Source organism: Thalassophryne amazonica, chromosome 1 (genome assembly GCF_902500255.1).
Source record: "Thalassophryne amazonica chromosome 1, fThaAma1.1, whole genome shotgun sequence".
Taxonomy (NCBI): Eukaryota; Metazoa; Chordata; class Actinopteri; order Batrachoidiformes; family Batrachoididae; genus Thalassophryne; species Thalassophryne amazonica.
Window position 1 is genome coordinate 152,737,039 of NC_047103.1, and position 144,179 is coordinate 152,881,217.

Below are 144,179 nucleotides of genomic sequence, written 5' to 3' on the forward strand. Positions count from 1 at the left end.
TATATATTTTTTGCCCATGTCTTCTGATACATTAGCTATGGAGTTGTCCAAAACTAGGAAAATATCAGTTGCTGGTGGTCTTGAACCAAAGAGCTGGAGCAAGATGTAAGCTGTGGTTCTTGTGCACACACACAAAAGTACAAAATGTAACAGAAACTTATTCAAACATGATGATGGTCGCATCATAGTGATACAATAACATTTTGACATCTGACACTTTCACATAAATTTCTACTGACATGGAGAGTAAAAATCTGTGCTCATTTCTTTGCAGATGGTGAAGGATATTTGTCACGTCCAAATAGCGATGTGTCAATAGTGTGGCCATTTGGACCCTTCGGGATGAGAATAGAATAAAATCACAGGCCAGACTCCAAAAGTTTGATAAAGTTGGGTTATTGTACCATACAGTATGTCATAATTACACTTTTTTTGTGCTTTTCCACATCTGTACCCAAACACTGTACTAGAGTCAGGCCCGTAAGTATTTGGACATCATGCTGTGGGGAGCAGTCATTCATATGTAGCTGATATAAGCAAATGGGCAACGGATTACTTTGGACAATCTTTGTCAAGCTCTACAATATGGAGTTCCTTGGTACCAGCTGTGTATAAAAAAAAAAGGGAACCAGACTTTTCACTGTTTGAGAAAACTGTCCTTTTTTCACATTGATAGAACATTGTTGACACTCTTTTATCACTTATCAAATCTATTTTGTCTTTAAGCGTGGCGTCTTGGTTCAGCAGCCATACCCTAAAAAATAAAGATTCCCTGAATCAAATTGTGAGGTGGTCTCGTGGGCCAGTTGGAGAGCCACAGCTTAATCCAGAAGTTACATACCAGACAGATGCAGAGGATGGCTGGTTTTATTTTGAAAGGCGGCTTCAGCCTCTTCCATCAGGCTGCAGATACAAATTGCCAGTAGGTAAAATGAAGCAATATAAAGATAGCTTTGTTTTTGCAGCCACAAGAGTGATCAATAAAACCTAGCAGTTAGATTGTGCAGCTCTTTTAATATAGAGCTGTTATTTATTCATCAGTTTATTTTGCCTTGTTTTTATCTGCTATGATGGTTCTTATTTTGTATAGTATTTATTTACTTGCAGTGATCCCCGTCTCTTAGGATGAAGCACTGTTGTCACTGCTTTTTTTTTTTATCTTGTTTTAAGTGCTAACTGTCTGTGTGGAGGAAGATGACTCACTTCACTGGAAACCAAGCTATCTTCGAGTATAAGGGTGATTCTTAGACTACGGGCACTTATTATGTCCTTTGATCATATTGTATGAAAAACAGAAAAAAGGGGAAATTTAACACTTTTATAGTTATGTTTACAATGAAAGTGTGTTAAGAAATTTGTTCTAGTAGTCTATGATGACTTTTTCACCTTTTTTCAGCATCATTATATGCAAATATTGCCGTTTTGTGCTTGTCCCACACCCAGACTTTTGATCTTCAATGATAAAAATGAATGGTAAAGAAACGTTTTTTCTAATGTTTTAAAATATCTCTGAATAAAATATCAGTAAAATAATCAAAACATAATTGGGGTATTCAATGTCATACAACTGTTGTGATTTTTTTTAAACAAAATGTAGTTGTCCCACACTATTGCCATTTAGTTCTACCACAACACTGTAATGTCCCTTTAAACAGTTTGTATGAAAGATTGTTTGCGTAGTTTCTATGGAGATAAACAGTGACATCGGAGCACATGTATATAGCGCCAAATCACAACAAACCGTTGCCCCAAGGCGCTTTATATTGTAAGGCAATGGTGTGGTGGAAATTACATTTACAAGGCCAATAGTGCCCGTAGTTAATCAGTAGTTTATCACCCATAAATAAAGTGACCTTGACATGAACAAATATTACTTAAAACATGCTGTGGAAAAAAGAAGCCCCATGTCAACCAACAAAAAATCCAAGCTCGACCATGGATGACGAAAGGGTTACGAAATGCATGTAATAAGAAAAATACACTGTATAGAGAATTCATAAAACTAAAGACTAAAGAGGCAGAAAATAGATATAAGAAATACAAAAATAGATTAACTAATATTATACAGGTATGTAGGAAGGAATATTATAGTAACATATTATATAATAACAAAAACAATATTAAAGGAATATGGGATATATTAAATAGCATTATCAAAAATGGTAATAAAAAACAGAGTTACCCTCAGTATTTCATTGATAATAATGTCAAGAAGGAAAATAAGGATGAGGTAGTCAATGGTTTTAATATTTTTTTTTGTAAATATTGGACCAAGCTTGGCAGAAAAAATTCCCAATTCCCAACCTGAGGATTGGGATAATAATCTCATAGAAAGAAATCCCTGTTCAATGTTCCTCACAGCAGTGGATGGAAAAGAAATTATAGACATTGTGAATAATTGTAAATATAAAACATCTACCGATTTAAATGAAATTGATATGGTGGTGGTAAAACAGGTCATTGAATGGATTGTAGAACCATTAACATACATCTGTAACTTATCATTCAAACCAGTAAATTTCCCAATCAAATTGAAAATAGCTAAGGTTGTGCCGCTGTATAAGACTGGGGATAGACACCACTTCACAAATTATAGACCTGTTTCTTTGCTCCACAATTTTCCAAATTATTAGAAAAGTTATTCAATAATAGATTAGACAAATTCATAAATAAACATAAATTACTTACTGATAGTCAATATGGATTCAGAGCACATAGTTCAACATCACTAGCATTAATAGAATCAGTTGAGGAGATTACAAACGCCATAGACCACAAATTACATTCAGTTGGAATATTCATAGACCTTAAAAAGGCTTTTGATACAATCAATCATGACATATTAATCAGTAAACTTGAACAGTATGGGATTAGGGGGTTGGTGTTGCACTGGGTGAGAAGCTACTTAAGTAACAGAAAACAGTTTGTGAAGTTGGGGGAATATACATCATCATGCTTGGACAATGCTTGTGGCGTCCCACAGGGGTCAGTATTGGGTCCAAAACTGTTTCTAATTTATATAAATGATATTGTCAATGTTTCCAAAATATTAAAATTAGTATTATTTGCAGATGACACAAGCATTTTTTGTTCGGGGGGGGGGAATTGCAGGAGTTACTGAGGAGGATCAGTATAGAAATGGGAAAATTGAAAATATGGTTTGACAGAAACAAATTATCATTAAACTTAAGTAAAACAAAATACATGTTATTTGGCTATTGTAATACAGACATACAGGTTCAGTTACAAGTCGGGTAGATATTGAAAGGGTACATGAAAATAAGTTTCTAGGGGTGATAATAGATGATAAGATAAACTGGAAGACTCATATAAAACATATACAAAGTAAACTGTCAGAAGCATTTCAGTTCTAAACAAAGCGAAACATATTCTGGACCACAACTCACTCCGCATTCTTTACTGCTCACTGGTTTTACCATATTTACAGTACTGTGCAGAGGTATGGGGTAATACTTAGAAAGGTACAACACAATCACTATCAGTAATGCAGAAAAGAGCTATAAGAATTATTCATAATACTGGCTATAGAGATCATACAAATCCACTATTTTTACAATCCAAATTCTTAAAATTCACAGACTTGGTTCATTTTCAAACAGTACAAATTGTGTATAAAGCAATAAACAATTTACTTCCAGCAAATATTAAAAATATGTTTTTTAACAGATCAGGGGATTGCAGTCTGAGGGGGAAATTTAATTTAAAGCATCAGTGGGCACAAACAACATTAAAAGGTTTCTGTATTTCTGTCTGTGGGGTGAGGATGTGGAACAGATTGGGAGTGGGGCTCAAGCAATGTCCAAGCATGAACCAGTTCAAACAGCAGTACAAAAGTATGTTTTTTTTCTAGGTATATGGATGAGGAAGGGTAATGAGGGTTAGGGTGTTTTTGTTTTTTGCTTCGGCTTGTAAATATATAGTATTTTGTATGTAAGTAGGTATGTGTAGGTGTATATGTATATATGTGTATATGTGTGTATGTATGTTGATATATATATATATATATATATATATATATATATGCTCGTATATATATATAGATATATATATATATATATATATACTCGACAAAAATATAAACGCAACACTTTTGGTTTTGCTCCCATTTTGTATGAGATGAACTCAAAGATCTAAAACTTTTTCCACATACACAATATCACCATTTCCCTCAAATATTGTTCACAAACCAGTCTAGATCTGTGATAGTGAGCACTTCTCCTTTGCTGAGATAATCCATCCCACCTCACAGGTGTGCCATATCAAGATGCTGATTAGACACCATGATTAGTGCACAGGTGTGCCTTAGACTGCCCACAATAAAAGGCCACTCTGAAAGGTGCAGTTTGTTTTATTGGGGGGGGATACCAGTCAGTATCTGGTGTGACCACCATTTGCCTCATGCAGCGCAACACATCTCCTTTGCATAGAGTTGATCAGGTTGTCAATTGTGGCCTGTGGAATGTTGGTCCACTCCCCTCCAATGGCTGTGCGAAGTTGCTGGATATTGGCAGGAACTGGTACACGCTGTTGTATACGCCGGTCCAGAGCATCCCAAACATGCTCAATGGGTGACATGTCCGGTGAGTATGCCGGCCATGCAAGAACTGGGACATTTTCAGCTTCCAAGAATTGTGTACAGATCCTTGCAACATGGGGCCGTGCATTATCCTGCAGCAACATGAGGTGATGTTCTTGGATGTATGGCACAACAATGGGCCTCAGGATCTCGTCACGGTATCTCTGTGCATTCAAAATGCCATCAATAAAATGCACCTGTGTTCTTCGTCCATAACAGACGCCTGCCCATACCATAACCCCACCGCCACCATGGGCCACTCGATCCACAACATTGACATCAGAAAACCGCTCACCCACACGACGCCACACACGCTGTCTGCCATCTGCCCTGAACAGTGTGAACCGGGATTCATCTGTGAAGAGAACACCTCTCCAACATGCCAAACGCCAGCGAATGTGAGCATTTGCCCACTCAAGTCGGTTACGACGACGAACTGGAGTCAGGTCGAGACCCCGATGAGGACGACGAGCATGCAGATGAGCTTCCCTGAGACAGTTTCTGACAGTTTGTGCAGAAATTCTTTGGTTATGCAAACCGATTGTTTCAGCAGCTGTCCGAGTGGCTGGTCTCAGACGATCTGGAGGTGAACATGCTGGATGTGGAGGTCCTGGGCTGGTGTGGTACACGTGGTCTGCGGTTGTGAGGCTGGTTGGATGTACTGCCAAATTCTCTGAAAACGCCTTTGGAGACGGCTTATGGTAGAGAAATGAACATTCAATACACGAGCAACAGCTCTGGTTGACATTCCTGCTGTCAGCATGCCAATTGCACGCTCCCGCAAATCTTGCGACATCTGTGGCATTGTGCTGTGTGATAAAACTGCACCTTTCAGAGTGGCCTTTTATTGAGGGCAGTCTAAGGCACACCTGTGCACTAATCATGGTGTCTAATCAGCATCTTGATATGGCACACCTGTGAGGTGGGATGGATTATCTCAGCAAAGGAGAAGTGCTCACTATCACAGATTTAGACTGGTTTGTGAACAATATTTGAGGGAAATGGTGATATTGTGTATGTGGAAAAAGTTTTAGATCTTTGAGTTCATCTCATACAAAATGGGAGCAAAACCAAAAGTGTTGCGTTTATATTTTTGTTGAGTGTATATATATTGATATCGGTTTAGGTGTGTAGGAATCTATGTGTATATGTGGCAAAGGGTATTACTGGTTGTGGGGAAGAAGGGGTAGAGATAAATAAGCTGATGCTTCACCCTACCCCTTTTCGGACATGTTGGGTACACAGTAGGAACTTTTTTGTTGTTGTCTTTACTGATCTATCTTGTAATTGTTGTTGTATCAAATGTTCGAAATAAACAGTTTTCATTCATTCAAACCTTGTTCACCTTTGACTTCTCTGGGCCCAGATGCATCTACAGTGAGGCAAATAAGTATTTGACACTGTTGAATTTTCAAGTTTTCCCACCTACAAAGAATGGAGAGGTCTGTAATTTTTATGGTAGATACACTTCAACAGTGAGAGACAGAATCTAAAAAAAAAAAAAAAAAAATCAGAAAATCACATTGTATGATTTTTAAACAATGAATATGAATTATGTTACATGAAATAAGTATTTGATACAATAGAACAACAGACCTTAATATCTGATAGAGAAACCTTTGTTTTGACCTTGAAATGCTTCTTATGGACCCCCTCCTTAGTTGCCCTAGCTGTGTGTTTGGGGTCACTGTCATGCTGAAGACCCAGCCATGACCCATCTTCAGTGCTCTTACTGAGGGAAGGAGGTTGTTTGTCAAAATCTTGTGATAAATGACCTCATCCATCCTCCCTTCAATACGGTGCAGTCATCCTGTCCCCTTTGCAGAAAAGCACCCCCAGAGTATGATTTTTCCACCCCCATGCTTCACAGTTGGAACGGTGTTCTTGGGGTCATCCTCCAAACACAGTGAGTGGAGTTGATACCAAAAAGCTCTATTTTGGTCTCATCTGACCACATGACCTTCTCCCATGCCTCCTCTGGATCATCCAGATGGTCACTGGTGAACTTCAAAGGGGCCTGGACTGGTACCTTGCGTGCCCTGCAGGATTTTAAACCATGACAGCATCATGTGTTACTAATGTAATCTTTGTGACTGTGGTCCCAGCTCTCTTCAGGTCATTGACCAGGTCCTCCTGTGTAGTTCTGGGCTTTCTCAGAATCATCCTTACCCAGCGAGGCGAGATCTTGCATTGAGCCCCAGACTGAGGAAGATTGACAGTCAATTTGTGTTTATTCAATTTTCTAATAATTACGCCAACAGTTGTCTGTAAAAACAAAAAAGTTGTGCCAATTTAAAATTTCAAGGCAACAGTCTCCACTGGATTTTTGGGGTTTGAGGCCAACTAAAAATCTTAAGTTTGAACAAATATGTTTTTGTTGAGATAACTTATTATTCATGTGTAATGTAACTTAAATTTTTGAGCTGCACACACAAAGAATTCAGGTTAATGAAAGCTGTGCCAACTTGTTATTTTTTGTTCAGAAAATGTACCTTTCATATGTATAACTTCAAGTTTCAAGTTCTAAAAACTAAGTTGTCGTTGTACATTCGGCTGCTCGCGCAACTCCAGTGTTACCTGGAGAAACACACACAGCCGCCGGTGTTCCAAAGAGGTCTCCCATCCAAGTACTAACCAGATGCCGCACTGCTTAGCTTCTGAGATCTGACGGGATCAGGCTGACACAGGAGCAGACCAGCCGCAAGTTCTGCAAACTAAGAATTCTGAAAAATAGAAGACGTGCAAATGTATTATTTTTTGTTCGGAAAATGTACCTTTCATAGGTATTAAGATTTCAAGTTTTGACTTCTACATACTAAGACTCATTTGTCATCATGTTGTCTGTCACACAGGTAACAAACAAAACCAAGTCAGTTCAAATGTTTATGAACCTTAACTGTACAATTGTAAACACTTTTCTGTATCATACAGAATCTCACTCGGTCTCAGTTTATGTGAACTGAGAGGAATTTCCAAATAATATGCTTATTTGTTCCACACCAAAGCAAGTTTATAATAAAATTATGTTACTGTTGTAATATTTTAAAACTGGTGGAAATGACTTCAACTTGAATACTTCACAATCTGAGGGCAGACCAAGAGCAGAAGGAGTTACACTGACAAAGTTCCACAACACACTTGACAGTCAGTGCCAACAGCCTGGTTTTTCAACTCTTCTACTTAACAGTAAAAGCTCAAATGCCTTTAAACAGTCACAGTGCCAGCAGCCTGGTTTTCAAAATCAATTACCAACTGCAAAGCTAGAGGTCCAAGACAATCCGCAAATAAAATACTCAAGTTTATTTAAATTCCAAGCAGGACAAGTGTACAGGAAAAATGGCAGAAAAACAGACCCCTGCAGATTTGAGTTGGGAGCCTCGTTCTTTGTGAAAGCAAACTCAAAGAATTCAGTAATAGCCTCGAACCTATAGTTTTAAGTTTTGCCAACTTAACTTCTGAAATGAGGCCAACATTACACAACAAACTTATTACAGGTAGATGAGATAACTACTTTGATGTTGTTTGCAACACAATAAAACATTTTATGTTTATGTGACCAAAATAACCTTTTCAGGCCAACAATTTTAAGTTTTCCTTTTTACAGCATTGTTGTCTTCTACCAAGCTGTTTGCCTGTTGTCCTGTAGTCCATTGCCTCGTACACATGCTGTTACAACTATTTGCGCACACCGGCGGCTGAAAGACAGAGTGTGCCCTGTGACAGCTCATTTGATCCCTCTCATGGCAGGTGTTGGCCAAATTCCAGGTGACACACGAACATCCAACACCGTTCGCCTGACACTTAGAAAATGTGTGGCCATTCGCACAGTCAGCACTAAAACAGTGAGCAGACGATCACTTTTGAGCTGGATGTGAATTTGTCTAAGTTCCCCCACAACTGTGGCATTGCAAAAAGCAACACACAATGCAGTGCATGTGTCTCACGTGTGTACGCGTCTCACGCCCCTGTACTTACATATGTCTGTACATATGTACAGTGAGGAAAATAAGTATTTGAACACCCTGCAATTTTGCAAGTTCTTCCACTTAGAAATCATGGAGGGGTCTGAAATTTTCATCTTAGGTGCACGTCCACTGTGAGAGACATAAAAAAAAAAAAAAAAAAAAAAAAAAAATCCAGTAATCACAATGTATGATTTTTTAAAGACTATGAATGATAAAACAAAAACTTTTTTCACTCATTCAGTAGTGTAACGTTTCCCATAAGGCAAAGGCTATATGCCCAACCACTGGGCAGATAAATATAATGTCTTATCTTATTCGCCCAACCGTGGCCGTGTATTTGACACGTTTTGTGCATCTAAACTATGTTTTTTACACCACTTTTTAAGGCTCTATTGCGGCGTATGTTTGACACATTTAATGGCGCCGTCTTTAATTACTGCGAAAACACCGCAATGGATGAAAACAGACAAACTTCATAAGCATTTTGAATGGAAGCATGTTAACAACGACAAAACAGTTTTTTGAACAAAATGCTGCTTGTTGGCTGTAAGATGGTGTTAGTTTGATACTGTTCTCTGGGTGTGATGAGCCAAACAGAACCGTTTTAGATCACAGCTCCTCTGCGGGCTGTGAACCCTCTCACAGCCGGCGAGAAAATATCCACCTTTTTTCCCTCCCGCAATGAAACCAGAAGTGAGCTTACAAGCACGCTCATTGGTCGGTTGGGCATATATGCTCACGAATTTACTTTATTGACCCAACGGTTGGGCGTATAGCCACTCCGTTCCCATAATCCCCTTGGCAGCACGCTGTGCTTTCCAGAATGCACCGTGGTGGCAGCAGAGTTCTGGCGTCTCACAGTGCATGTTAACAATGGCCAACGAGGATATGGCTGGTGTCCAGTGAGTTCACGGATGATTATGATGATGACACGTTCTCCCAAGTTGAGAGGGTTATCTGGAGGAGGTGTAGCACCTGTGATGGACTTCTGCTGTGCCCCGATGTTGTCTTATTGTCTATACTTCACGAGGTGTGTTTACGTTGTGCACTGAACCGGAACTCCGCTGAAACTGACCTCTCGCGTGAATCACGGACCACGAGATGCTGCGAGATTCACAACTCCGAAACAGAATGGTTAGTGGTTGGTTGAAGCCATTTATTGTCAAACAGCTGTGTTTACTCTTTTTAAATCATAATGACAACGAAAAGTACCCAAATGACCCGGATCAAAGGTTTACATAGTCCTGTTCTTAATACTGTGTGTTGCCCCTTTTAACATCTGTGACAGCTTGGAGTCTTTGGGCTCATTGTGGACGAGGCTCTCTGTTGGTAAAACTGCCAAAACAGTATGGAGTAGACAATTCTGAAAACTGAGTGACTGTGCAAGAAGGAGTAGAGTGAAGAAAGCCACCCAGACACCCAGACAACCCAGAAAAAGTGGACTGTGGCTGTGACTGGAGAAATTGTGCACATTGCAAATTTTGCATTTTCTATCACCAGTTGTACAGCTTCAGGATGAAGTGGTATAGAGGGGGATTTTCTTGTAAAGAAGACCTGAAATTTAGCTGCAAATTGCCAGAAAGTACATCTGAGATGCAAACTTAGATTTGATCTGTTTTGGTGAAAGAATAGTCTTCCCCACTGTGCTCCACTATGAATCTAAGAGTGGTGATGCAAGATGTATTTATATTAACATTTCTAAACAGATGTCCTTTCAACCCAGTGAAAATAATTTCTATAACATGCAAAAGGGTCATTTCATGAAAAGGGGTCACCATTACACAACCCAATGTTATTGGTCAGTAAAAACAGAACAGCTCTATGTACAGGGCAAAAATATAAAATGATTGTCTCTCAATATATTGATTATATAACTATGATAACACACAGGACATAATTATCTTGGAATTTTTCTTTTTTGAGTTTTAATCTGAAAAGGGGGACACCAAACCCAAATTTGTGACACACAGCACCTAAGTATTATTTTGGTAAAAATAAATAGAAATCACTTCAACTAATTTATCTGAATTCACTTTTGATTTAAATGGCGCATGGTAAAATTAATTTACTGTCATAACCAATCCCTTGGTACAGCTGCAGAGAGCATGCCAAAAATGTGGTGTCAAATGTAACCCGTAGTGTCTCGGTGTGTTACATTTAAAACCCATGTTCCTAAACTGATATTTTATTTAATAAATAAAACTCCAGTTACATTGCTTGAAAACACCGCTCAGAGCCTTAAATATGGAGCCATTATTGTAGCAAAAGTATTTGCAAATGTGTATTTCACTTCACAAATGTGTAACCAGATCCACAAATGTGTAGAAAAACTGTGTAACCAGATCCACAAATGTGTAACCAGATCCACAAATGTGTAACAAAAAAAAAACACACGCGGTGGAGCAGCTTCTCTTTCCATGACCAAAACTCCTGTAACAGTGAAATGTGCTGTTCATTTTTAAACTGGACGCTGTCTTGATCCGGTATGTCATCTGACTAGCACAGGAATTGTGAAAAGACATGGACATCAGCACTTTTTCCGGCACATTAAGACAGACGTGCGGTGGAGTTCCGCGCATCACGGTGCAGCCGCTCGGCGCAAAGCAATGTCGTGATGAAGCCTCACGGGACATGTTCTGGCATGTCCAGCTCATGCACAATCACAATCGGATATTCACACGACTGGAAAGCAACCGGAATCCGTCTGAAATCCACCTGAAAGCTGTCCTGAGAGACCAACACCGAGGTGGTTTTGTCCCGCGTAATGAACGGCTCCATGGTGCGTCCCTCCGCTTTTCTTTCCATGAAAAAAACTCCTGTAATGGTGGAATGTGCCGGAAGAAGTGCTGATGTCCACATCTTCTGCCTTTTTGTGAAAGTCAGACGAGGTCCCGGATCAACAAAGCTTTCACGTTGGAAATGATCTGGTTGTTCCAGCGGGGTGTCAGCCTGTCGATGGGGGCTGGGAGCGCGCCGTGCTCTCAGCAGTTGTGGGCCGTCCTTAAAGCGGCAGTAACACCCCGTAATCTGTTTAATCCCCATAAAATCGTCCCTGAAAGCCATATTAATTTTTCAAACGGTGTCCACCTGGAGGTCTCTCACAGTTTCTGGAAAAAAATTGATGCAGCAAAGCTCCAAATCGTTCAGACATTTATTCGCAATAAAAAATAGACGAGAGGGGTGGACCAGTGCTCACTCAAAGCCTGCTCACAGGCGAATGACGCATCCGACAGGCATGAAAAAACTCACGCATGCGCACGAGGGTTCAAGCTTGTCTGACGCAATCACACGTGATTCAAATCCATATGGTTTTTTAAAAAAATAATAAGGTCGGATACTTTTCTAACAGACCTCGTACATTTCTGTGCAATATATTTATATCCTAGCCGCACCTTGCACTAGTGTCAATTGTATATATATATTTTTCCTTACATTGTTGAATTTTTCTTTATATCTTGTTTTTTATACATACTCTTGCACTATTTTTATCTCTTTTTTTTTGCACTATTTTTATTTTTATTCTATTTTATTGCACTGCAACTGGATGGCCCTAATCTCGTTGTACCAATGTATAATGACAATAAAAGGCATTCTGATTCTGATCAATATTAGGATTGAGCCGCCCACCTCTATTACACGGATTTTGACGTACAGCTGGCTGCAAGGGACCATCAACATTTTCCTATTATTACCATTTTTATTCTTGTGTTTATTTAAAATTAAAAGAAGCAAGAAGATCCATTTATGTTCCTGGTCCCCGAAACACAGGGAAAAAAAGAAAATGCCCTCAAAGATGTTCTGCAAGGATATGCATATAAATAGTGTCAAGAAAGATGACTTTAAGCTTGCTTTTAGCTTGTTTTCATCTTGGAATATAGTACGTGCCATTGGATTAATATACATGCTGTTGGATTAAACTGGACAGTGTTCGGTACTTTCCTGGAGTAAGTGAGGTCATACCGGACTTTTCCATTGCAGATGGGGAGGCCCATGGAATGAACTCAGTGGTGAAGACGATGGAATATGTCTAAGATGATTCTAAAATGACAAAGTATGATCAAATGAAGTATTAATATGTTAAAAGTAATATCTAAGAATGATTCCAACATAACAAGTATGATTAAATGAACTATTAATGTAATAAAAGTAAGAGTTGATTAGAAAAGTATGTTACAAATAAGTGAAATGAATGATTATATGAGTTGTTTTTCATAAAGAGTGCAGAGTCAGAAGAGGAAGTGAAGAAGTTGGTTTGATAAAGAGTGCAGTCAGAAAGAGGAAGTTAAGTAATGTCGCAAGCAGAGCAAGAGAAGCTGACAATAAACAACTGATCAAATGATTAAGATGTGGTAAAATATGAAAATGAATAATAAGGAATGAAAATGTTTGTATATGATCATGTGAATTGTTTTTATGTGAAAGAGAGTTGTAATGAAATGATTGAATATGATTGATGTGATTCTAAAGACATGATTTAGAAAAACAAATTCTCAGAAAGTTGAAGTGTTAACAGAAAAGAGGAACTTGAGAAATAAGTTACTGGCAAAGGGCTGCAGATGGCTTCCAGTAAGGGAAGGAGAAGGGAGGAGGTTTTGAGTCACCAGCGTCCCCATGGTAACCAAGATCATCTGAAGAAGAGTCAAGCTCATATATAAACTGTAAAACACCAGGAAACGGGGTTATTCTTCCAGGGAGAGGTGCTGTTGTCACTTCTCCCCTGCTACGAGGAGATCACAAGACTTGACCATCTTGTGAGCAGCAACTGGAATCGTGGAGTGAGAGGATTGGAGACATAAGAGATTAAGAGAGGTTAATTCCAAATCAGCTGCTCCTTTCCCCGCTTCTCCCCTCAGGAACCTCACGGGTTGATGATCCTATTCTCTCTTGTAGATCACCATTTTGCACGGTATACTCTCATACCTGCTCTCTTGACGATCCGATCCAGCAGGCTCCCTCGCCTGCTTCCCTTCCTCGTCGTTTCGTGACGATCCAGCAGGCTATCCCCGTCTGCTTCTCGTCCCAGTCCAGACGATCCAGCAGTGACACGTCTGCTTCTCGTCCTTGATCCCAGCTCCCTGGGATACTTGCTCCTGTTGTCTTTACTTCGTCCTTCTGGTGGTTGCCTCCAAATTTTCACACCTCTGGAAAACAGATGTTTCAAGCTGTTACTGGACCTATACAGGCCTTCAGCTGACACTCTCCACAACACTGTCTCCTTTGGTGATCCACTCAGGGGCTTTCCACCTATCCTATGGCAAAGACTCTCCTTTGGCCAGGATTCTTCCTCGAACCCGACTACACTTCGTCAGGTCCCTGTTCGGGCGCCACATGTCACATCTGATCTTCTTCTGTATTTGTTTTGACAAATATTGGCTGTACAAATGTGGGACTGAGTTTGAATAATGTAACAGCACAGAAAATGCAGATTTATGGTGAAACTCTCTTGAAAACATTGATCATGCCCATCGATGTCTATGTATGTCTGGTTGTTAGATGCTAACCCAGATGGCGACGCTGTAGCAACAGTCAGCGAATGAGTGGATCGTTGTGGTCCTCCATCTAGTGAGTAAATAGAAATTGATGCTTAAAATGGTAGTGGTGACTGATATCATTGGTGTTTACGCCCGTCTCCACATGGGTACAAATTGCTGCACGCATTTGTGGATCTTCCGCAGCAGAAGTACAGCAAAAGTCACATGTGATGCCGTATTAACACCAGACGACACGCGAGCGACGGCAGCGACAGGTTGCCATGTAATCCCTATGCAAGGAGGCATTGCGGCGCCACAAAAGTCCAAGCCACACAATGTGACGCGATGGACGCGAATGAAGGGACGTGAATGAAGCGATTTTGAGCAATTGCCGCGTTTGTGGCGCGATATCGCGTTGCGTTGCCCTCCTCCCCAAGGTGAAAACTCTGAACTTTTGCAGCTTGTCATGTCGCGATGACCAATCAGGGACTGGATATGTAGTGACGTGGAGATGTCTGGAGTTTATACTTGGTGTGGACATGTCCTGTCTCTGGCAGGCAGCCTGTGAGCAGGACTTATATCCCTTTTGTCCTTTATTTCACAATTATGACAGAGTTTGAGGGGAGAGCGAGCAGCAGCGGCAGCAGCCAGTTTTTTTTTACGTGTGCGTGAACGAATTGTCTGTGAAGATTATTTGATTTATTAACTACACAGATGTATAATAAAACAAATGGTGACTGGTTTACAACACAATTATGACAGAGTTGGAGGGGAGAGCGAGCAGCAGCACTACAGCAGCGGCAGCCAGTTTTTTTTAATTGTTCATATGTGCACGCATGCGAACAGGACAGGAGGTCCTCAAACTGGGTCCTGGAGAGGCGGAAGTACCGCTGAAAGCTGCCATCATCCAGACGCAACTCCTGCAGCAAATGATGAATTTGTGGCGTCCGGTGTGAACGCGGCTCAAGCAGAGCAATACACCGGCGATGGTGGCGCGTCCATCGCCAGGCGAGGGATGCAAATTTGTGGCGTCGCGTGGCCTGCGGTGTGAACGAGGCATAAGAACACATCCAATCGAGTCGCCCGATTTTCACACACATGCTTACACATGCACAGATTTTTTTTTTTTACGCATTTGTGGATTAAAACACACATTTGCAAATACTTTTGCTACAATAATGGCTCAATCGAATTTAGTTGAACAATAAAGTAACAGTCATCAATTATTTTCTTTATGTTTGTTTCATGCTTGAGTCCTAATATAGCCGCCAAAAATAGCACTCTTTAGCTTTCCCACGTGCCCATCCAAAAAAAGTATAACTTGATTTATGTCAATCGTGGATTTTCTGTATTCCCTGTGGTCCATATATTCATATCTTACAGTCTATAGCACCTTGCTCGATAATTAAAAAATTGACCCTCATGTCACATATTGGTGCTCCCTTTCCATGAAATGACCCAAAACTAATTAAAAATGTAAAAACCAAAACAGTGGATTGCTTAAGTATGTCAATGCATGTGTCTTTATGACTTTATTAAGATCAATCGTGAAGAAATCTAAACAGTATGGTGCTCTATGGTAAATGTGAATGGACTAGGCATTTCTCAAAAACTGAATGTGCAAGAAGGAGAAGAGTGAGTGAGGCTAAAGAAGGCTAAAGCTTTTGGGTGGGCCCCACATAATTTTCAGATTTCAAAGTGGATAGAACCACACACATGCATTATTTTCTAGATTTTGCAATAGGGATGGCTTCTCTGCTCAGAATGTAATCACTGACACAGGATGGCATGTACGACAGAGGTAGCCAGAAAAACTTGGCATCCCAGCCTGGGGAGTATCGAGTGCGTGGCCGGACAGCAGAGACGGCGTGCTCCATGCAGCTGACCACCTTCATCAGATCACTGTCAGACATCTTGGAAAGCTTTTCATTTATCATCTTGCTTACTAGGAGAGAAGATGATGACAGTACAGGAAACACGGAAATGAACAAACCACACAGTGAAGGAAGTACATGATCTTGTCTTACTTTTCTGCACATAATCTGGCCCGTAGTCATCTCTGACCTCCTGGGGCAGTTTGTTCCACAAGATGTTGGTCTGTTTTAGCAGGTTGCCAGGATCAGTTACGTTTGTTTTGAAGAAGCCCGGCTCAATGCAGAGGACCTTTACCCCAAATTCCATCATGTTCAACCTGAGCAAGACATTTCATTTAATCAGAGTACTTACAAATGCACATAAATGTCAATATCAGCTTTGACATGCTGATAATTCATTGTGTGATTTAATGTCTTACCTGAGGCTGTCATTGAAAGCCTCCACACCATACTTGGAGACTGTGTAAGGGCCTCCTGTAGGACTGATCCTTCCAAACACACTTGCGACATTGACCACTCTTCCCTTAGCCTTCTTGATGAGTGGTAGGACGCTCAGGGTCACGGCGATCAGGCCATTTAAGTTCACATCCAGCATTGACTTGTAGTCCTCAATGGTTAACCAATCACACGGGGCAGAAGGGACGGATACGCCTGCATTGTTCACTAGGGCCCATAGGCCTGGGGGAACCACAGGTGACATCAGTTAACCGTGGCTTTACAAAAATCAACATCGGTTGCACAGAAGCACTGCTGATAACAACCTAGTCCATACAGGTAGATACAGACAAAAGGGAGCATTATCATTTAACACTTGCCCATGGTGACTATTCAATGTCCTGAAGACCCATTGGTCTGAAGGTCCATCAGGCTGAGTGTGGAAATGGCGTAATGCCCGACCAAGAAGCCCCTGAGCAGAGGAGGACCGTGCAGGTGAAGGAGCATGTGAACGGACACTCGCAGCTTTAGCACTTCCCCGTTACCAGCCCAGAAGCTGAGCTTTAAACCAGTGTGCGGATTTTCCCTTTTTTTCCGTCTGGAATTCCTGATTATCCTGCACCTGGCCTAATATAGGATTGGATGTGTGCACTACTGCCATTTTTTTTTTCTCTAGAAGCTGAACAAGGACATACCACGGAGAAACTTTCAAATCCAGAGAAAAGAGAATGGAACGGCGCCGTTACTGTTTTGAACAGTTTTTCAGAGCATTACTGTAGCTGCATGCTGTTAGCCTGTTAGCTAACTAGTTGACCGGCCTTTTTTCAGGACTTTCGGACAAACTGACTGGAATAATAATCCATCCCCCTTGGCAACTGGTAGATACAGTTTAGCTAATCAGCTAACAGCTAATCAGTGGCACTAACTATTTTTTTGAAGCAGATTAGCTTTTCAGCTAGTTTCCACTAAACTTAGTTCTGTTTACGTTAAGTCAGGTACCATTTTTATGAATAAAGTTTAATAGAAAAAAGTTGGTAAACCATAAACCCATAAATGTTTGTTCCTGTTGGAGCTTATAATCCAATAAACCATATAATAGGTGTCAAACTGGTGGAGTTTGTGGTAGCCTGTATTCTCTTGGCCCTTTCTGGAATCAGTCTGACACCTGTGCAATAAATGAAATTGACAACAAGCATCACTTCAAGGACAAACGTGTATTTGTATGATGTAATATTTTCTGTACTATGAATAAGCTGTATCTTGCATGTGTGACACACTTCACAGCATCCCACAACCTCTGGGACGGGAGCAGGCACTCTAACCACGAGGCTAAAACCTATGGGCTCTAGCGTCTGTTGCTCCATCATCTTTTGGTCTTGAGTTGTGAGGTTTACAAACTTGTACACAGCACCACCTGCTGGCCTCCTTTACACATGAAAACTACTGCTTATTTTCATTTGTTCATTATTTATGTACATCTTGAACATCCTCTGATCTTGGCATGCTGAACCTTTTTGGGAACCTTCATGTTTATGATTCAACATGTTGAAGTTTCTGCTGTTTAAATCAGTTTTTCAGGGTTTTAAAGCAAACAAACAAACAACAACAACAACAACAAAAAAACCAAGTCAAGCTAAATTCAAAGAATAAAGGTTAGCAGTTATTGGTAGCTTCAGCTAAATACGTTAGTGTTTTAGCAGCTTATCAGTTTAGCATTATTCCCGTTAACAGATTAATGTTTATCAAAGCTCCCCTCTTACCACATACTCCAACTTTGTCCTTGATCATTGCTGCAACTTTTGCCACACTCTCGTTGCTCCTGACATCAAGGTGCGTTGTGATCAAGTTGCTGGAACAGGACTTCTTCATATCTTCTTCTCCCTTCTCCGTGAAGCACGAGGCAATCACTCTGAATCCCTGCTTGTCCAGATGCCGGGCCAGCAGGTTGCCAAAGCCGGTGTCACAGCCGGTGATATACACATATTTATTCTTCTTGTCTGAGACCCTGGGGAGTTCCCTGACCCAGCGGTACAGATAGTAGAAAACCACCAGCCCCAGGAGGTACAGGTACATGGCTGCAGACCAAAGAGAGTACAAATTGCAACAATACAGTATTGTGCAAGAAAAAAAAACTAAACAAAAAAACAGGTGTGATCTTTTTTTTTAAATTAGACCTCACAAGCCAACTTCACTCATTTCACAATTTAAACATCTGGATCTGGATATAAATTAGTGGAGGAGCATGAACCTGATGTTATTTATTGTTCCAAAACAAGCTGGTATGCAGTGGCGGCTCCTGATAAATTTCTCAGGGGGGCAAGTGCTGCAGTGATAATTAATTCAATTTCAATTTATTTAATTTACATAGCGCCAAATCACAATAAATCTGTCTCAAGGTGCTTCACGCAAGTTAGGTGTAACCTCAGAAACCTTACCAAACTAAGGTGACCCATTCAGTAATTAACATACAGCTAAAGTGAGTCCCTTCAGCTCTTCAGCATGTTGATTTTTGCATACGTTTTACACCGCATGCTCTTCCTGACAGAACTCCACATTACACTGAGAATGGACAGGGGTTGGGTTTGAACCAGGAACCTTCCACATCAAAATCAAGTGCACTAATCACTTGGCCACCGTCCCTGCCTCAGTAATTAACATACAAGTAACTAGACAATTTGTTACATCATATTGTGCAAATTAGTCATCTAGCAGACTTGTCATTGTCTTGTCACCTCATGTAGCAACACCACCAATAACACCAGATAGCAACACAATACAAAGATTTCCCATTAGGCTAGTGGACAGCTAGGTCCACTTCATTGTCAAAGTCTTTTTGAATAAAATAAAAATACCTGGCTCTACAATGACTGAAGAGTGGAAGACGATGGACTGGACTTTGTAGAAGTGGTTGATGAATCTGAAGCTTTCATTTACCATAAAAAGCAATACGCACTGTTTCCGTTTGAGGAAGATGATTAATATTGAAAAATTATTTCTAAACTATGGCTAACGCCCACTACGTTGGCGTAACACATGCAGCTTTCACGTTGCTTGCCAGGCGACGGGTGGTATGGGCAGGAAAAGCTAATGACACCAATGGAATCTGGATGAAACATTCAACAAAGCTGTGGAAAGCCACCCAGTTGTTGGATTTTAAAAACCTGATCAACACCTGCAGTGGGGTTGAGTACCACTTTGGATTCCAGTCTTTTGGCAGACATGTCAGATCTTAGCTTTTGCCTTTTTGGTGCGATGTTCTGGTGTTTGAATCAGCAGAATAATGGAGTCACACTGTCTTGGACCCCCACCATTACCTCAGTCTTTGACAGTGAACATTTCATTTCTCATGGCCTCTTGATGTTTTGTAATTGAATGGAACACCAACACTTTTCGCGGGAACTATCATTATTCAGCCGTTCATGATATCAGCAGCCTTTGGGTTAAAACCTCCCAGCACATGCAGTCAAATCAACCCTTTATCACTGGTGCAGTCAGGACAAATAATATGAATGTCATTATTAGGGTGGTTCAAAAAAATTAAAGTTGGAAATTCATTACTCTCACCCCTTCATTTTATGATGCTTTGGGACAAAAAGAAAGCCTGCCAAATATTTTTGTCATACATTAATATTTAGAGGTAGCACATCATAGCTGAAGGTTGTAAATATATCAGTTATCGCTGCCCGAGTGCCCGTGCAATAGGTTATCCATTATCCAGTATCTAATCACATCACTTATAAAGAGGATAGAAGTTAACCACCTGAGTGTAACTAAAGTATAATTTTATATTCAATTTAAAACTATACCTGGGTTTAAATATTTCTTACAAACAACATACTTTCAAAAATGTTATTTTAGGCTACAAGCTGAAAATTTTGCTTCAATTCACAGCTTCTTTTCTTTCAGATCTTTGGTGATGGTGAATCTAACATGAGAAAAATGTAAAAAGAGACACTTGCTGACTTAACATGCTTAACCATTAACTGAAAACTTCAGTAAAACATGTCAGCTACTAGAAGTAGAACATTTGTATACCTTATTGGTTCCACCGACTGAAATAAAGGGAAACAAACTGCCCTCAAATGGGCAAATACTCAAGGTATTTTCTTCAAACACACTGATTTGAAGAAAACTGTCCATGATGCTGCTGTGACCTCTATAGACATGGCAATTCCTTTTTGGGAGAGAGCTAGAATCCCACTGAGGGCAAAGCAGCATCTGATCACAAAGTTAGAAAATGTGTTCGGAAAATGGAAAACATTGAAAAAGACCAAGAATCGCAATACAGACAAGCAGAAGAAAGATGAAACAGTGTTTTGTGAATCTTTGGAGGACTTGTTTGACATGGCACATGTCCTAACAATGATAAAGTTTGAAGATGACAGACAGTTCCTACTTGCTCAGTGAGAGAAAGGTAGAGGATGCATGACAGGCATAGATAAAATACAAACTGCCAAAGAACAAAGAGCAGAAAAAAGGAAAGCTGCAGAAGCAAAATACAAAGAGAAACTGGAGGAGCCTGGACCATCTATTGTCTCACTACCTGACACTGTCTCCAGCCAGAGTGAAGAGAACACAGAAAGTCCAGATGAAGAATTTGTTATGCCAGTGCCACAAAAAGCCAGTAAAATTAAAGCTGTTGTAACACCAGGACTTGCAGCAGCATTGGATAGGACCAAAACAACAGACAGAAGTGCCACCTATATTCTGACTGAAACGGCAGCAAGTCTTGGTCATGATGCAAGCAACTTAAATATCATTATCATAATTGGTTCTTGTGCTGATTTATACATTTTTGAATATTAAGTACTGCAAGGCATAAAGAATATTATTGTTTGGAGCTAGATCAAAATATATGTGGAAATATACAACCCCTGGTAAAAATTATGGAATCACCGGCCTCAGAGGATGTTCATTCAGTTGTTTAATTTTGTAGAAAAAAAGCAGATCACAGACATGACACAAAACTAAAGTCATTTCAAATGGCAACTTTATGGCTTTAAGAAACACTATAAGAAATCAAGAAAAAAAGATTGTGGCAGTCAGTAACGGTTACTTTTTTAGACCAAGCAGAGGAAAAAAATATGGAATCACTTAATTCTGAGGAAAAAATTATGGAATCACCCTGTAAAGTTTCATCCCCCAAACTAACACCTGCATCAAATCAGATCTGCTCACTGACATTGACCCTATGCCATGACATTGACCCTATGTGTCTTTTGCAAGGAATGTTTTTGCAGTTTTTGCTCTATGGCAAGATGCATTATCATCTTGAAAAATGATTTCATCATCCCCAAACATCCTTTCAATTGTCCAAAATATCAACATAAACTTGTGCATTTATTGATGATGTAATGACAGCCATCTCCCCAGTGCCTTTACCTGACATGCAGCCCCGTATCATCAATGACTGTGGAAATTTACATGTTCTCTTCAGGCAGTCATCTTTATAAATCTCATTGGAAAGGCACCAAACAAAAGTTCCAGCATCATCACCTTGCCCAATGCAGATTCGAGATTCATCACTGAATATGACTTTCATCCAGTCATCCACAGTCCACAATTGCTTTTCCTTAGCCCATTGTAACCTTGTTTTTTTCTGTTTAGGTGTTAATGATGCCTTTCGTTTAGCTTTTCTGTATGTAAATCCCATTTCCTTTAGGCGGTTTCTTACAGTTCGGTCACAGACGTTGACTCCAGTCTCCTCCCATTCGTTCCTCATTTGTTTTGTTGTACATTTTTTGATTTTTGAGACATATTGCTTTAAGTTTTCTGTCTTGACGCTTTGATGTCTTCCTTGGTCTACCAGTATGTTTGCCTTTAACAACCTTCCGATGTTGTTTGTATTTGGTCCAGAGTTTAGACACAGCTGACTGTGAACCACCAACATCTTTTGCAACATTGTGTGATGATTTACTCTCTTTTAAGAGTTTGATAATCCTCTCCTTTGTTTCAGTTGACATCTCTCATGTTGGAGCCATGATTCACGTCAGTCCACTTGGTGCAACAGCTCTCCAAGGTGTGTTCACTCCTTTTTAGATGCAGACTAACGAGCAGATCTGATATGATGCAGGTGTTAATTTGGGGGATGAAAATTTACAGGGTGATTCCATAATTTTTTCCTCAGAATTGAGTGATTCCATATTTTTTTCCTCTGCTTGGTCTAAAAAAGTAACCGTTAATGACTGCCACAATCTTTTTTTTTCTTGATTTCTTATAGTGTTTCTTAAAGCCAGAAAGTTGCCATTTGAAATGACTTTAGTTTTGTGTCATGTCTGTGATCTACTTTTTTTCTACAAAATTAAACAACTGAATGAACATCCTCCGAGGCCGGTGATTCCATAATTTTTGCCAGGGGTTGTACCAGTAAAAATTATTAGTTTTATGAAATTGTACATGATGTGTTTTTATGTTAGGTACAACAAATTTAGAGGGTGAGACTTGACGTTTTTTGAAAAAAAATTTTTGACCATTTTTATGGACCACCCTAGTCATTATCTGCCGTACTTTCCTGCATTGATATGGTAAATATTCATTGTTCCATCTCACCTTGAAGAAGCTATCATAGTATGGAGACCATGCAAATGACATATCCGGATGTAAATTAGACCCAGAGGAAGTAGAATCTCCATGCAGATAGTTTAGTCTGAATGTCAGTGTGAGCTGTCCTTTGACGAGTCTACCACATGTTTCCAACACGAGCACCAGAGCTAGATGGGGCGTCAGCTCAGGTGGGTAAGTTGAGCTTTTGTTTTGGGCTTTGCAGGTCAGATACCATTATTGGCGCACTGATCGTACATATGTGGGTTGCAGGACATGCTAAGAACATCCTGGACACGCAATAGTGTGTGAACATGGTCTACTGTTAACTACTGTCAACAGTTTTTCATTTAATGTAAACAATTTCTTGCACAGAAGTTGGACTGAGACCAACAATAATTTTATAATTAATTGTTTTATCAATTCATAAAAAAAAATATGAGTGCAAACAGTATATGAGTGCAGGTACAACTGAATTTCACCAAGTGCTCTAAAAAATAAAGTAAAAATATCTGTAAAAAAAATGTATACTTGAACATAGTTTTTGCCAAGTATAATTTTGGGTAAAAGTAAATTGTGCCAAATTTGACGTGAACTAAGTATACCTAAATTACATATGAACTTTTGCTTATTTGAAAGAACATTGAACAACTATGACCTTGAGTTTGACCTTTCATGATCAGCTAATATCAAAAGTCACATTACCAGTAGAAAAGTGATATACATCATATATCGACTTTATATTAGTGTTTAGTAGTGACCATAGGTGTATCTCTAACCAATTCCTCAAAGTAGCCACTGTAACTATCTCATTTAAGCATTTGGCCCCAAAATTTTGATGATCTGTGACCTTTTAACAGATTTGTCTAAAAATCAAATCACTTTGTCCTTGGCTGATCCACAATCCTTCCACCAGATTTGGTCCACTTTGCATCAAAACTCTTTGAATTGTTGACACACAGATCATTAAAGAGAGCCAAACCATGAACATTTCCTAAAATACCAGATCCACAAGTTGCCAGCAGTAAAAAAGTAAAACTAAACATGTATTTAACATGAACAAACAGCTTGAATTGCAAAACATGCTCAACGTGACACACCAGATCAGAACTGACACTAAAGTTTGACTATATAAACTTTACACAGTCACGTTAATGAGCAACAGCCAAGTCACATTAACCACCTGCAGCTGGAGCATGGTGAGTTCAGGACAGTCTGGAACTCACAACGCTGTGCTACTACCTCAGATAACTACATAACCTAAATAGACTACATTATTGCTTTTACAATTAGTTCAGACTCTGAACTCTGAAAATTTTCAATAATATGTCACTCATGCAATGCTGGCAGCATGCTGCTATGCCAGGTGCTCAATTTACCGGCCTTGCTCAAGAGCACTTTAATAATTTTCCTGGCTGGACAGAGAGGAAATGACCCTATGACCTTCTGGTCACAAATCTGCACTTCTGAACTGTAGGCCACTCTAGGGTCCTTTTATTCAGAGAGTAGCATCAACTGAGAACATGGCGCCATTTTGGGGCCAATCATGCTGAACTGCTGAATGAACCTTTTTTTTTTTAATCATTTAACCACATACAGCAACACATCCAGGGACAGGCACTGTCAAAAATAAATATAAAAATAATTAAGGTATCGAATTTACATAAATTTACAATTTGTGATGATTTATTTAATAAATTTAAAGCCTGATTTGTTTCTGTAAATCTGTAACTCTGTGTTATGCAATGACATGCGTGACAGTTTTAAAGTTCCCTGTTGCTGGATTATGTTTTATTCTGGATTAATTTAACCCTCAACAAGCTTTTCTTTCTACAATCTTCACCTCCAATTCACAGATAAGCTGTGCAATTTCCTCTTTGTCCGACTCCGTGTTGTAAATTTGTGGACTTTTCTGATCCATTTGTAATCAGCGTGCGCACTGCAAAAACTATTAAAATATGAGAGGAAAGAGTGGAAGCAGAAAAGTGTCAAATCACAGACTTTTGTGGTGTCTGAATTAACGGGTGCATGTCCAGACTGCTCTGTCCGATACATGTGAGGGTTTTATTTTTATGGAAATACTTTGCGATCGGACAGGACGTTTTATCTGATGTGAGTGAAAATCCGTCAAACAATATCTGTTATATACGGTGTTCATTACATGTAAAACCATACAAAAACATCCAGTTTAGGTTAGTTTTACTGTACGTGGGACTCAATATTAAATTTACCTCTGAAAACTTTGACGATGAACTCACTTCATCCCACATGGCTGACTTTATTTTCCCAAATTTTTCTTCTGTTCAGATGTGAAGGGAATCTGTACATCTTGAACCTCTTGTTGTGTCTATTTGTTCTTCCAAATACACAACAACCCGGCCTTTTCATCGAATAAGTAAATAAAATAGCTACAGATAGTTTAACAGCAAACATTATTTTGGCCCCAGGATGGCACCACGAGTCACGTGACCATTTTTTTTTCCCGGCTTGTCATGTCACTACTATCTGAATAAAGTCTGAAGAACAAATACTGTAAAAGACAGATGGAACGATGTATCTTTAGACTTTACATTGTTCTTGTCCAGCGTCCCACAGTTCCAGAGTCTCTTGTTCTGTGATAAACATTCAAAAAAGGTCCCACAATTCTCATCTTTTATTGTATGACATATTTATTACACACACATAACATGAAAAATTACGATTTTTTTTTTATTATTTTTGTAGATGTAGTGCTCAGTACATAACAACAAAAAGACAATTGGCAATAATCTTAAAATGATTATAAAATTTTCTTGTAAATACTCGTATTATATGGACATAAATTAAAAAACGTTTTCAGCACACTTATCACACTGCAAAGGTTTTATGGCTAATAAAATGTAACTAAAATGAACTGGCACTGACACATTTAGCAGCCAGTTGGTTTTACAAAATGTAGATTTCACACAAATTTCTGTGAATTGTTGCCAAAACTTCAGGACCGTTTGTATTGTCTGTTGAATAAGTCAAAAATTAACAACTAAAAATAATTACATATGTAATTATCTTTTGATCATTATGCTTGACAGACATGCACTGACTTTTGCAGCGCAGTTCCTCCATTTTTTTTTTTTTTTTTTTTTTTTTCCAACAAAGACAAACACATTACAACTAATATACCCAGTGATACTGGTAATATACAATTTTCTTTGTCTAGAACAAATGAGATTGAAGTCTGAATGTGAAAAGGACAGAAGTCAAACATCCTACCTGCTGTGAAGGAGACGTGCACAAGTTAAGTGAATTTTGAAAGTGTGTGTGTGTGTGTGTGTGTGTGAAGTAATGCAGAGTGTGGAAACAGAATGTGATGCAACACGATCCACTCCTTTGGATTCACCCAGTTAAAAAAAAAAAACCTTATTCGGCTGTGCAAGTGCAGTCGGACCTGTTGAATTTTACATTAGTAGTTAAAAACAAAACAAAACACAAGTACAATCTAAAATTGTGCAATATCTGTTTGATCTACATATGCAACATAGACTTAATTATCTGTGCAATAACCACTGTGTTTGTAATATAAAGTCTGCAATAACTGCTGTTCACGATCTCCATTAACCTGGTACGTTGTAATATATATTTATCAGGATTTATCAGGATTTACCATTAGGAGGTAACAAATGGTCATTTTATACTTATACGCTGTTTTTATATTTATTTACTCAAGCGCTCTGCACAATAATCCCTATGTAGCCAAAGCTTGCCTGTGAGTACAAATGGCAAATAAAGTCTCTAATATAAAATGTGCTGTGAGCCTCTATAGTCAGCAGCCACATGTTGACTATTAGAGACAAAGCAGCTGACGTGTGTGCAGAACAGTCAGAGGTCAGACTACTACAAGTAGAACGATTCCAAAGGACTCAGCTTGTTAGGACTTTAATATCAAGTTGAATTCAAGTGGAGCTTTTACACCAACAGTTCCAGATCTGAAAGAAGACCTCACATGTGTGCAGCTCATGATGGCCTTTGTCCCTCAACAACTCTGTCAGATAAGGGTGCAGAGTTCAGGAGAGGCACACCATCAGGGAAATCAAATTTTCGTTCAGAAAGATGGAAGACTGGATCACTTTTCTAGCAGAAATGAGTCCCGGGAACCTATATGGGGGGACCTACAAGGCACAACAGTTAAATGGAACTTCACCAATAACAACAACGACATGATGCTTCAGGAGTAAAAGGATCATGGATCTAAGTTGTGGTCTCGGGTACTTTGCAGAAGGAAAACTTCTCAGTAACAATAATGCATCCATTTTCTTTACCCGCTTACACCAATAATAATAAATATAACACAATGCTAACATACTCTCAGGCGCATGAGCATTGTGTTCTTTATAATTTGCAGTTGTTTATGTAATTATTAAGATCCTGTTGTCTTACATACAATTAATCTATTAATCAGTCAATCAAAAACAATATTTATGTTTTAATAGCATCTGCGGGAGGCCTTGTGTGTGTGTGTGTGTGTGTGTGTCCATGAGCTTTTGACAAAAGCAGAAATATGCAAATCAAGGAATATTTGTAGATCACCCTCTGTGCATTTGCTGGTATCCGGTTGTTAAGTGTGACGTAACGCATCATGTGATTTTCAACTTCCGGCTCCAAACAAAAATGGCGCGCTGTCATTAACATTGAGAACTGCACTGAGACGATCTGATCAGGCTGCACTTACACCGTTGCACACAGACAACAGCATTAACATCGCAACATAAAACGCTTTGTATATTGCGCCTAAAACTCTCCTGGATATATTAATTGGGTTTTTAGACGTTGTTACTGCATTTTTTTTATGTAAAAATATCAGATGCTCAGGTTGTTTCTCCGTTATTTTCAATGGGAGTTAATGTCGTTCGGGGAGAAAGTGAAGTTTGCACTTTAACGTCCTGTTTATTGTAATAAATAATTTTTATTAATAAACAGACATGTATATTTTACATGTGCATAATAAAATATGTAAAGTTAAAGAAAAAAAAAGTTTTATTAAGTGTTCTGACCATAGAACCAGATGAATGCGGTTAACGGAGGTGGAGGTGGATTAGGGAGGGCCGGAGGTTTGCGCACACTGTAAACACAAACTAAACTTAAACTGTAAATCCTTAAAAGGATCAAATAGACGTAACTTTAATTATAAACTTGGAGGTCTTTGGACCTGGAAACAGATTTATCACGTGATGCGTTACGTCAGCGCTTAACAACCGGATTAGTGAGACAAATTTAACTCCATAGGAAGTTAGCTTTGAATTAGCAGAAGTTAGCGTGCATGCCAACTCCACAAAATGCGCCATCAGGTTACAAAAAGAGTGTTTTCAGTTTTAGAAATGTTTATTTCTCGCTATCTTTTACATAATATATGACAAAGAGGATATATTTACACACACACATACACATGAAACAGAGTTTTGCAGCTAGCTTCCAGATGTGACGTCACCATGCTAACATTTGCAAAATAAGTTCAGAGGTGTTATAGGTTCCAAAAACAGCATTTTTGGTTTTAGAAGTGTTTATTTCTTGCTAGCTTTTACATAATATATGAAAGACATGCATATAAACACAAAGTAAAGTGGTTTTGAAGAAACCAGCCACGGTACAACTCTACTCTGATTGGCTGTCATCCCCCACCACTCAAAAACAGAACAGATTCAAAAAGAATGTGACTTTTTAACCTCTTAAAGTACCTCTTAAAATCTTCCCTTGCTTGGACTCGGGGTCGCCACAGCAAATCCAAGGTGGACCTGCATGTTGAATTGGCACAAATTTTACGCTGGATGCTATTCCTCACGCAACTCCACATTACATGGAGAAATGTGGCAGGGGTGGGGTTTGAACCAGGAACCTTCTGCCCTGAAACCAAGTGCACTATCCACTTGGTCACCACCTCTAGTAACAATAATAACAACAATAATAATGAATTTAATGTTATTATTATAGGTGGTCTCCAAATGTTGACATAAATTTACTGGTAGATTACAAGCAAATTTCTGAAATGAATTTTTTTTTTTTTTTTATGTAAATACCAAAACAAAGAAACAAACAAAAAAAAAAATCTCATCTTGTGGAAACTTTCAGTCCATAAATAAATTAAGTGTGTGAACTGGAGTTGACACTAAATCTTCCTATAATCCGAATCAGAAAACTTCATTAAACCAGGAGGAATTATGAAATTATTTCCGTGTGAGCTGGTGAAGTAGGGTGTTGTTTTCACTGGTGTGTGTGGCAGTTTAATCGTGAGGCGTCTGCAATCTGCTTTTCACCAGCTCCAAATTTTGCCTTAAGTTCCTGTGTAAATTTTCCAGGCAGAGAAACAACAGAAGTCTGTCCTGTGAAATATTTTAATGATGGTGCAGCTGCAATTTTGATTCCGACTTATACTTTTACTCATATAATGTATATGTACTGGACAGAATGTGGGCTGAGGCGGTTTCTTTATCTTGCCACTAGGTGTCAGTAATGGACCATCAAGGGTATTTTACTGCTGTTCAATGTGTTGCCTTCAAGTACTGCTTGAAACCTCAAATTTTTCACCTTTTCAGTTATCAATAATTTTCAAACCATTTTAGCGGAAATTTATAGCAAAGGTAACACTTTGACAAAAATCAATAGATAAATAAACAAATAACTGAGGGGGTTTCTCATCACAAAATCAAATTTCAACTATTGTTTATTGGTGTTGACACCGAGTCCACACATACTTGTAAGTAACCTGTTTTGGCAGCCACATGCACTCTCCGAACACTGTTCGACTTCTTTCTTTTTTTGTTTAATCAGTGTTTTTCATCCATCTCCCATTGTGGTGTACAAGAACCAGGATTGAGTGCATATAGGAGATTTTGTGCCTGGCAAGGAGATATTTGACCTTTGACCTTTACATTTAAAGAAGCAAATTTGTCTTTTTGGCCCTAACCATGTTTATAATTGAGTTTCAGCCCAGATTTAAAAACAAAAACATCCAGTAAATAACTAAGTTATTCTTGTGACCTGTGATGTCTACTAATGCACACCTGCCATAGAACAAGTCAGCGTTTTTTAAGCACAGGTATGTCAGATCACTTTAAAGGTCTTTGAATTACAGTTATGTTTTCACACAAGCCAATTGTGGCTGAGGCGCCAACCAGACTTCAGACGCTCATTTCACCTTCTGTGTAACGTCAACCACAGTTGGTCCTAATTTTCATCATAAATTCAAATTCAAATTGATTAATTTATATAGCGCCAATTCACAGCAGGGCCACCTCAAGGCGCTTCACACAGCACAACCTGAAAAACAGAACAAAATGGATTAAAAGATTAAAAAAGCACAATACAAGAATAAAAACATAAAAAGTAAAAAGAATAATAAAAAAAAACACATAATAACATAAAATACCAATGATAAAACAGGGCAAAAAAAATGGGTCTTCAATCTAGACTTAAAAATCTCCAGAGTCCGACTGCCGTATCTGTTAATCATGCGCCGGGGCATGATAACAAAAGGCTCTGTGACCCGCAGGCTTTTTATTCACACTAGGAACACACAGCAGTCCTGCACCCTGGGAACTCAAGGCCCGAGCCGGCACGTAGGGCTCAACCAGGTCATGCAAGTGATGATAACACCGCTCTCTACAACAAGCATGCACAGGTCGGGCAAGTTGCATTTATTCAGTATGTTACATAAGGAAAACAAATTTGCTTCTTGTATTGATCTGGTGTATCAAAGGTCACCCAATTTTAATACTTTTATCCACAAAATATGCCTTTTCAATGTGGTTCTGGTGATTTTAAATAGCCCGTGGATATTGTTGTTGTAACCATAAGTATGTGTTGGTAGGTTATTATTACGGCAGTGACATGACACCTGAACCCTAACAGCCCAAATCTGCCAGAAATACATGAAGCAAAACAAAAACAAAAACAAAAAAAAACCTGAAACAAGAAATGCTGGTTGATATGAAGGGAGTGAAAAAAACAAAAAGTCTTGTTACCCCCTCAGGGAATCAAATGCCAGGTGTTCTACTTACGGTGCATCCAAAAAGTATTCACAGCGCTTCACTTTGCCCACATTTTGTTATGTTACAGCCTTGTTCCAAAATGGAGTAAATTCATTTTTTCCCTCAACATTCTACACACAAAGCCCCATAATGTCAATGAGAAAAAAGCTTTCTTTTTTTTTTTTTTTTTTTTTTTAGATTTTTGCAAATTTAATAAAATAAAAAAGTAAGAAACCACATGTACATAAGTTTTCACAGCCTTTGCCATGAAGCTCAAAATTGATCTCAGGTGCATCCTGTTTCCACTGATCATCCTTGAGATGTTTTATACAGCTTCAGTTAATTGGACCTGATTTGGAAAGACACACACCTGTGTACATATAAGGTCCCACAGTTGACAGTGCACGTCAGAGCACAAACCAAGCATGAAGTCAAAGGAACTGTCTGTAGACCTCCGAGACAGGATTGTCTCGAGGCACAAATCTGGGGAAGGGTACAGAAACATTTCTGCTGCTTTGAAGGTCCCAATGAGCACAGATTTTTACTCTCCATGTCAGTAGAAATTTATGTGAAAGTGTCATGAATGTTACATCATCAAAGCTACAAAATCACTTGATGTGACCTACATTATGTTTGAAGAAGTTTCTGTTACATTTTGTACTTTTGTGTGTGTGCCCAAGTGGAACCACAGCGTACATCTTGCTGCACCTCTTTGGTTCAAGACCACCTGCAGCTGATATTTTCATAGCTTTGGACAACTCAATAGCTAATGTATCAGAAGACAGCAGCGAAAAATATATATGTTTTGTGGGACATATCAAAATAATACACATTTTACTGTGAAACATTTGACCAGGAAAACTTCACCCTGATACTTTCAAGGTCAGCTTCCTCTGTTCTGTATGACGCACTACACCCGTAGGCATGCAGAGATAGTGAGGGCAGACATAACAGTGGCCAGTCTGACCTGGTTGGGCAATTCAAGAACCCAACCTCCAAACATGTGGCAAGTTTGGTGCAAATAGGTGTTAATAAATAAATACAGTTGTATGTAAAGGATGGGCACCCCTTATAATTTTCATGATTTTCTTTACAAATCTCTGGTTGTCTGGATCAGAAATTTTAGTTAAATATATCATATAGCAGACGAACACACTGATATTTGAGAAGTGAAATGAAGTTTCAGTAAATGGACTGCATTTATATAGTGCTTTTCTATGTGCAACAGACACACAAAGCGCTTTACAATAATGCCTCACATTCACCCAGATGTCAGGGTGCTGCCATACAAGGCACTCACTACACACTGGAAGCAACTGGGGGATTAAGGACCTTGCCCAAGGGCCCTTAGTGATTTTCCGGTCAGGCTGGGATTTGAACCAATGATCCTCTGGTCTCAAGCCCAACACCTTAACCACTAACTAGACCATCACCTTCCCTCATCATTCATCCGACAGTGCTGGATGAATGACTTTGAGAATATGTTTCTTATATTCATACCTGGAAGCATCTTGTAATATGATGTAAGATGCGCCTAAAATGGAACGTACCATTTCTTAACTTTCAGTCAATTCAATCAATTTTATTTATATAGCGCCAAATCACAACAAACAGTTGCCCCAAGGCGCTTTATATTGTAAGGCAAGGCCATACAATAATTACGGAAAAACCCCAACGGTCAAAACGACCCCCTGTGAGCAAGCACTTGGCGACAGTGGGAAGGAAAAACTCCCTTTTAACAGGAAGAAACCTCCAGCAGAACCAGGCTCAGGGAGGGGCAGTCTTCTGCTGGGACTGGTTGGGGCTGAGGGAGAGAACCAGGAAAAAGACATGCTGTGGAGGGGAGCAGAGATCAATCACTAATGATTAAATGCAGAGTGGTGCATACAGAGCAAAAAGAGAAAGAAACACTCAGTGCATCATGGGAACCCCCCAGCAGTCTAAGTTTATAGCAGCATAACTAAGGGATGGTTCAGGGTCACCTGATCCAGCCCTAACTATAAGCTTTAGCAAAAAGGAAAGTTTTAAGCCTAATCTTAAAAGTAGAGAGGGTGTCTGTCTCCCTGATCCAAATTGGGAGCTGGTTCCACATGAGAGGAGCCTGAAAGCTGAAGGCTCTGCCTCCCATTCTACTCTTACAAACCCTAGGAACTACAAGTAAGCCTGCAGTCTGAGAGTGTTAGAGAGAGTTTAGGTGAACCTCTTGTGTCCCTCACTCCCATCGCTACAATGGTTCAGTTGACTAATGTTAGATGAGAACCAGAAGCTGTATATGCAGAACAAGTCAAAGATTTGGACACATTTTAACATTCAATTTGGACTGATAGTGTATGTTTCACGCATTTTGCGACTCTATTCCCAAAGGGATCTTGACCATATCAGAATGGAGCTACTGCACGACTCGTGAAAGTGCACAAAACCATGGTCCAGAAATGAAAGTATTGTTCAAATTTCCAAACATTTTATTTTTCCAAAAATTTTACTTTAACCCACACCCTTATTCTAATCCTAGGCCCAGTTTCATAAAGTGGTCTAATCTTGTTTAGCCAACTAAACTCAGTCAAATAATTTTTGACGTTAGTTGTTGTACAAAGCGCTGAGCCGACTAAAGTTTAACGTTAGCTGACTAAAGTTTTTAGCCCGCTACAGAGGAGGCTAATCTTATTTTAGTCGACAAACCCATAGGTTTTCTGAAGAGCTGGTTTGAAGCCCAAATGTAGCGGGTCCAAATTCCACCATGTTACCAGTGCCTGAGTCCACCTAGTAGTGGAGTTTGGGCAAGACCAGCGTGACCTGACCAAAACAAATGAAGCCTGAACATGCCCACCCATCTTGGAGTTAGGAAAAAAGCTAAAGCTAACAGGCTAATCTTTGTTCAGGTGTTTGATGAACTCATATTGTGGTATTATAAATTATGACCAGTATATTGACTCAGTAACAGTGGCAATAACATCACCAAGTGATAGCATGGACATTAATAACATCTTGAGAAGACATGGAGGTCACTACTGCAATATTTCCAGCCGCCATCTTGGGATAGAGGAATTGACAGCAACACCAAGATCCAAAACTCAAGTCAATAACCATCAGATAAATGTCTTACACAAAACCTGCTGTCTGGTGGCTGTGGTAAATACTGCAAAAATCTGATACATTTTGACAATGATTAAAAAACAAGTGTAATACCAGCAAAGTGCAGAAATGATACGGTATTTAACACTCTGGGGTCCAAGGACATGTCGGTGCTTCCAGGTCATTTCACTATATTTTCAGAAATTGTCTTTTAAGGTAATTACATAGTAATGCACATAAATAAATTGTCCAAAATAAATTTCACAGCTGTCAATTCACTTGCAACTTCATTTTTTCTTAAGCTGTACCTCTATATATATATATATATATATATATATATATATATATACGAGGTCTATTAGAAAAGTATCGGACCTTATTATTTTTTTTAAAAACCATATGGATTTCAATCACGTGTGATTACATCAGACATGCTTGAACCCTCATGGGCATGCGAGAGTTTTTTCACGCCTGTCGGTTACGTCATTCGCCTGTGGGCTGGCTTTGAGTGAGGAGTGACCCACCCTCTCGTCGATTTTTTCATTGTTTAGGAATGGCTCAGAGACTGCTGCTTTGTTTGATCAAAATTTTTTCAAAACTGTAAGGCACAACTGAGTGGACACCATTTGATAAATTCAGCTGGTTTTCGGTAAAAGTTTTAACATCTGATGAGAGATTTTGGTCTGGTAGTGTCGCCGTAAGGACGGCCCATCTGCGCTTCGAGGCGGCAGCGTCTCGCCGTTTCAAGTTGAAAACTTCCACATTTCAGGCTCTGTTGACCCAGGAAGTCGTCAGAGAACAGAGAACTTTCAGAAGAAGTTGGCATGAAGAGTTTATTCGGACATTCCATTGTTAACGGACATTTTGTAATGAAAGAACGTGCGGGCAGAGTCGCATGTCGGGCCGGACCCGACCGCGGGGGGTCGCAACAGGAAAAACACCTCCGTTGGAAACCTTAACGGGCAAGTTGGAACATGCCCAAGCTGTTAAACAATTTCTCAGTTACTCACTTGTTGAAAGCCATTAAAAGCCGCCTGAATTTTACAAATGGTTTTCAACACGGAGGTGTTTTTCCTGTCGCGGCGCACACAGATTCACCGAGTCGTCACGGAAATGACTCGGCGAATTTGCGCGCACGTCTTTCATTACAAAATGTCCTTAAACAGTGGAATGTCCACATAAACTCCTCATGCCGGCCTCTTCTGAATCTTCTCTGTTCTCTCACGACGTCCTGGGTGAATTAAGCCTTAAATTAGGATGTTTTCAGCTCGAAACAGGCCGACGACGGCGCCTGGAAGCGCTGCAGGATGTCCCGCTCCGTGGGAAGTCCTTACAGCAACAGAAACACCCCATAATCTCTCATCAGCCGTTAAATGTTTCACCGAAAACCAGCTGAATTTCTCGAATAGTGTCCACTCGGATATTCCTCACAGGTCCAGAAAAAAGTTTGATAAAGCAACGCGCGCCGTCTCGAGCAGCGTGTGAGACAAAGGAATTCAGCCGAGAGGGCGGGACCACATCTCACTCAAGGCCTGCCCACAGGGAAATGACGTCACCGACACGCGTGAAAAAACTCACGCATGCGCACGAGGGTTCAAGCATGATTGGTGTAATCGCATGTCAATCAAATCCATATAGTTTTTTTTTTTTTTATAAAACTGCCGGTTAGTTTTATAAAATACCTCGTATAAAAAAAAAAAAAAAAAAAAAAATATATATATATATATATATATATATATAATATATATATATATATATATTGTTGTATATTGTATGTGTATATATATATATGTGTATATTGTATATATGTATATTGTTGTGGTTAGAGGTCCGGATAGGACCGAACCAGGACCCAAACGCTTGGAGCAAGGAAGGGAACTGGTTGTGAACAAAAAAATATTTGTTTAATGAGCTGGGATCCTGGAGTATATGGAACTGGTACGGGAGCCAGGTGGAACACACAGTTCACAATTCATGAATTATCTTCAGAGGTCAGATGCTGTGTGTCTTCCAGTTAAGCAGGACCTGGCTTCAGAATCGACTTGGAAAGTTCTGAGCAGTTCTGTATATGAGTTCATACAGCGCTTGGTAATAGTTCATGAACACTGTTCTTGGAAACAGTTCTTGGTCATGCACAGTCACAAACAGGAGCAGCATGAGAATGGGATCTCAGAGACATGTAGGAACTTAGCTGAACATGGCAGAGCCATGCGTTCTGAGGCAGAGAGCAGATGTGATCCAAAGTGACATTGTGCAGAGAGTGCAGCATGGAAGCCGCACAGGAAAGTGTCTGGAAACACCAAAAGATCAACGAGCTCTAATATGGAAATTAGAGGAGGCCAGGTTACATGGAGATGAGCTGTGGGAAGCTCGGACGTCAAAGCACATGGAAGCAGTTGCAATGACGGCGTGGCGATTATGGAATCACATGCAGGAATCTGATAAATGGACTGCATTTATATAGCGCTTTTCCATCTGAATCAGACGCTCAAAGCGCTTTACAATTATGCCTCACATTCACCCCGATGTCAGATAATCAAAGAATCTGGCCGTGACAAAGCTCAAAGCTGGGGTTTAAGTAACTCGCACCTGATGAACGGCAGGTGTTTCTCGGCTCTGCAGTGCGCCACCTGGAGGGAAAACAGACAAACAATGCACAAGAGGAGACATAAGGGGAAAGAAAGAGAGACAGATAACAGATGACACACACACACACACACACACATATATATATATATATATATATATATATATATATATATATATATATATATATATATATATATATATATATATATATATATATATATATATATATATATATCGTACCAACCCTTCACATTTAACAATATGATAAAAATGACTCTTCTGATAGAAAAGGTTTACATTTTCCCCACAGTGAGGTATAACTTGACTAAATGCTCCAAATACAACACAGAATCAGCGTCAGTTAAATGTTTACCCGGCAAGGTCATCAACCTTTTCAGCAGCACAAACCGAAGGGTCCCTTACCTTCACACAAAACACTATCCAACCATATCTGCTCCGGAACAGCACGTAACAGGAGAGAAAAACTGGATGTCCCTGACACTGGGTGTCCACTTCTGCCAGGCAACAACTCCACACGCATACAGCTGCTTTACTGCAGGCAAGTTTTTTCACAACGCCTTACTTCTTTTTGTTCATATCTTTAATAACATAAGTAATTTGAAATCAAATAACTACATCAGCAAATGCCTTTCCTGTTGTCATCAAACATATTTTCTCATTGATTTATTTGAAAGTAATGGTCAGATACGATGTCTGACTCCATTTTAACTACTTTTACAGAATTATCTATTTGATTTCCAGATGAATCAACATGCCGACTGGATCGGTAAAACTGCAAAGCATCAAAAGGCTGGGACAGGAAAACCACAGCTATGAGTTCTCAGATGAAGGTATTTTATAATGATTATTTTATTTTTTTTAATTTTTTTAAGCATTTTTATGAAGAACAGTTATGGGGGAAATGATAAAAATAACAACAGTGATGTCATTCTTGTGTTGCAGAACCAACTGGCTCCTACATGTGAGTTTCCACAACTTTATGTCGGCTGCTTCTTTGTTGAACAGTTGACTCTAAATAATTAAGAAACATTTATTTGTTATTGAACCTTTTATTAATTTGTAGATTTTGAGTAATTATATTTGCTTATAGAGGAAAGTTTAACAAAAATTTTTTGTCAGTTTGGTCTTTAGTATCTATGGTTTGGAAAACTTTGTGCAAAGTGAGGGCTGATTAGAAACATCCCTCTATTTGAAGGTTGGAACACCAGTTTGCAGGAATAATTAGTTCTCACATCCCTTTGATTGTCAGTGACTTGTGATACACATTTGTGCCTGTGTGTACTTTACTGAGTGGGAAAGGTTAATTTGAGACTGGATTCTTTATGTAGGGATGTTTTCATGTTTTCACCCATTTGTTTGTATTTTGTTTGTTTGTCTGTTTGTGAACAGACTGAAGCCCACAATTTTTCATATATTGTTATGCATTTTTTACTGAAGATTCATATCCTGATAGACAAGAACTGATTCAATTTTCAGGTCATAGGTCAAAGGTGAAAATCTGGTACTCACTATCACCTGACAAACTTTGATTCTGCTCTGATCCGGACTGTGGATTTTGTGGACATTTGAATTTAATATTGAAAACCCCCACTTTGTGTACATTTTGCATTATATCTCAATCAGAAGTGCCCCAATGACTCTCATTTTTACCTCCACTAGCAAAGTTGGAGGAGGTTTTGCACGTTTGTTTTTCTGTTTGTTTGTCTGTTTGTGAACAGACTGGAGCCCACAATTTTTCATATATCATTATGAAATTTTTACTGAAGATTCATATCCTGATAGGTAAGAACTAATTCAATTTTGAAAGTCATAGGTCAAAGGTCAAAGTCAGGAAAAATATTGGAAAATTGGAAAAAGCTCTGAATGAAAGTTCAAAATTGATAACGCTGTCAAAAATAGTCAAATTTCTATCATATTTGACAGCGTTATGTAGGATTGTATCCTTTATCGACTGACAAAGTTTGATCCAGATCTGATCCAGATTACAGATTTTATGTCCATTTAAATTTAACATTGAAAACCCCATTTAATATATATTTTACATTATATCTTAATCAAAGTGCCCCAATCACTCTCATATTTGAATGTGAGGTGCAGACTGGTACTCACTATCACCTGACAAACTTTGATCCTGCTCTGATCCGGATTGTGGATTTTGTGGGCATTTGAATTTAATATTGAAAAGCCCATTTCATGTACATTTTGCAATATATGCAAATATGACTGCATTTATATAGCGCTTTTCCATCTGCATCAGATGCTCAAAGCGCTTTACAATTATGCCTCACATTCACCCCGATGTCAGGGTGTTGCCATACACACCGGGAGCAATAGGGGATTAAAGGCCTTGCCCAAGGGCCCTTAGTGATTTTCCAGTCAGGTGGGGATTTGAACCGAGGATCTTCTGGTCTCAAGCCCAACCACTAGACCATCACCTCCCCTGTATATATCTCAATCAAAAGTGCCCCAATCACTCTCATTTTTACCATGAAGTTGGTGGAGGTTATGTTTTTGCCTCTGCTTGTCTGTTTTTGTTTGTTTGTTTTTTTGTTTGTTTGTTCGTCTGTTTGTGAACAGACTGGAGCCCACAATTTTTCATATATCATTATGAAATTTTTACGGAAGATTTATATCCTGATAGGCAAGAACTAATTCAGTTTTGAAGGTCATAGATCAAAGGTCAAAGTCAGGAAAATCATGGAAAATTACAAAAATCCCCGAATGAATGTTCAAAATTCATAACGCTGTCAAAAATGATCAAATTTTTATCATATTTGACAGCATTATGTAAGATTGTATCCTTTATCGACTGACAAAGTTTGATCCAGATCTGATCCAGATTAATGTATATTTTACATTATATCTTAATCAAACATGCCCAATCAGTCTCATATTTGAAAATGAGGTGCAGACTGGCAACTCACTATAACCTGACAAAGTTTGATCCGGACATTTTGTGCACATTTGAATTTAATATTCACTTAATACACATTTGGTGTACATTTTGCAACTGGAGTAACTGGATGCTTAGCTGCATCCTCTCTGTCTTTGCTTGTTTGACAGTTTTTATTTGAGCTTGGCTTTGTTTGTTATTTTTAGTATGCTCAGAGCAGATGGACACCTCCCTGAATTTTGCCTGCATGAGGTTTCTTCCTACAATTAAAAATGCCTGAGGGAGGTTTTCCTCAGCACTGTTACCAGTGTGTTTGCTCAGGGGGTTTGTGATCTGGTGCTCTATAAATAAATAAATAAAATTGTATTGGATTCCATGCATTTCTGTGGAGACTGTAACAGTGGTCAGAAGTGCTAGAGTTGTACTAAAGTTTAGGTGTTAGGGCCCCTACACACATAGTACAAATAAGTACAAATCAGGGTGAATCATGATGGAACAGCTTGTATGAGTGAACCATGAAAACATCGAGTCGATGAGCAGGTGTGAATGATCCCGCTGCGACAGTTTCATGCACGCGATGGTGTTGTGCACGAGTGTGCATGAAACTGTTGCAGTGGGAACACAGTGCCAGCAGCTGGAGCATGTGTAACCACATTGCACAGCTGCTGTGGAAAAAAAAAAAGAAAAATACGTGCCACCCACAGGATTCGAACCTGCAATTTGCAAAAGCTCTGATTACCAGACAGAAACTTTACCACTGTGCTACAATCACTGTCTTACAACAGGAGCATGAAATGGCTAAAATCAACAAAGAGATTAACGTATTTTTTTAAAAAAGAGAAAAAAGCGCAGTGATAACTGACCAAACGCTGTATTTCCACTGATACATGACTGAAAAAGGCATATTTGTCGCACTGTTGGCTTGTTATAAAGTCCAACGGCGCGCCGCTCACAGGACACGACATTCAGATCGCCTGCTGCATGTCCACATGTACTGACAGTCCGTTTCAGCTGGGACAGCCTGTCAATGTGTGCATTCTTCAGCCTGTCGCAAAAGCTTGTTTGTATGTATTTCCACATGAGGACAGCAAGCACACACATGCGTGTGTCTGTCAAAACACGGTATGTGTTCTGCAGCTGTGAGATCCAGGACCACAGATGTCAATTCAGCGCACAGACCAAGGTGTCACTCTGTGATCAGATGAGAGGCGCCTCGCCTGTGGGGGCATGAAACACATGCACACGTGTTGTGGGGGGAGCTGACATTTTGGCACGCCACAGTTCTCTTATACTCACTCGACTGCTAAGCACTGAAAGCCGAGATAGACATGTCCAAACTTGTCCTCTAACACACCGAAACGGAGGCGTTCCTTTGTCTCGCTTCACCAGCGAATCGGTCGTGACACACGAAGCCTCCGTGCGGCTTTCCATGACAAAATCTCTTGTTAAAAGTGAAATCTGCCGGAAAATGGCTGATGTCCAGCTCTTGTGATAACCAGAGAAAGAGCACACGACGGTCTCGTATCCACAGAGCCATCAGCTTAGAAATGATCCAGTGGTTTGTGCCGCGACATCGCAGCTCGGAGCGCGGCGCACCGACCGTCCTTAAAGGGGTCCTTAAAGCTGTAGTTAAAGTCCTTATTCTCTGTGAAGCTCGTAAAATTTTCACCAAAAGCCAGATAACTTTTTCGAATGGTTTCCAGGTGCCAGTCTCTAACAGCTTCTGAAAACATTCTGATGGAAAAAAAGTCCTTTTCATTCTACCATTTCCAGACAATGAAAATCCGACGAGGGGGCGGGACCACTCTTTCCACAAGGCGTGCTCACAGGCGAATGACGTCACCGACAGGCGTGGAAAAACTTACGCATGCGCACGAGGGTTCAAGCTTGTCTGACGTAAAAACATATGAATGAAATCCATATAGTTTAAAAAAAAAAAAAAAAGGACCATTACTTTATGGACACACCACGTAGACAATGACCTTTCGGGATGCGTATTTATGAAAATAATATTGGGTTGGCTTACGATGCATTGTACTGGACCCTTGCGGGGTCAGCAACAATCAGCACCATGATCTGCTGATCACCTGGATCGGCAGGTTGGATTTCAACCCAAGAGTTTCCTTTGAGGCAACAGTACTTACTTACCACTGTGCTATCCATAATTGCATAACGGTACATAACTGTGTGACAAAATGCCATATCTTTTTCAATTTATTTTCATTTATATAGCACCAAATCACAACAGAGTTGCCTCAAAGCGCTTCACACAGGTAAAGTCTAACCTTAGCAACCCCCAGAGCAACAGTGGTAAGGAAAAACTCCCTCTGAGGAAGAAACCTCAAGCAGACCAGACTCAAAGGGGTGACCCTCTGCTTGGGCCATGCTACAAACCTAAATTACAGAACAATTCACAGAACAATTCACGGACGAATATACAAGAAATGCTGTTGGCGCACAGGACAGGAGGGTCGCTACACAAATACAACTCCCATCTCTGGATGGAGCTGCACCTTAAACAGAGAGAAAAAACAGAATCAGGCATCAGAAAGACAAAAAATACTGTATAATTTGCCAGCATTAAACAAGAAAAACAGAAGAAATACTAAGGTGATCGCCGGCCACTAACCCTAAACTTCACTAAAAGACCCAGAATTTAGGTAAAGTTGAGGCCGTGGCCCGCTCCAATTACTAATAAATGAATTAAAAGAATAAAAAGTGTAAAACAAAACTGTACCAGTATGCTAGCCATATGAAAGGGAAAATAAGTGCGTCTTAAGTCTGGACTTGAAAATCTGCACAGAATCTGACTGTTTTATTGATGCAGGGAGATCATTCCACAGAACAGGGGCACGATAAGAGAAAGCTCTATGACCCGCAGACTTCTTATTCACCTTAGGGACACAAAGTAGTCCTGCACCATGAGAACGTAAATCCCGGGCCGGTACGTAAGGTTTAATTAGGTCAGCTAGGTAGGGAGGTGCCAGTCCATGAATAATTTTATAGGTTAGTAGCAGAACCTTAAAATCTGATCTCACTGGGACAGGAAGCCAGTGAAGGGATGCTAAAATGGGTGTAATGTGGTTGTACTTTCTGCTTTGTGTCAAAAGTCTGCTGCAGCATTTTGACTTGGCATATTTTTGTGGCCACGGTGTGAACACCAGATTAATGATACCTGAGACCAAGGCTCTACCAGGTCAGTGAAAGGACAATTCCCCACTTGCCAAGACAGTAGTAACATCTTTTCAATCTGGACTTCCCCTTGGCTGAACCTGTAGAGCCTTGGACTCAAGTATGAACAATTTGGTATTTGGACCCCACTATGACCACAAAGATACGGTACAGTCAAAAATGCATGAACCATCACATTTATACAAATCCAATTTTGCTTGATTATCAATTAACACTGTGTTCTGCTTTCATCCATGCAGGACAATGACTACATCAAAGGAGGAGACAAAGTGAGTTTATGATTCCAAATGAGGTCTTGGCTCTTCCTGCATTCTTACAAAAACTAACTGGACTTTTCTTCCTCATAGATCCAAGAATAAGGCAGAGCAGCCAGCAATAAGAGTGGGCTTCTTCCAGCTGGTACAGTTCAGAAGTGAAATGTTCCTTCCTCACAGCGTCAAGAGATTTGTCTGTTTATGTTTGTATGAACTGTCCTTGTTCAGTTCCGTTTTGCAACATGCAAAGAGCTGTTGATGATGACCGTGGGCAGTGTGTGCGCGGTGCTGCACGGCTCAGCTCAGCCCCTGATGCTGCTCGTTTTTGGCCTTCTCACCGACACCTTCATCGAATATGACATTGAGCTGATCGAGCTGAGCGACGAGAGAAAAGAGTGTGTGAACAACACAATCCAGTGGAAGAATCGTACTTTAGGACTTGACCCGGTGACCCAGACGAATCAGTCCAATTCAACGCTGCCCATGCCGTGTGGGTAAGTCTGCCGTGAGAAATGCACGAGTTAAAATTTTTGGATCATCGATTACAACACGTGATTTCTTAGAAGTTTGATTCGTTTGACTCAGTGTCTGTATGGTTTTGTCGCCCTCACACGTGCAACTTCTAGGATTCTTGACATCGAATATGAAATGACGAATTTTGCCTTCTACTACGTTGGCATTGGAGCAGCTGTGTTTTTGTTGGGCTATTTTCAGGTTAGTTGATAAAGATTCACTGTGTATGTACTTGAGGTGGGCTGATTCCATATTTCAGACTGGTTTAAATCCAATATTGGGCAAATTGCTGGATCACATATCAGGCAATTTCTAAAAAATCTGATCTGAGTCTTCTGTGTATAGTTTCCTTGATGGAAGCAAAGTAGTTCTTTCACAGTTTAAGGTGTTTTTTTTTTTAGATATAGCAAATTATATCCAGACAAAATGAATGATTGAACAGATTGATTCATTAAGACACGAACAGGGAAACAAGTATTGGAGTGGTATCGTATCTGCGGATACTGAAGGTTCTAGTGACGGTATTGTATTTGAGAAAATGGTATTGTGCCAACTACATGGTGTTTGTACTGTAAAACATCATGCAATAACTAAATGGTCATGATTAGTTGGCATGGGTAGACATTAAGGCTTTCCCCCCAACTGTTGTTTTTTTCTCTTCTTAAATTACTGGCCCCCTATCAGAGCTCACTATAGTCACCCTTTGAGAGGTGGAGAGAAAATCTTTACAACTTCTTGTTAAATGCAGTGTCTAATACCTGTTGATGACATCAAACAAAACAGGGCCAAAAATATACAGTATCTGTGCAGGAAAATTTCAAGAATAAAGGCCACTCCAGAACCCTGATATGCTTCTCACTGCGCCACTCCTTGGTTATCCTGGCTGTGTGCTTTGGGTCATTGTCATGTTGGAAGACCCATCCACGACCCGTCTTCAATGCTGTAACTGAGGGAAGGAGGTTGTTCCCCAAAATCTCGCAATGCATGGCCCCGGTCATCCTCTCCTTAATACAGTGCAGTCGTCCTGTCCCATGTGCAGAAAAACACCCCCAAAGCATGATGCTTCTACCCCCATGCTTCACAGTAGGGACGGTGTTTTTGGGATGGTACTCAGCATTCTTCTTCCTCCAAACATGGCGAGTGGAATTAATCCAATCCAATCCACTTTATTTATATAGCACATGTAACAACAAAAATGTTCCAAAGTGCTGCACATACAGTAGAATCACGATAGATAAAACCCTTAATAGTCAAGAAATAAATTAAAAATAAGAAAATTAACAATAAAAATAACTAAAATGTGCAAGATAAATAAATAAATACATACAGCATAAGAATTAAGACCAAAAAGTTCTATTTTGGTGTCATCTGACCACATAACTTTCTGCCATGACTCCTCTGGATCATCCAAATGGTCACAGGCAAACTTAAGACGGGCCTGGACGTGTGCTGATTTAAGCAGGGGAACCTTCCGTGCCATGACGTCTTAGTGTATTACCCACAATAACCTTGGAAACAGTGGTGCCAGCTCTCTTCAGGTCATTGACCAGCTCCTCCCGTGCAGTTCTGGGATGATTCCACACCTTTCTTAAGATCATTGATATGCCACGAGGTGGGATCTTGCATGAAGCCCCAGTCTGAGGGAGATTGACAGTCATGTTTAGCTTCTTCCATTTTCTTGTTCTTTTTTTTCCATTTTCTAATAATTGCTCCAACAGTTGAACTTTTTTCACCAAGCTGCTTGGCAATTGCCCCGTAGCCCTTTCCAGCCTTGTGGAGGTCTACAATTTTGTCTCTGGTGTCTTTGGTGTCTTCACTGGTGGTTGGCTCTCACTGCGGTATTGTATCACTTCCTGTTCCGGAGCACAGCGGTGTTTTGCTGTATCTGTTAGCTGTTTAATCTGCGCAGTTAGATTGAGCTAGATAACGATTTGTTTCCCAGTGTAATCTTCACATGCCTTAACTAAAGCACTCCCTCTGCTGAATCACCTCTAAATTATTTACACATTATTCACTTTGTGTGTTTTTAGGAATCCGCTAGCTTAGCGCAGCTACTAGCTCTTAGCCGATTTAGCATGGCGGCTTCTCCTGTCTCTCCCGCACTTTTCTGCTCTGGGTGTGAAATGTTTAGTTATTCCTCGGCCTCCTTTAGCAGTAATGGTACTTGTAATAAGTGTAGCTTATTCGTAGCTTTGGAGGCAAGGCTGGGCGAATTGGAGACTCGGCTCCGCACCGTGGAAAATTCTACAGCTAGCCAGGCCCCTGTAGTCGGTGCGGACCAAGGTAGCTTAGCCGCCGTTAGTTCCCTTCCAGCAGATCCCGAGCAGCCGGGAAAGCAGGCCGACTGGGTGACTGTGAGGAGGAAGCGTAGCCCTAAACAGAAGCCCCATGGACACCGCTAACCCGTTCACATTTCTAACCATTTTCCCCCACTCGGCGACACACCCACCGAGGATCAAACTCTGGTTATTGGAGACTCTGTTTAGAGAAATGTGAAGTTAGCGACACCAGCAACCATAGTCAATTGTCTTCCGGGGGCCAGAGCAGACAACATTGAAGGAAATTTGAAACTGCTGGCTAAGGCTAAGCGTAAATTTGGTAAGATTGTAATTCACGTCGGCAGTAATGACACCCGGTTACGCCAATCGGAGGTCACTAAAATTAACATTGAATCGGTGTGTAACTTTGCAAAAACAATGTCGGACTCTGTAGGTTTCTCTGGGCCCCTCCCCAATCGGACCGGGAGTGACATGTTTAGCCGCATGTTCTCCTTGAATTGCTGGCTGTCTGAGTGGTGTCCAAAAAATGAGGTGGGCTTCATAGATAATTGGCAAAGCTTCTGGGGAAAACCTGGTCTTGTTAGGAGAGACGGCATCCATCCCACTTTGGATGGAGCAGCTCTCATTTCTAGAAATCTGGCCAATTTTCTTAAATCCTCCAAACCGTGACTATCCAGGGTTGGGACCAGGAAGCAGAGTTGTAGTCTTACACACCTCTCTGCAGCTTCTCTCCCCCTGCCATCCCCTCATTACCCCATCCCGGTAGAGATGGTGCCTGCTCCCAGACCACCAATAACCAGTAAAAATCTATTTAAGCATAAAAATTCAAAAAGAAAAAAATAATATAGCACCTTCAACTGCACCACAGACTAAAACAGTTAAATGTGTTCTATTAAACATTAGGTCTCTCTCTTCTAAGTCCCTGTTAGTAAATGATATAATAATTGATCAACATATTGATTTATTCTGCCTTACAGAAACCTGGTTACAGCAGGATGAATATGTTAGTCAACACCCCGAGTCACACTAACTGCCACAATGCTCATAGCACGGGCCGAGGCAGAGGATTAGCAGCAATCTTCGATTCCAGCTTATTAATTAATCAAAAATCCAGACAGAGCTTTAATTCATTTGAAAGCTTGACTCTTAGTCTTGTCCATCCAAATTGGAAGTCCCAAAAAACAGTTTTATTTGTTGTTATCTATCATCCACCTGGTCATTACTGTGAGTTTCTCTGTGAATTTTCAGACCTTTTGTCTGACTTAGTGCTTAGCTCAGATAAGATAATTATAGTGGGCGATTTTAACATCCACACAGATGCTGAGAATGACAGCCTCAACACTGCATTTAATCTATTATTAGACTCAATTGGCTTTGCTCAAAATGTAAATGAGTCCACCCACCACTTTAATCATATCTTAGATCTTGTTCTGACTTATGGTATGGAAATTGAAGACTTAATAGTATTCCTGAAAACTCCCTTCTGTCTGATCATTTCTTAATAACATTTACATTTACTCTGATGGACTACCCAGCAGTGGGGAATAAGTTTCATTACACTAAAAGTCTTTCAGAAAGCGCTGTAACTAGGTTTAAGGATATGACTCCTTCTTTATGTTCTCTAATGCCTTATACCAACACAGTGCAGAGTAGCTACCTAAACTCTGTAAGTGAGATAGAGTATCTCGTCAATAGTTTTACATCCTCATTAAAGACAACTTTGGATGCTGTAGCTCCTCTGAAAAAGAGAGCTTTAAATCAGAAGTGCCTGACTCCGTGGTATAACTCACAAACTCGCAGCTTAAAGCAGATAACCCGTAAGTTGGAGAGGAAATGGCATCTCACTAATTTAGAAGATCTTCACTTAGCCTGGAAAAAGAGTCTGTTGCTCTATAAAAAAGCCCTCCGTAAAGCTAGGACATCTTACTACTCATCACTAATTGAAGAAAATATGAACAACCCCAGGTTTCTTTTCAGCACTGTAGCCAGGCTGACAAAGAGTCAGAGCTCTATTGAGCCGAGTATTCCTTTAACTTTAACTAGTAATGACTTCATGACTTTCTTTGCTAATAAAATTTTAACTATTAGAGAAAAAATTACTCATAACCATCCCAAAGACGTATCGTTATCTTTGGCTGCTTTTAGTGATGCTGGTATTTGGTTAGACTCTTTCTCTCCGATTTTCTGTCGGAGTTATTTTCATTAGTTACTTCCTCCAAACCATCAACATGTCTATTAGACCCCATTCCTACCAGGCTGCTCAAGGAAGCCCTACCATTAATTAATGCTTCGATCTTAAATATGATCAATCTATCTTTAGTAGTTGGCTATGTACCACAGGCTTTTAAGGTGGCAGTCATTAAACCATTACTTAAAAAGCCATCACTTGACCCAGCTATCTTAGCTAATTATACTCCAATCTCCAACCTTCCTTTTCTCTCAACAATTCTTGAAAGGGTAGTTGTAAAACAGCTAAATGATCATCTGCAGAGGAATGGCCTATTTGAAGAGTTTCAGTCAGGTTTTAGAATTCATCATAGTACAGAAACAGCATTAGTGAAGGTTACAAATGATCTTCTTATGGCCTCAGACAGTGGACTCATCTCTGTGCTTGTTCTGTTAGACCTCAGTGCTGCTTTTGATACTGTTGACCATAAAATTTTATTACAGAGATTAGAGCATGCCATAGGTATTAAAGGCACTGCGCTGTGGTGGTTTGAATCATATTTATCTAATAGATTACAATTTGTTCATGTAAATAGGAAATCTTCTTCACAGACTAAGGTTAATTATGGAGTTCCACAAGGTTCTGTGCTAGGACCAATTTTATTCACTTTATACATGTTTCCCTTAGGCAGTATTATTAGACGGCATTGCTTAAATTTTCATTGTTACGCAGATGATACCCAGCTTTATCTATCCATGAAGCCAGAGGACACACACCAATTAGCTAAACTGCAGGATTGTCTTACAGACATAAAGACATGGATGACCTCTAATTTCCTGCTTTTAAACTCAGATAAAACTGAAGTTATTGTACTTGGCCCCACAAATCTTAGAAACATGGTGTCTAACCAGATCCTTACTCTGGATGGCATTACCCTGACCTCTAGTAATACTGTGAGAAATACTGGAGTCATTTTTGATCAGGATATATCATTCAATGCGCATATTAAACAAATATGTAGGACTGCTTTTTTGCATTTGCACAATATCTCTAAAATTAGAAAGGTCTTGTCTCAGAGTGATGCTGAAAAACTAATTCATGCTGTTATTTCCTCTAGGCTGGACTATTGTAATTCATTATTATCAGGTTGTCCTAAAAGTTCCCTGAAAAGCCTTCAGTTAATTCAAAATGCTGCAGCTAGAGTACTGACAGGGACTAGAAGGAGAGAGCATATCTCACCCATATTGGCCTCTCTTCATTGGCTTCCTGTTAATTCTAGAATAGAATTTAAAATTCTTCTTCTTACTTATAAGGTTTTGAATAATCAGGTCCCATCTTATCTTAGGGACCTCATAGTACCATATCACCCCAATAGAGCGCTTCGCTCTCAGACTGCAGGCTTACTTGTAGTTCCTAGGGTTTGTAAGAGTAGAATGGGAGGCAGAGCCTTCAGCTTTCAGGCTCCTCTCCTGTGGAACCAGCTCCCAATTCAGATCAGGGAGACAGACACCCTCTCTACTTTTAAGATTAGGCTTAAAACTTTCCTTTTTGCTAAAGCTTATAGTTAGGGCTGGATCAGGTGACCCTGAACCATCCCTTAGTTATGCTGCTATAGACTTCGACTGCTGGGGGTTCCCATGATGCACTGAGTGTTTCTTTCTCTTTTTGCTCTGTATGCACCACTCTGCATTTAATCATTAGTGACTGATCTCTGCTCCCCTCCACAGCATGTCTTTTTCCTGGTTCTCTCCCTCAGTCCCAGCAGAAGACTGCCCCTCCCTGAGCCTGGTTCTGCTGGAGGCTTCTTCCTGTTAAAAGGGAGTTTTTCCTTCCCACTGTTGCCAAGTGCTTGCTCACAGGGGGTCGTTTTGACCGTTGGGGTTTTTCTGTAATTATTGTATGGCCTTGCCTTACAATATAAGGCGCCTTGGGGCAGCTGTTTGTTGTGATTTGGTGCTATATAAATAAAATTGATTTGATTTGATTTGATTTGGACTGCTCTTTGGTCTTAGCCATGTTAGTAGTTGGAGTCTTACTGATTGTGTGGGGTGGACAGGTGTCTTTATACAGCTAACGACCTCAAATAGGTGCTTCTAATTTGGAATAATAAGTGGAGTGGAGGTGGACTTTTTAGAGGCAGACTAACAGGTCTTTGAGGGCGATAATTTTTGCTGATTGGCAGGTGTTGAAATACTTATTTGCAGCAGTAACATGCAAATAAATTATAAAAAAATTATACATTGTGATTTCTGGATTTTTTATTTATTTATTTATTTTTTTGGATTATGTCTCTCACAGTGGACATGCAGGTAAGATGAAAATTTCAGACCCCTCCATGATTTCTAATTCTTTATTCTTGAAGCAAAAGCAAAACCATCAAATGACCTTGAAGAAGTCCTGCTCAGTCCAGTTTTCAGATGATCACTTGCATCCCATGATGTACGCTATACCAGTCAAACTTGTGGACACACTTTCCCATTCAGTTGAGCAGTGCATGAGTTGGGAACCATCATGGGGTTGAAAATGATGCAGATGGAAAAACACTATGGAAATGCAGTCCATTTAAAATGAGTGAGTGAGTTTCTCTGCTGATGCAGGTGATCAGCAGATCATGGTGCTGATTGTCACCCATCAAATTAAAGCAGCTCGTACAATTTAAGCCTTTGATGTTTCTTCAATACTTTAGTCTCCTCTGATTATTCAAACCTGGGTCACAGTAACAAGAACCAAAGTAGACAGTCCATCTTTCTCTAATCTTATGTCATCCAGTTCCTCCTGGGATCATAGGGCATTCCTGGCCCAAGTAGGACCCTGTATGTTCTCAGTCTACCCCTACAGCTCACAGTCAGATGTGCAAAGAAATATTTCAAAGGCAGGTCTCCAGAAAGCATCTTAATCAGGTGTCTGACCCACCTCAGCCAGCTGCTTTTCCATGCAGTGCTTCAACTCAGGTCTTCACTGTCAAAAGTCCTCACCTTGTCCATAAGGGTGAACTCAGCCACCCTGCAGAGGAAACCAACTTGGAATCCAAGATTCTTCATCTTTCGGTCACCTTTAGGAACTTGGGCAGTGGCTGGAATGCAAATTAAATAATAGAGGAAGAACATTTTCTTGTTCAGTTCTAACTTCACTTTGACAGATAATCACTAAATGGCAAAATATGTTCCAAAGGAAAACAGCCAGAAGATTTGTCCAAAATAACAACAGAATAGCATGGGACATACAAATGCAGAATTATTTTCCAGCGCCCAATAATGCATTTTCACACATCTCTTTCAATATGTCGCTGATGTAAATAGAACATAACTATTAACGACCACTGATGGGAATAACACCGTTAAAATAAACACTGTTACAAATTGTGTTCTTTTTCAGTAATGGGTAATTTAAGTAATTACTGTTTCCATCGTGGGCAACACGATGGCTTAGTGGTTAGCACTGTTGCCTCACAGCGAGAAGGTCATGGGTTTGATTCCCAGCTGTGGCCTTTCTGTGTGGAGAATTTACAATTCCCCCTGAAAAGAAAAAATTAAAACGAACAGCCGGCCTTGAACTACGTTCAGCAGCAACCTATACAGTCTAAGATAGTGACCATAGTAATGTCATAGATCACGTGGAAGCTTCCCCGACTTGTGTGAGGGATGCTGGGAAGCACACAGTGACAGCCACTCAGAGTAGAGAAAGGCAGGGTGGTGACAGCTGGCTGCTCGCTCGAAAAATAAACCAAGATGGCGGAAAAGGCACTGAAACAGCTTATTTCTGGATAAATCTGTTTCTCATATATTTTGTTAAAGTTAGCAAGAACCTGAACACTTCTAAACCTAACAAATGCTACTTTTGTAACTAGATAACACCTCTGAAGTGATTTACAAGACATCTTTCGGGTGTGTACGCCCTGTGTACGTCATGTGAGGCCGAAGGTAACTTCCAGTAATATCAAAACCACATATGCAGTTCCCCCTGCAGATGTTAAGAAGAAAATAAAAATAGTCATTGTGGAATTCCCCCCAGATAAATATGTTCTCTTTATTAAAATGAGGTGTAATTTTGAAACAGTTTACAAAAATAAACTGACATTATAATGTTTGGATTTCAGTAGACACTAAATTTTGTCATTTTTGTTAAATTTGAAAGGCAGTACAGCTTTAAGTAAGTCTTATGTAAGCCCTGAGGCCCATTGGCACTGGTACATATCCCTGGGTTCAATGTCATGAAGTATGGGATGGTATGCCATTGCAGTTTAATTTCTCTGTCAAGGCCCGTTCATATTTACAGTTGGGTGGACTAGACCATCGCAGATGAAGGGTATTCTTCAAGGACACAGACGAATAGTGTGATAGTGTGACCAGGAGTCAAACCCAAGTCTACATATTGATGTCCCAATTCCCATCACCACCAAATTTTGCAGAAAGATAGATAATTACATGAATTAAATGTTCTGTATGATCTCAAAACCCATCTTACTCACCTTCAAGGCAAATTCCTTTGATGTTTTCAATGCAAAATTTCAATCACAGAATTTTCTAACTTCTACTCATCACATGAATGTTGTTTGAAAACAAGGTTTTTTTGGTGGGGGGGATTTCAACTACGCCATAGAATAGGTGGATTCCCAATCGCCAGAAAATAAATGCATTCCTCAAAGCGCAGACTCAGCACCTCTGCCTGACAAGTCTCTCAGGCCAGGTACAGCTGACAGATCCACAGCAGTGGACGTCATATTTACTAGCATAGTTCCACCTTAGAATAGGAATATAATTGGAATATAATATATAAGATATACCTTACTGAATTTTCACTGAGATACCTGCTTTCCTTACCTGCTCTGTAATGTTAAATAAGAAGTCCTGTGTTGGCCCTAAGACTACTGAGTCCATTGTTGTGGTCATCCAAATCCTGTTCCACTGAGATACCTGCTTTCCTTACCTGCTCTGAGATATTAAACCAAGCTGATAGATTGTGTAATCTAATTATTCTTATTTACCAACTCAAAAAGTCTGGAATTTATTTTTTAATCCTGTACAAATAAGATTGGAAGTCATAGAGAAGGTCACAAATCTCACTGAATTGTCCTGCTTTTAGCTATGCTAAAAAATAAAAAAATAAATAAAGTAGGACTTCTCTTTAACCATCGACAGATCTCGCTGTGGGTGACGGCTGCTGCCAGACAGATTCAGGTCATCAGGAAGATGTACTTCGGTAAAGTGATGCGGATGGAGATCGGCTGGTTTGACTGCACCTCTGTAGGGGAGCTCAACACTCGCATATCAGAGTATGTCCTGAAACCACACGCCGTGTGTGGACTACCGTAAAGTGTTTGGTTACGTGCGCTATAATGCTGTCTCTTTTACAGCGACATTAACAAGCTCAATGATGCCATTGCGGATCAAGTTGCCATTTTTTTGCAGCGATTCACCACTTTTGTGTGTGGATTTTGCATTGGCTTTGTCAAAGGCTGGAAGCTGACCCTTGTCATTGTTGCAGCAAGTCCTCTGATCGGTGTCGGAGCCGGTCTCATGGCTCTGGTGAGTCCCTGCCTTTTTCTTCACAGCTAACAGTACAACTGTTCGCTTTACAGCTTGTTATCCTCTGGGTCTAGTTTGTGGCTAAGCTAACGGGGATGGAGCTGCAGGCCTATGCTAAAGCCGGAGCTGTAGCCGACGAGGTGCTCTCCTCCATCAGGACCGTGGCGGCTTTTGGGGGAGAGAAAAAAGAAGTGGAAAGGTAAAGAGTGTCGGATCTGAGCCGTTATGCTAGAACTTGGACGCGTAGCTGAGCTCCTCTCCTCCTCAAGGTATGACAAGAACTTAATCTCAGCACAGCGGTGGGGCATCAGAAAAGGTCTAATCATGGGCTTCTTCACCGGATATATGTGGCTCATCATCTTCCTGTGCTATGGTTTGGCTTTCTGGTACGGCTCCACTCTGGTGTTGGATTCTGAAGACTATTCGCCAGGAACACTACTGCAGGTATCACGCTAATGACAGAATATTACTCATCTGTACTGTTTCACAGCAAAGTCAAACACCTACACCGACTAAATCCTGTTAAAGTGTTGCATTGACATTACTGAGAACCAGCAGTGGGCACAGCTAACATAAAAATTAGCTTTCATAACCGCAAATCTGCTAACTGAAAAGTTAAATGTGAGAACGCTTAATAAAACAAACTGCCGTAAACTGCTTTTATTATATGAATTTAGCTATAGTTATGTTTTTAGAAACCGAAAACCCTGAAAAACAGACCTAACGATGTGAAATTTGAATATGTTGAAGAATGAACATGAAGGTACCAAAAAAGATTAGCATGCCAAGCAAAATGTGGCATGGTGTTACCGGTCTATTTTTCTTCAGTGCTGACTAATGTTAGGTTCTTTTATGTGGTGAGTGATCTAAAAAAGAAATGGACAGGAAATGGACTTCAAAGTTTAGATATTGTATTGCAAGGTGCCTACACTGAGAGTCGTCTAGCAGTGCCGGGGTCTTCAAACACATCACATGCAAAATCTGGAACAAAGAGCCTAGATTTTCTCTCTATGCTAACTTTTATTCCTCCAGCCGGCCCCATGTGGGCAGTCCTTAGCCTGTCAGCAGCAATGCGATTGGCTGCAAAGTGAAGTAAGAAGTGGGTGTTTTATAAGTGGGTGTTGTGCTCATGTTGCTTTCAAAGCGGTATGTAAAAAATTTATAGTGTATGTATGCGTGTCACGCAACAAATAAGTTTTCCATCAAGTCATCAAAATAGATGCGAATACTTTGGTTTTATCAGTCAGACAGCTATAAAAAGATCAGATAGTTTTTATCAATTAGAGACAGCTGTAAAAAGCAGGTTAAGAACAGATAGTTACAAGGACATTTTGGATGTGTGTCTGCCATTTTGTAATATGCATCATGGAACACTATGTTGCCCATCAATTGTGTGAGATTTTATTTTTACCCGAGCCCAAAATATGGCCCTTGGGTATTGCGAAGGCTTTGCATCCATCTGTCTGTCTGTGCTGAGCATAGTGCTACCAGGGTTTTCAAATTCACAGGGAACAATCTTGGGACTCAGATCTTGTCCAAGTTCAAAGATGGCTAACCTTGACCTATTTTAAAAGGTCAAAAGGTCATATTCTGTTTCAGATTTTTATGCCAAGGGTATTTTAGCATTGTGTTAAATTTTATTTTGGTTTATATCTACTGGATTTCACAGGTTTGGGCACCAAATTTATCAATAAAACTTTAAGCGATTGATTTGAAGTTTGTGTGTATTTACAACCAGGTTGGAAAATCTGTTCTCACCTATTCTCATTATATTACATCATCAATGGATTTGCTCCATGGTTTAGGTATGAAAGCTGGCTTTTACCATGCTAAATATTTTTTCTGATAAAATTACACATGTATCTTATAGTTATTGTTTGGGGGTGGGGGCACAAAATAGCATTAAAGTAGACAAATTATGTTGATGTTTTCCAGTGTCAGAATGCATGCACGTTATCTGAGAAGTGCCAGCGAAATCTTATTGAGAAGACGTTTCTGTTGAGATCAGCTTACATGACAATAATTAAATGAACAAATGAAATGAAACAGTAGTTTAAATCCAAAATACGATTTATTCACAGTATAGAAAGTGTTAAACAATCACTGCATTTCTTCTGGATTTACCTTCTGGTCCTCAATTCCTCGAGGTGATGCTCGTTGCCTTCACACAATGCTTTCCACTTGTTTGATTAGCATATGAGCTCCATCAGGAACAAAACTGTGTTATTTCAGAATCAAATTTATTGCCAAGTAAATTTGCACATACAAGGAATTTGATCAGTTGTTATTGCATAAACAATAGTCAAAGAAAAACACTTCTGTCAGAACTATAATGAGTCAGATAGACAAAACTATATTCACTGTTAAATTAAGAAAGCGTAATGAACGGGACAGTGCAAAAACAAATGATTGGAGTACACATATAAAGTATGTTTCAGTGCAGGGATGACCAATTTTCGATTTAGTTATTTAGTTTATATTGCGCCAAATCACAACACAGCTGCCCCAAGGCACTTCACATAAGTAAGGTCTGACCTTACTAACCCCTGCTTTATGGTATAGTGGGGAAGGGAGACAGAGTAAGTGGCAGTCTCTGGTGTTGTTTATAAGTCCAGCTGTGGATGGAAAGAAGCTATTTTTGTCTTTTGAGGTTTTGGTTGTGATGGATCTTAGCTTTCTGCCAGAGGGGAGGGTGACAAAAAGTTTGTGTCCTGGGTGGGAGGGATCAGCCACAATCTTCCTTGCTCGCCTCAGGGCCCTAGAGGCATACAGGTCCTGTAGGGATGGCAGACTGCAGTCGATCACCTTGTCTACTACATGCATGATACGCTGCAGTCTGCTTGTGCTCTTAGCAGTGGCTTCTAGACAGTGATGGAAGAGGAGAGGATGGACTCAGTGATGGCATTGGGTTTTTTTTGCATTTACAAACATTTTTGACCACTTTGTTCAGAAAAGTCTTAGTCGAATTAAAGTTCACGGAACTAAATCTAGTGGAAGCTATTTGACCCGGTAGGGGTTTTCAAAGTTAGCTGAAAAGTTAACCTGTGAAAGAAAATGTTAGCTTCACTAAGTAGCCGAACTGTGCCTGTCAATGCTTATAACACTTTCAAAATACTCATAGGTATCTTGGTGGTTTCCCTCACAACAGGTACATTGGAGACTTGAACATAAATTTTGTTTTAGCATTGTTTCTTTAAAGCTGTACTGAAGAAGCAGCATTCATTGTATCTCCAATCACAGCAAGTGACACTTATAACTTCTTCAGACTACTCATGGTATCTTGGTGGTTACCCTCATGCAGTGTTGGGCACACTTCCAATAATCCGATAATTATTGAAGATAAAGTTTTCATTATCGGATTATCTTTTCAGATAACTTTGAAAACCATTATCGGACTAAATATCTTCCGATAAATTTTGTCTGTTAACGTGCTAAACAAAGGTGAACATGTGTAGTTCTACCCTCTGCAAACAGAGGAGAGCTGCTTTTAGAAGAAACCGCTCTATTCTCTGCAGGCAAAGGAGAACTGGCCACCAAAAAAAAACAACAAAAAAAAACATTTCTTTTAACACCATACTGCTACATGGTCAATATCACCCAAGTCATCCAGAGGCATACATTTTTAACTTATGATTCAAATTTTAACCAAACTTATTTCGGACATGTTATTTAAATTAACGTCACTTCTGAAGTTTTATAAAAGGAAAATTGTTGGGAAGGTGTCGTGACACGGACCCACAACAGGGAGCGTTAATGAACGGACAATGGATAAGCCAAAAAGTAACAATTTAATGTTGTGAATAGCACAATGAAATACAGACAATAACAATATTGTGGATTGTCAATTATACACAAGGTGACGTGTGGGCAGGCTCGAAGATAGAAGACGTCTGGCAAGAGAAGAACCGGATCCCACACAACCTCCACCACCAACGGATCTGAAGAACACCGGAGCTGCCAAGCCCTGCGCCCCAGGTGGCCACTGTCTTCAGCAGTCAGACCCCGTACTGCTGGCAGAAACAGAAACAGTTAGTGGTGGGTGTGTGAACACACACCCAGCAATCTTACGGTGTTTGATTCCTCCAGGAGGGAAAACCTCCACCTCCAGATATAGAATCACCCGTGCAGCTCCTGTCAGTCTCTTCCCTGGAAGGAGTGAGAGGCGAAGACGTCGTGCTCACACAATCCACCAATCCAGCTTCAGACTGTATCCACAGGAAAAACGGCTGCACACAGAACAATGTTCAAACACTCAGAAAATTACAGCAGAGAACGATTACCTGAACGGTAGCTGATTTCTCGGCGGGGAGATGGAGTTGCAGTCCGGCTTTTATGGAGGATGAAGTTGATGAGTGACAGCTGGTGTTGATGATGTGTGACAGCTGTCACTCTAGTAGTTCCGACACCCTCTCGTGCTTGAAGCCCGCACTCCAAGCAGGGCACCATCTGGTGGTGGTGGGCCAGCAGTACCTCCTCTTCAGCGGCCCACACAACAAAAATATCAGATATATATTTTAGTTTTAAAGTAATGTGTTAATTTTGAAGGTTTTAGTGTGGGCATGTTGTGCCCAGCAGTGCATTATGGGTAGGATAGGGTAATCTCAGTAAGGTAATCTCAGTACGTTCATGACAGGAGAGAATATTCAGACGGAAGCTGTGCAGACACTGTACCAGAGAACCGCACGGTGTAAAAGTTCAGAGCGCCCGATTTATGTTCTCACATACATTGTACGTTAAAAAACCACGTCGGACTCGTGTTTCCAGAAGCAAAACGTAAACTGAAGCTTTTTTTTCAAACTTAATTTACAAAAACTCTCAATGGGAGACATCAAAGTTAAAAGCAAAACAAAACAATACAAAAAAACAAACAAAAAACATTACAAGACAGGTCTGCGGTGTTTGCATAGGCACAAGAATATCAAACAGGTTTGATTTTCATCTGAGCATACGAGATCAGGAGGTGGTCGTGAGATGTTAAACGCAGCTCGTTACTCCATGTATACTAAACGATGCAGGACGCGCGATTAACCTGAAACTTGGTGCGATCCAAAAAATTCTCACACGAATGAAAAATCAGCTGGAAAAGGGCCAAAACTCGCACTGGCACCAGTAGTTGGCAGTGTTCTATTTATTGTGACACCGGTTATATCAGATGGTTATCTAATTACAACTTGGCTTTTTTTTTTGAAAATGCCTTTTTTTTTAACAAATAAAAAATGGCATATTTTACAAAAGCACATTTAACACACGACACACCTCACATTAACATGTTGGTTTACATAGAATGAATGAGTCAACCAATCAGTGTTAGCAGAGGCACATTTTACCCAGAATGCCATCTGTCTGTGTTTGTTACAAAACTTCAGAATTAGTGCATTATTCAACATTAAAAGATATATGTTATATCTTAACTTTGCACAAATGACAGAATTAACATTAATAGAGTTATTCTATCAGTATTCATTTTATTTATATACCAAAACATAACTCAGCAGGGCTTTATTTCCCAAAACCTCGGCCTGATGGCAGCGCTGTGATTGATTAGAGTTGAGCTTCCTGGCTCTTCTCAGTTACATCTGTGCTGGAAGCCATGTAGTAAACTGGAGCTTCCAGCAGGGTGCAGGACGCTCAAAGGCAGAAGTGCTGATTCATTGTTTGGGTCTGTTGTCGCTTTTGATGCTTCCAAAAGCGATCATGGTGTTAAAACTCAAAATCAGCTTGTAGTAGTTGTAACTACATAGGAGACAATGCTGGAATTTATCGGTTATCTGTAACTTCCAGTACATTTTTGGGTGGTTTATCGTTTTATCTTTATCAAAGATAATGTTTCAGTTATCTGATTATCTGTTATCGAAGTTAATTTTTTGGTTATCTGTGCCCAGCGCTGCCCTCATGAGAGGAATGTGGGAGCCTTGATCATAGAGTTTCTTTTTTTTTGCCAACTTTCAAGTCAAAGTATGAGTGATGAAGCAACATGCAAAATAAATGCATTCATAGTCTCTGAAATCAGAGTAAATCAAGCTTGTAACTGCTTAAAAGTTGTCACAGGTATCTTGGTGGTTTCCCTCACGAGAGGCATGTGGGAAAATTATTTGTAGATTTTCTTCTTTTAACAACATACTGACAAAGCTGTGACTGTTGAAGCAACATACAGATGTTTATGCCTTCATAACCTCTCCAGTCACAGCCATTGACTCTTGTAACTCCTCCAAGGTAGTTATCGATATCTTGGTGGCTTCCCTCAGCAGCAGCATGTGGGACACTTTTGCCTAGATTTTGTTCTATCCAACAACTCTACCATGAAACTATGACTAGTGAAGCAACATGTAAAATCTGCTGTATGCATAGCCCTTCAGTCACAGCCACTGAAGCTCATAGAGTCTTCAAAATTGTCAGAGGTGTGTTGGCCAAGTTCCTCACTACATGTATATGAGATTTGAGCCTCGGTTCTGTACTTAATAAAACAAAAAACAAATCTATCATAAAAGCTTTGACTAGTGAAGCAATATGTAAAACTAGCTGTATGGATAATCTCTCCAGTCGCAGCCGCTGAAGCCTATAACTCTGCGTGGTGACTTTGCTGATTATTTTTGCAGGTCTTTTTTGGTGTTCTGATAGCAGCCATGAATTTGGGGCAGGCCTCCCCATGTCTCGAGGCTTTTGCTGCAGGCCGTGGAGCTGCTACCATCATCTTTGAGACGATTGACAGGGTGAGAATATTTTATGGTTTGCGCTGTGAAATGGGACATTTTGAATTCTCATTCCAGTTTTTGAAACGTATCATCATCAGGAACCAGAGATAGATTGTTTATCCGAGGCTGGCTATAAACTTGACAGGATCAAAGGAGATATCGAGTTCCACAATGTGACCTTTTATTACCCCTCCAGACCTGAGGTCAAGGTAATCAAGTACATTTCCATTCATAGACATAGTATACAACTAATCAATGATTATGAGTGCAATGATCAGAATGTTTCATGAGGTGAAAGATGAAATGCTCCATTCAACGAGGCTTGTTGAATGGAGCATTTCATCTTTCCATTGTTTCCATTGCACAAATGAAAACACATTCATTATTTGTTTTATATAACACCTAAAAGAGATCCTTTTCATTTGATATTTTATGATTTTATAAACAAGAGAAAAGGGGCTCCGTTTTTGTGTGTGGCACTGGTCCTTTGATGTCAAGAGGTTCCAAACAGTCCACCACAAATTTTAAATACCAATCCAATCCAAACAATGAGACTTCTCAGCTTTTGTAATATCAACATCTCTCACAATCTTAAAATGGAGGATGTAGTCCGTACTCTGATCTTGTGCATTGACTGCTTCGTGTTCGGACTGCTGTCTTCTTTCCTCAATCCAGTGAAAAACCGCAAACAAAAAATTTGTCGAGTTCTTCATCCGACAGTGCTTCTACTTCAGCTAGAGATCTCCCAGCGAATACTGCAAATGCCTCCAGACGGCTTACAGAGCACTGGATTTTTAATTTTTTTGGAAGAATGAGCACTGTCAGTAAACCCCGCCATGTTTGGTTTAAATTAAGCGCAGTCATCGCTACTGTGAGCAGGCGGTAGTCATGGCTTGCAATGGTACAAATAAATGGAACCAAATTGCATATAAATGGAACAAAATGATAAACGGGATGGAATGATCAATATCATGTGACACACAAACCACCAATCAAATGACAAGGATCTACTCAGGAGTTATATAATTTAAAATAATAATTCAGATGTTTACTGGCTTCACAGCGACTAAAACGGTGGATGTTGTGTCGGTGTTATGTTGGTCGTGACGTCTCATCATTTCACTTCAGATCCTCGACCAGCTCAGCATCGCAGTGAAATCAGGGGAGACCACGGCTTTTGTGGGGCCGAGTGGAGCTGGGAAAAGTACGGCGATTCAGCTAATCCAGCGATTCTATGACCCTAAGAAGGAATGGTTATTTGATGTTATTGATATGTATGCTTACCTTAGTGTAAGCTGTGTATGGGGCCCAGAGAGGCCACAACCCTGAAAAATAAAAAAAACAAAACAAAACAAAAAACACTTGCACCAATTCAATAACAGGTAGATGCATCGAAAACATTTTTCAAATTGAGAAAACACTTGCAAAAACAAGGACAAACTGAGAACTGACTATAGCACATGCAACAATTCAACTTTGACGACACTACTGAAGTACTACACTCTAAGAAATAAAATGTTGAATTTAATTGATAAAGTTAAGGTAACTTTTCCACATAACTTTGTCAGTTAAGTGCAACACAATATTAGGATTTAGATAATATGTTCATTTGATTTAATTAATGTCAATGACAATGTTGTTTTGGCCACTTAATTAACAATGTTATGTGGAAAAAGTTACCTTAACTTTATCAATTAAATTCAACATTTTATGCCTAAGAGTGTATGTTTCATTTCTAAGAGTGTAGAAACAAAAGAAGATTCTGCCTGGAGGACCTTAAAAGACATTTTGCACAGAATTCAAAGCAAGTCAGATTTAGGTTCTTAGAGGTCATGTATAGATAATTTATTAATTGTGCACTTCTGTGAACACTCTGTCAGCATGCGCCAATCAAAACAAACCGCTACGGAGACTGCCAAAAACAAAGTACTTTTTTTTTTCTGTTTCTGACAGTGTTTACATCACTCTGAGCAAACGTCCCCAGTGTGCTGTTGAACGGAATATAGACAAACTGCTGCTAACGCTAAGAACGGAGCTGCAGGTTAATTGCAGAGTGTGATGTCATGATGACTCATTTTTTAAAGTGATAACTGTTAATTTGGATGCAGTTGTGATTACAGAGCAGGTCTCCGCTCTCCATTGTGAGAAACGTGTTGTGCGTGCATGTTGAGCAGTCGTGCACGCAGCCTGTAAAAACAGCTTTATGCGTCCTCATAAGTGTTGCAGTAATCGTGAAAAGTCTGAGTGTAAGAAATCCATCTGTGTGTTCAGGCAGCCTGTAAAAACAGCGTGGTGGAGAGTCCCATGTGCACGTTCATGACGGCATTTATAACGGGATTAAAACATTGTTCTACTCCAGTATAGACAGCAGACTGAGCACACCTTTGGATCCAAAATTCGATAGACTTTTTCAAAAATTAAAAGAGCGAAGCATCTGTCTCCTCTCTGTATGGAAAACTGAACTGGACAGCGCTCGCGACGCTCATGCACATCTGCAAGCTGGTACAAAGTCCCGAAGCTCCAGAAAAAGAAGACATTCTCGAGTTTTTCCAAGTGTCTGCTCATCATGTCCACTGATCTGAAGGAATGCTGAGCCATCACATTCATATGAACGGTCAGCAGTTTCACGATCTGATGTTGCAACATTCGTTTCACTCTGTCGGTTTGCCATCGGGCTGTTTCTGCATTTGCTCGGACCGACGTCACCCAACGAGAAATGCAGAGTAAAACGCTTTCAGGAAATGCACCTGCTGACTCGCCAAGTGAGAGGTTTAATTAGCAATAACATACGTCAACGACTACTTTGATGTTGTATTGTTGAATGGCGCGTTAAATTATATGTGACATGTCCTTTAACTGACAGACCATTCAGAGACTTGTCTATTGATGCAGCATTAAGCATTACCAAACAGTAAATTACGACTTAACTGTTTACTAATCATTTACTAAGGGCCTTCATGTTAACTAAGGTATTAATTTATAAATTATTTAATAATTTATAAATTTGCTTATCATCATTAATAATGATAATAAAACACTAACTATTAATTAGCAGTTAATCAACTGTTTATTACACTGCAACCATACAAATGCTTATGAGTATATTTGTCTAATTCCTAGTCAAAATGTCTAACCTACATTTAATCCGAGATACAATCAGTAAACAAATAAAATTTAAATGTATTTTTCTGCATTAATGTTGTCATCACAGAAGTGTAAGTTACCTTTGCCAAAGGCACTGACGCAACCCCATACATGACAGAACCTGTTTTTTTAGACTTATAGCTGGTAACAGTCTGGCTAGTCCTTTAATTCTTTGGTCCAGAGGACACGGTGTCCATTTCTTTCAAAAAAGATCTGGAATACTGATTGGCAAATGACAATACACGTTTCCACTTTGTGATGTCCATTTCAGATGCCTCGTTGATGTTGCTTCTGGACAAAATTGACACAAGGCTTCTTTTTTGCACAGTAAAACTCTGTATTGTTGTGAGTGTCAAAGGTTTCTCTGTATTTGTGTTGTCTTAATTTCGAAGTGGGATCTTTCAGCCACTGTACAGCTGCTTTTAAGTCTACAAGAGGTGTACATAAAAGACCTCTTTGGACAAAAAACTGCACTTCTTTCAGGTATTTCGTTTCTTTTCAAATCCTGAGATGTAAAGTTCCTTCACACACAGGAGCTTTGTTCTTGTTGCTTCAAAAATAATGATTGCCAGAGGGGGCTAGAAATACATGATTCTCTGATACATTATTCAGCAAATAGGTTCTAACAGCCTTATTTAATTTTTTTTTTATAACAATTAGAGGTCTCTTCATAGAGGTAATGCACTCATAGCTTGAATGTGAAGGTTATAGACAAGACTAATAACCCCATCATCCAAATGGCATTGTTGCGAGCAGCAAAGCAAAGTACTTTAATAGCATCATCCATCAATTTTGGCAACACGAACTGCCCTCTGTGCCACATGTCTCAGGTGACCCTCGACGGTCATGACATCCGAGGACTGAACATCCAGTGGTTTCGCTCTCTGATTGGCATTGTGGAACAGGAACCTGTGCTTTTTGCAACCACTATTGCTGAGAACATAAGGTACGGCCGACCAGGAGTCTCCATGGATGACATCATCACTGCTGCCAAAGAGGCCAATGCCTATAACTTCATCATGGACCTGCCACAGGTGAAGTTTCAGATGTTAATTTTACACAAGGTGTCATGTAACAACATGTTGGTCAACTCTATGAACTTGAAGCTTCACTATGAATTTGGCAGACATTTGACACCTTGGTTGGGGAGGGTGGTGGTCAAATGAGTGGTGGACAGAAGCAACGCATTGCCATTGCCCGAGCGTTGGTGAGGAATCCTCGTATCCTGCTGCTGGACATGGCAACCTCTGCCCTCGACAATGAGAGTGAGGCAGTGGTCCAAGAGGCCTTGGATAAAGTAAGTCTGACCGTGAAATTTTGTTTTCACTACAAGTCTTGAGGCTAGTTTGTTCATTGGCCGTGGAACAGTGTGCTTAATTTCATCAGGAGTCACCTGCTTTGTCTCATCCAGTGAACTAGAAACATTTTGACAGTAAACCCAAAAGGCCACGTAACTGATCTTATTCATTACAGCTTCAAAGTAATGAAAGTAATAACTTATAAGCTCTTTTATTGAGCCCTGGCTTGTGTTTGAGCTGCACAGAGACACCAAAGGAATGATTCCACTGGATTTAATTAATTTTTTGAGCAAACTTAAACCCTGTTCTCACTTTCACCAATATGCATCCTGGAAGCTCACATTCTGTCTACAGCCGTGACAATCTGGAGTGTGAAGATCTACTTCTTATTGTAAAGTGCTTTGAACGTCTGATGCAGATGGAAAAATATATTAAATGTAGTCCATTTACCATTCTACACAAACGTGATCCACCATGCCCTGTCATTATTGTGATTTTCATGTAGGTACGCATGGGCCGTACCACCATCTCCATTGCTCACCGGCTGTCCACCATAAAGAACGCTGATGTGATCGTGGGCTTTGAGCATGGCCGCGCCGTGGAGAGGGGCAAACACGATGACCTGCTGGAGAGGAAGGGAGTCTACTTCACCCTCGTAACTCTGCAGAGTCAAGGAGACAAGGCTCTCAATGAGAAGGCTCGACAAAGTAGGTCCAGTGTCACTTAATGTGCCTTATATTCCACCTACCGCAAAGAACCAGGCTGGTTTTAATGTGGTGTTGTAAATCATTGTATATAAATATGGTATAGTAATGTAGTTTGAAAAATATTTTTCTTGAAAGCTCCACATAAATGAATTTGTTATTATTTTACGCCATGAAGTTATGAATAATTAGGGGTGTGGTCACTGTGAGTGACAAGTAATGTGCTGGGTCCAGCGCCCAGCTAGCATAGACAGCTAGCAGTGGTTGCTAGCTGTTGTAGGTCTTGTCTGAGCTTTTTATTCCAAATGAGACTGTATGATTTGCTGTGCAGTTATTTGTACTAACAGACCATCAAAGATGTCTGTGCTCCAGTGTTTCCACTGAGTGAAATTTTAGTATTATTTCATTTGTATGTTTGTATTTGTATGTTATTTAAATTACTGTTCAGTTTGCAAAATATGCATTAATCAAACACCCAAAACAAATTACATAGTCTGTTAAGCTTTGGTAGCTTGCTAACTAAGGTAGGTGGGTGTACTCAGGCTTCATTTGTCTGACCCAAGTCTTTCCAGTCTTGTTCATGCTCCACCCTGTCATGCTTGGCCCTGATCAGGTTTGGTCTACTTGCTTCCCCTTTCTTTGACCCACTTTCTGCTCCTGTTCTGTTTTATTAGCTATTTATCATGTATTTATTCCCTGTTCTATTTTACTTTGGTTCTCTGTTACTTTGCATTCTTTAGCTATTGTCTAGTTCTTTTCTTGTTCTGCCAGATTGTGTTTTCATTGTTTATCATTCAGTTGTCATCTATTAATTTCTGTTGATCTTTAGTATTGGTATTTTTGTGTCATGGCTTGTTGATTTTGTCATCTGGTTTTCATTTGGTATTCTTCAGTCAGTTGTGTTTTCATTATGTTATCACTTGTTTAGTTTTGCTTTAGTATTCTGTTTCATGTCTCCTGATCAGTTATGTCATGCCTCGTTCCTAGCTATGTTTTTCGGCCCTAGGTTTTCATTGTTACTTTTGTTCATAGTAATATTATATCCCATAGTAGCTCTGTTCTTAGTTTTGTGTTTCACTCCTAGCTGCACCTGACTTTTGTCTTCATCCCTCTGGCATCTCTGTCTGTGTTGTCACGCCATGTCACTCCACTAGTTCTGTGCCCTCCTCTCACACTTTGTCCCAGTCTACTTTGTGTTTTCATTTAGTCACATTCTTGACACCTGTTCACACATCTTTGTCTTTGCTTCTCTCCACCTTGTGTTCTCTTCCTTCACTGTCTTGCACAACATAGTATCTTTGTTCATTAGCCACGCCCCCTTTCTGCATCCTTCCTCTCACGTGCATCTTGTTAACACCACCTGTTCCTAATTTGTCCACATGCATATAAACCCTCACAGTCTCACAGTCCCTCGCCAGATTGTTGTCGCTTCCAGCACACTCTCCAGCCTTTTGTTCTCTGTCCTGATTAGTCTTGCCGTGTACCAGTTCCTTGCTTTGTGTTTTTGGCCGCCTTTTTGCCTCAGCCTATATGCCAGTGTTTTCCCGTGCATCAGACCCCTGCCTGGAGATGACTGCCTTTTTGCCTCACCCTGCTTGTTCCTCTGCTCCGTTTTCTGACAACCTGTGTACTGAACCTCTGCCCGAAATAAACATGACGACTTGTACCTCAAAGCCTGGTTCGGGAGTTTGTATTGTGGGTCCACCCGCTCCTGGGGTCGGACTGCCGCCCGACATGACACACCCGTTTACCCAATTTTTGGTTGAGTGGGAATTGGGTAAACAGGTAAACCCCCGAAAGGCAACGGGCCCTGACGGACTACCAGGGAGGGTCCTAAAAGACTGTGCACACCAACTGTCTGAGGTTCTGGCACATATATTCAACACCTCTCTGTCCCAAGCCAGAGTTCCGCAGTGCATCAAGACATCAAGGATAATCCCTGTGCCAAAGACCTCTGCACTATCCTGCCTCAATGACTACAGGCCAGTTGCACTCACGCCCATCACCACAAAGTGCTTTGAGAGGCTGGTGATGAGGCGCCTGAAGCAGACCATCGATGTGACTGTAGATGAGCACCAGTACACGTACAGGTAAAACCGGTCCACAGTTGATGCCATCTCCACTGTAGTGCATCAGGCCCTCTCCCACACAGAGAACAAGGACTCCTATGCAAGGCTGCTGTTCCTGGACTTCACTTCTGCATTTAACACCATCATCCCGCAGAAACTGGTGTCCAAGCTGGTTGAACTAGGAGCCCCCTCAGCACTGTGCAACTGGATCCTGGACTTCCTGACTGGGAGGCCACAGCATGTCAGGATCAAAACCACCTCATCCTCCACCATCATCCTGAACACTAGCTCACCCCAGGGTTGTGTGCTCAGTCCACTGCTGTACACATTGATGACCTTCGACTGCAGAGCCCAGCACAATAATAATCTTGTTGTTAAGTTTGCAGACGATACAGCAGTGATCGGGCTCATTAGCCAAGGGGATGAGACAGCGTACAGGCGAGAAGTGGAGAACCTGACACAGTGGGGCGGAGACAACAACCTCATCCTCAACACCCAGAAGACCAAGGAGATAGTTGTTGACTTCTGCAGGTCAGTCCCCACCATCCCCTCCCCCCTCTACATCAACGAAGCAGCAGTGGAGATCGTCTCCTCCATCAGGTATCTTGGAGTCCACCTCTCCAACACTTTCACCTGGCACACCAACACCATGGCTGTCATCAAGAAAGCCCACCAACGTCTCTATTTTCTGAGGAAATTGGGAAGGGCCGGACTGAACACCGAGGTCCTCAGGGCCTTCTACAGCTGTGCATTGGAGAGTGTCCTGTCCTGTGGCGAAGAAGAAAGCGCTGCAGCGGGTGGTGAAGTCTGCACAGAGGACCATCGGATGCAGCTTACCACCCATTGGGGACATCTACATCTCCAGATGTAGAGACAAAGCCACCTGCATCCTCCGAGACTCCACCCACCCTGCGCACACTCTGTTCACACCCCTTCCCTCTGGAAGGAGGCTGTGCAGCATCCAGGCAAAAACATCCAGACTGAAAAACAGCTTCTAGCCGAATGCTGTCAGACTGTTGAACAGTTCAACATCCACCACCAAACTGTGAACATTGCACTAACATGCACATTGTCACTTTCTTAATACTCTAACGCTGCTGCTGCTGCCGACCCTGTGCCTTGTATATATATTCTATGGCCACAGGGGTGCGCATATTGTACATTGCAAAAGTTTATACAATAGGTTAGGTTAAAAAAATTGTCCCACACCAAGACCTGGAGAAACTGCATTTCATTCTGCCTGTAAGGGTCAAGTGACAATAAAAGTGAGTCTGAGTCTAAATTAGGCAGAGTCAGGCACTGCCTAGATGACAAGATGTAGCACTGCTTCATTTCAACTATAGCTACTCTTCATAAATGTATGGGTGATGTTGTGAAGTATATGTCCAGTACGTCCAGTACTGGACAGTATATCCAGTATATGTCCATGTACATTCTGTGGTTATAACACATAGACAGAGTGCACCACAGAGTAAAGGTGAACAGTTTTTACCTTACTGTTAACAGTGCTGCAAGTCTACACATCTTGGTGTGGACTTGTTCTTCCCAGTCGTTCCTTTCTCTTATTGCATGGTGGTCAGTGAACAAGCTTCACATGTAGCAGTTGTAACAACAAGTGATACAACTATCATAGCAGTTACCATAGCAGTTTTTTACTTTTCCCCACTGCATGCCTGTACTGCAAATTATTTGGTTCTTACCCAGATAAAAATATTTAGATTTAGGAGTGTTAGATAATTATCTTGTTTTAAGAGTTAATTTCTTATTTTAAGTGTTTGACATGCTTAATTCAACATTTAACAATCTTAACTCAAGACATGTTGTCAAGTGAAATTATCTGTCAGTGCAGCAAGATAATTTCCCTCAGATTTAGGGTTTTTTAACTTGTTTTTAAACACCTCTTTTTAGCAGTGTGCATTTTGTGCAAGCAAAATTATTGCCTAACCATAAAACCTCTTATTTCTTAGTGCATTATCCCAATAGGAGTGAGCTAGAATCTTACGCACTCCGGCACAGTGGTTGATTTTACTATGTTCAAAACATGCCCATGAACAATTAGATGGCTTAATCCAGCCCCTTTATGCACAACAGCCTGGATTGTGCTGATATTTGCTGCCAATGAATTGCCAAGATAGACTGCCAAGATAGGGCCCCACTGTTTTTGCTATTCTAAAACCAATTCCAACTATGATCTGAGAAAGAAATGTACTGTAAGTTGATGTCGAAAGTTAGAAAGTAGAGGTTTATCATGATACTAGCTACTGTATTGTGTGACTCTCCGCCTCTCTTATGTGTGTTTTATTAGTGGCTGAGAATGAAGACATGTCAGAGAAGCGCAGTCTGTCCAGAGCAGGCAGTTATCGTGCCAGCTTGAGGTACCACACAAACACATTTCGGAATCGCACACTGCCCTTTATCACATTTGCTTGCTTGTGTATGATATTCCCTTTATGCAGTCATGACTGTGCATCTAAATTGGATTATTACTGTAGTCATTCTGGGGCTGAAATTGAGCAGTGACACAGCAGAAATAACCAAATTAATTTACTTAATTACCCTATTAAACTTCAACACTTGGACCATTTAGCTGACACTATCATCCACTTAAAAATGATGCAGCAGCAAAAGAAGCTCGTGTTCCTTTATCGCTGTCTTTACAAGCACCTGAAAATAAGTACAAGGGCAACAGCAACAGTCACATCCTTCTGTCTGGATGCTGCAGTGTTATATAAGTTTATGTAAATGGTTGTTATTGAAATACAACCTTAAATCAGGAAGAGTTTAATGACAAGGCAAAGGCACCCGCAGTCATCCTTTCATTTACAGTTTTCTACTGAGCACTTTAGAAATAGCAGGTGTTTCTTCTTGAGGTAGCTGTAGCTTTGCCTGACAGTTCTCTGGAATCCAGGATATGTGGGAGGTGATAGCTTTGTTTGTGAAGATGAAGTTTTGATTTCAGATTCTTAAATCAAACCAGCCCTGGCTCGGGTAATTGGTATGTGCTATGGGAACAAACAACATTTGCCTTCTTAAAGTTAATGATACAAAATTAAAAGCAATACTGTCATGTTCTAATGTACTTTTAATGCAAAAAAAAAAAAGTTAAGAAGACAAAATTTTTAAAAGGGCCAAAAACAATGACTGTGCATGAAGAAACACCAGTTATTTGCAAAAAGCTCATTTTCATCTTATGTGACATATGTCCCAGAAGAACTGTTTTGAACTCCTGCTTCCTCTGTCGCCAGAAAATTACATTTCCTAATTTAAGTGCACTGAACTTGACATTTAAAGTTGATTTGAATTGCAATTTAAGATGGTATTATTATTATTATTATTATTATTATTATTATTATATTATTATTATTATTACTTTGCATTAACTTGTAAATTTGCTTAAAGTTTCTCAATCATAAATTGTCAAAAAAAAAAAAAAAAAATTGTGGCTTGTTGCCTTACATTTACACACTGTGGAAGTTATATTATATTGTGTAAAGTGCAACAATACATAGAAATACTGACTGTATAAAATAACTTTTTATTTTTTATTTATTTATTTATTTTTTTTACTTTTTCTCTGCAGAGCATCAATTCGGCAAAGGTCCCGATCCCAGCTGTCAAACCTCATTCCTGAACCTAACATTTCTTTCACTGGAGAAGTCGGCCCCAGGGTTTATCAAGTGCCGCAGGCGGACGAGACCAAGGTGTGTGTGCATGTGTGCGTGCACAGGACTTCACACGTGACTGGTTTAGGGAGGTCAACAACCTAAAAGCCACAAAAAGTTCAGTTTGAGTGCACCCCTCCTTGTTTAAATGTTTCTTGGCATTGTGTGGGCTTGCTTGTTTGCATGCACATTGGAAATTCTCAGAAACCCATGACAATGGAGGACGAGGAGGAGTTTATCGAACCCGCTCCAGTTGCCAGAATCCTGAAGTACAATTTACCCGAGTGGCCCTACATGACTTTTGGATCCATTGGAGCTGCAATAAATGGGGGAGTCAATCCCGTCTACTCCCTACTGTTCAGTCAAATCTTGGCAGTAAGAATCATGACCTGATTTTCTAAAATACGGTTATTTACATGTGCATTTGTATGCATAAAGATCTTTGTTCTCTGTATTTGCTGTATGTAGACCTTCTCAATGGCTGATCCTGTTGCTCAGAGGAATGAGATCAATAATATCTGTGTGTTCTTCGTCATGGTGGTGTGGTCTCTTTCTTCACCCAGATTGCACAGGTGGTATTCCAGCCTGCTTTTTTAGATTGAATAGGATTTTTTTTTTTTTTTTTTTTTTTGCTGTCTTTACCCCTGCTTTGATTTCTTTCCTCCACGTTGTGTTGTTGGGGTTTAAATGTCTAATCAACCACCATCATGTAACCAGTAATGACTATGGGAATCTGCCATTTAGCCCAAATGACCTTGACCCAAATGACTGACCTTTGGCTGACCTTGCCCAGGGTAATTCTGCATTCCACCTCAGTGTGTGCCACATTTGGTCCATATCAGGTGTGCAAATCAAATTCCTTGACCTTGACAAAAATACATTTTTAAATGGTGGCAATTTTAGGGCCAGCCTGAAATTAGGACAAGGTCAACAGACAGACAGGCAACAGGACCTTGACTCCAGTGATTGACCATGGCAAATTTGACCTTGCGGGGCAATTGTTAAACCTATCTCCATATGTATGCCAAGTTTTATTTTTTACCTTTAAACAGGCAGATAAACCAAAATTTGGACCCTTAACACAATGAACTTGACATTTGTCAGAACAAACCCCAATTCTGGGGCCAACGTTCACATACACAGCAAATTTGCTGGAAATTGGCCCAAGCACCTTGAAGGAGTAGTGGCACACACACACACACACACACACACACACACACACACACACACACACACACACACACACACACACACACCACACACACACACACACACACCACACACACACACCACACACTGCAAGCTGTAGTATGATTTACCCATCCACCTCTTTTTCAGCCTTCCTCCTGTCTCTCCTCATGTGCTTGCATTCTTATCACTCTGGATGTTTTTGTCATCTTTTCTCATCACATGGAGCAACTGTTTGTTGTGATTTGGCGCTATATAAATAAAATTGATTTGATTTGATTTGATCACATCCAAACCACCTCAGCTTACTTTCTTACTGTAGTTTCTTACACATCTGACCTGCTTTTGTTATTCCTCTGGTTCTCATTTCTTATTTTGACTGGCTTTGGGGCACCACACATCCATCTCAGTATTTTCATCCAACACATCAAATTCCATCTCTTGCACTCCCCTCACTGCCAATATCTCAGCCCCACACATCATTGCTGGTTTTAATATTGTCTCATAATTGTGACAATTAGCCATAATTTCTGCATGATTTTCTCTCTTTATGATTTTAGGGACATGAATTATTCACTCATAGATGGATAGATGGATGGATATCTATTCACTCTTGTCACTACTACACTGTAGAAGCTTAAAGCTAACATCTAACTTTGTAATGCGTTCTTCCATAAACTTTACAAATGTATGTCTTCTTCCTATTAATCTTCAATTCCCTGTATTCTTTCTCTACATTCTTCTTGCTCCCTTTTAATCAACACAACACAGTATCATCTGCAAAAGATGCACTATGCGTACTGGTCTGTTATTCTTCAAGTCCAATCACCTTGAAGAAGATTTAAAGAAGATCCCTGGTGCAGATGTCCTCTACATTGAATCTGCCTCTGTTCAGGGCAAACAAGATCATTAGCATCTGATGTAGCCAAATGAACTCTTTTGTGTGTGTGTTGTGTGTGGGTGTAATTAAATTTTAATCTTTAACATGCTGTTTGATAATTGAAGACTTACTTCCTGTTGAGGAAGAACTATCAATGAAAACATTCCTACATCATTGATACATTGTGTTGAAGCTCATTCTAAAAGTAAACTGATCGTTTACTTTTTGTTGTTGATTCTGCAGGGTTATGCTTTCTCCAAGTCTGGTGAGCTGCTGACCCGCCGGTTACGGCGGCTGGGCTTCCAGGCCATGATGGGCCAAGAAATTGGCTGGTTTGATGATCACAGGAACAGCCCCGGAGCGTTGACTACACGTCTTGCCACTGATGCTTCACAAGTTCAAGGGGTAAATCACAACTTTGATACAAAACTACAGTTAACTAGGCAAAAAAACAAATCACATGAATGACATTTGTAGTTTTTTTTTTTTGGAAAACTTAATTAGGAGACAACCTTGTGTTCAAAAACAGATTTTCGGGAATGTATTCTTGAAATTTGATCTTGACCTCAGAGAAAGTTGGTAAATGTTTTAGAGTTTGTTTGGTTACTAAATTAAGACATAAGTTATATGAAGAAAATTGCATTTATATGATCTGGCCAAAGAACTCCAATGTGACACGGAGCATCTTGTCAACATCATCTGTCTCTTCTTACCATATCTCCTGCACAGGCGACGGGCTCACAGATCGGCATGATTGTCAACTCTCTAACCAACATCGGCGTGGCCGTCATCATGTCCTTCTACTTCAGCTGGAAGCTCACACTGCTCATCCTGTGCTTCCTGCCATTTATCGCGCTGTCGGGTGGTTTCCAGGCCAAGATGCTGACGGGCTTTGCAAAGCAGGACAAGCAGGCCATGGAGGCTGCAGGACGGGTGAGGTGACCTTCAACCGCTGGACATACACAATTAAAGCAAAGATATACCAGTGGCAGAGCTAGGATTTTTCCAAGTGCAGGGGCCGTATTTTGCACAAAGGGGCAAAGTACAGTAATGTTCAGAATAATAGCAGTGCTATGTGAAAAAGTTTAATTCAGGTTTTGAGTATATTTCTTATTGTTACATGGGAAACAAGGTACCATTAGATTCAGTAGATTCTCACAAATCCAACAAGACCAAGCATTCATGATATGCACACTCTTAAGGCTATGAAATTGGGCTATTAGTAAAAAAAAGTAGAAAAGGGGGTGTTCACAATAATAGTAGCATCTGCTGTTGACGCTACAAACTCAAAACTATTGTGTTCAAACTAATAGTAGTGTGGCATTCAGTCAGTGAGTTCGTTCAATTTTGTGGAACAATCAGGTGTCCCTTATTTAAGGATGAAGCCAGCACCTGTTGAACATGCTTTTCTCTTTGAAAGCCTGAGGAAAATGGGACGTTCAAGACATTGTTCAGAAGAACAGCGTAGTTTGATTAAAAAGTTGATTGGAGAGGGGAAAACTTATACGCAGGTGCAAAAAAACTATATAGGCTGTTCATCTACAATGATCTCCAATGCTTTAAAATGGACAACAAAACCAGAGACACGTGGAAGAAAATGGAAAACAACCATCAAAATGGATAGAAGAATAACCAGAATGGCAAAGGCTCACCCATTGATCAGCTCCAGGATGATCAAAGACAGTCTGGAGTTACCTGTAAGTGCTGTGACAGTTAGAAGACGCCTGTGTGAAGCTAATTTATTTGAAGAATACCCCGCAAAGTCCCTCTGTTAAAAAAGACGTGCAGAAGTGGTTACAATTTGCCAAAGAACACATCAACTGGCTTAAAGAGAAATGGAGGAATATTTTGTGGACTGATGAGAGTAAAACTGTCCTTTTGGGTCCAAGGGCCGCAGACAGTTTGTGAGACGGCCCCCAAACTCTGAATTCAAGCCACAGTTCACAGTGAAGACAGTGGAGCATGGTGGTGCAAGCATCATGATATGGGCATGTTTCTCCTACTATGGTGTTGGGCCTATATATCGCATACCAGGTATCATGGATCAGTTTGGATATGTCAAAAATACTTGAAGAGGTCATGTTGCAGCAACAGCAGATGCTACTATTATTGTGAACACCCCCTTTTCTGCTTTCTTTACTAATCGCCCAATTTCATAGCCTTAAGAGTGTGCATATCATGAATGCTTGGTCTTGTTGGATTTGTGAGAATCTACTGAATCTACTGGTATTGTTTCCCATGGAACAATAAGAAATATACTCAAAACCTGGATTAATTTTTAGTCACATAGCACTACTATTATTCTGAACACTACTGTATGTCCAGCATCCAAGCTAGGGCAGCAACCACTGATTATTTGCTCCATTAATCTGTGAGCTGTTTGATTGGTAAAATGTCAAAATGGGGACAAATGTTGGTCAGTATTTCCCTAACCCCAAGATGACGTCCTTAAATGTCTTGTTTTGTTCACAACCCAAAGATATTCTTCAGAAAGGAGGAAAGATATTGGTGGTCAAACATTAAAAATATTCACCTTTAAGAAGCTATCAAAGAATTTGCACTTAAAAAAATGGCTAAAAATAATTATAATTGATGTTAAAAATGCTGTTGTCCTTTCGGCTGCCCCTTTTTTTGTTCAGGGTCGCCACAGCTGACACAGCCAGATCCACATTTGCATTTGGCACAAGTTTTACACCGGATGCCCTTCCTGACACAACTCCAGTTTTACCAGGAGAAACACACACAGCTGCCAGTGTTCCGAAGAGGTTTCCCATCCAAGTACTAACCAGATCCTGCACTGCTTAGCTTCTGAGAACTGATGGGATCAGGCTGACACAGAGCAAACCGGCTGCTTAATTGATGATGAAAATAGTCGGTGATTAATTTAGTAGTTGTTTAGGCCTCTCTAGTCGAGGCACAGTTCCCTGTTCAGTATCATGCAGCACTTCACTAGTCATTCTTTGCTGTTGGCTCCAGTTTCAGGACAAATACATCATTGAATATTTTGCAGATTATTCATTGTTCAAACAGTGTTGTTTTCTAAACCATAAAAAATAAAAAGTCAACAATTTTCAGATTTCTTTTAAACTGTGGTGCATAGATTAGAGGATTTATCCAGCTTAATGGTGCATTACCGCCACCTTCTGTTCTGGAATGGTATTCACAGTAAGTTTATGCATTTTGAGTGAACAGGGGCACTTCAGGGGCCAACCAGATTTCAGCTGGGGCCAGTGCCTCTCTAGCGCCACCCTGGATCTACCCCTGAAACGTACACATCCAAGCAGGGCTGCACGTAAAAACCCATAATGCTGCAACATGGAACCGTTTTCACCCACCTATGGTGTGTTGATTTGAAAATATCACAGCTGGAACATTTAAAGGGACAAAGTCAAAGGGTTATCCATAATACAGCTGCTCTCTCAGCTGGGAAGTGACATCAGATGACTTGTCTACTGAAGGTAGATAACAGATGGTCTGACAACGGAGTCTATTTTGGGCATCCGGGCTTCAGCTTTTCTCCCACATACTGAAGGCACATCTGTGGATAGTTGTATTGTATTTGGTGTGATGTAATTTGCTGAGTTAGCCTTTGGAATGCCGGTTCCAGGCTTCAGATCCAAGCAAAGCTGCTGCTGCTTATCATGCAGACATAATAGGCTTATTAAATAGAAAAAAGTTGAGGACAGTGCAGCAAGAGCTGTCAAGTTCACAGTCAAAGAAAAAAAAAAAAATATATATATATATATATATATAAAAGTCAAATAAGGGTGAACTTTCTTGACACAGTTTTAGTTTTAATGATCTCCCTGCAGTGACCTCACCCTTGTGAATTTCCACATAAAGCAGATTAGATTAAATTTTTAATCTTCACGGGAAAATTGGCTCAGTTCAGCAGCAGAAAATTGGATATAGATAAGAACAGAACAAACACTTTATCATATTCCCCCTCAGATTTTAAAGATATTGTTCAAGTTCAATGCAGCTACCAAATCCTTGTTTGCAGTGTAAGAACACTGCACTTTTTCAAAAGAAGAAAACCATAAAGCATAGGGGGCGCTGTTTGTGCCTGAACATTTACAAAGGAGTGGCCCATAAAAATCATGAATATTAAATGCTTATCTAGTCATGCTTTGTGCTGTTCAATCTCCAGTACTAATAATCCCAACATGAATCCTTTTCAGATTTCCGGCGAGGCTCTGAACAACATCAGGACCATCGCCGGTTTGGGGAAAGAGAAGAAATTTGTCGAGATGTTTGAGGCCCAGCTGGATGATCCGTACCATGCAGCCTTAAAGAAAGCCAACGTGTACGGCGCCTGCTACGGTTTTGCCCAGTGTGTTATCTTTTTGACGAACTCTGCCTCCTATAGGTTTGGAGGCTACCTTGTTCGGCAAGAGGGGCTTCATTTTAGCCTGGTTTTCAGGTGAGATGATAAGTGTTAAACACACGAGCATTTTGGATATGAGATTTTCTGACAGTATTTCAGTGCATTTGAATGTAATGCGCAGATTGCATTTCGTGTGTATGGCCGCTCTGTCCAAACAGAGACTGTATATATACTGGACAAACCCGTCATCCGTAGGTTTTCTAAAGAGCAGGTTTGAAAGCCAAATGGGGCCAACTTCTGGCCAACCCATAAATTAGTAAAAAGGTGGAGCATGAGCACACACCAACTCATTTAATGAAGAGAACATATTTCCCTGGGGGGCGAGGATTCCATTCCATTTTTGTTTCTCTCTCAGGGTCATCTCTGCCATTGTCACTAGCGGCACAGCCCTCGGAAGAGCCTCTCTTACACCCCCAGACTACGCCAAGGCCAAGATTTCGGCTGCACGCTTCTTCGAGCTGCTTGACCGTGTGCCTAAAATCAGCGTTTACAGCGACAAAGGAGACAAATGGGTATAGACGGCATGCACAGGTTATGCACAATGACATGCAGAGGGCGTAAGGAAATCTTGGCTTTTCATCACACATTCAAAAGGATGCACATGCAAAGTTATTATCTACATTCCTTTTTAATTTACATCCATCATGAGTGAGTCATATATAGAATGAAGGGATAGCTCAGACCAGTGATAATGTCTGCACAATAAATACCACATGACTTGCCTGACCTACTTTTTGTGGGCAGGAGGTGGTGCCCTTCTCACACAACAAAAACAAGCCTAACCCTTTCATTCCTCTGCCCTTCCTCATATTTTAGGATAACTTCCAAGGGAACATTGAGTTCACTGACTGTAAGTTCACCTACCCCACCAGGCCGGACATTCAGGTCCTGAACGGGTTGAACGTGTCCGTGAAACAGGGCCAGACGTTGGCCTTTGTGGGCAGCAGTGGCTGTGGGAAGAGCACCAGTGTGCAGCTGCTGGAGAGATTTTATGATCCTGACCACGGCAAAGTGGTGAGGACACACAGCTGAGCACTATCTATCTGTCTGTCGTCTGTCTGTCTGTCTGTGAATAAATAATGAATGAAATTCTTCATTTATCTTAGGAGTGCACCAGTAACATACAAATAAATTATTAAAAAATCATACATTGTGATTTCTGGATTTTTTTTTTTTTTAGATTATGTCTCTCACAGTGGACATGCACCTAAGATGAAAATTTCAGACCCTTCCATGATTTCTAAGTGGGAGAACTTGCAAAACCGCAGGGTGTTCAAATATTTATTTTCCTCACTGTATATATACGAGGGCTGTCAATAAAGTAATGGTCCTTTTTATTTTTTTCAAAAACTGTATGGGTTTCATTCATATGTTTTTACGTCAGACATGCTTGAACCCTCGTGCGCATGCGTGAGTTTTTCCACGCCTGTCGGTGACGTCATTCGCCTGTGAGCACTCCTTGTGGGAGGAGTCATCCAGCCCCTCGTCGGAATTCCTTTGTCTGAGAAGTTGCTGAGAGACTGGCGCGTTGTTTGATCAAACTTTTTTCTAAACCTGTGAGACACATCGAAGTGGACACGGTTCGAAAAATTAAGCTGGTTTTCAGTGAAAGTTTAACGTCTGATGAGAGATTTTGAGGTGAGACTGTCGCTTTAAGGACTTTTCACGGTGCGAGACATCGCTCAGCGCTCTCAGGCAGCGTCATCAGCCTGTTCAAGCTGAAAACCTCACATTCAGGCTCTATTGATCCAGGACGTCGTGAGAGAACAGAGAAGTTTCAGAAGAAGTCGGTTTCAGCATTTTATCCGGATATTCCACTGTTAAAGGAGATTTTTTAATGAAAGACGTGCGGACGGATCGCGCGTCGGGCAATATCACCAAGTCATCCAGAGGCATACATTTTTAACTTATGATTCAAATTTAACCAAACTTATTTCGGACATGTTATTTAAATTAACGTCACTTCTGAAGTTTTATAAAAGGAAAATTGTTGGGAAGGTGTCGTGACACGGACCCACAACAGGGGGCGTTAATGAACGGACAATGGATAAGCCAAAAAGTAACAATTTAATGTTGTGAATAGCACAATGAAATACAGACAATAACAATATTGTGGATTGTCAATTATACACAAGGTGACGTGTGGGCAGGCTCGAAGATAGAAGACGTCTGGCAAGAGAAGAACCGGATCCCACACAACCTCCACCACCAACGGATCTGAAGAACACCGGAGCTGCCAAGCCCTGCGCCCCAGGTGGCCACTGTCTTCAGCAGTCAGACCCCGTACTGCTGGCAGAAACAGAAACAGTTAGTGGTGGGTGTGTGAACACACACCCAGCAATCTTACGGTGTTTGATTCCTCCAGGAGGGAAAACCTCCACCTCCAGATATAGAATCACCCGTGCAGCTCCTGTCAGTCTCTTCCCTGGAAGGAGTGAGAGGCGAAGACGTCGTGCTCACACAATCCACCAATCCAGCTTCAGACTGTATCCACAGGAAAAACGGCTGCACACAGAACAATGTTCAAACACTCAGAAAATTACAGCAGAGAACGATTACCTGAACGGTAGCTGATTTCTCGGCGGGGAGATGGAGTTGCAGTCCGGCTTTTATGGAGGATGAAGTTGATGAGTGACAGCTGGTGTTGATGATGTGTGACAGCTGTCACTCTAGTAGTTCCGACACCCTCTCGTGCTTGAAGCCCGCACTCCAAGCAGGGCACCATCTGGTGGTGGTGGGCCAGCAGTACCTCCTCTTCAGCGGCCCACACAACAAAAATATCAGATATATATTTTAGTTTTAAAGTAATGTGTTAATTTTGAAGGTTTTAGTGTGGGCATGTTGTGCCCAGCAGTGCATTATGGGTAGGATAGGGTAATCTCAGTAAGGTAATCTCAGTACGTTCATGACAGGAGAGAATATTCAGACGGAAGCTGTGCAGACACTGTACCAGAGAACCGCACGGTGTAAAAGTTCAGAGCGCCCGATTTATGTTCTCACATACATTGTACGTTAAAAAACCACGTCGGACTCGTGTTTCCAGAAGCAAAACGTAAACTGAAGCTTTTTTTCAAACTTAATTTACAAAAACTCTCAATGGGAGACATCAAAGTTAAAAGCAAAACAAAACAATACAAAAAACAAACAAAAAACATTACAAGACAGGTCTGCGGTGTTTGCATAGGCACAAGAATATCAAACAGGTTTGATTTTCATCTGAGCATACGAGATCAGGAGGTGGTCGTGAGATGTTAAACGCAGCTCGTTACTCCATGTATACTAAACGATGCAGGACGCGCGATTAACCTGAAACTTGGTGCGATCCAAAAAATTCTCACACGAATGAAAAATCAGCTGGAAAAGGGCCAAAACTCGCACTGGCACCAGTAGTTGGCAGTGTTCTATTTATTGTGACACCGGTTATATCAGATGGTTATCTAATTACAACTTGGCTTTTTTTTTTGAAAATGCCTTTTTTTTAACAAATAAAAAATGGCATATTTTACAAAAGCACATTTAAACACGACACACCTCACATTAACATGTTGGTTTACATAGAATGAATGAGTCAACCAATCAGTGTTAGCAGAGGCACATTTTACCCAGAATGCCATCTGTCTGTGTTTGTTACAAAACTTCAGAATTAGTGCATTATTCAACATTAAAAGATATATGTTATATCTTAACTTTGCACAAATGACAGAATTAACATTAATAGAGTTATTCTATCAGTATTCATTTTATTTATATACCAAAACATAACTCAGCAGGGCTTTATTTCCCAAAACCTCGGCCTGATGGCAGCGCTGTGATTGATTAGAGTTGAGCTTCCTGGCTCTTCTCAGTTACATCTGTGCTGGAAGCCATGTAGTAAACTGGAGCTTCCAGCAGGGTGCAGGACGCTCAAAGGCAGAAGTGCTGATTCATTGTTTGGGTCTGTTGTCGCTTTTTGATGCTTCCAAAAGCGATCATGGTGTTAAAACTCAAAATCAGCTTGTAGTAGTTGTAACTACATAGGAGACAATGCTGGAATTTATCGGTTATCTGTAACTTCCAGTACATTTTTGGGTGGTTTATCGTTTTATCTTTATCAAGATAATGTTTCAGTTATCTGATTATCTGTTATCGAAGTTAATTTTTTGGTTATCTGTGCCCAGCGCTGCCCTCATGAGAGGAATGTGGGAGCCTTGATCATAGAGTTTCTTTTTTTGCCAACTTTCAAGTCAAGTATGAGTGATGAAGCAACATGCAAAATAAATGCATTCATAGTCTCTGAAATCAGAGTAAATCAAGCTTGTAACTGCTTAAAAGTTGTCACAGGTATCTTGGTGGTTTCCCTCACGAGAGGCATGTGGGAAATTATTTGTAGATTTTCTTCTTTTAACAACATACTGACAAAGCTGTGACTGTTGAAGCAACATACAGATGTTTATGCCTTCATAACCTCTCCAGTCACAGCCATTGACTCTTGTAACTCCTCCAAGGTAGTTATCGATATCTTGGTGGCTTCCCTCAGCAGCAGCATGTGGGACACTTTTGCCTAGATTTTGTTCTATCCAACAACTCTACCATGAAACTATGACTAGTGATAGCAACATGTAAAATCTGCTGTATGCATAGCCCTTCAGTCACAGCCACTGAAGCTCATAGAGTCTTCAAAATTGTCAGAGGTGTGTTGGCCAAGTTCCTCACTACATGTATATGAGATTTGAGCCTCGGTTCTGTACTTAAAAAACAAAAAACAAATCTATCATAAAAGCTTTGACTAGTGAAGCAATATGTAAACTAGCTGTATGGATAATCTCTCCAGTCGCAGCCGCTGAAGCCTATAACTCTGCGTGGGTGACTTTGCTGATTATTTTTGCAGGTCTTTTTTGGTGTTCTGATAGCAGCCATGAATTTGGGGCAGGCCTCCCCATGTCTCGAGGCTTTTGCTGCAGGCCGTGGAGCTGCTACCATCATCTTTGAGACGATTGACAGGGTGAGAATATTTTATGGTTTGCGCTGTGAAATGGGACATTTTGAATTCTCATTCCAGTTTTTGAAACGTATCATCCATCAGGAACCAGAGATAGATTGTTTATCCGAGGCTGGCTATAAACTTGACAGGATCAAAGGAGATATCGAGTCCACAATGTGACCTTTTATTACCCCTCCAGACCTGAGGTCAAGGTAATCAAGTACATTTCCATTCATAGACATAGTATACAACTAATCAATGATTATGAGTGCAATGATCAGAATGTTTCATGAGGTGAAAGATGAAATGCTCCATTCAACGAGGCTTGTTGAATGGAGCATTTCATCTTTCCATTGTTTCCATTGCACAAATGAAAACACATTCATTATTTGTTTTATATAACACCTAAAAGAGATCCTTTTCATTTGATATTTTATGATTTTATAAACAAGAGAAAAGGGGCTTCCGTTTTGTTGTGTGGCACTGGTCCTTTGATGTCAAGAGGTTCCAAACAGTCCAACACAAATTTTAAATACCAATCCAATCCAAACAATGAGACTTCTCAGCTTTTGTAATATCAACATCTCTCACAATCTTAAAATGAGGATGTAGTCCGTACCTGATCTTGTGCATTGACTGCTTCGTGTTCGGACTGCTGTCTTCTTTCCTCAATCCAGTGAAAAACCGCAACAAAAATTTGTCGAGTTCTTCATCCGACAGTGCTTCTACTTCAGCTAGAGATCTCCCAGCGAATACTGCAAATGCCTCCAGACGGCTTACAGAGCACTGGATTTTTAATTTTTTTGGAAGAATGAGCACTGTCAGTAAACCCCGCCATGTTTGGTTTTAAATTAAGCGCAGTCATCGCTACTGTGAGCAGGCGGTAGTCATGGCTTGCAATGGTACAAAATAAATGGAACCAAAATTGCATGATAAATGGAACAAAATGATAAACGGGATGAATGATCAATATCATGTGACACACAAACCACCAATCAAATGACAAGGATCTACTCAGGAGTTATATAATTTAAAATAATAATTCAGATGTTTACTGGCTTCACAGCGACTAAAACGGTGATGTTGTGTCGGTGTTATGTTGGTCGTGACGTCTCATCATTTCACTTCAGATCCTCGACCAGCTCAGCATCGCAGTGAAATCAGGGGAGACCACGGCTTTTGTGGGGCCGAGTGGAGCTGGGAAAAGTACGGCGATTCAGCTAATCCAGCGATTCTATGACCCTAAAGAAGGAATGGTTAGTTTGATGTTATTGATATGTATGCTTACACTTAGTGTAAGCTGTGTATGGTGGCCCAGAGAGGCCACAACCCTGAAAAATAAAAAAAACAAAACAAAACAAAAAACACTTGCACCAATTCAATAACAGGTAGATGCATCGAAAACATTTTTCAAATTGAGAAAACACTTGCAAAAACAAGGACAAACTGAGAACTGACTATAGCACATGCAACAATTCAACTTTGACGACACTACTGAAGTACTACACTCTAAGAAATAAAATGTTGAATTTAATTGATAAAGTTAAGGTAACTTTTTCCACATAACTTTGTCAGTTAAGTGCAACACAATATTAGGATTTAAGTAATAATGTTTCATTTGATTTAATTAATGTCAATGACAATGTTGTTTTGCACTTAATTAACAATGTTATGTGGAAAAAGTTACCTTAACTTTATCAATTAAATTCAACATTTTATGCCTAAGAGTGTATGTTTCATTTCTAAGAGTGTAGAAACAAAAGAAGATTCTGCCTGGAGGACCTTAAAAGACATTTTGCACAGAATTCAAAGCAAGTCAGATTTAGGTTCTTAGAGGTCATGTATAGATAATTTATTAATTTGTGCACTTCTGTGAACACTCTGTCAGCATGCGCCAATCAAAACAAACCGCTACGGAGACTGCCAAAAACAAAGTACTTTTTTTTTCTGTTTCTGACAGTGTTTACATCACTCTGAGCAAACGTCCCAGTGTGCTGTTGAACGGAATATAGACAAACTGCTGCTAACGCTAAGAACGGAGCTGCAGGTTAATTGCAGAGTGTGATGTCATGATGACTCATTTTTAAAGTGATAACTGTTAATTTGGATGCAGTTGTGATTACAGAGCAGGTCTCCGCTCTCCATTGTGAGAAAACGTGTTGTGCGTGCATGTTGAGCAGTCGTGCACGCAGCCTGTTAAAAACAGCTTTATGCGTCCTCATAAGTGTTGCAGTAATCGTGAAAAGTCTGAGTGTAAGAAATCCATCTGTGTGTTCAGGCAGCCTGTAAAAACAGCGTGGTGGAGAGTCCCATGTGCACGTTCATGACGGCATTTATAACGGGATTAAAACATTGTTCTACTCCAGTATAGACAGCAGACTGAGCACACCTTTGGATCCAAAATTCGATAGACTTTTTCAAAAATTAAAAGAGCGAAGCATCTGTCTCCTCTCTGTATGGAAAACTGAACTGGACAGCGCTCGCGACGCTCATGCACATCTGCAAGCTGGTACAAAGTCCCGAAGCTCCAGAAAAAGAAGACATTCTCGAGTTTTTCCAAGTGTCTGCTCATCATGTCCACTGATCTGAAGGAATGCTGAGCCATCACATTCATATGAACGGTCAGCAGTTTCACGATCTGATGTTGCAACATTCGTTTCACTCTGTCGGTTTGCCATCGGGCTGTTTCTGCATTTGCTCGGACCGACGTCACCCAACGAGAAATGCAGAGTAAAACGCTTTCAGGAAATGCACCTGCTGACTCGCCAAGTGAGAGGTTTAATTAGCAATAACATACGTCAACGACTACTTTGATGTTGTATTGTTGAATGGCGCGTTAAATTATATGTGACATGTCCTTTAACTGACAGACCATTCAGAGACTTGTCTATGATGCAGCATTAAGCATTACCAAACAGTAAATTACGACTTAACTGTTTACTAATCATTTACTAAGGGCCTTCATGTTAACTAAGGTATTAATTTATAAATTATTTAATAATTTATAAATTTGCTTATCATCATTAATAATGATAATAAAACACTAACTATTAATTAGCAGTTAATCAACTGTTTATTACACTGCAACCATACAAATGCTTATGAGTATATTTGTCTAATTCCTAGTCAAAATGTCTAACCTACATTTAATCCGAGATACAATCAGTAAACAAATAAAATTTAAATGTATTTTTCTGCATTAATGTTGTCATCACAGAAGTGTAAGTTACCTTTGCCAAAGGCACTGACGCAACCCCATACATGACAGAACCTGTTTTTTTAGACTTATAGCTGGTAACAGTCTGGCTAGTCCTTTAATTCTTTGGTCCAGAGGACACGGTGTCCATTTCTTTCAAAAAAGATCTGGAATACTGATTGGCAAATGACAATACACGTTTCCACTTTGTGATGTCCATTTCAGATGCCTCGTTGATGTTGCTTCTGGACAAAATTGACACAAGGCTTCTTTTTTGCACAGTAAAACTCTGTATTGTTGTGAGTGTCAAAGGTTTCTCTGTATTTGTGTTGTCTTAATTTCGAAGTGGGATCTTTCAGCCACTGTACAGCTGCTTTTAAGTCTACAAGAGGTGTACATAAAAGACCTCTTTGGACAAAAAACTGCACTTCTTTCAGGTATTCGTTTCTTTTCAAATCCTGAGATGTAAAGTTCCTTCACACACAGGAGCTTTGTTCTTGTTGCTTCAAAAATAATGATTGCCAGAGGGGGCTAGAAATACATGATTCTCTGATACATTATTCAGCAAATAGGTTCTAACAGCCTTATTTAATTTTTTTTTTATAACAATTAGAGGTCTCTTCATAGAGGTAATGCACTCATAGCTTGAATGTGAAGGTTATAGACAAGACTAATAACCCCATCATCCAAATGGCATTGTTGCGAGCAGCAAAGCAAAGTACTTTAATAGCATCATCCATCAATTTTGGCAACACGAACTGCCCTCTGTGCCACATGTCTCAGGTGACCCTCGACGGTCATGACATCCGAGGACTGAACATCCAGTGGTTTCGCTCTCTGATTGGCATTGTGGAACAGGAACCTGTGCTTTTTGCAACCACTATTGCTGAGAACATAAGGTACGGCCGACCAGGAGTCTCCATGGATGACATCATCACTGCTGCCAAAGAGGCCAATGCCTATAACTTCATCATGGACCTGCCACAGGTGAAGTTTCAGATGTTAATTTTACACAAGGTGTCATGTAACAACATGTTGGTCAACTCTATGAACTTGAAGCTTCACTATGAATTTGGCAGACATTTGACACCTTGGTTGGGGAGGGTGGTGGTCAAATGAGTGGTGGACAGAAGCAACGCATTGCCATTGCCCGAGCGTTGGTGAGGAATCCTCGTATCCTGCTGCTGGACATGGCAACCTCTGACCTCGACAATGAGAGTGAGGCAGTGGTCCAAGAGGCCTTGGATAAAGTAAGTCTGACCGTGAAATTTTGTTTTCACTACAAGTCTTGAGGCTAGTTTGTTCATTGGCCGTGGAACAGTGTGCTTAATTTCATCAGGGTCACCTGCTTTGTCTCATCCAGTGAACTAGAAACATTTTGACAGTAAACCCAAAAGGCCACGTAACTGATCTTATTCATTACAGCTTCAAAGTAATGAAAGTAATAACTTATAAGCTCTTTTATTGAGCCCTGGCTTGTGTTTGAGCTGCACAGAGACACCAAAGGAATGATTCCACTGGATTTAATTAATTTTTTGAGCAAACTTAAACCCTGTTCTCACTTTCACCAATATGCATCCTGGAAGCTCACATTCTGTCTACAGCCGTGACAATCTGGAGTGTGAAGATCTACTTCTTATTGTAAAGTGCTGTGAAACGTCTGATGCGATGGAAAAATATATTAAATGTAGTCCATTTACCATTCTACACAAACGTGATCCACCATGCCCTGTCCATTATTGTGATTTTCATGTAGGTACGCATGGGCCGTACCACCATCTCCATTGCTCACCGGCTGTCCACCATAAAGAACGCTGATGTGATCGTGGGCTTTGAGCATGGCCGCGCCGTGGAGAGGGGCAAAACCGATGACCTGCTGGTGAGGAAGGGAGTCTACTTCACCCTCGTAACTCTGCAGAGTCAAGGAGACAAGGCTCTCAATGAGAAGGCTCGACAAAGTAGGTCCAGTGTCACTTAATGTGCCTTATATTCCAACCTACCGCAAAGAACCAGGCTGGTTTTAATGTGGTGTTGTAAATCATTGTATATAAATATGGTATAGTAATGTAGTTTGAAAAATATTTTTCTTGAAAGCTCCACATAAATGAATTTGTTATTATTTTACGCCATGAAGTTATGAATAATTAGGGGTGTGGTCACTGTGAGTGACAAGTAATGTGCTGGGTCCAGCGCCCAGCTAGCATAGACAGCTAGCAGTGGTGCTAGCTGTTGTAGGTCTTGTCTGAGCTTTTTATTCCAAATGAGACTGTATGATTTGCTGTGCAGTTATTTGTACTAACAGACCATCAAAGATGTCTGTGCTCCAGTGTTCCACTGAGTGAAATTTTAGTATTATTTCATTTGTATGTTTGTATTGTATGTTATTTAAATTACTGTTCAGTTTGCAAAATATGCATTAATCAAACACCCAAAACAATTACATAGTCTGTTAAGCTTTGGTAGCTTGCTAACTAAGGTAGGTGGGTGTACTCAGGCTTCATTTGTCTGACCCAAGTCTTTCCAGTCTTGTTCATGCTCCACCCTGTCATGCTTGGCCCTGATCAGTTTGTCTACTTGCTTCCCCTTTCTTTGACCCACTTTCTGCTCCTGTTCTGTTTTATTAGCTATTTATCATGTATTTATTCCCTGTTCTATTTACTTTGGTTCTCTGTTACTTTGCATTCTTTAGCTATTGTCTAGTTCTTTTCTTGTTCTGCCAGATTGTGTTTTCATTGTTTATCATTCAGTTGTCATCTATTAATTTCTGTTGATCTTTAGTATTGGTATTTTTGTGTCATGGCTTGTGATTTTGTCATCTGGTTTTCATTTGGTATTCTTCAGTCAGTTGTGTTTTCATTATGTTATCACTTGTTTAGTTTTGCTTTAGTATTCTGTTTCATGTCTCCTGATCAGTTATGTCATGCCTCGTTCCTAGCTATGTTTTTCGGCCCTAGGTTTTCATTGTTACTTTTGTTCATAGTAATATTATATCCCATAGTAGCTCTGTTCTTAGTTTTGTGTTTCACTCCTAGCTGCACCTGACTTTTGTCTTCATCCCTCTGGCATCTCTGTCTGTGTTGTCACGCCATGTCACTCCACTAGTTCTGTGCCCTCCTCTCACACTTTGTCCCAGTCTACTTTGTGTTTTCATTTAGTCACATTCTTGACACCTGTTCACACATCTTTGTCTTTGCTTCTCTCCACCTTGTGTTCTCTTCCTTCACTGTCTTGCACAACATAGTATCTTTGTTCATTAGCCATGCCCCCTTTCTGCATCCTTCCTCTCACGTGCATCTTGTTAACACCACCTGTTCCTAATTTGTCCACATGCATATAAACCCTCACAGTCTCACAGTCCCTCGCCAGATTGTTGTCGCTTCCAGCACACTCTCCAGCCTTTTGTTCTCTGTCCTGATTAGTCTTGCCGTGTACCAGTTCCTTGCTTTGTGTTTTTGGCCGCCTTTTTGCCTCAGCCTATATGCCAGTGTTTGCCCGTGCATCAGACCCCTGCCTGGAGATGACTGCCTTTTTGCCTCACCCTGCTTGTTCCTCTGCTCCGTTTTCTGACAACCTGTGTACTGAACCTCTGCCCGAAATAAACATGACGACTTGTACCTCAAAGCCTGGTTCGGGAGTTTGTATTGTGGGTCCACCCGCTCCTGGGGTCGGACTGCCGCCCGACATGACACACCCGTTTACCCAATTTTTGGTTGAGTGGGAATTGGGTAAACAGGTAACCCCCGAAAGGCAACGGGCCCTGACGGACTACCAGGGAGGGTCCTAAAAGACTGTGCACCACCAACTGTCTGAGGTTCTGGCACATATATTCAACACCTCTCTGTCCCAAGCCAGAGTTCCGCAGTGCATCAAGACATCAAGGATAATCCCTGTGCCAAAGACCTCTGCACTATCCTGCCTCAATGACTACAGGCCAGTTTGCACTCACGCCCATCACCACAAAGTGCTTTGAGAGGCTGGTGATGAGGCGCCTGAAGCAGACCATCGATGTGACTGTAGATGAGCACCAGTACACGTACAGGTAAAACCGGTCCACAGTTGATGCCATCTCCACTGTAGTGCATCAGGCCCTCTCCCACACAGAGAACAAGGACTCCTATGCAAGGCTGCTGTTCCTGGACTTCACTTCTGCATTTAACACCATCATCCCGCAGAAACTGGTGTCCAAGCTGGTTGAACTAGGAGCCCCCTCAGCACTGTGCAACTGGATCCTGGACTTCCTGACTGGGAGGCCACAGCATGTCAGGATCAAAACCACCTCATCCTCCACCATCATCCTGAACACTAGCTCACCCCAGGGTTGTGTGCTCAGTCCACTGCTGTACACATTGATGACCTTCGACTGCAGAGCCCAGCACAATAATAATCTTGTTGTTAAGTTTGCAGACGATACAGCAGTGATCGGGCTCATTAGCCAAGGGGATGAGACAGCGTACAGGCGAGAAGTGGAGAACCTGACACAGTGGGGCGGAGACAACAACCTCATCCTCAACACCCAGAAGACCAAGGAGATAGTTGTTGACTTCTGCAGGTCAGTCCCCACCATCCCCTCCCCCCTCTACATCAACGAAGCAGCAGTGGAGATCGTCTCCTCCATCAGGTATCTTGGAGTCCACCTCTCCAACACTTTCACCTGGCACACCAACACCATGGCTGTCATCAAGAAAGCCCACCAACGTCTCTATTTTCTGAGGAAATTGGGAAGGGCCGGACTGAACACCGAGGTCCTCAGGGCCTTCTACAGCTGTGCATTGGAGAGTGTCCTGTCCTGTGGCGAAGAAGAAAGCGCTGCAGCGGGTGGTGAAGTCTGCACAGAGGACCATCGGATGCAGCTTACCACCCATTGGGGACATCTACATCTCCAGATGTAGAGACAAAGCCACCTGCATCCTCCGAGACTCCACCCACCCTGCGCACACTCTGTTCACACCCTTCCCTCTGGAAGGAGGCTGTGCAGCATCCAGGCAAAAACATCCAGACTGAAAAACAGCTTCTAGCCGAATGCTGTCAGACTGTTGAACAGTTCAACATCCACCACCAAACTGTGAACATTGCACTAACATGCACATTGTCACTTTCTTAATACTCTAACGCTGCTGCTGCTGCCGACCCTGTGCCTTGTATATATATTCTATGGCCACAGGGGTGCGCATATTGTACATTGCAAAAGTTTATACAATAGGTTAGGTTAAAAAAAATTGTCCCACACCAAGACCTGGAGAAACTGCATTTCATTCTGCCTGTAAGGGTCGAGTGACAATAAAAGTGAGTCTGAGTCTAAATTAGGCAGAGTCAGGCACTGCCTAGATGACAAGATGTAGCACTGCTTCATTTCAACTATAGCTACTCTTCATAAATGTATGGGTGATGTTGTGAAGTATATGTCCAGTACGTCCAGTACTGGACAGTATATCCAGTATATGTCCATGTACATTCTGTGGTTATAACACATAGACAGAGTGCACCACAGAGTAAAGGTGAACAGTTTTTACCTTACTGTTAACAGTGCTGCAAGTCTACACATCTTGGTGTGGACTTGTTCTTCCCAGTCGTTCCTTTCTCTTATTGCATGGTGGTCAGTGAACAAGCTTCACATGTAGCAGTTGTAACAACAAGTGATACAACTATCATAGCAGTTACCATAGCAGTTTTTTACTTTTCCCCACTGCATGCCTGTACTGCAAATTATTTGGTTCTTACCCAGATAAAAATATTTAGATTTAGGAGTGTTAGATAATTTATCTTGTTTTAAGAGTTAATTTCTTATTTTAAGTGTTTGACATGCTTAATTCAACATTTAACAATCTTAACTCAAGACATGTTGTCAAGTGAAATTATCTGTCAGTGCAGCAAGATAATTTCCCTCAGATTTAGGGTTTTTTAACTTGTTTTTAAACACCTCTTTTTAGCAGTGTGCATTTTGTGCAAGCAAAATTATTGCCTAACCATAAAACCTCTTATTTCTTAGTGCATTATCCCAATAGGAGTGAGCTAGAATCTTACGCACTCCGGCACAGTGGTTGATTTTTACTATGTTCAAAACATGCCCATGAACAATTAGATGGCTTAATCCAGCCCCTTTATGCACAACAGCCTGGATTGTGCTGATATTTGCTGCCAATGAATTGCCAAGATAGACTGCCAAGATAGGGCCCCACTGTTTTTGCTATTCTAAAACCAATTCCAACTATGATCTGAGAAAGAAAATGTACTGTAAGTTGATGTCGAAAGTTAGAAAGTAGAGGTTTATCATGATACTAGCTACTGTATTGTGTGACTCTCCGCCTCTCTTATGTGTGTTTTATTAGTGGCTGAGAATGAAGACATGTCAGAGAAGCGCAGTCTGTCCAGAGCAGGCAGTTATCGTGCCAGCTTGAGGTACCACACAAACACATTTCGGAATCGCACACTGCCCTTTATCACATTTGCTTGCTTGTGTATGATATTCCCTTTATGCAGTCATGACTGTGCATCTAAATTGGATTATTACTGTAGTCATTCTGGGGCTGAAATTGAGCAGTGACACAGCAGAAATAACCAAATTAATTTACTTAATTACCCTATTAAACTTCAACACTTGGACCATTTAGCTGACACTATCATCCACTTAAAAAATGATGCAGCAGCAAAAGAAGCTCGTGTTCCTTTATCGCTGTCTTTACAAGCACCTGAAAATAAGTACAAGGGCAACAGCAACAGTCACATCCTTCTGTCTGGATGCTGCAGTGTTATATAAGTTTATGTAAATGGTTGTTATTGAAATACAACCTTAAATCAGGAAGAGTTTAATGACAAGGCAAAGGCACCCGCAGTCATCCTTTCATTTACAGTTTTCTACTGAGCACTTTAGAAATAGCAGGTGTTTCTTCTTGAGGTAGCTGTAGCTTTGCCCTGACAGTTCTCTGGAATCCAGGATATGTGGGAGGTGATAGCTTTGTTTGTGAAGATGAAGTTTTGATTTCAGATTCTTAATCAAACCAGCCCTGGCTCGGGTAATCGGTTATGTGCTATGGGAACAAACAACATTTGCCTTCTTAAAGTTAATGATACAAAATTAAAAGCAATACTGTCATGTTCTAATGTACTTTTAATGCAAAAAAAAAAAGTTAAGAAGACAAAAATTTTTAAAAGGGCCAAAACAATGACTGTGCATGAAGAAACACCAGTTATTTGCAAAAAGCTCATTTTCATCTTATGTGACATATGTCCCAGAAGAACTGTTTTGAACTCCTGCTTCCTCTGTCGCCAGAAAATTACATTTCCTAATTTAAGTGCACTGAACTTGACATTTAAAGTTGATTTGAATTGCAATTTTAAGATGGTATTATTATTATTATTATTATTATTATTATTATTATTATTATTATTATTATTACTTTGCATTAACTTGTAAATTTGCTTAAAGTTTCTCAATCATAAATTGTCAAAATAAAAAAAAAAAATTGTGGCTTGTTGCCTTACATTTACACACTGTGGAAGTTATATTATATTGTGTAAAGTGCAACAATACATAGAAATACTGACTGTATAAAATAACTTTTTATTTTTTATTTATTTATTTATTTTTTTTACTTTTTCTCTGCAGAGCATCAATTCGGCAAAGGTCCCGATCCCAGCTGTCAAACCTCATTCCTGAACCTAACATTTCTTTCACTGGAGAAGTCGGCCCCAGGGTTTATCAAGTGCCGCAGGCGGACGAGACCAAGGTGTGTGTGCATGTGTGCGTGCACAGGACTTCACACGTGACTGGTTTAGGGAGGTCAACAACCTAAAAGCCACAAAAAGTTCAGTTTGAGTGCACCCCTCCTTGTTTAAATGTTTCTTGGCATTGTGTGGGCTTGCTTGTTTGCATGCACATTTGGAAATTCTCAGAAACCCATGACAATGGAGGACGAGGAGGAGTTTATCGAACCCGCTCCAGTTGCCAGAATCCTGAAGTACAATTTACCCGAGTGGCCCTACATGACTTTTGGATCCATTGGAGCTGCAATAAATGGGGGAGTCAATCCCGTCTACTCCCTACTGTTCAGTCAAATCTTGGCAGTAAGAATCATGACCTGATTTTCTAAAATACGGTTATTTACATGTGCATTTGTATGCATAAAGATCTTTGTTCTCTGTATTTGCTGTATGTAGACCTTCTCAATGGCTGATCCTGTTGCTCAGAGGAATGAGATCAATAATATCTGTGTGTTCTTCGTCATGGTTGGTGTGGTCTCTTTCTTCACCCAGATTGCACAGGTGGTATTCCAGCCTGCTTTTTTAGATTGAATAGGATTTTTTTTTTTTTTTTTTTTTGCTGTCTTTACCCCCTGCTTTGATTTCTTTCCTCACGTTGTGTTTGTTGGGGTTTAAATGTCTAATCAACCACCATCATGTAACCAGTAATGACTATGGGAATCTGCCATTTAGCCCAAATGACCTTGACCCAAATGACTGACCTTTGGCTGACCTTGCCAGGGTAATTCTGCATTCCACCTCAGTGTGTGCCACATTTGGTCCATATCAGGTTGCAAATCAAATTCCTTGACCTTGACAAAAATACATTTTTAAATGGTGGCAATTTTAGGGCCAGCCTGAAATTAGGACAAGGTCAACAGACAGACAGGCAAACATGACCTTGACTCCAGTGATTGACCCATGGCAAATTTGACCTTGCGGGGCAATTGTTAAACCTATCTCCATATGTATGCCAAGTTTTATTTTTTACCTTTAAACAGGCAGATAAACCAAAATTTGGACCCTTAACACAATGAACTTGACATTTGTCAGAACAAACCCCAATTCTGGGGCCAACGTTCACATACACAGCAAATTTGCTGGAAATTGGCCCAAGCACCTTGAAGGAGTAGTGGCACACACACACACACACACACACACACACACACACACACACACACACACACACACACACACACACACACACACACACACACACACACACACACACACACACACACACACACACACTGCAAGCTGTAGTATGATTTACCCATCCACCTCTTTTTCAGCCTTCCTCCTGTCTCTCCTCATGTGCTTGCATTCTTATCACTCTGGATGTTTTTGTCATCTTTTCTCATCACATGGAGCAACTGTTTGTTGTGATTTGGCGCTATATAAATAAAATTGATTTGATTTGATTTGATCACATCCAAACCACCTCAGCTTACTTTCTTACTGTAGTTTCTTACACATCTGACCTGCTTTTGTTATTCCTCTGGTTCTCATTTCTTATTTTGACTGGCTTTGGGGCACCACACATCCATCTCAGTATTTTCATCCAACACATCAAATTCCATCTCTTGCACTCCCCTCACTGCCAATATCTCAGCCCCACACATCATTGCTGGTTTTAATATTGTCTCATAATTGTGACAATTAGCCATAATTTCTGCATGATTTTCTCTCTTTATGATTTTAGGGACATGAATTATTCACTCATAGATGGATAGATGGATGGATATCTATTCACTCTTGTCACTACTACACTGTAGAAGCTTAAAGCTAACATCTAACTTTGTAATGCAGTTCTTCCATAAACTTTACAAATGTATGTCTTCTTCCTATTAATCTTCAATTCCCTGTATTCTTTCTCTACATTCTTCTTGCTCCCTTTTAATCAACACAACACAGTATCATCTGCAAAAAGATGCACTATGCGTACTGGTCTGTTATTCTTCAAGTCCAATCACCTTGAAGAAGATTTAAAGAAGATCCCTGGTGCAGATGTCCTCTACATTGAATCTGCCTCTGTTCAGGGCAAACAAGATCATTAGCATCTGATGTAGCCAAATGAACTCTTTTGTGTGTGTGTATGTGTGTGTGGGTGTAATTAAATTTTAATCTTTAACATGCTGTTTGATAATTGAAGACTTACTTCCTGTTGAGGAAGAACTATCAATGAAAACATTCCTACATCATTGATACATTGTGTTGAAGCTCATTCTAAAAGTAAACTGATCGTTTTACTTTTTGTTGTTGATTCTGCAGGGTTATGCTTTCTCCAAGTCTGGTGAGCTGCTGACCCGCCGGTTACGGCGGCTGGGCTTCCAGGCCATGATGGGCCAAGAAATTGGCTGGTTTGATGATCACAGGAACAGCCCCGGAGCGTTGACTACACGTCTTGCCACTGATGCTTCACAAGTTCAAGGGGTAAATCACAACTTTGATACAAAACTACAGTTAACTAGGCAAAAAAACAAATCACATGAATGACATTTGTAGTTTTTTTTTTTTGGAAAACTTAATTAGGAGACAACCTTGTGTTCAAAAACAGATTTTCGGGAATGTATTCTTGAAATTTGATCTTGACCTCAGAGAAAGTTGGTAAATGTTTTAGAGTTTGTTTGGTTACTAAATTAAGACATAAGTTATATGAAGAAAATTGCATTTATATGATCTGGCCAAAGAACTCCAATGTGACACGGAGCATCTTGTCAACATCATCTGTCTCTTCTTACCATATCTCCTGCACAGGCGACGGGCTCACAGATCGGCATGATTGTCAACTCTCTAACCAACATCGGCGTGGCCGTCATCATGTCCTTCTACTTCAGCTGGAAGCTCACACTGCTCATCCTGTGCTTCCTGCCATTTATCGCGCTGTCGGGTGGTTTCCAGGCCAAGATGCTGACGGGCTTTGCAAAGCAGGACAAGCAGGCCATGGAGGCTGCAGGACGGGTGAGGTGACCTTCAACCGCTGGACATACACAATTAAAGCAAAGATATACCAGTGGCAGAGCTAGGATTTTTCCAAGTGCAGGGGCCGTATTTTGCACAAAGGGGCAAAGTACAGTAATGTTCAGAATAATAGCAGTGCTATGTGACTAAAAAGTTTAATTCAGGTTTTGAGTATATTTCTTATTGTTACATGGGAAACAAGGTACCATTAGATTCAGTAGATTCTCACAAATCCAACAAGACCAAGCATTCATGATATGCACACTCTTAAGGCTATGAAATTGGGCTATTAGTAAAAAAAAGTAGAAAAGGGGGTGTTCACAATAATAGTAGCATCTGCTGTTGACGCTACAAACTCAAAACTATTGTGTTCAAACTAATAGTAGTGTGGCATTCAGTCAGTGAGTTCGTTCAATTTTGTGGAACAATCAGGTGTCCCTTATTTAAGGATGAAGCCAGCACCTGTTGAACATGCTTTTCTCTTTGAAAGCCTGAGGAAAATGGGACGTTCAAGACATTGTTCAGAAGAACAGCGTAGTTTGATTAAAAAGTTGATTGGAGAGGGGAAAACTTATACGCAGGTGCAAAAAAACTATATAGGCTGTTCATCTACAATGATCTCCAATGCTTTAAAATGGACAAAAAAAACCAGAGACACGTGGAAGAAAATGGAAAACAACCATCAAAATGGATAGAAGAATAACCAGAATGGCAAAGGCTCACCCATTGATCAGCTCCAGGATGATCAAAGACAGTCTGGAGTTACCTGTAAGTGCTGTGACAGTTAGAAGACGCCTGTGTGAAGCTAATTTATTTGAAGAATACCCCGCAAAGTCCCTCTGTTAAATAAAAGACGTGCAGAAGTGGTTACAATTTGCCAAAGAACACATCAACTGGCTTAAAGAGAAATGGAGGAATATTTTGTGGACTGATGAGAGTAAAACTGTCCTTTTTGGGTCCAAGGGCCGCAGACAGTTTGTGAGACGGCCCCCAAACTCTGAATTCAAGCCACAGTTCACAGTGAAGACAGTGGAGCATGGTGGTGCAAGCATCATGATATGGGCATGTTTCTCCTACTATGGTGTTGGGCCTATATATCGCATACCAGGTATCATGGATCAGTTTGGATATGTCAAAAATACTTGAAGAGGTCATGTTGCAGCAACAGCAGATGCTACTATTATTGTGAACACCCCCTTTTCTGCTTTCTTTACTAATCGCCCAATTTCATAGCCTTAAGAGTGTGCATATCATGAATGCTTGGTCTTGTTGGATTTGTGAGAATCTACTGAATCTACTGGTATTGTTTCCCATGGAACAATAAGAAATATACTCAAAACCTGGATTAATCTTTTTAGTCACATAGCACTACTATTATTCTGAACACTACTGTATATGTCCAGCATCCAAGCTAGGGCAGCAACCACTGATTATTTGCTCCATTAATCTGTGAGCTGTTTGATTGGTAAAATGTCAAAATGGGGACAAATGTTGGTCAGTATTTCCCTAACCCCAAGATGACGTCCTTAAATGTCTTGTTTTGTTCACAACCCAAAGATATTCTTCAGAAAGGAGGAAAGATATTGGTGGTCAAACATTAAAAATATTCACCTTTAAGAAGCTAGAATCAAAGAATTTGCACTTAAAAAAATGGCTAAAAATAATTATAATTGATGTTAAAAATGCTGTTGTCCTTTCGGCTGCCCCTTTTTTTGTTCAGGGTCGCCACAGCTGACACAGCCAGATCCACATTTGCATTTGGCACAAGTTTTACACCGGATGCCCTTCCTGACACAACTCCAGTTTTACCAGGAGAAACACACACAGCTGCCAGTGTTCCGAAGAGGTTTCCCATCCAAGTACTAACCAGATCCTGCACTGCTTAGCTTCTGAGAACTGATGGGATCAGGCTGACACAGAGCAAACCGGCTGCTTAATTGATGATGAAAATAGTCGGTGATTAATTTAGTAGTTGTTTAGGCCTCTCTAGTCGAGGCACAGTTCCCTGTTCAGTATCATGCAGCACTTCACTAGTCATTTCTTTGCTGTTGGCTCCAGTTTCAGGACAAATACATCATTGAATATATTTTGCAGATTATTCATTGTTCAAACAGTGTGTTGTTTTCTAAACCATAAAAAATAAAAAGTCAACAATTTTCAGATTTCTTTTAAACTGTGGTGCATAGATTAGAGGATTTATCCAGCTTAATGGTGCATTACCGCCACCTTCTGTTCTGGAATGGTATTCACAGTAAGTTTATGCATTTTGAGTGAACAGGGGCACTTCAGGGGCCAACCAGATTTCAGCTGGGGCCAGTGCCTCTCTAGCGCCACCCCTGGATCTACCCCTGAAACGTACACATCCAAGCAGGGCTGCACGTAAAAACCCATAATGCTGCAACATGGAACCGTTTTCACCCACCTATGGTGTGTTTGATTTGAAAATATCACAGCTGGAACATTTAAAGGGACAAAGTCAAAGGGTTATCCAATAATACAGCTGCTCTCTCAGCTGGGAAGTGACATCAGATGACTTGTCTACTGAAGGTAGATAACAGATGGTCTGACAACGGAGTCTATTTTGGGCATCCGGGCTTCAGCTTTTTCTCCCACATACTGAAGGCACATCTGTGGATAGTTGTATTGTATTTGGTGTGATGTAATTTGCTGAGTTAGCCTTTGGAATGCCGGTTCCAGGCTTCAGATCCAAGCAAAGCTGCTGCTGCTTATCATGCAGACAATAATAGGCTTATTAAATAGAAAAAAGTTGAGGACAGTGCAGCAAGAGCTGTCAAGTTCACAGTCAAAGAAAAAAAAAAAAAATATATATATATATATATATATATAAAAAGTCAAATAAGGGTGAACTTTCTTGACACAGTTTTAGTTTTAATGATCTCCCTGCAGTGACCTCACCCTTGTGAATTTCCACATAAAGCAGATTAGATTAAATTTTTAATATCTTCACGGGAAAATTGGCTCAGTTCAGCAGCAGAAAATTGGATATAGATAAGAACAGAACAAACACTTTATCATATTCCCCCTCAGATTTTAAAGATATTTGTTCAAGTTCAATGCAGCTCTACCAAATCCTTGTTTGCAGTGTAAGAACACTGCACTTTTTCAAAAGAAGAAAACCATAAAGCATAGGGGGCGCTGTTTTGTGCCTGAACATTTACAAAGGAGTGGCCCATAAAAATCATGAATATTAAATGCTTATCTAGTCATGCTTTGTGCTGTTCAATCTCCAGTACTAATAATCCCAACATGAATCCTTTTCAGATTTCCGGCGAGGCTCTGAACAACATCAGGACCATCGCCGGTTTGGGGAAAGAGAAGAAATTTGTCGAGATGTTTGAGGCCCAGCTGGATGATCCGTACCATGCAGCCTTAAAGAAAGCCAACGTGTACGGCGCCTGCTACGGTTTTGCCCAGTGTGTTATCTTTTTGACGAACTCTGCCTCCTATAGGTTTGGAGGCTACCTTGTTCGGCAAGAGGGGCTTCATTTTAGCCTGGTTTTCAGGTGAGATGATAAGTGTTAAACACACGAGCATTTTGGATATGAGATTTTCTGACAGTATTTCAGTGCATTTGAATGTAATGCGCAGATTTGCATTTCGTGTGTATGGCCGCTCTGTCCAAACAGAGACTGTATATATACTGGACAAACCCGTCATCCGTAGGTTTTCTAAAGAGCAGGTTTGAAAGCCAAATGGGGCCAACTTCTGGCCAACCCATAAATTAGTAAAAAGGTGGAGCATGAGCACACACCCAACTCATTTTAATGAAGAGAACATATTTCCCTGGGGGGCGAGGATTCCATTCCATTTTTGTTTCTCTCTCAGGGTCATCTCTGCCATTGTCACTAGCGGCACAGCCCTCGGAAGAGCCTCTTCTTACACCCCAGACTACGCCAAGGCCAAGATTTCGGCTGCACGCTTCTTCGAGCTGCTTGACCGTGTGCCTAAAATCAGCGTTTACAGCGACAAAGGAGACAAATGGGTATAGACGGCATGCACAGGTTATGCACAATGACATGCAGAGGGCGTAAGGAAATCTTGGCTTTTCATCACACATTCAAAAGGAGATGCACATGCAAAGTTATTATCTACATTCCTTTTTAATTTTACATCCATCATGAGTGAGTCATATATAGAATGAAGGGATAGCTCAGACCAGTGATAATGTCTGCACAATAAAATACCACATGACTTGCCTGACCTACTTTTTGTGGGCAGGAGGTGGTGCCCTTCTCACACAACAAAAACAAGCCTAACCCTTTCATTCCTCTGCCCTTCCTCATATTTTTAGGATAACTTCCAAGGGAACATTGAGTTCACTGACTGTAAGTTCACCTACCCCACCAGGCCGGACATTCAGGTCCTGAACGGGTTGAACGTGTCCGTGAAACAGGGCCAGACGTTGGCCTTTGTGGGCAGCAGTGGCTGTGGGAAGAGCACCAGTGTGCAGCTGCTGGAGAGATTTTATGATCCTGACCACGGCAAAGTGGTGAGGACACACAGCTGAGCACTATCTATCTGTCTGTCTGTCTGTCTGTCTGTCTGTGAATAAATAATGAATGAAATTCTTCATTTATCTTAGGAGTGCACCAGTAACATACAAATAAATTATTAAAAAATCATACATTGTGATTTCTGGATTTTTTTTTTTTTTAGATTATGTCTCTCACAGTGGACATGCACCTAAGATGAAAATTTCAGACCCTTCCATGATTTCTAAGTGGGAGAACTTGCAAAACCGCAGGGTGTTCAAATATTTATTTTCCTCACTGTATATATACGAGGGCTGTCAATAAAGTAATGGTCCTTTTTATTTTTTTCAAAAACTGTATGGGTTTCATTCATATGTTTTTACGTCAGACATGCTTGAACCCTCGTGCGCATGCGTGAGTTTTTCCACGCCTGTCGGTGACGTCATTCGCCTGTGAGCACTCCTTGTGGGAGGAGTCATCCAGCCCCTCGTCGGAATTCCTTTGTCTGAGAAGTTGCTGAGAGACTGGCGCGTTGTTTGATCAAACTTTTTTCTAAACCTGTGAGACACATCGAAGTGGACACGGTTCGAAAAATTAAGCTGGTTTTCAGTGAAAAGTTTAACGTCTGATGAGAGATTTTGAGGTGAGACTGTCGCTTTAAGGACTTTTCACGGTGCGAGACATCGCTCAGCGCTCTCAGGCAGCGTCATCAGCCTGTTCAAGCTGAAAACCTCCACATTTCAGGCTCTATTGATCCAGGACGTCGTGAGAGAACAGAGAAGTTTCAGAAGAAGTCGGTTTCAGCATTTTATCCGGATATTCCACTGTTAAAGGAGATTTTTTTAATGAAAGACGTGCGGACGGATCCGCGCGTCGGGACGCAGCCGACGCTGTGCGGCGGCACAGGAAAAACACCTCCGTGTTGATAACCATTTGTAAAATCCTGGCGGCTTTTGATGGCTTTCAGTGGAGTGAGTATATGAGAAATTGTTTAACAGGCAGGACATGTTCCAACTTGTCCTTAAGGCTTTCAACAGAGGTGTTTTTCCTGTGGCGGAGCGTCGCGTCGGCTGCGTCCCGACGCGCGGACCCGTCCGCACATCTTTCATTAAAAAAATCTCCTTTAACAGTGGAATATCCGGATAAAATGCTGAAACCGACTTCTTCTGAAACTTCTCTGTTCTCTCACGACGTCCTGGATCAATAGAGCCTGAAATGTGGAGGTTTTCAGCTTGAACAAGCTGATGACGCCGCCTGAGAGCGCTGAGCGACGTCTCGCACCGTGAAAAGTCCTTAAAGCGACAGAATCACCTCAAAATCTCTCATCAGACATTAAAATTTTCACTGAAAACCAGCTTAATTTTTCGAACCGTGTCCACTTCGATGTGTCTCACAGGTTTAGAAAAAAGTTTGATCAAACAAAGCGCCAGTCTCTCAGCAACTTCTCAGACAAAGGAATTCCGACGAGGGGCTGGACGACTCCTCCCACAAGGAGTGCTCACAGGCGAATGACGTCACCGACAGGCGTGGAAAAACTCACGCATGCGCACGAGGGTTCAAGCATGTCTGATGTAAAAACATATGAATGAAATCCATATAGTTTTTGAAAAAAATAAAAAGGACCGTTACTTTATTGACAGCCCTCGTATATATATATATATATATATATATATATATATATATATATATATATATATATATATATATATATATATATATATATATATATATATATATATATATATATATATATATATATATACACTCAACAAAAATATAAATGCAACACTTTTGGTTTTGCTCCCATTTTGTATGAGATGAACTCAAAGATCTAAAACTTTTTCCACATACACAATATCACCATTTCCCTCAAATATTGTTCACAAACCAGTCTAAATCTGTGATAGTGAGCACTTCTCCTTTGCTGAGATAATCCATCCCACCTCACAGGTGTGCCATATCAAGATGCTGATTAGACACCATGATTAGTGCACAGGTGTGCCTTAGACTGTCCACAATAAAAGGCCACTCTGAAAGGTGCAGTTTTATCACACAGCACAATGCCACAGATGTCGCAAGATTTGAGGGAGCGTGCATTTGGCATGCTGACAGCAGAATGTCAACCAGAGCTGTTGCTCGTGTATTGAATGTTCATTTCTCTACCATAAGCCATCTCCAAAGGCGTTTCAGAGAATTTGGCAGTACATCCAACCAGCCTCACAACCGCAGACCACGTGTAACCACACCAGCCCAGGACCTCCACATCCAGCATGTTCACCTCCAAGATCATCTGAGACCAGCCACTCGGACAGCTGCTGAAACAATCGGTTTGCATAACCAAAGAATTTCTGCACAAACTGTCAGAAACCGTCTCAGGGAAGCTCATCTGCATGCTCGTTGTTCTCATCGGGATCTCGACCTGACTCCAGTTCGTCGTCGTAACCGACTTGAGTGGGCAAATGCTCACATTCCCTGGCGTTTGGCACTTTGGAGAGGTGTTCTCTTCACGGATGAATCCCAGTTCACACTGTTCAGGGCAGATGGCAGACAGCGTGTGTGGCGTCGTGTGGGTGAGCGGTTTTCTGATGTCAATGTTGTGGATCGAGTGACCCATGGTGGCGGTGGGGTTATGGTATGGGCAGGCGTCTGTTATGGACGAAGAACACAGGTGCATTTTATTGATGGCATTTTGAATGTACAGAGATACCGTGACGAGATCCTGAGGCCCATTGTTGTGCCATACATCCAAGAACATCACCTCATGTTGCAGCAGGATAATGCACGGCCCCATGTTGCAAGGATCTGTACACAATTCTTGGAAGCTGAAAATGTCCCAGTTCTTGCATGGCCGGCATACTCACCGGACATGTCACCCATTGAGCATGTTTGGGATGCTCTGGACCGGCGTATATGACAGCGTGTACCAGTTCCTGCCAATATCCAGCAACTTCGCACAGCCATTGAAGAGGAGTGGACCAACATTCCACAGGCCACAATTGACAACCTCATCAACTCTATGTGAAAGAGATGTGTTGCACTGCATGAAGCAAATGGTGGTCACACCAGATACTGACTGGTATCCCCCCCAATAAAACAAAACTGCACCTTTCAGAGTGGCCTTTTATTGTGGGCAGTCTAAGGCACACCTGTGCACTAATCATGGTGTCTAATCAGCATCTTGATATGGCACACCTGTGAGGTGGGATGGATTATCTCAGCAAAGGAGAAGTGCTCACTATCACAGATTTAGACTGGTTTGTGAACAATATTTGAGGGAAATGGTGATATTGTGTATGTGGAAAAAGTTTTAGATCTTTGAGTTCATCTCATACAAAATGGGAGCAAAACCAAAAGTGTTGCGTTTATATTTTTGAGTGTGTATATATATATATATATATGTACAGCAGTGCTCAAATGTTTACAATTTACAAGATTTTTTTATTTTTTGTCCATTCTTCAGAGAATATTAATGACAACACAAATATATATGTTTTTTCGCTGATGGTTAGTAGTTGTGTGAAGCCATTTATTGTCAAACAACTGTGTGTCCTCTATTTAAATTATAATGACAGCAGAAACTACTCCAAATGATCCTGATCAAAAGTTTACATACCCCAGTTCTTAATACCATGTATTGCCCCCTTTAACATCACTGACAGCTTGGAGTCTTTTGCGGTAGTTGTAGCAGATGAGGCTTTTTATTTAATATGATGATAAAGCTGTCCATTCTTCTAGGCAAAAAGCCTCCAGTTCCTGTAAATTCCTGGGCTGTCTTGCATGAACTGCACATTTGAGACCTCCCCAGAGTGGCTCAATGATATGGAGGTCAGGAGACAGAGATGGCCACTCCAGAACCTTCACTTTATTCTGCTATAGTCAATGACAGGTCGATTTGGGGTTGATTTGGCCTTGTGTTTTGTATCGTTGTCATGTTGGAACGTACAAATACATCCCATGCCCTTCCTCTGGGCTGTTGAGTGCAAATTTTCCTCTAGTATTTTCTGATAACATGCTGCATTCATCCTGCCATCAATTCTGACTAAGTTTCCTGTGCCTTTGTAGCTCACACATCCCCAAAACTTCAGTGATTCCCCCTCTGTGTTTCACAGTAGGAATGGTGTACCTTTCATCATAGGCTTGGTTGACTCCTCTCCAAAAATAATGTTTATGGTTGTGGCCAAAAAGTTCAATTTTAGTCCCATCACTCCAAATGAGTTTGTTCTCTGTGCTGTTTGGTGTATTGTAAGTGGGATACTTTGTGGCATTTGCATAGTAATGGCTTTCTTCTGGTGATTCAACCATGCAGCCCATTTTTCTTCAGGTACCTCCTTATTGTGCATCTTGAAGCAGCTATACCACTTTTTTAGAGAGTCCTGTGTTTTAACTGAAATTATTTCTGGGATTTTCTTTGCATCCCGAACAATTTTCCTCGCAGTTGTTGCTGAAATTTTTGTTGGTCTACTTGACCGTGGTTTGGTTCCAACAGGATCCCTCATTTTCCATTTCTTAATTAGAGTTTGAACACTGCTGATTGGCATTCTCAGTCCCTTGGATATGTTTTTATATCCCTCTCCAGTTTTACACGGTTCAATTACCTTTTCTTTCACAATTCTTTTGCTTTTCCCATGACTCAGAAACCAGAAATGTCAGTGCAGCACTGGATGAAAGATGCAACGGCCTGTCAGGAGTCCAGAAACTCACTGACCTTTTATACATACACACTGAATACAAGCAAACAGATCACAGGTGAGAATGGTTGCCTTTTGGAGCCATTCAAACCCGTTCTTGTCAACTTGTAGGCATGTTATTAGGCCAAGATCACCAGGGTATATAAACATTTGATCAGTGCCATGTGGCTAGTTTCTGTTCTCATTATGATTTAAAGAGTAAACGCATTTGTTTGATAATAAATGACTTCATCCAACCACTAAACATGAGTGAAAAAAAGTTTTTGTGTTATTCATATTCTCTGAAAAATGGCAAAAAAAAAAAATAAAAAATAAATAAATAAATAAAATAAAAAATTCTGCCAGAGTATGTAAATGTTTGAGCACGATGGTATATATTTGTGTGTGTATGTGTGAATATGGGCATAGAACTTAAGTGATATGAATCAGAAATCTTTTTTAAACTAACAGATATGACTACATTGATTCGGGGATCATTGGATTGATGCAAATGTACCATGAACTTGCTGTGATAAAGCAAAATGTGGAAAAAGTGAAGTGCTGTGAATACTTTCTGAATGCACGGTACAATGCGTTCCCATCTTTTCATTAATTCCTGTGTACAAGATCAGAATATACAGTAGTGTTCAGAATAATAGTAGTGCTATGTGACTAAAAAGATTAATCCAGGTTTTGAGTATATTTCTTATTGTTACATGGGAAACAAGGTACCAGTAGATTCTCACAAATCCAACAAGACCAAGCATTCATGATATGCACACTCTTAAGGCTATGAAATTGGGCTATTAGTAAAAAAAAAGTAGAAAAGGGGGTGTTCACAATAATAGTAGTGTGGCATTCAGTCAGTGAGTTCGTCAATTTTGTGGAACAAGCAGGTGTGAATCAGGTGTCCCCTATGTAAGGATGAAGCCAGCACCTGTTGAACATGCTTTTCTCTTTGAAAGCATGAGGAAAATGGGACATTCAAGACATTGTTCAGAAGAACAGCGTAGTTTGATTAAAAAGTTGTTTGGAGAGGGGAAATCTTATACGCGGGTGCAAAATAGGCTGTTCATCTACAATGATCTCCAATGCATTAAAATGGACAAAAAAAAACCAGAGATGCGTGGAAGAAAATGGAAAACAACCATCAAAATGGATAGAAGAATAACCAGAATGGCAAAGGCTTACCCATTGATCAGCTACAGGATGATCAAAGACAGTCTGGAGTTACCTGTAAGTGCTGTGACAGTCAGAAGACACCTGTGTGAAGTTAATTTATTTGCAAGAATCCCCCGCAAAGTCCCTCTGTTAAATAAAAGACGTATGCAGAAGAGGTTACAATTTGCCAAAGAACACATCAACTGGCCGAAAGAGAAATGGAGGAATATTTTGTGGACTGATGAGAGTAAAATTGTTCTTTTTGGGTCCAAGGGCCGCAGACAGTTTGTGAGATGACCCCCAAACTCTGAATTCAAGCCACAGTTCACAGTGAAGAGAGTGAAGCATGGTGGTGCAAGCATCATGATATGGACATGTTTCTCCTACTATGGTGTTAGGCCTATATATCGCATACCAGGTATCATGGATCAGTTTGGATATGTCAAAAATACTTGAAGAGGTCATGTTGCCTTATGCTGAAGAGGACATGCCCTTGAAATGGGTGTTTCAACAAGACAATGACCCCAAGCACAGTAGTAGTAAACGAGCAAAATCTTGGTTCCAAACCAACAAAATTAATCCCTTGCAGATGTGAAGAAATCATGAAAAACTGTGGTTATACAACTAAATACTAGTTTAGTGATTCACAGGATTGCTAAAAAAGCAGTTTGAACATAATAGTTTTGAGTTTGTAGCGTCAACAGCAGATGCTACTATTATTGTGAACACCCCCTTTTCTACTTTTTTTTTTACTAATAGCCCAATTTCATAGCCTTAAGAGTGTGCATATCATGAATGCTTGGTCTTGTTGGATTTGTGAGAATCTACTGAATCTACTGGTACCTTGTTTCCCATGTAACAATAAGAAATATACTCAAAACCTGGATTAATCTTTTTAGTCACATAGCACTATTATTATTCTGAACACTACTGTATGACACAAAACGAGCTTTTGTCCCTGAAGCAGTTCACTGAACATGCTCCAGAGCTCTGTAGTTGTCATCATATCTCTGTAAATAATCCCTAAGGGAAAATAAAGCTTAATTAAAGACACAGTCAATAACTGTCATCAGGCAGGTGGTTGCTGGAATGAATATCTTAGGGCCCCTTCACACACAGTGCGAAGTTTGGTCAAAGTGCGCACAAAGTGCGCATGAAGCAGGAATTAAGTGCAAAATGTGTAAAATCGTCCCTGCCTCGAACGCCTCATACACCTGTTGCTACAACTGTTGGCGCACATCAGAGGCTGAAAGACAGAGTGTGCGCTGTGCGAGCACATCGATCCCTCTCGCGGCAAGTGTTGACCAAATTCCAGCTGACACACACAAACATCTAACACCCCTCCTATGGCACTTAGATAATGTGTTGCCATTCGCACTCTTGGCACGACAACAGTCTGCAGACAATCACTGTCGTGCTGGCAGTGAAATTTGTCTAAGTGCCCCACGAGTGTGGCTTTGGTGTGTGTGCTGAACTGAGAGGAGGTGTGGACATCCCAGCTGGACAACACATACTGTGTTTGGACAGACATGGATTAACAACTGCCCACTGTAACGTGTGTGTGTCTGTTTGCTGTCATCACATTGACATAAATAAAACATATATCGTTATGGTGATATATGCTGGGGGCAGCCTATCAATGGGACCGCTGAAATGGACCAGAACACGCAGCAGGCGATCTGACTTTCACATCACCCACGTGAGCTCTGTTCCATATAACGCAGTGTCAGTTGTGGATGTGGACATGAGAAGACCGAACTGCTTCTCATTCATGTCATTTCATGACTGTATGTCTGTGACCATGGGTCATCTACAGAGGAACAGATGGATCATATTTGTATTGCCCACTTGATAAGAGGGATTCAATATAAAATGCTGTGTTTTTATGGTGTATGGTTTAATTTTTTTAATACGTCCATCTCTTTGTTGATTTCAGCCATTTTACGTGCACTGTTTACAGGCCAGTGATGGTAGCTCAGTGGTAAAGTTTTGGGCTAGAAAATCAGTAAAGTGTAGGTATGATTCCTGTGGGTGGTGTGTTTTGTTTTGTTTTTTATTATTATTATTCCACATCAGTGGCACGAAGTGGTTCCACAGGTACCAGCTGGTTTTTATGTTTTATTTATTCCATATCAGCAGTGCAATGTGGTGCACCTGTGTTTCTGCTCGAAAGACACTGTCGTGTGCATGAACCCTCGCACTGGCATCAAAAATAATAAAAGGTCCAGTAAAATTTCACACACAGTTCAGTCTGTGAATAGCTTTTGTCATGGCTAAAATACTTTGTACTGAGATTAAAAATAAATATGGGAGGGGCTCCCCTCACTAATGCTGACTTATTTCTACGAAATGGTCTAGATTAAAGACTTCATCTGGATCTGGTGAGCTAAAATACTCAATTTTAATTGACATATTGGGCATTCTAAGCAGGTCTTTGAAGAAAACGGGGCCAAGAGTCTTGTTACTGTGTGTCTTATGTTTCTAGTTCTTTGAACAGCGGCAGAGCCCACTAACAGGTTTTTGTCAGATCAGACGTTGACCTTTTTTAAATGTCACAAGGCTCAGGATCATTTCTCGCTCTCGAGTATCACTGTATAAAATCAAACATGCACATTTGTCAAAGGCAAAGACAAAATGTTGGACATCTTATGTACTTAGTGACTGATGCATATCTGACTTTAATGGTGCTTCAGTTCATTTCTCAGTCAGACATTTTTGCTGACTGTGCGCTGTTTAAGAAAAAGGCCGCTTCACCCAGAATGGAGGCCTTTGTGTGAGTGAAGGATTGGTGCCAAGATTCAAATGGCCCTAATTGAGCTGGAAGTGCTTTGGAAACACAAAGTCTTGTTTCTCAGTTTGACATTTACTAAGGACAGCATCGTTTGTGTGTAGTTAGGAGTTATACACGGAAATTATAGTATAGATTCTTGTATGAGTGCTCGTCAAGGCCTTGATTATCATATTGCTTTGTACTAATGAGCAAATCAATGATTTCTCACAGCTGATCGACGGTCGTGACTCAGCTCACATCAATGTGTCCTTCCTGCGGTCCAAAATCGGCATCGTGTCCCAGGAGCCTGTCCTGTTTGACTGCAGCATCGCCAAGAACATCAAGTACGGCGACAACTTGCGAGAAATCAGCATGGACGAAGTCATCGCCACCTCGAAGAGAGCTCAGCTTCATGACTTTGTCATGTCGCTTCCAGAGGTACAAACACTGAACATCCACTCCAGACAGGAAGCTGGAACATCGTTTTCACGAAGACATCAAACTATAACGTTTGTTTGGTTGGTTGTGTGTGTTTGTTCCTCTACGCCTCTGAGGTGCTTGGGCCAGTTTACCTCAAACTTGCTGTATGCATGTTGATTTACCCCATATTTACCCTTAAGGGTTTGTTTCAACAAAGGTCAAGGTCACTGTGGTCAAAGCTCAAAATTTTGGTTAATTGGTTCGTTCCACTACTCCTTGTAGGTCCTTTAGCTAATTTCCATTCAACTTAATAGGTGGATGAACGTCAACCTCATATTTTCCCTTAAAGGGTTTGTTTTTTGACCCCTGTACAAACTGAAACTGACAAAGGTCAGTTTCAGTTTGTACAGGGGTCAAAAATTAAAGTTTCTCCAATTTTGGTAAAAACAAAATGGTGCAAATTATTGGTTGAGTGAATAGCATTTTAAAAAGGAATAGTTTGCTCCATCTGTCTGTTACGGGGCAACGTATGTCATATGTCATAGAATCCAATGGATGTCAACCTTGTTTGACCTTTACTTTGGACACCAAGCATTCAACACAGTCTAAAACTATTCCATTAATTAATCCTTTTATTTCAACCAATAATTTGAATCACTTTTTACCAAAATTGGAGCAACTTTAACTTTAACCCCTGTACAAACAAACTGATCTTTGTCACCATTTTTGCTGTTTTTACCCCATAACTCCAGAACATTCAGGCATAGATAGTCTAAACTATACCTTTGTGGAATCATTATGATCAGACAAATAATGTGGTGTAGTTTTCAACATGTTTGGAGCATTTTTCAATTTTGACCCCTGTGTAATTCTTTATTGACCCGTGTAGCTCTTTAGAGGTCAACTCCAGGATGGCTCCATATCTGAAACTAAACCTTAGTTAATTTAGAATATGTCTGCCAAATTCCATGCTTTCATCACAAAATGAACAGTTGTTTTGCTGTGCCGCCCTACTACTTGGCCTTTACAGCCACAGGGGTCCTCAACATTGAGGCACCTGTGTGCTGAATCGTATGATTCAGGAAGCACCAGAACCCTAAATACATGGACCTATGTTCTCCTGTTGCTCAGTGAATCATACTCTTTATGTTGCGTGGGGTTTTTGGAGATATATAGCTTTTCCATCCCCACTACCACCAATATGGGGCTCTTGAGCAAAGTCCTTAATCCCTGAGTTGCTCTCGATGTGCATTTGAGCATCTTGCATGACAGCATGCTGCGCGTGTGTGTGTGTGTGTGTGTAACACAATGGTATAGCACTTTGAGCATCTACACTTCACTGACTATATTTTTGGTCATACGAGTATTTACTCATTTGTTGCACATATATTTATCTTTATTTCGGTACCTCCATGAAACAATCACGTAAATCCTGGCTGGGGTTCACAAAAATCCCAAGGTGGCTAATCACAGAGTCGAAGCTTTGTGACTCTGCTTGAAAGGTTTCATCATTCTGTGTTATAATAAGGATTATTTAACCCCAAGTGACAGTTGTAAACTGTGTTGGCAGAATAACAAATTAGACGTTAATTCATTGTAGAACAAATTAAGTTAAAAATTTGAAGGGTGCCAATGCAGATTTAACAGTCTTCGTTACACCTGTTGTCCTGGTGGATGGTTATTTTTTTGTGGCACTGAGGGGATCCAGGTGGGCCCTGGATGTACATGATAGTATTTTTTGGAATGTGCATTACTGAGGGATACAAAGATATGAGACAACTGTGTTGATTATGCACCAGACCTGATGTGTTTTCCAGCCCTTTTGCACATTGAACTGCTGTTCCAATATAATCCACAGTAGCAAATGCACTTGGAAATACTCGCACAGTCTTGCACACAGTTCTTCCTGCTTTGTACTGGTTAGAGCTTCTTGCGACATGGTGGGGAAAAAAGACGTGATCAGAGAGCACATATCTCTGCCAAGACTTAAGCACATATTTTAGCCACAGGTTTTACAAAGACAAATCTGAGGAAGAAGAAACATATAGGAATCTGCTCACGCTGTACTTCCCTTGGCCTAACGAGAACATTGATCTAAAAGTGCTTCCTCACTTATAGGTCAGTGTAAGTTAACAAACTGGGCTACAACATAATATTTTACTTTCTCCAACATATTTATTATGCCCATATGGTTTTAAGTACTTAAAAATTCACTTAATTAAATGAGCTCCCATGTGCCGCCACTTCAATAATGTACTAACAAACTCATTTATCTGCCATTTTATATTCATTGTGGTTCACTGCACAGTGTTTTTTTTTTATTATTTATAAATATGAATCAACCTTTATTATTTTTATTGTTATTTTCTACTTTTGTTGTGGTACCTTTGGCTTTTCTGTTTGATTTTTTTGGATGTTATTTAGAATGTTGCACTTGTTGTGTTGTGCTGCCCTGATTTAAAACTACCGAATTTTATTTGACTGGCTCTGCTCTGTATAATGGCAATAAATTTAATTAAAAATAAAATTTCTGATGGCGAGAACACAACAAAATAATTAAAATTTTAATGAATTAAATAAGAATTCATATTATTGTTAATATTAATATGGCAATAAATATTATGTTTGTATGCTGTTTGTAAAAAATATAATTGCAGGTTTCTATGTTAATTTTTCTTACACTCACATAATATCAATTCACTGCTTTTAAAATTCATATATTGATCCATAACATCCCAATTTGTGTATACCTGTTGTTTTGGTCATGATGTTCTGTGTATTTATTTTGAGGGGGAAAAAAACCCACACTAAAAATCCACTAAATCACTCTGTCTCCCATCGTTAAGAAAGTTTAAAATAACAGTCCTGCCTGCACCCCCTTAATCTGATCCACTTCACAATTTAATGTTTCAAGAAAATGATTTATTAGTTTTTGGGTAATCCCACCAACAGGCAGACAAACAGCACTGAAAACAGAGCCTCCTTGGTGGAGGTCATTACCCGAAAATAATCCTGGATGTTTATTTTGCAGACAAATGTGACGTAGTTTAGAAGGTACATGGACAACTCAGCATTATGTTCTGTTTGTTGTATCAGCAATACGACACCAATGTCGGTGCCCAGGGATCTCAGTTATCTCGTGGTCAGAAGCAGCGCATTGCCATCGCCAGGGCGATAATACGCGACCCCAAGATCCTGCTCCTGGATGAGGCCACATCTGCCCTGGACACTGAAAGCGAGAAGGTACAGTCCACAGCATCTCCATCAAGCAGCTAATCTTCGTCTTCACACTTCATTTTCCCCGGAAGCAGCGAGCAAGAAGAGCAGGCGCTTAATCATTATTCTTACATCATTATCATTCATTGTCTTTATTAGTATCAGCAGAAGGTCGCGGCTCAGAGTGGCCCTCCAGTAGACAGTCTTTAAAATAATACGGTCTGTGGGGTTGTAGCTGAACCACGCTGAGGTGCAAAGAGGCCTCTGCAGTGCACTGATCCACCGGAACATCCTAATGATAGTAATCAAGGCATGATTGTGAAATTGCTATAATTTCAGCACTGATGACGGTCCGTCTGTGTGTGTGTGTGTGTGTGTGTGTGTGTGTGTGTGTGTGTGTGTGTGTGTGTGTGTGTTTGTCTGTACATTTCCTGTTCTCTGTGTGTCTCTGCCTGACAGACCGTACAGCAAGCCCTGGACAAGGCCAGAGAGGGCCGAACCTGCATTGTTATTGCCCACCGCCTGTCCACCATTCAGAATTCCGACATTATCGCCGTCATGTCCAGAGGTTATGTGATTGAAAAAGGGACGCACGACCAGCTCATGGCCCTGAAAGGAGCCTACTACAAACTGGTCACCACTGGAGCTCCAATCAGTTAACTGCTAAGGAAAAGAAATGGGAGCAAGCAGCCAATGGGAACAAGTGTACAGTGCAGATGCCTAGATCCACCTTTAAATCACAAAGTATGTGAACAATGTAAGGGCACGTGATGGAAACCCACTTCTGGGTGTTTTGTGAAGACTCTGTTCGACTTGTGTTTTCTTCCATTCAAGGAAAATGCTATTTTTGGAGGACAATATTTATTCTTTGCACAATGATCCTGTCAAAGAGGGGGTTTATAGGTCAGATGCCCAAATAATAGAGACTATACAAAGCTTTCCTTCCTTTTCCATGTTAGGTTTGTGTATTGTTTTGTTTGTGGTTCACTGCCTTTTATGTCATGGTGATGGAGTGAGCGCAGTCTCATTTCTATCTGATGTCTCTGACTCCATCAGTACTAGTTGTGAAGCAGTGATTCTGTTTGACTTCTAAAACAATAGTTCACTAATTAATGGGTGTTAATTTGGACCCTCATCCTCAGGATGGTTACGAGTTTTCTGTTTTTACTTGCATCTGTCTGTGTGTTTCTGATTTGTATGTGATATCTTGACAAAGATGTTGTGTATCAAGATGAAACTTGGAACACAAGTTCACCTCATTGAGACCTCAGACAAGTTTGATGTTGGGCATGCTTTGATTTTAGCTGTGGCCACAAGGAGGCAGATTCTCTGAAACCCGTGTACACAGTATCTTGGCACAGACAGTATATCGAGTTGAAACTTGGTAGATAAGGTCACCTCAGTAAAGGCTCATCTCTGCTCACTGATAACCACAGATATGGATGGAGCCTTCTGGCTGCACCCATTTCAGGAGGAGTTATGCTTGTTTTCTGAAAGATGTTGGATCCAGTACCACTGGCAATCTTTGGGGGTAGTGTAGCCGAAATTCAAGTGACACACATACATACACACAATCCTAAGCAATAGGACACGAAGAAGACCAAGACCACCAACTGTAGAGGTATACTTTGAGGAAAGTTTTAGTAAGAATATACATAAGCTATTCTCCACTAAGTAAATACATACAGAAATAATATCATGTTATGACTATTCACGATTGTTTTTTGACTGAATGTTAATTTATCTTCTACTAAGTGAAAAGCAGGGGAGATACGGTGTTGAAAATGTAGCTTTTCAGTTTTAATATTTAATAGAGTGCAATATTATTGTTTCTGTCAAAGATAGTAGAATGACCTTGAGCTTCTATAGTGTCCCAGTTACCCAAACCTTATTCAAACATCAATCTAAAACAGGAACCAAGGTTGATACCTGTCTGTCTGTCTGTCTGTCTGCCTGTGTGAGAGCAGGATATGTTACTATCTTCCTGTCCTGTAGATCCTGTGCAGTTGATGCCAGGATTCATATGATTGTTTATCCACCATCTTGGTTGTCAAGAAAGGATGTTTAGCATATGGCTGCATAGAGAAGAGGACCGTATCTGTGTCGGAATCTCCTGAGTTGAATTCTGCCTGAAAAGTGGCTGGGAGGTTGCATAGGAGCGCAGCCAATACTCTGTTCTGTCTGATTTCATCACAAACAAGAGCAATTAGAGATTTCTGACATCCACCAATCCAGATCACCACCAAAGTTCAGTGGAGTCTTCTATGCCCCAATATCTTTCTGTGGTACAAATTTGGTGAGAATCTGTGAAGTAGTTTTGATGTAATCTTCAAAGCCTGTATAGAGTGACATCTTGATCCAGAATCCGGATCTGTATCACTTCAAAAATTCAGTGGTGTCTTCCATGGCCTAATATGTATCTGTGGTGCAAATTTGGTGAGAATCCGTAGTTTTGACGTAATCCCTAAAAGCTTAAGTGAAATCTTGATCCAGAACCCGAATCCGGATCACCTCCAAAATTTAATGGAGTCTTCCATGGCCTAATATGTATCTGTGGTGCAAATTTAATCAAAATCCATGTAGTAGTTTTGACGTAATTCTGCAAAAAGACAGACAAATAAATAAATACCAAAGATTTTTTTACATCCTTGGCAGACGTAATAACACACCTGTTTAGTGACAGATGGTGCCGTTTCTCCTTGTGCGCAACTCTCGCACCAAAAACTCACAAATTGACATCACTGTCATGCGGGAACTAATGGTAAATCAAAAATAGCACGTGCATGTGTAAAATAATTAAAATGAATAAAACTAAACTAAAAATAAAAATTCCCCATGCAAAACAAAAGTTATTGTGGTTCACCCGGTAGATTTATGGAACTTGGGGAAAGATTGATGACATCGTCACAGGTACGACGCAGAAGTGACGAGAAAAACCTCGTGAAAACTCATTATTTTTTGTGATGTGGTGAGGTCATGAAACGAATTTAAGGTGGGTATTTAATATCAACTTTAATTAAAGACAAAATTAACGCAGCTTTCAGTAAAACAGGGTTGGCGATGGATACGACAGATTTTACCCAGGCCGTCGTATTCCTGAAAGCTTCATGCTTGGAGATAATGGATGTGAAAGTAACAGTAAACAAGAGCAATCAAAGATTTCTGATGTCCGCCAGACCTCCAAAATTCAGTGGAGTCTTCCATGTCCTAATATCTATCTGTGGTGCAAATTTGTTGAGAATCTGTGAAAACGTTTTGACGTAATCCTTCAGAGCATATGTAAAGAGAGATCTTGATCCAGAATCTGGATCCAGATCCAGATCACCTCCAAAATTCAGTGGAGTCTTCCATGCCCTAATATCTATCTGTGGTGAAAATTTGTTGAGAATCTGTGAAGAAGTTTTGACGTAATCCTTCAGAGCATATGTAAAGTGAGATCTTGATCCAGAATCTGGATCCAGATCCAGATCACCTCCAAAATTCAGTGGAGTCTTCCATGCCCTAATATCTATCTGTGGTGAAAATTTGTTGAGAATCTGTGAAGAAGTTTTGACGTAATCCTTCAGAGCATATATAAAGTGAGATCTTGATCCAGAATCCGGATCTGGATCCTGATCCGGATCACCTCCAAAATTTAATGGAATCATCCATGGCCTAATATCTATATGTGGTGTAAATATGTTAAGAATCTGTGAAGACGTGTTGACGTAATCCTTCAAAGCATATGTAAAGTGACATCTTGATCCAGAATCCGGATCCGGATCAAGATCACTTCCAAAATTCAGTGGAGTCTTCCATGCCCTAATATCTATCTGTGGTGAAAATTTGTTGAGAATCTGTGAAGAAGTTTTGACATAATCCTTCAGAGCATATGTAAAGTGAGATCTTGATCCAGAATCTGGATCCAGATCCAGATCACCTCCAAAATTCAGTGGAGTCTTCCATGCCCTAATATCTATCTGTGGTGAAAATTTGTTGAGAATCTGTGAAGAAGTTTTGACGTAATCCTTCAGAGCATATGTAAAGTGAGATCTTGATCCAGAATCTGGATCCAGATCCAGATCACCTCCAAAATTCAGTGGAGTCTTCCATGCCCTAATATCTATCTGTGGTGAAAATTTGTTGAGAATCTGTGAAGAAGTTTTGACGTAATCCTTCAGAGCATATATAAAGTGAGATCTTGATCCAGAATCCGAATCTGGATCCTGATCCGGATCACCTCCAAAATTTAATGGAATCATCCATGGCCTAATATCTATATGTGGTGTAAATATGTTAAGAATCTGTGAAGACGTGTTGACGTAATCCTTCAAAGCATATGTAAAGTGACATCTTGATCCAGAATCCGGATCCGGATCAAGATCACTTCCAAAATTCAGTGGAGTCTTCCATGCCCTAATATCTATCTGTGGTGAAAATTTGTTGAGAATCTGTGAAGAAGTTTTGACGTAATCCTTCAGAGCATATGTAAAGTGAGATCTTGATCCAGAATCTGGATCCAGATCCAGATCACCTCCAAAATTCAGTGGAGTCTTCCATGCCCTAATATCTATCTGTGGTGAAAATTTGTTGAGAATCTGTGAAGAAGTTTTGACGTAATCCTTCAGAGCATATGTAAAGTGAGATCTTGATCCAGAATCTGGATCCAGATCCAGATCACCTCCAAAATTCAGTGGAGTCTTCCATGCCCTAATATCTATCTGTGGTGAAAATTTGTTGAGAATCTGTGAAGAAATTTTGACGTAATCCTTCAGAGCATATATAAAGTGAGATCTTGATCCAGAATCCGGATCTGGATCCTGATCCGGATCACCTCCAAAATTTAATGGAATCATCCATGGCCTAATATCTATATGTGGTGCAAATATGTTAAGAATCTGTGAAGACGTGTTGACGTAATCCTTCAAAGCATATGTAAAGTGACATCTTGATCCAGAATCCGGATCCGGATCAAGATCACTTCCAAAATTCAGTGGAGTCTTCCATGCCCTAATATCTATCTGTGGTGAAAATTTGTTGAGAATCTGTGAAGAAGTTTTGACGTAATCCTTCAGAGCATATGTAAAGTGAGATCTTGATCCAGAATCTGGATCCAGATCCAGATCACCTCCAAAATTCAGTGGAGTCTTCCATGCCCTAATATCTATCTGTGGTGAAAATTTGTTGAGAATCTGTGAAGAAGTTTTGACGTAATCCTTCAGAGCATATGTAAAGTGAGATCTTGATCCAGAATCTGGATCCAGATCCAGATCACCTCCAAAATTCAGTGGAGTCTTCCATGCCCTAATATCTATCTGTGGTGAAAATTTGTTGAGAATCTGTGAAGAAGTTTTGACGTAATCCTTCAGAGCATATATAAAGTGAGATCTTGATCCAGAATCCGGATCTGGATCCTGATCCGGATCACCTCCAAAATTTAATGGAATCATCCATGGCCTAATATCTATATGTGGTGTAAATATGTTAAGAATCTGTGAAGACGTGTTGACGTAATCCTTCAAAGCATATGTAAAGTGACATCTTGATCCAGAATCCGGATCCGGATCAAGATCACTTCCAAAATTCAGTGGAGTCTTCCATGCCCTAATATCTATCTGTGGTGAAAATTTGTTGAGAATCTGTGAAGAAGTTTTGACGTAATCCTTCAGAGCATATGTAAAGTGAGATCTTGATCCAGAATCTGGATCCAGATCCAGATCACCTCCAAAATTCAGTGGAGTCTTCCATGCCCTAATATCTATCTGTGGTGAAAATTTGTTGAGAATCTGTGAAGAAGTTTTGACGTAATCCTTCAGAGCATATGTAAAGTGAGATCTTGATCCAGAATCTGGATCCAGATCCAGATCACCTCCAAAATTCAGTGGAGTCTTCCATGCCCTAATATCTATCTGTGGTGAAAATTTGTTGAGAATCTGTGAAGAAGTTTTGACGTAATCCTTCAGAGCATATGTAAAGTGAGATCTTGATCCAGAATCTGGATCCAGATCCAGATCACCTCCAAAATTCAGTGGAGTCTTCCATGCCCTAATATCTATCTGTGGTGAAAATTTGTTGAGAATCTGTGAAGAAATTTTGACGTAATCCTTCAGAGCATATATAAAGTGAGATCTTGATCCAGAATCCGGATCTGGATCCTGATCCGGATCACCTCCAAAATTTAATGGAATCATCCATGGCCTAATATCTATATGTGGTGCAAATATGTTAAGAATCTGTGAAGACGTGTTGACGTAATCCTTCAAAGCATATGTAAAGTGACATCTTGATCCAGAATCCGGATCCGGATCAAGATCACTTCCAAAATTCAATGGAGTCTTCCATGCCCTAATATCTATCTGTGGTGAAAATTTGTTGAGAATCTGTGAAGAAGTTTTGACGTAATCCTTCAGAGCATATGTAAAGTGAGATCTTGATCCAGAATCTGGATCCTGATCTGGATCACCTCCAAAATTTAATGGAATCATCCATGGCCTAATATCTATCTGTGGTGAAAATTTGTTGAGAATCTGTGAAGAAGTTTTGACGTAATCCTTCAGAGCATATGTAAAGTGAGATCTTGATCCAGAATCTGGATCCTGATCTGGATCACCTCCAAAATTTAATGGAATCATCCATGGCCTAATATCTATCTGTGGTGAAAATTTCATCAAAATCTATGCAGTAGTTTTGATGTATTCCTGCTGACAGAAAGAAAAATAAATAAATAAACGCTGATGATTTTATTACGTTCTTGGTGGATGTAACAAACACTAAAAATTATTACAAAATAAAGCATCAGCCAGGAGCTGCTCAGCAAAAATCAGCACTAATGCTACTGGGAGTGCACTGAACTGCTTACAAAAAGGATGATGATGATGCAATGCATTCTGGGTCGATTTTTTTTCCTTTATGTGGTACGGAGAATTTTACACGCACTCACTCACTCACTTACCTAAGAAATCCACTCTTCCTGTGTAACACTTCTGACTGACTGAGAGCTGTTTATTCAACAATAAAATTCATCTTCAGGAATACAACTTGCCCAATAATTGTGCGTCCAATGTATGATAGAAAAAATTCTGCACTGGTTCGAGTACCAGCCTAAATGCCCCATCGCTGTGCTGGCCCTTCTTTGGACCAGTGAGCCCCTCTTGACCAAAGGGCACTGAGCTAACCTCCAGCTCCGTGACCCTCAACAGGATAAGTGGGATGGATGTAGTGGTAGCTGTTCCTTGCACTTACGTGATTAGTTTTCAGCAGCAATAGTAGAAATTCTGGATGACAGACTGCCCTTGAATACGATTAAATAAGAGGAAACAGTTCCTGTTTGCAGCTGAATTAGTACACGACCACCAGAGAACCTTTGACAAAACGTAAAGGGCACGGAAATGGTCGTTGTGATGGATTACACACGTCAAGCAACTTTCAGGTCTGAGCAACTGATGGAACGAATACAAATAACTGCTGCCGGAGCTGCTGTAGGAAATGTACAGCAATTTGAGTTTATAGCTGTGTTGCTCTGTGATGTGATGATGTGCTGATAACAAACACAGACGTTCAAAGCTCCAGCTCTGAAATGCCTTCCAACAGGATGCGCACACAGGCTCTGTAGACACTGGACAAACCCTCTCCCTCTGTGATGACACCCAGAGGGTGCGTGATAGTGCGCCATGAAGGTCCAAGACTGTGCATGTTTTCCTGGCAACTGATCAGCTCAACAAGTGGTTTGACAAATGAGCTCCTCCCCTCAACCTAAAGTCCCGATCATCCATGAAATCTCCTGCTGAGGTGATTGGGAGCCAGGACAACGTGCACCTTCTTGGCCCTGCCCACACGTTATCTGAAGAGCGGGTTTGAAGGTCAAATGGAGATGTTCCAAATGTCGCCATTTTGGCAGTGCCCGACTGCACCAAAATCCTAGCAAACCTGTAAATGGGTAAAGAAGTGGGCAAGACCAGCCTCGCCTGGAAGAGACTAAGCCCAGTGGAGAGGTCCTCCTGGCATCTATGACACCACGGCTGAACACCCATTCTGCACAAACTGTGACTTATTTAATATTCAGGAATGCACATAACTGGTACTCATGGTGCTTGTGCATGCTAAAAATAAATGATGCACAGCGGAAAACACAAGGGAAGCACTTCATAGGAAGAAAGCAATGACAGATTGTAGGAAAAGTGTTTCCCTCTGTGTGCTGTCTGCTGTGCATCAATAATTTTTAGCACACATGAGCATGATGAGTGCCAGTTATGTGCACCCCTGCTAATATTTAATATTTGTCTGATTGTTTTGACCTATTTGCTATTTCAGTTAGACTGAAAATTATGTAAGTTGAAGAAATGTATATGCATAGCAAGAGGCTAACTTACATGTGTGTTGTACTTATAACGTTAGCCCATCTCAGTTACTGTATAATATCTAGTAGTGGGAATCTCTAAGCACCTCACAGTTTAATTAAATAATGAGTCATAGTGCTGTGAGTTGAATATAAAACAATTATCGATGCATCTACTTTTTTTTTTTGCACAATTTCTTTTTCCTGCATGACTACTTGGCACTTTTCAAAGCAAAGTACTTGTAATTATCATTATGAATTTATTTCTAATACATTTTTTTAACAGCTCAGTCATATTTACCACTGTGTGGCTCTCATTTGATTCCAAATTCTGAAACGCAGGGGGGCTATTGCCTCCAGCCTCCCTCCTGCTTACAAGTGTGGGTTTACATACAGATTATTACGACTAGTAAGTCCATTCTGATGTTCCCTTGTTTTTCACTTGGGGCCACCACAGCAGATCCGAGGTGGATGCATATTGATTTGGCACAAGTTTTATGCCGGATGCCCTTCCTGACATAACTCCACAATTATATGGAGAAATGAGGCAGGGATGGGGTTTAAACCAGAAACCTTCCGCACTAAAATCAAGTGCACTAACCACTTGGCCACCACCCCTGCTTTGGATTATTACCACTCCTGCAAATTAAAAGCTAAAACTTTCATGTGGCTCCAGTGTGGAAGGTGCCCGGTTCAAGGCCACCCCTGAACATTCCCCATGTAATATGGATCTGTGCCAAGAAGGGCATTCGGCTTAAAACTTGTGCCAAATTAACACGCAGATCCACTTCGGCTCTGCTGTGGCGACCCTGAGTGAAAACAAGGGAGAAGCCAAAGGGACTTACTTAGTGCTAACAGTGCTAATATACAAAATAAATGCTAAAAATATTCCACTCAACAGAAATACTGGAGAACGCATTTCTTAGATGGTCCATTAGTCCCAATTAAGCACACACCAAGCTATATTATTACAGATATTTATGGTGAGAAAGACAAACATGGGTGAGTCTACAGCAGGTAGCTGCCTCTGCTAGCGGGCGGCTTCGTGGATCCGCCGTCACAACAGCTGCCACTCAAAGCAAACACTATTGTAATTATTTAGTATTTTTTGGGTAAAATGGCTGAAACTGATGTTATATAAAAGTCCCCCCCCCTCCAGTGCAGCTGTCATGATATGGAAAATAGCTACATAGATCAGAACCGTTGTTGTTCCATGGTGTAAATGTGTTTATTTCTGCTCTAAAGTTGGGGAAGTTAAGACGGGTTCTATTAGGAGTGAATTGCTTTTGAATGCAGCCTCAAGTGGCCGTCCAATGAACTGCAAGATTAGGCACTTTGTTGGCTTCATTTTCCATCACTTGCAGTTGGTGCTTGGACTTGCATGAGGATAGCTCCAGGAGTTCCTGCTGTGTGAAGACAATGCTACATGGCAGCATTTCGGGGTTTAGCTGTCCTTCGTGGAGACCGCTGTAGGCTTTTTCACTTGCCTGAACTAAGCCATGAATAAGCAGCTTGATGGCCCAACACAGCTGCTTGGGAACTCTGTGACTGAATGAATTCTTGACAAGAACATTTAATCCGACGCGCCGGCCTGATTTGCTAATCCCTGCTAATGTGTGCTGATGCCACTGCTTGCAACAGTCGCGGCGTCATCAGAGGGCAGATGTCCGAGTCACTTCATCAGTTAGCAGTAATATGTGTTCACACCGCACTGATCTGTGGGAAATTGAGTCTTTAATCACAACATCTCCAGACGCAGAGTCCTGTTAAATTAGCATTTGTCAGATGTGATCTAATCTCCACGGGCAATTCATTCAGCAAGAGGACACTGTTTGACTTTGTGCCATGTAATGCCGATGCAATACTGATTGATGGAAACAGGCGCTGGGGGCTGAGCGATTGTCTGCTGGGTGTGAGAGTGAAGAGCTAATGCTTTGGAGTATTTCATACATAAGAATCCTGACACCTCGTGCAATAAAACTCGCGATGGAAGGTCAAACCTGATCACAAATCTCCACTAAAGCCTAAATAGCTTAATAGCTTAATTCATTTCAAGATGTACTGTCCCCACCCATTTTTTGATTTGTTATACTTGTATGCAGCAGCAGCACAAGGATATTGTTTTAATCCTGTGTATTCTTCCATCATTCCAGGTTTGAAGAATAGAACTCAGAGTTTTAATCCAGTGTGGACCAAATTTGGTGGAATGAATGAGGGCCACCAAAGGACAGTGGGTTGATTTTGAGCTTTAATGGTTAAACTTCAAAGTCACAGACCAAGGTCAAAATTTGCATATGTAAAGGGGATATTTAGAACGGCTTTGAGGAAATAAATATACAGCCATGGTTACGAGTAAGCACTAATAGTCCATGAGCCAGTCATCAATTTTGACCTAATTGATACCACTTAAGGTGATAAAATGACACATAAAATCCAGCCTCAGTGTATCATGGCCTACATAAAAATGTATGCTAACCATCCCAGGGTGGTAGCTGTAGCCAGCTAGGGGTCAATGAAGAATTACACAGAGGTCAAAATATAAAAATGCTCCAATCATGTTAAAAACTACACCACATTATTTGTCTGATCATAATGATTCCACAAAGGAATAGTTTGGACTATCTATGGCTGAATGTTCTGGAGTTATGGGGTAAAAACAGCAAAAAAAATGGTGGCGAAGGTCAGTTTCAGTTTGTACAGGGGTCAAAAGTTACAGTTACTTCAATTTCAGTAAAAAATGTTGCAAATTATTGGTTGAAGTAAAAGGATTAATTAATGGAACAGTTTTGACTGTGTTGAATGTTTGGTCTCCAAAATACAGGTCAAACAAGGTCGATGTCCATTGGATTCTATGACATGTGACATATGTTACCCTGTAACATGATAACATGACAGATGGTGTAAACTATTCATTTTTAAAACATTATTAACCCAAGCAATATTTTGCATGATTTTTTTTTACTGAAATTGGAACAACTTTAACTTTTGACCCCTGTAAAAACTAAAACTGAACTTTGTCACCGTTTTTGCTGTTTTTACCCCATAACTCCAGAACATTCAGTCATAGATCGTCCAAACTATACCTTTTTGTAATCGTTATAATCAGACAAATAATGTAGTATATTTTCCAACATGACTGGAGCATTTTTACATTCTGACCTCTGTGTAATTCTTCACTGACCCCTACCTGGCTATAACTACCACCCTGGGATGGTTATCATACATTTTTGTGTAGGCCATGATACACTGAGGCTGGATTCTAAGTGTCGTTTTGTCACCTTAAGTGATACCAAAAACCTGCTTGTCCCATGGACTATAATAATGAAGTCATATAACACCTTTCTATTGGTCACATGATGTTTGACTTTGAGTGACTTTGAAAGGTCAAACTCATTTTATTATCTGTTTATCATTTGATGAAATGCCAAGGACACCCAGAATGATGTATTACAGAATCTGTAAATCACAAAGACTTCATTTCTATGAATCAGTGTCAAACATGTCAGGCCTGGGTGGTGTTGCACTCTCTCGGTGCTCCTTCTTGTTTTTACTCTGTTCAGTGCTTGCATGGGCTGAGTGTTAAAGAGGGGTTGTGGAGTCGAGTACAGGAATTTTTTGGCATGTCTAGTGTCTGTCTAGTGGATTTTTATTTTATTTTTTACCACTGTTGTCGTGTGTTACCTGTGCTGCTCCACAGCCTGTCCAGTGGATTTTTATTTAGCGCTGTTGTCGTGCGTTACCTGTGCTGCTCCACAGCCTGTCTAGTGGATTTTTATTTTGTTTTAGCACTGTTGTCGTGCGTTACCTGTGCTGCTCCACAGCCTGTCTAGTGGATTTTTATTTTGTTTTAGCACTGTTGTCGTGCGTTGCCTGTGCTGCTCCACAGCCTGTCCAGTGGATTTTTATTTTTATTTTATTTTATTTTTTAGCACTGTTGTTGTGCGTTACCTGTGCTGCTCCACAGCCTGTCTAGTGGATTTTTATTTTGTTTTACCACTGTTGTTGTGCGTTACCTGTGCTGCTCCACAGCCTGTCCAGTGGATTTTGATTTAGCACTGTTGTCGTGCGTTACCTGTGCTGCTCCACAGCCTGTCTAGTGGATTTTTATTTTGTTTTAGCACTGTTGTCGTGCGTTACCTGTGCTGCTCCACAGCCTGTCCAGTGGATTTTGATTTAGCACTGTTGTCGTGCGTTACCTGTGCTGCTCCACAGCCTGTCCAGTGGATTTTGATTTAGCACTGTTGTCGTGCGTTACCTGTGCTGCTCCACAGCCTGTCCAGTGGATTTTGATTTAGCACTGTTGTCGTGCGTTACCTGTGCTGCTCCACAGCCTGTCCAGTGGATTTTTATTTTGTTTTACCACTGTTGTCGTGCGTTACCTGTGCTGCTCCACAGCCTGTCCAGTGGATTTTGTTTTAGCACTGTTGTCGTGCGTTACCTGTGCTGCTCCACAGCCTGTCCAGTGGATTTTTATTTTGTTTTAGCACTGTTGTCGTGCGTTGCCTGTGCTGCTCCACAGCCTGTCCTGTGGATTTTTATTTTTATTTTATTTTATTTTTTAGCACTGTTGTTGTGCGTTACCTGTGCTGCTCCACAGCCTGTCTAGTGGATTTTTATTTTATTTTAGCACTGTTGTCGTGCGTTACCTGTGCTGCTCCACAGCCTGTCTAGTGTCGGATTCCCTGTTTGGGAATCCGCTAGCTTAGCGTAGCTACTAGCTCTTAGCCGTTTTAGCATGGCGGCTTCTCCTGTCTCTCCCGTACTTTTCTGCTCTGGGTGTGAAATGTTTAGTTATTCCTCGGCCTCTTTTAGCAGTAACGGTACTTGTAATAAGTGCAGCTTATTCGTAGCTTTGGAGGCCAGGCTGGGCGAATTGGAGGCTCGGCTCCGCACCGTGGAAAATTCTACAGCTAGCCAGGCCCCTGTAGTCGGTGTGGACCAAGGTAGCTTAGCCGCCGTTAGTTCCCCCCTGGCAGACCCCGTGCAGTCGGGAAGGCAGGCTGACTGGGTGACTGTGAGGAGGAAGCGTAGCCCTAAACAGAAGCCCCGTGTACACCGTCAACCCGTTCACATCTCTAACCGTTTTTCCCCACTCGACGATACACTCGCCGAGGATCAAACTCTGGTTATTGGCGACTCTGTTTTGAGAAATGTGAAGTTAGCGACACCAGCAACCATTGTCAATTGTCTTCCGGGGGCCAGAGCAGGCGACATCGAAGGACATTTGAAATTGCTGGCTAAGGCTAAGCGTAAATTTGGTAAGATTGTAATTCACGTCGGCAGTAATGACACTCGGTTACGCCAATCGGAGGTCACTAAAATTAACATTGAATCGGTGTGTAACTTTGCAAAAACAATGTCGGACTCTGTTGTTTTCTCTGGGCCCCTCCCCAATCAGACCGGGAGTGACATGTTTAGCCGCATGTTCTCCTTGAATTGCTGGCTGTCTGAGTGGTGTCCAAAAAATGAGGTGGGCTTCATTGATAATTGGCAAAGCTTCTGGGGAAAACCTGGTCTTGTTAGGAGAGACGGCATCCATCCCACTTTAGAGGGAGCAGCTCTCATTTCTAGAAATCTGGCCAATTTTTTGGGATCCTCCAAACTGTGACTGTCTAGCGTTGGGACCAGGAGGCAGAGCTGTGGTCTTATACACCTCTCTGCAGCTTCTCTCCCCCTGCCATCCCCCTATTACCCCATCCCCGTAGAGACGGTGCCTGCTCCCAGACCACCAATAACTAGCAAAAATCTATTTAAGCATAAAAATTCAAAAAGAAAAAATAATATAGCACCTTCAATTGCACCACAGACTAAAACAGTTAAATGTGGTCTATTAAACATTAGGTCTCTTTCTTCTAAGTCCCTGTTGGTAAATGATATAATAATTGATCAACGTATTGATTTATTCTGCCTAACAGAAACTTGGTTACAGCAGGATGAATATGTTAGTTTAAATGAGTCAACACCCCCGAGTCACACTAACTGTCAGAATGCTCGTAGCACGGGCCGGGGCGGAGGATTAGCAGCAATCTTCCATTCCAGCTTATTAATTAATCAAAAACCTAGACAGAGCTTTAATTCATTTGAAAGCTTGTCTCTTAGTCTTGTCCATCCAAATTGGAAGTCCCAAAAACCAGTTTTATTTGTTATTATCTATCGTCCACCTGGTCGTTACTGTGAGTTTCTCTGTGAATTTTCAGACCTTTTGTCTGACTTAGTGCTTAGCTCAGATAAGATAATTATAGTGGGCGATTTTAACATCCACACAGATGCTGAGAATGACAGCCTCAACACTGCATTTAATCTATTATTAGACTCTAATTCTCTTGCTCAAAAAGTAAATGAGTCCACCCACCACTTTAATCATATTTTAGATCTTGTTCTGACTTATGGTATGGAAACAGAAGACTTAACAGTATTCCCTGAAAACTCCCTTTTGTCTGATCATTTTTTAATAACATTTACATTTACCCTGATGGACTACCCAGCAGTGGAGAATAAGTTTCATTACACTAGAAGTCTTTCAGAAAGCGCTGTAACTAGGTTTAAGGATATGATTCCTTCTTTATGTTCTCTAATGTCATATACCAACACAGAGCAGAGTAGCTACCTAAACTCTGTAAGGGAGTTAGAGTATCTTGTCAATAGTTTTACATCCTCATTGAAGACAACTTTGGATGCTGTAGCTCCTCTGAAAAAGAGAGCTTTAAATCAGAAGTGTCTGACTCCGTGGTATAACTCACAAACTCGTAGCTTAAAGCTGATAACCCGTAAGTTGGAGAGGAAATGGCGTCTCACTAATTTAGAAGATCTTCACTTAGCCTGGAAAAAGAGTTTGTTGCTCTATAAGAAAGCCCTTCGTGAAGCTAGGACATCTTTCTACTCATCACTAATTGAAGAAAATAAGAACAACCCCAGGTTTCTTTTCAGCACTGTAGCCAGGCTGACAAAGAGTCAGAGCTCTATTGAGCTGAGTATTCCATTAACTTTAACTAGTAATGACTTCATGACTTTCTTTGCTAACAAAATTTTGACTATTAGAGAAAAAATTACTCATAACCATCCCAAAGATGTATCGTTATCTTTGGCTGCTTTCAGTGATGCCGGTATTTGGTTAGACTCTTTCTCTCCGATTGTTCTGTCTGAGTTATTTTCATTAGTTACTTCATCCAAACCATCAACATGCTTATTAGACCCCATTCCTGCCAGGCTGCTCAAGGAAGTCCTACCATTATTTAATGCTTCAATCTTAAATATGATCAATCTATCTTTGTTAGTTGGTTATGTACCACAGGCCTTTAAGGTGGCAGTAATTAAACCATTACTTAAAAAGCCATCACTTGACCCAGCTATCTTAGCTAATTATAGGCCAATCTCCAACCTTCCTTTTCTCTCAAAGATTCTTGAGAGGGTAGTTGTAAAACAGCTAACTGATCACCTGCAGAGGAATGGTCTATTTGAAGAGTTTCAGTCAGGTTTTAGAATTCATCATAGTACAGAAACAGCATTAGTGAAGGTTACAAATGATCTTCTTATGGCTTCGGACAGTGGACTTATCTCTGTGCTTGTTCTGTTGGACCTCAGTGCTGCTTTTGATACTGTTGACCATAAAATTTTATTACAGAGATTAGAGCATGTCATAGGTATTAAAGGCATTGCGCTGCGGTGGTTTGAATCATATTTGTCTAATAGATTACAGTTTGTTCATGTAAATGGGGAATCTTCTTCACAGACTAAAGTTAATTATGGAGTTCCACAAGGTTCTGTGCTAGGACCAATTTTATTCACTTTATACATGCTTCCCTTGGGCAGTATTATTAGACGGTATTGCTTAAATTTTCATTGTTACGCAGATGATACCCAGCTTTATCTATCCATGAAGCCAGAGGATACGCACCAATTAGCTAAACTGCAGGATTGTCTTACAGACATAAAGACATGGATGACCTCTAATTTCCTGCTTTTAAACTCAGATAAAACTGAAGTTATTGTACTTGGCCCCACAAATCTTAGAAGCATGGTGTCTAACCAGATCGTTACTCTGGATGGCATTTCCCTGATCTCTAGTAATACTGTGAGAAATCTTGGAGTTATTTTTGATCAGGATATGTCATTCAAAGCGCATATTAAACAAATATGTAGGACTGCCTTTTTGCATTTACGCAATATCTCTAAAATCAGAAAGGTCTTGTCTCAGAGTGATGCTGAAAAACTAATTCATGCATTTATTTCCTCTAGGCTGGACTATTGTAATTCATTATTATCAGGTTGTCCTAAAAGTTCCCTAAAAAGCCTTCAGTTGGTTCAGAATGCTGCAGCTAGAGTACTGACGGGGACTAGCAGGAGAGAGCATATCTCACCCGTGTTGGCCTCCCTTCATTGGCTTCCTGTTAATGCTAGAATAGAATTTAAAATTCTTCTTCTTACTTATAAGGTTTTGAATAATCAGGTCCCATCTTATCTTAGGGACCTCGTAGTACCATATTACCCCATTAGAGCGCTTCGCTCTCAGACTGCGGGCTTACTTGTAGTTCCTAGGGTTTGTAAGAGTAGAATGGGAGGCAGAGCCTTCAGCTTTCAGGCTCCTCTCCTGTGGAACCAGCTCCCAATTCAGATCAGGGAGACAGATACCCTCTCTACTTTTAAGATTAGGCTTAAAACTTTCCTTTTCGCTAAGGCTTATAGTTAGGGCTGGATCGGGTGACCCTGGACCATCCCTTGGTTATGTTGCTTTAGACGTAGACTGTGTTTCATAATTATTGTATGGCCTTGCCTTGCAATTTGGAGCGCCTTGGGGCAACTGTTTGTTGTGATTTGGCCCTATACAAGAAAAAAGTTGATTGATTGAAGTTGATTGATTGATAAAGGGGTCTGTCGCAGGGCCACATATAGACAAACACAATCACACCCACTCGCACACCTACGGACAATTTAAAGATTCCAAACCACCTAACCCACATGTCTTTGGATGTGGGAGGAAACCGGAGCACCCGGAGGAAACCCATGCAAACATGGGGAGAACATGCAAACTCCACACAAAAAGGCCACAGGCGGGAATTAAACCCATGACCTTCTCGCTGTGAGGCAACAGTGCTAACCACTAATCCACCGTGCTGCCTTCAAAATCAAAAATGTGTTCAGATCATACACACAACAAGCAAAAATATATTCACCAAAGAGCATTTGTTAGATGTTACATAAAATAACACAGCATCCAGGGCATGTAGGTAACTGGAAATGTTGATTGTAAATGTATTCAGCAAAACAGTCATAGTCAATGTGATATCTACATTCAGGGCCCCTTCACACATAGTACGAATGTGGTCGAATTGCGCATGAATTGTGCATGAAACAGGAATCGTATGCAATACGTGTAAAATTGTAGCTGTCTCCAATGCCTCGTACACCTGTTGCTATAAATACTTGTGCACACCAGCGGCTGAAAGGCAGAGTGTGCTTGTGAGAGCCCATTGAATCCCTCTCGCAGCACTTAGAAATGTGTGGCCATTCACGCTGTGAGCATAAAAACAGTCAGCAGACAATCACTGTTGAGCTGGATGTGAAATTTGTCTAAGTGCCCCCACGAGTGTGGCTTTGTAAAACAGCAACACACGTGAGGTGCCAGAGTGTCGGCTCCAGCCCTGTCTACGTCAATTGCGTGTGTTGCACCCCCCCGTCCGTAAACATGTGAGTTGTTGTGTGTTAAAGCTGACAGTTGTGTTGGAGTTGTGTTCACATTTTGCTGCCTGTGTTAACAATTTTGCAACACAAGTCTTTCACTATGAACAATGTGTTCAGAGAATGAGCATGTGTTTAGAGTTTTGCAAAAAAGTGTGCATAAACTCTGCAAATTGTTTTGAATTAGGTGAAAACTGCTTAAGGTTTTGCCAAAAGAGTTGCTTTATTCAGGAAATGAATTCACACCACTGTGAATTTGGTTCAGGGAATAGAGTTTAGTATTTTAGCAATTCAGAAAAACTGTATTCAAATCTAAGAACATGAGAGGGTGCCCGAGAAGTGGCAAAGAACTGTTCTGATTTTTAACAATCTGAGTGATGTGCAGAGTGGCAATAACTAGAGAAGCATAAAGTTGATCAGCCACAGCATGAAATTATGGGGAAGACTCATGGTAGCTAAGCTTAGAAAAAAGATGAAGAACTGTGAGCAACAATATGGGTTCATGTCAAGAAAGACCACTATAGATGTAATATTTGCTCTGAGAGTCCTGCTGGAGAATTATAGAGAAGGTCAGAAGGAGTTACATTGTGTGTTTGTGGATTTAGAGAAAACCTATGATGAGTTGCTAAGAGAAGAGTTGTGGCATTGTTTGAATAAGTCTGGAGTGGCAGGGAAGTATGTGAGGGCGGTGCAGGATATGAGCAAGGACAGTATGACAGTGGTGATATACACGGTAAGAATGACATTAATTCAAAGTGGAGCTCTGAGCCCTCTCTTGTTCGCAGTGGTGATGGACATGTTGATAGATGAGATCAGACAGCCTCCATCATAGTTGATGGAGGTTGAATATGGGGAGAGGTGATGGTCTAGTGGTTAAGGCATTGGGTTTGTGACCAGAAGACTCAGCCTGACTGGAAAATCAATAAGGGCCCTTGGGCAAGGTCTATAATCCCCTATTGCTCCCGGTGTGTAGTGAGCGCCTTGCATGGCAGCACCCTCACATCAGGGTGACTGTGAGGCATTATTTGAAAAGCGCTTTGAGCGTCTCATGCAGATGGAAAAGTGCTATATAAATGCAGTCCATTTTATGATGTGTGCAGATGACACTGTGATCTGTAGAGAAAGCAGAGAGCAGGTTGAGACTAACTTAGAAAGGTGGAGATATGCTCTGGAGAGAAGGAGAATGAAAGTCAGTTGGATCAAATGTGGGAATAAGGAGGAGTTCGGTGGAATAGTGAGGTTGCAAAGAGTACAGGTGGTTAAGGAAGATGAGTTTAAATACTTGGGGTCATCTATCCACAGTAACGGAGAGTGTATTAGAGAGGTGAAGAAGAAAGTGCAGGAAGGATGGAGTGCATGGAGAATGGTGGCAGGAGTGAAGGGTTTCTGCAAAGTGAAAAGGAAAGTTTGCAAGACAGTAGTGAGTACAGCTATGCTGTACATCTTAGAGACAGCGGTGTTAACAAAAAGATAGGAGGCAGAGATGAAGATGCTACAATTTTCTTTGTGAATGAGGAGGATAGACAGGGTTAGGAATGAACATCTCAGAGGAACAGTTCAGGTAAGACTGTTTGGAAACAAAGTCAGAGAGGCGAGGTTGAGATTGTTCGGACAAGTGTAAAGGAGGAATCTAGGGTATATAGGCAGAAGGATGCTGAGGATGGAACCACCAGGCAGGAGGAGAAAAGGAAGGCCAAAGAGGAGGTTTATGGATGTGGTGAGGGATTTGGTGTTGCAGAGGACAGGGTGAGATGGAGACAGATTTGTTCTGGCAAACCCTAACAGGAGCAACCAAAAAAGAAGAAGGAACTGTAGGAAAGTAGAGTCATCATTCCCCTTCTCTCCAGAGCACAACTCCACCTTTCCAGGATGATCTTTATCAATGGTAGTAAAACATTTGTGATAAAATACCAGAATTAACAAACTGCCCATGCTCTGTAATGAGAAACCACATCACTCCTTGAAAATGTTGGACCATAATAATTATTATTTTCCTTCATGGTGTGCTGCCACTGAAATCCAAACAGCAGTTGTACTTCCAAGATTCATGGACAGCCAAAAAAAAAAGAAAACTGGTGGTGGTAGCAAAATTGAAATATTTTTTATTTAATGGTAAATGTGGTAAATGGACTACATTTGTATAGTGATTTTCCATCTGCATCAGATGCTCAAAGCGCTTTACACATCAATGCCACACATTCACCCCGATGTCAGGTTGCTGCCATGCAAGGCGCCCACTACACACCGGGAGCAACTAGGGGATTAAGGACTTTGCCAAAGAACCCATAGTGATTTTCCGGTCAGGCTGGGATTTGAACCGAGGATCCTCTGGTCTCAAGCCCAACACTTAGCCACTAAACCATCAACTCCCCTTTAATATATCAAAGATGCTTTTTCCATGTAATGAATTGCGTCAGGAAGGACATCCAGCGTAAAATTTGTGCCAAATCAACAGGCAAATCTACCTTGAATCTGCTACGGGACTGAGAACAAGGGACAAATATATCAAAGCTGTTCTGATTTTCTCTGTAGGACTGTAATGGCACCAGACTCATGTGAATGGTTTTCTTCAGTGTAACCTAATTTCCTTTTTTCTCCTTACTCTTGAACACATTTAAATTCCAACTCAAGATACTAAAGTGACATGTGCAACTATTGACACAGCAAAAAAATCAAACAAAACAAGAGTCCCTCCATCTTATTTACTGCTCCTGAGGCTGAACCACTTTGCTGGCTGTTGTGTGGCTAAGCTTTAATGACTTCTTGACTGTCGCGCTTTAAATCCTGCAGAGACCCCACTGTCCACCAAATGGTAGGTAAAGCCAGGGAAGAAAGACAGCACACAAAACATTCTTCTGGGAAATAAGGAGGAGATGTGATTAAGACGCGGCGCCCACAGAATACTTCAAGTCGATGCAACTGCATCAACGAAAGTACGCATTTAATTTTGAGCCTACTCATATACTTAACACATTTCAACCTTACAGGAAACACACACAAACACGCACACCTGATTATTATTGTTATTAGTAGTCATAGTAATTGTGATTGTTTCCTCTGCATCATGAATCACATTTGTGGTTCTTCAGCTGGATCTGGTTCCTCCTCCAGATCAGACTGCTCAGTCACATTCAGACATGGGGTCAAATACAAAAGTATTTCTATTTGAAAATACTTAAATACATTTTTGGAGTATTTGTATTTGTATTTTATGATTTTGAATTCAAAGTATTTGTATTTGTATTTCAAATACATCGTCTATCCCAAGTATTTCCAAATACTTTTCCAAATACTTTTTCAAATACTTTTTCAAATACTTTTCAAACTTGGGAATCTCTGTGACACCGTGTTGAGACACACCAGAAAACTATAAGCTCCGCGTTATTGTGATTGAGATACAATAATACAATATGATGAGACAAGAAGATATGACATTTTATTATTGTTTTGTGATATGGTGGATACAAAAGGATGCAATATTGATGGAAACAGAATATATATTGTGATAGTTTGATTATTGCCTGTGATATTATAATAGTGAATTTGTGATAAATCATTCAATCCTTTACTTATCAATAGTATTTGGTCATGCTATTTTCACAATAAATTGTCACCAGTTTATCAGTTTTTGTGTTGATTTGTTGTTTATAGTTCATAGAAAGTATTTGTATTTGTATTTGAAATACTCAAAATATAAAGTATTTGTATTTGTATTTGGAATTTGAAAATCGAAAGTAGTTGTATTTGTATTTAAATACGCAAAGTATTTGACCCCATGTCTGGTCACATCTTCAGTAATTGTGATCTTTTCCTCTGCAGAAAAAAAAAACACTGGGGGGGTGGGTGTTGGGGAACTGGAGGGTGGGGCAAGCCGTATAGATTGATAGGTGTGCCCCCCCCCCCCATTTTTCTTTAATCTCTGCTTCATTTTTCTTTAATCTCTGTCAAAATACAAAGGCTTTGTGATCTCACAAAGTTTCTGCACTTACATAACATTATTCTGCTTATATGCTGTTGCAGCTCTTCTATAAATACAAAACCCATCTGATGTCACAAAGGGTTTGCACTCCTCTTTAAAGATAAAAGCCATCTGGTGTCACAGAGCATTTTTCACTGTAACATTCCTCTATAAATATAAAAACCATCTAACATCGCAAAGAGTTTACAGTCTAACGTTTCTCTCCAAGCAACGGCTGAGGTTCGGAGTTCGGACATCATGATTGCAGTTCAGAAGTGTCACCCCACTGACGCCCTCGGACGGTGGATCTTTGGTCCTATCAAGTATTTAAAAAGTTCAGGTAAAAAAAAAAAAATTAATTTCCCCTGTCAACTTTGCTGTTTAATTCTAATTCAAAGTTTTTTCTACATCATGACAAATATGTTATTTTATTGCCAAATTATTCACTAAATAAAAGGAAAATTGAGAACATTTAAACATTAGATTAAGAAAAAAAACACAACTTAACATTTTCTATGTGTATATTTATTTGAAATGTCACATGATGTTTGTGCAGACGTTTCTGCCATAATAAACATACTGCCTTTCTTCTTACAGTCAGTACTATAATATGAATTCACTGTTTTTATTATTATTATTATTTGTCTTTTTCAGTGTCAAATTTGCCAGTAAAATCTATTCTGGTACACACTGCAGCTGTTGTAGGATGTGCGTTTGTCTTTATGGTGTTCAGACGGTTTCAAAAGTCAAATGTCAAGAGGCAGAAAAAGAACGAGAAGAGACGTGAGAGTGAAGCTGATGTCCAGCCAACAGAACAGGTAGGAGAACAGTTCCACAGTCTGATCTGAAGTAATTGCAGAGTAATTGTCTACTTATTCTGTTAAGTGAAATGTTTTATGCTGGTTCATGTGGTGACATTTTCAAGTTTCTTGAAGCTTTTTAAAATGATGCCCAGAAGTAATGCTGGTGTTTAAAATAAAAAACATGACACCACAAGTGAACAGTCGTTACAAATGGTTCACTTCAAAATGACTAATGGGTGGGGTGTCACCACCTAGTGGTACATTTAGTTAGATTTTATTTGGGGGGGTCTCTGCTGTGACCACAAGCAAGCACCTCGTTCTGTTTCACAGAAGTTGATTTACTTTGCTGTCTTAGTCATTGTTCTGGTGAGGAACACAAGCAACAAGCTGATGATTTGTTCCATATATGATTAACTAAAAGCGTTTCTGAATGCAAATGACCATGAATGTGTACGACCACATGGTTCAGAACATGTGGGATTGTATCAACTGCTGATACTTACTGATGTGTGTACCATTAGCATGCACCTCATTGATAAATAAGGCTTTTTTTTGGGGGGGGTACTTTTTTCTTTCTACAGCAGCATTTAGAACCTTTTCTATGGCCAGTTTGATAAAACGAGGGCCCTGGTATCACAACCATTCAGTAAGACCAGACAGCCCAGGTGTCTGAAGACTGCATCAGTCATGGCTGTCTTCAACAAGTCCTTGAAAGCCTCGATCTTGGTCTTCAGGACACCTACAAGATGAGACATGCCAACTCTTCATTCAGGTTCTTCAGAGTTGCAATCACATTTACTGATCACACAATGTTCACAGCAAGTCTGTAAGTGAAGGTCAGGAAGGGTTTCCATGCCAGTCAGTCAGTCATATCAGTCATACTGACAACATTCAAAGTCCTAACTCACTGCCACAGTTATAAGTTTCTAGCTTTCCTTCTTGCTTGCTCCCTTTTGATTCTTCTGGTTCACTTTGGTTTGATTTCAGATTAAAGCAGGCTGAGGCGGTGGAGTGGGGGTGGGGGGTTCATTGACTCATCTTCTGACACACACATATAATGAGGGGTCACTAGGAAATAAATCCATACTTGAAGATGCATCATTAACCTGAGAGGAAATGAAAAGGAACTGCAATATTACATGATCCTAATGTCATTATTAGTAATGACAGTCATTACTGTTGAGTTTTCATTATTATAATCATTATTACAGCACCACTGAGTAAGTGTGACCACAGGGAGAACTGCTTTAGAAGCAGATTGTCTTACAGTTATTAAGCCTGTCTGTCAATCAGTCATTATTGTTTTCACCTGTGATCAAGTCGGTGTCCTTTAACAAAATATCTCAAAAACTAGTTCAGAAATTTTTCCCAAATTTTATACATTAGTTCTTTCCTACTCAAGGATGAACCCATTAATTTTTCAGGTTCAAAGGTCAGAGTCACAGCACACTATTAACCTTTTTCCACAATACACATAGATGGGGAAAATTTCTTAAGGCCTGTAACTCATGGATCAGAGGTGACAGACTGACGTTATGAATAGACATGAAAAGGAAATCACGTGGGATTTCAAAATATACTATTGCATTTGACCTTGAGTGGCCTTAAAGGTCACAGTCATGGTCACTCAAGTTTTAAATACTTATGGCAGCTAGATTATGCCAGATAAACCCACAATATATTATTCTATTTGACCTTAAGTAACCTTGAAGGTCACATTCAAGGTTACTCAAATTTTGATTGCTTACGGTGGCTAAACAGGACCAGATACATCCGCAGTTACTATCAGACATGAGTAGGAAGTCATATGTGGGCTTTCAAAATATATAATTGCATTTGACCTTTGGTTACCTTGAAGGTCGTAATCAAGGTCACCCGAGCCTTGATAGTTTATAGTGGGTCACCTTTACCAGATGTATCCATGGTTATTATTAGACATGGATAGGAAGTCACATGTGAGCTTATAACATACAACGTCTGTTTTGACTTTGTGTGACCTTGAACAAATTCAAGGTTAGACCCAGGTTGCTTCAGTGAAGTAAAATATGCTTTCAACACTGATACAGCAGCTCTATGGCTTTGGATTTGGCACAGTGCCGTTAACTGGTCTATGAATCTGCATGAAAGTAAAATAAGGACTGCCAAACAACTCAACTTTGGGCATAATATTGGCATGCACCAGACTTTTAAACACTATACTCAATATAATGTAACTGAACTCAGAATCAGCCATGAAACAACATTTTAGTGGCTTTCTCATCTTCATGTTGACTCAGTAATCATTTCAGTGCAACATATATGCCCAAGACCCAGTGTGATGTTCATGTTTTATTAAAAACGCATTTCCAAGAGGTTGGCGTTGACCTGAAGCACATTTCCCTCCATCGTATTCAGGCGGCTTTCATTTCAAAAGTTCACTGAGAGCTAAAATTATTTTCTGACGATTATCCAGTTGGAAAAGTAAACATAGGCCTCAAAAATGGCCTCGGCGCTTCAACATGCCTTCCTGTGGAGGAAGCTATTTTGCATCGCCATAGCTCAGATTTATCCTGCATGAAAGCGCCACTGAAAAGTGGACTAATTTAACACATGGACCAATTATTAAAAATGATCATGTCCACATTTCATCTTACAACTATAATGTACCACAATGACCCTTCAAAAACTATTTTCATGAATTCCATTTAGTATTCTCACTAGAAATATGTCCACAGTCATGCAAAAGATCCAGGTCTTCTTCATTAATTTATTTTAAATAATCAAAATGATAAATTCATTTTCAGAGTGCTGTCTCAAATTTGGATTTTAAATTGTTGCTTAGAAATCATACTATAATCTTCCCTACTCCTCCCACATCCCCAGCCTGATTTCCACTAAACTTTGTATATGGGTGAAGGTCGAGCCCGTAAGTGCCCTTAGAGGCTTTGTTCTGGCAAAGGTCAAGATTGTTCAATTTTAAATTTTAAATTTATTTTCATTTATATAGCGCCAAATCACAACAGAGTTGCCTCAAAGCACTTCACACAGGTAAGGTCTAACCTTACCAACCCCCAGAGCAACAGTGGTAAGGAAAAACTCCCTCTGAGGAAGAAACCTCAAGCAGACCAGACTCAAAGGGGTGACCCTCTGCTTGGGCCATGCTACAAACATAAATTACAGAACAATTCACAGAACAATTCATGGACGAATATACAAGAAATGTTGTTGGCGCACAGGACAGGAGGATCGCCAACACAAATACAACTCCCATCTCTGGATGGAGCTGCACCTTAAATAGAGAGAAAAAACAGAATCAGGCATCAGAAAGACAAAAAATACTGTATAATTTGCCAGCATTAAACAACAAGAAAAACAGAGAAATACTAAAGCCCAGGTTACACATAGACGGTTTTGTCGGCGGGTAGTACGCAGACCGAAGTTCGCGGTAGTTCCGGCTGTTTTCGCGGTGGAAAGGGGTGGAGCAGTTCGCCGGCGTTTTGAGCACCGTACTAGCTGCAAATACGTGGATAAAATGCCGCTAAATCTGCCGAATAAAGCTGTGTTTTGATGCCATAGCATCCGGCACACGTCAGGCAACGGGGGTTAATACGCAGTTCTATCCTTTACAATCGCAGGTTAAGACGCACATGAGAATGGCGGTGTTCTGCTGCCACCGATAATGCCCTGTGTACCGCTGGATTTATCCAGGCAAATCCTGCGTTACTCCAGGAACTTTTGCATATAGGCACCACCCCCAGAGTATAATAGGCTGAAGCAGCTGTCACTGCAGGGGGAGGGAGCTCATCTCTCAGCCTTTTCTTTTCCTCTCCTTTTCCCCCTCCTCAACATGTTGCTCGTCTCCACCACAGACCTCTCCTCTGCTTCTGAACCAGACCACTTGGTAAGTCCTTGCCGCTGCCAATTTTCTTTTAGGAGGCATACTGGAGCTTCTCTGCAAAAATATCTGGAGCTGGCCGCGAGTGAGAGGCCTGCATGCAGCGTGCTAGCGTTTTTATATTGACCGCCGCCTATTGGCCGTTTGGAATGGCGTTAACCGGGAGGTGGCGTTTAGAACGGCGTACTGTCTGCTAGCACCACCATTTTGTCTGCCTCTGTCGCCGGTTAAAACGCCCTTGAGGACGCCGATGTGGGCTCTTTCGCCGTTTTACACGCCGCTGGTTAGGGATACAACGCCGGCCGCCAATTACAGCGGTGTAAACTGCGGCACTACAGGGAGGGGCAGGATGGAAACGGTGATTAAAAAGTATCAAACGCCATTGTTCGCGTTGTCTCCGTCGTCACACGAATTCTCCGGCGTGCTCCCGGAATTATTCGACATGTTGAATAATTTTTTTGACGATTCCCGATAAAGCCGGAACTAAGCCACGCCCCCTAGTGCCAGCGTTAACAACGGCGTGTGATCCTTAAGACGGCCAAAACTCTTCCGGGACGCTTCCGAGAGCTCTTACCGTCTATGTGTAAACGGGGCTTAAGGTGATCGCTGGCCACTAGCCCTAAACTTCACTAAAAGACCCAGAATTTAGGTAAAGTTGAGGCCGCAGCCCGCTCCAATTACTAATGAATGAATTAAAAGAGTAAAAAGCGTAAAGCAAAACTGTACCAGTATGCTAGCCATATGAAAGGGAAAATAAGTGCATCTTAAGTCTGGACTTGAAAGTCTCCACAGAATCTGACTGTTTTATTGACGCAGGGAGATCATTCCACAGAACAGGGGCACGATAAGAGAACGCTCTGTGACCCGCAGACTTCTTATTCACCTTAGGGACACAAAGTAGTCCTGCACCCTGAAAACGTAAAGCCCGGGCCGGTACATAAGGTTTAATTAGGTCAGCTAGGTAGGGAGATGCCAGTCCATGAATAATTTTATAGGTTAGTAGCAGAACCTTAAAATCTGATCTCACTGGGACAGGAAGCCAGTGAAGGGATGCCAAAATGGGTGTAATGTGGTCAAACCTTCTGCTTCGTGTCAAAAGTCTGGCTGCAGCATTTTGAACCAATTGGAGACCCCTAATGCTAGACTGCGGTAAACCAGAAAATAGAACATTGCAGTAGTCCAATCTAGAAGAGATAAATGCATGGATCAGGGTCTCAGCATCAGCCATAGACAGGATGGGATGAATCTTCGCTATATTTCGCAGGTGGAAGAAAGCAGTCCTAGTAATATTTCTAATGTAGAGGCCAAAGGACAACGAAGGATCAAAAATTACCCCAAGGTTCCTCACTTTGTCAGTGTGATGTATGACACACGAGCCGAGGCTGAGCGTTAACTGGTCAAATTGATGCAGATGTCTCACTGGACCAAGAACCATCATTTCAGTCTTATCAGAGTTTAAAAGTAGGAAGTTTCTAGACATCCAACTTCTCACTGCTGCAAGGCAATCTTCTAAGGATTTTATGTGAACGAGATTACCAGCAGTTATCGGCATGTATAATTTAGTATCATCTGCATAGCAGTGAAAGATAATCCCAAAACGCCGCAATATGTGCCCAAGGGGTGCTATATAAAGGGAGAAAAGCAGGGGGCCTAAGACAGACCCCTGTGGAACCCCAAATTTCATGTCACTAAGGTTAGAGGTAGTGTTACTGTACAAAACACAGTGAGAACGACTGGTCAAGTATGACGTCAGCCATGCAAGGGCACTCCCAGTAATCCCAAAATGATTTTCCAGCCTATCAAGTAGAATATGATGATCCACTGTATCAAATGCAGCACTGAGATCTAACAACAACAGAACCGTAGTGGTGTCCGAATCCATTGTAAGCAGAAGATCATTCACCACTTTAGTGAGAGCCGTCTCTGTGGAATGATATTTTCTAAAAGTAGACTGCAGTGGCTCAAAGAGATTATTCTCAGTAAGATAGTGTAGTGTAGGGTGTAGTGGCTGGATTAAGGCATGCCGGGATATGTTTAACCTGATGTCTTCTATTTTCTTCCCAAAGTAATGCAGGAAATCTTGTGCTGTAAAAGGAGAGCGAACTACAGGTGGTTGTCCATGCATAAGTGTTGCCACCGTGTCGAACAAGAACTTTGAATTATGCTTGTTTTTGTTGATCAAATCAGAGTAGTAAGTCTGCTTTGTAGCCAATAATGCATGCTTATAGTCTAAGATAACATCACGCCACGCAAAGTGAAATACTTCTAATTTTGAATGACTCCATTTCCGTTCTAGACCTCTTGCTTTATGCTTGAGGTCACGCAGATTATCATTGAACCAAGGTGACTGTGATTTGGGGGAGCGTGTTTTAACACAGGTGGTGCACTCATGTCGAGTGTAATTTTGAGCACTGAGTTTAAACTATCAATCAATCAATCAATCAATCAATTTTTTTTATATAGCGCCAAATCACAACAAACAGTTGCCCCAAGGCGCTTTATATTGTAAGGCAAGGCCATACAATAATTATGTAAAACCCCAACGGTCAAAACGACCCCCTGTGAGCAAGCACTTGGCTACAGTGGGAAGGGAACTATCCACAAGTCTGTCTACTGACTGGGTATTTGTTAAATGTGAAGCTAAGACATCAGGCAGTCTAGCTTCGAGTTCAGTCTTAGTTGAGGAGTTGATGCATCGCCGTAATGATATATAAGGTTGTTGTTCCACTAAACACGGCAGCAAAACTGTAAACTTAATAAGTGAGTGATCAGACACCACTGATGTAAGAGGCATGATGTCAATATTCGTGACAGCAATACCACGTGCGAGAACCAGATCCAGGGAATTTCCACTAATGTGCTTTGAATCCCGAATGTTTTGCCGAAATCCTAATGCATCCACAATTTCCATAAATGATTTGCAGAGGGGATCAGAAGGCTTATTTATATTAATATTAACGTCACCAATGACCAGAATGCTATCGACACTAGTTGACAAGTTAGAGATGAACGCACCAAATTCATCTAAGAATTCAGAATATGGGCCAGGAGGCCTATAGACACTGACAAATTAATATGACTGATTTTTATTCTTCTGACCTTGGCAATGTGTAATATCCTGAGCAGAGTGGAGAATCAGATGCTCAAACGAGTGATATTTGTAACCCCCAACAGCTAATAAGCTAAACCTAGATTTATAAATAAGAGCAACACCCCTGCCTTGCTTCGCATCACGAGGGATGTGACTAAATGTATACGCTGATATGCAGGCCTCATTTAAGGGGAGGACAGCTGTAGGTTTAAGCCAGGTTTCACATAGCCCAATCATAACTAAGTGATGATCAATAATTAGATCACTGATTAACAATGATTTTGAGGACAGTGATCTTATGTTAATGAGACCCAGTCTAAGGACCTCAGTGGGGTTGACAGTTGAACTGTTTGGGTTTAGGGGTGGTTCAAGAGTAGCATATACGAGGTCTGTCTGTAAAGTATAGGTCCTTTTTATTTTTTTCAAAAACTATATGGATTTCATTCATATGTTTTTACGTCAAACATGCTTGAACCCTCGTGCGCATGCGTGAGTTTTTCCACGCCTGTCGGTGACGTCATTCGCCTGTGAGCACTCCTTGTGGGAGGAGTCGTCCAGCCCCTCGTCGGAATTCCTTTGTCTGAGAAGTTGCTGAGAGACTGGCGCTTTGTTTGATCAAAATTTTTTCTAAACCTGTGAGACACATCGAAGTGGACATGGTTAGAAAAATTAAGCTGGTTTTCAGTGAAAATTTTAACAGCTGATGAGAGATTTTGAGGTGATTCTGTCGCTTTAAGGACTTTTCACGGTGCGGGACGTCACGCAGCGCTCTCAGGCGGCGTCATCAGCCTGTTTCAAGCTTAAAACCTCCACATTTCAGGCTCTATTGATCCAGGACGTCGTGAGAGAACAGAGAAGTTTCAGAAGAAGTCGGTTTCAGCATTTTATCCGGATATTCCACTGTTAAAGGAAGATTTTTTTAATGAAAGACGTGCGGGCGGATTGCAGCGTCGGCTCGCAGCCGCCGCGACGCTCCGTCACAGGAAAAACACCTCTGTTGGAAGCCTTAAGGACAAGTTGGAACATCTCCAGCTGATAAACAATTTCTCATATACTCACTCCACTGAAAGCCATCAAAAGCCAACTGGATTTTAACAAATGGCTATCAACACGGAGGTGTTTTTCCTGTGCCGCCGCACCGCGTCGGCTGCGTCCCGACGCGCGGACCCGTCCGCACGTCTTTCGTTAAAAAAAATCTCCTTTAACAGTGGAATATCCGGATAAAATGCTGAAACCGACTTCTTCTGAAACGTCTCTGTTCTCTCACGACGTCCTGGATCAATAGAGCCTGAAATGTGGAGGTTTTAAGCTTGAAACAGGCTGATGACGCTGCCTGAGAGCGCTGAGCGACGTCTCGCACCGTGGGAAGTCCTTTAAGCGACAGAATCACCTCAAAATCTCTCATCAGCTGTTAAAATTTTCACTGAAAACCAGCTTAATTTTTCGAACCGTGTCCACTTCGATGTGTCTCACAG

General features: G+C 40.6%; 6 protein-coding genes and 1 long non-coding RNA gene across 7 annotated transcripts; 6 read left to right on the forward strand and 1 right to left on the reverse strand.

Moving 5' to 3' along the window:
* Nucleotides 1-10,137: 10,137 nt before the first annotated feature.
* On the forward strand, nt 10,138-20,653 carry LOC117515777. Its single transcript, XR_004562224.1, has 3 exons — nt 10,138-10,314; nt 13,092-13,097; nt 20,642-20,653. It is a non-coding gene; the product is annotated as an uncharacterized LOC117515777 (long non-coding RNA).
* Nucleotides 15,737-26,142, reverse strand: LOC117515772 (retinol dehydrogenase 16-like). Its single transcript, XM_034176489.1, has 5 exons — nt 26,132-26,142; nt 18,103-18,417; nt 16,327-16,585; nt 16,061-16,224; nt 15,737-15,978 (listed from the first exon to the last, which is right to left on the reverse strand). Exons 2-5 carry the CDS (start codon nt 18,413-18,415, stop codon nt 15,755-15,757), a joined length of 960 nt encoding a protein of 319 aa, XP_034032380.1. The 5' UTR covers nt 18,416-18,417; nt 26,132-26,142; the 3' UTR covers nt 15,737-15,754.
* A 16,634-nt stretch (nt 26,143-42,776) lies between these two features.
* LOC117516998 (bile salt export pump-like) lies at nt 42,777-43,633 on the forward strand. Its single transcript, XM_034177938.1, has 4 exons — nt 42,777-42,793; nt 42,886-42,915; nt 42,994-43,045; nt 43,129-43,633. Exons 1-4 carry the CDS (start codon nt 42,777-42,779, stop codon nt 43,396-43,398), a joined length of 369 nt encoding a protein of 122 aa, XP_034033829.1. The 3' UTR covers nt 43,399-43,633.
* A 9,408-nt stretch (nt 43,634-53,041) lies between these two features.
* On the forward strand, nt 53,042-53,587 carry LOC117515803 (bile salt export pump-like). The gene is made up of 3 exons (XM_034176533.1): nt 53,042-53,131; nt 53,213-53,384; nt 53,459-53,587. Exons 1-3 carry the CDS (start codon nt 53,049-53,051, stop codon nt 53,585-53,587), a joined length of 384 nt encoding a protein of 127 aa, XP_034032424.1. The 5' UTR covers nt 53,042-53,048.
* Nucleotides 53,576-62,440, forward strand: LOC117517087 (bile salt export pump-like). Its single transcript, XM_034178038.1, has 4 exons — nt 53,576-53,828; nt 59,981-60,094; nt 60,175-60,285; nt 62,348-62,440. The coding sequence occupies exons 1-4, from the start codon at nt 53,610-53,612 to the stop codon at nt 62,438-62,440; spliced, it is 537 nt and encodes a 178-aa protein (XP_034033929.1). The 5' UTR covers nt 53,576-53,609.
* Nucleotides 62,441-64,032: 1,592 nt separating this feature from the next.
* Nucleotides 64,033-69,897, forward strand: LOC117515793 (bile salt export pump-like). Its single transcript, XM_034176522.1, has 4 exons — nt 64,033-64,254; nt 64,347-64,517; nt 65,024-65,225; nt 69,597-69,897. The coding sequence occupies exons 1-4, from the start codon at nt 64,042-64,044 to the stop codon at nt 69,809-69,811; spliced, it is 801 nt and encodes a 266-aa protein (XP_034032413.1). The 5' UTR covers nt 64,033-64,041; the 3' UTR covers nt 69,812-69,897.
* Nucleotides 69,898-73,270: 3,373 nt separating this feature from the next.
* Nucleotides 73,271-114,235, forward strand: LOC117515812 (bile salt export pump-like). The gene is made up of 20 exons (XM_034176545.1): nt 73,271-73,426; nt 73,751-73,954; nt 77,203-77,444; nt 77,764-77,920; nt 78,225-78,419; nt 86,348-86,551; nt 86,644-86,814; nt 87,321-87,522; nt 91,891-91,960; nt 93,168-93,294; nt 93,455-93,625; nt 93,719-93,823; nt 95,573-95,734; nt 96,059-96,262; nt 99,545-99,786; nt 100,109-100,265; nt 100,575-100,772; nt 109,585-109,791; nt 112,870-113,016; nt 113,449-114,235. Exons 1-20 carry the CDS (start codon nt 73,331-73,333, stop codon nt 113,647-113,649), a joined length of 3,462 nt encoding a protein of 1,153 aa, XP_034032436.1. The 5' UTR covers nt 73,271-73,330; the 3' UTR covers nt 113,650-114,235.
* Nucleotides 114,236-144,179: the final 29,944 nt, after the last annotated feature.

What these genes read in the sequence shown, in the direction of transcription:
- LOC117515772 (XM_034176489.1), bottom strand. Translation starts at nt 18,415, where the DNA reads ATGTACCTGTACCTCCTGGGGCTGGTGGTTTTCTACTATCTGTACCGC. An exon ending in GGACAAAGTTGGAGTATGTG is followed by an intron (nt 16,586 to 18,102) that starts GTAAGAGGGGAG and finishes TGGTTCCCCCAG; the next exon opens with GCCTATGGGCCCTAGTGAAC. An exon ending in GCCAGATTATGTGCAGAAAA is followed by an intron (nt 15,979 to 16,060) that starts GTAAGACAAGAT and finishes CTTCTCTCCTAG; the next exon opens with TAAGCAAGATGATAAATGAA.
- LOC117516998 (XM_034177938.1), top strand. An exon ending in ACATCAAAGGAGGAGACAAA is followed by an intron (nt 42,916 to 42,993) that starts GTGAGTTTATGA and finishes TCTTCCTCATAG; the next exon opens with ATCCAAGAATAAGGCAGAGC. An exon ending in GAGTGGGCTTCTTCCAGCTG is followed by an intron (nt 43,046 to 43,128) that starts GTACAGTTCAGA and finishes GTCCTTGTTCAG; the next exon opens with TTCCGTTTTGCAACATGCAA.
- LOC117515803 (XM_034176533.1), top strand. Translation starts at nt 53,049, where the DNA reads ATGTACTTCGGTAAAGTGATGCGGATGGAGATCGGCTGGTTTGACTGC. An exon ending in CTCAACACTCGCATATCAGA is followed by an intron (nt 53,132 to 53,212) that starts GTATGTCCTGAA and finishes TCTCTTTTACAG; the next exon opens with CGACATTAACAAGCTCAATG. An exon ending in GAGCCGGTCTCATGGCTCTG is followed by an intron (nt 53,385 to 53,458) that starts GTGAGTCCCTGC and finishes CTCTGGGTCTAG; the next exon opens with TTTGTGGCTAAGCTAACGGG.
- LOC117517087 (XM_034178038.1), top strand. Translation starts at nt 53,610, where the DNA reads ATGCTAGAACTTGGACGCGTAGCTGAGCTCCTCTCCTCCTCAAGGTAT. An exon ending in TCTTTGAGACGATTGACAGG is followed by an intron (nt 60,095 to 60,174) that starts GTGAGAATATTT and finishes TATCATCATCAG; the next exon opens with GAACCAGAGATAGATTGTTT. An exon ending in CCTCCAGACCTGAGGTCAAG is followed by an intron (nt 60,286 to 62,347) that starts GTAATCAAGTAC and finishes CTGTGTGTTCAG; the next exon opens with GCAGCCTGTAAAAACAGCGT.
- LOC117515793 (XM_034176522.1), top strand. Translation starts at nt 64,042, where the DNA reads ATGTCTCAGGTGACCCTCGACGGTCATGACATCCGAGGACTGAACATC. An exon ending in TCCAAGAGGCCTTGGATAAA is followed by an intron (nt 64,518 to 65,023) that starts GTAAGTCTGACC and finishes ATTTTCATGTAG; the next exon opens with GTACGCATGGGCCGTACCAC. An exon ending in CAATGAGAAGGCTCGACAAA is followed by an intron (nt 65,226 to 69,596) that starts GTAGGTCCAGTG and finishes GTGTTTTATTAG; the next exon opens with TGGCTGAGAATGAAGACATG.
- LOC117515812 (XM_034176545.1), top strand. Translation starts at nt 73,331, where the DNA reads ATGATGGGCCAAGAAATTGGCTGGTTTGATGATCACAGGAACAGCCCC. An exon ending in CATTTTAGCCTGGTTTTCAG is followed by an intron (nt 77,445 to 77,763) that starts GTGAGATGATAA and finishes TTTCTCTCTCAG; the next exon opens with GGTCATCTCTGCCATTGTCA. An exon ending in CATTTTAGCCTGGTTTTCAG is followed by an intron (nt 99,787 to 100,108) that starts GTGAGATGATAA and finishes TTTCTCTCTCAG; the next exon opens with GGTCATCTCTGCCATTGTCA.